Genomic DNA, 144179 nt, shown 5'->3' with positions numbered 1-144179 from the left:
ACTGCTTCTTCTTGTCCTCCTTGTTTCCACCCCTGGGGCATGTTTTCCTCTTCTGGTACATTTGTAGGTCATTCTAGCCTTCTCTAAGGGTTCTACAGTAAATGATGATAGACTCCTGGACTAAGTGGATTCTCAATGTGCCAACAATTTACATTATTTGGTTCATACACTTAACAAATATATGTTGAACACATACTATTTGCTATGTCATATGGGTAGGACAATGATTATCATGTATACAAACCTCTCTCCGTAGGAGCTTACAGTCTAGCAGAGGAGCCAAAGAAGTAAAAAGAGATTTGCAAAATGAAAGTATCACAAGAAGCCGGGCGCGGTGGCTCAAGCCTGTAATCCCAGCACTTTGGGAGGCCGAGACGGGCGGATCACGAGGTCGGGAGATCGAGACCATCCTGGCTAACATGGTGAAACCCCGTCTCTACTAAAAAATACAAAAAACTAGCCGGGCGAGGTGGCGGGCGCCTGTAGTCCCAGCTACTCGGGAGGCTGAGGCAGGAGAATGGCGTAAACCCGGGAGGCGGAGCTTGCAGTGAGCTGAGATCCGGCCACTGCACTCCAGCCTGGGCGGCAGAGCGAGACTCCGTCTCAAAAAAAAAAAAAAAAAAAAAAGAAAGTATCACAAGAGAGGTCAGCTCAAGATGCTATTTCCATCAGACCAGAAGTCACCCTTGACTCAAATCACAACTTTAAACTTGGCCCAACATCCAGTGGCCTGTCCCCAGGGGTACAAATATGGACTGGAAAGGACCCCAATTTATCTGCCCTGCCCTGCAGTCTGGGCTGAGATATAGCCCAGGTCTCATTTATCCTGAGGCCTTCCAGATGGACACATGGACAGCGAGTTCTGGCCCCCTGACTTACTCCTCTGTAGTGAAAACAGACTCAGTAAACACAAGCTGAATTAAACTGGTTAATTGTTGCATTGATTTTTTTTTTTCTTTTTAGATCATTACACCCTGAAACCAAGCCAGATTCAAGCGTGAATAATGCAGTTGCTACTCATCTTGTCCAATACTGCCATTTTCACCGTGCCATCCTATTTAAAGAAAGAGAGGGCCAAGATAAGTATCCCTGAGAAAGGCTTCAGCTAAAGAGCTGTGGACAGGCCGGGCGCGGTGGCTCACGCCTGTAATCCCAGCACTTTGGGAGGCTGAGGCGGGCGGATCACAAGGTCAGGAGATCGAGACCACGGTGAAACCCCGTCTCTACTAAAAATACAAAAAATTAGCCGGGCGCGGTTGTGGGCGCCTGTAGTCCCAGCTACTCGGGAGGCTGAGGCAGGAGAATGGCGTGAACCCGGGAGGCGGAGCTTGCAGTGAGCCGAGATCGCGCCACTGCACTCCAGCCTGGGCGACAGAGCGAGACTCCGTCTCAAAAAAAAAAAAAAAAAAAAAAAAAAAGAGCTGTGGACAGGACACTCTGTCACTTCCTGGGATTTTGACCCCCAGCTGTCCAACAGAGGAGGTTGTGCCTTTGCTCATTAGCCTAACTTAGATGATAGGTGAGAGACTGAAATGAGCTATAGGGAGTTGTCCACTTCCAGGCTGCTATGAGTATACCAACTGGGGTGTGGCAAAGTCCAGAGGTTCAAGCCTCAGTTTTTCATCCTGGGTGAGTTCACATGGCTTTCCTTTTCTAGTCCTAAGCCTGAGAAATTTCTCTCCAAAATCTTTTAGAACACAGTCCAAACTGAATTGAAGTTGGGCAGAGTGAAAGGTGTTTACTTCTGGCTGGGCACAGTGGCTCACGCCTGTAATCCCAGCACTATGAGAGGCCGAGGTGGGTGGATCATTTGAGGTCAGGAGTTCAAGACCAGCCTGGCCAACATGGTGAAACCTCGTCTCTACTAAAAATACAAAAATTAGCTGGGTATGGTGGCGGGTGCCTGTAATCCCAGCTGCTTGGGAGGCCGAGGCAGGAGAATTACTTGAGCCTGGGAGGCAGAGGTTGTAGTGAGCTGAGATTGTACCACTGCACATCAGCCTGGTGACAGAGTGAAACCCTGTCTCAAAAAAAAAAAAAAAAAAAAGAAAAGAAAAAAGAAAAGAAAAGAAAAGAAAAAATGTTCACTTCTCGAAACTTTTGGTATCAGTCTGAAATTCAATCTTTCTGATTTTCCCAGTGCTCAGGAATTGCCCATCTCCCTCTCTGCCCCAGGATAAAATGACTGAGAATCAGAAGCAAAGCGGATGGAAGAAACAAAATTGTCAGACCTTTTAAAGAGGAGGGAAACCAAGTCCATTTACCCTAAGGCTTTTTAGTTGCAAATTTCTGCTGGAGAATAAGGAAAGGCCTCATGCTTTGATATCCAAACTTTTATTTGCTGTTAAATTACCACAATCCAATTATACACTGTATTTCCTAAATCAGGGTTTTATTTAGGAACAGGTGTTAAAACAAACATTTACACACATCAAATGTTGTTGGACTTTAGGAATTCATATTATTTTATTAATACTATTCAGCCATAAAAAATGAAATCCTTTGTACCAACATAGATGGAACTAGAGGTCATTATGTTAAGTATAATAAACCAGGCACAGAGAGACAAATACCATATGATCTCACTCATGTGTGGGAACTTAAAAAGTTGATTTCATGGAGGTACAGAGTAGAATAATGGTTACCAGGGGCTGGAAAGGGAAGGGGAATTGAAGAGAGGTTGGTTAATAAGCACAAACATACAGTTAGGTAGAAGGAGTGAGTTCCAGTGTTCAATAGTACAGTAGAGTGACTATAATTAACAACAATTTATTATATATTTCAAAACAGCTGTAAGAGAATATTTGAAGTGTTCCCAACACCAATAAGTGATAATGGTGGCTGACACCTATAATCCCAGCATTGTGGGAGGCCACAGCAGGAGGATCGCTTGAGCCTGAGAGTTTGAGACCAGCCTGGGCAACATCATGAAACCCGGTCTCTACAAAAATATACAAAAAATTAGTCAGGCATGGTGGTGTGCACCTGTAGTCCCAGCTACTTGAGAGGCTGAGGTGGGGGGATCACCTGAGCCCAGGAGGTTGAGGCTGCAGTGAGCTATGATCGTGCCACTGCACTCCAGCCCTGGAGACAGCGTGAGACCCTGTCTCAAAAAAATAAAAACAAAAAGTAAATTGAAATTAAAAATTAATTTAAAAATATTTTTTAAAAAATAGATGTTTGAGGTGATGGGTACCCTAAATACCCTGATTTGATCATTACATTACATATTGTATGCATATGTCAAAATTTACATGTACCTCATAAATACCTACAATTATTAGTATCGATTTAAAAATTTAAAAATAGCCGGGCGCGGTGGCTCAAGCCTGTAATCCCAGCACTTTGGGAGGCCGAGGCGGGTGGATCACGAGGTCAGGAGATCGAGATCATCCTGGCTAACATGGTGAAACCCCGTCTCTACTAAAAATACAAAAAACTAGCCGGGCGTGGTGGCGGCGCCTGTAGTCCCAGCTACGCGGGAGGCTGAGGCAGGAGAATGGCGTGAACCCGGGAGGCGGAGCTTGCAGTGAGCTGAGATCCGGCCACTGTACTCCAGCCTGGGCGACACAGCGAGACTCCGTCTCAAAAAAAAAAAAAAAAAAAAAAAAAAAAAATTTAAAAATAAATATATTAGATAAGACTTTTAAAATAATAATAATATTAAACCTTCCTGCTCAGTCCTTTTATCATTTATTGTTATAGTTTGCCATCTGAAACTCTTCAACTAGGAACTAGTTACCTTAGAGAATGAGAGATCATATAAGGCCTCAAAATCTCACATGTGCCCAGGGCTTACTGAGGGCCCAGGAGCAATTTCTACATCTTCTTTTTTTTGTCTGCATGGGTTAATTTATTTGCTCCCTGAATTGTTATTATTATAAACAAACAAAAGGAAAAAATGACATGAGCAATTCCTAATGAAAATCAAATTAGCTTTAGTGAGCCCCTACCATTCCACCATTAAATGAGATAAAATAGACAGACAGTACAAGAAAATCACGATTTTTATTTTTAATCTGATTCAATCGCAGTTCTTTAGCATCCTGTGTGTGAAATTAGTATCGTGGTTACTTTTCCCAGTTGGCCATTTGGCAGGGGATCTAAATAGAAACACTAAGTATGGATGGCTATCTGATCATGGAATGTCAAGGAATGATGGATTTGACTTTAGGGTAAAAAAATACAGATATTCAAGTTTTCCCAAATTCTTCCTGTGTAGTCCACTGGGATAGTATATCTTTGCTGCAAGTAGAAAATATTGAAACAAAGATTCCATAAACAACCACTTAAGCTGGGCACGGTGGCTCACGCCTGTAATCCCAGCACTTTGGGAGGCTGAAGAGGGCGGATCACCTGAGGTCAGGAGTTCAAGACCAGCCTGCCCAACATGGTGAAACCCCGTCTCTACTAAAAATCCCCCCCCCAAAAAAAAAAAAACAGTGAGGCATGGTGGCGGGCGCCTGTAATCCCAGCTACTCAGGAGGTTAAGGCAGGAGAATTGCTTGAACCCGGGAGGTGGAGGTTGTAGTGAGTCGAGATCGTGCCATTGTACTCCAGCCTGGGCAACAAGAGCAAAACTCCATCTCAAAAAAAACCCCACTTAAATGAAGTCATTGTCTTTTCACCCATTTAATCAGGCCTTCATTGTATGATATGTGGGTACAATTATTATTTTTGTGTTAGAGATAAGGATCCTGAAGCATAGAAAAGTTAAGTTACCAGTCAGGCATGGTGGCTCATGCCTGTAATCCCAGCACTTTGGGACCAACATGGCAAAACCGCATCTCTACCAAAAATACAAAAAATTAGCCGGGCGTGGTGGTGTGTGCCTGTAATTCCAGATACTCGGGAGGCTGAGGTACCTAGAGGCCAAGGCTGCAGTGAGCCGAGATCATGCCACTGCACTCCAGCCTGGGGCACAGAGTGAGACTGTCTCAAAAAAAAAAAAAAAAGAAGGAAGAAGAAAAGTTAAGTTACCTACTGAAGAAGGCTCTCACTCCCAAGGCCACACTTTTAACCACTGTGCAAAGTGCCTCTTCTTTTCTCTGCCAAGATAGTGAAGAAATTAATAGTCCTCAGTCCTTTCATAAGATGTAAAAAGAAAACAAAAATAGTAGAGCTTTTAAATAATTCTCCACTGTAGCAGTTTTCACAAATAGGTCTACTTTTAATATAAACTGGTATGTATACCAGAATGTTCCAGGCAAGTGGTTTTAACTATTTCATGCTTCCATTTCTCCGTGTTACAATAAGACTACCAGTTTTTACCCCTTTCCTACTTCATATAAATGTATGAAGTTGAGTAATATGATGTCATCAAACGTACTTTGAGCTCCTTGGAAAAGTGATACTATGTAAACACAAAGTGGAAGGTTTATAAAAACAGTGTCAGTGTGGTATGTATCCAATGTAAAATAGATCAAATTATTTTATAGAGATTGGGACAAAAATAGCTCTTTAATCTTATCTATTTCTTTCATCATTTTGCATATTGCCTGTCTCTGCGGCTTTCAAGGGCAATCTGAAAGGGAATTAGGTCTGATACATGTTGACTGGATTAGCAGTTTAGCATTCTCCTTGTTAAGGAAATACTGCAATATCCAAGATCTTGGCTGTTTCCAGGTTTTGGAAAAATCTCAGGTCAAAATTTTGTTGCCAGATGGGATTATTACATAGAGGACAGTTGGCTGTGAATTTCCATATACCACAGGCCATCCTAACTGTCTTTTATGAGGGACCCAACAGACTTTTATTATAATTCAAAAATAGCCAGGTCACCCTAGGACTTTTTTCAGTGTTACCAAAACATCACTTTTACTGCCCAAATGGAAGTAGGCCATTACCTCACAGTAGAAAATAAAAGAAGCTAGCTAGCATGAGACCAAGGTAGTTTTAAAAGGCATGAAGGATGAGAACCACCATTCTTTTTTTTTTTTTTTTTGAGACGGAGTCTTGCTCTGTAGCCCAGGCTGGAGTACAGTGGCCGGATCTCAGCTCACTGCAAGCTCCGCCTCCTGGGTTTATGCCATTCTCCTGCCTCAGCCTCCGGAGTAGCTGGGACTACAGGCGCCCGCCACCTCGCCCGGCTAGTTTTTTGTATTTTTAGTAGAGACGGGGTTTCACGGTGTTAGCCAGGATGGTCTCGATCTCCTGACCTCGTGATCCACCCGTCTCGGCCTCCCAAAGTGCTGGGATTACAGGCTTGAGCCACCGCGCCCGGCTGAGAACCACCATTCTTATCTAGTGACTCTGGACAGCGTCACTTGCAAACAGAACTGCCTCATGCACAGATAACAATGCCTGACACCCATTACACTTTACATGCACGTTCACATCTGCCTTTTGGATAAAGGGCAAGAAAGCAACATTTACCACTGAGAAAGAATTAGAAGACTTGTTAGTCTTCTTTTAAAACTTCTTCACATTCCACATGGAGTAACTCTTAGGGAGAAAAACACTGCCAAAACAATCAGCAAAGCATTTTGGAGGCTCATCAGCTCCTGGCTGACAGCTCACATTAGTTGGATGAAGGCTGTGGATAGGCTTTTAGATTTGCTAACCTGTAATTTTGTTTCTAGAGTGGCCCAAAGTGGAAGGAGTTTTCACCCCCTCTCAATAAGCCCTGTTGTACAGCTGTGACCTCTGGCCTATTATAGGTTTTTGAGGATAAGGAGAGTTCCCTGACATCTTTGGGGTGAAGAAGAGATGGAGGGAGCAAAGCTGCCAAAGACCTCTTGTGACATTTCCACTAGTATCCACCTATAAGTAAGGGCTGGACTATGATTCCCTGGGGAGAGCAGTGGCTCTGAAGACAGGCCCCTAGGCTCTTTCCTGACTCTGACTCAGCTTCAAACCTGCCATGTAACTGCTCACAGTCTAAATGTCTTCATTTATGGAACTGAAATAATCCTGCTGAGATTACCTACTTTCTTTGCTTCATAATGTTTGCCTGAGAATAAGAAGCTGGGACTACAGGCGTGTGCCACCACACCCATCTGATTTTTGTATTTTTTGCAAAGAAAGGGTCTCACCTTTTTGCCCAGGCTGGTCTCGAACTCCTGGACTTAAGCAATCTGCCCACTTTGGCTTCCCAAAGTGCTGGGATTACAGGTGTGAACCATCACACGGCTAAAATGTTTTGAAAAAGAGAAACATTGTACAAATGCGAGATGTTGTGCGACATGTCACTGAAACACGGTGGTATAAGAGAAGTTTCGGGAACCAGCAGACCAGAGTTAGGCCTGAGAAAATCTTACAGTAAGCAGACCAGAATTAGGCCATCTGAGAAAATCTTACAGTAAGCAGACCAGAGAATCTTACAGTAAGCAGGCCATCTTCCCAGGCCTTTTCTCCAGATAGTGAAGAAGGCTTTTTAAAAGCAAAGCCAACTTGATTTGTTAATTGATCATCCAACTTCTTAACTATCTTTTTCTCATGGTAAAATACAGAGAAGGTTGTGGGTGAGGAGCAAGTCGGGAGGTGGAATCCAGGACCCCCCCCCCATTCCACCCCCAATAGATTGCGTGTGTGGGTCGCTATTGCTAGGACTCACGAGGGCTGGGGATTGAGGGCACAGGGTAGAAGACGGATCCTCTGCAGGGCAGTGTCAGATGTGTCTGTGTGATGTAGTCATGGCAGAGGCACGAGTCTTGGGCGGGTGTATCTTAGGGGTGTGGAAGTGTCTGCAAGGGCCTCCGTAGTATGTCATCACATTATTTATATCATGGGCATGACCCTGAACGTTCACCCGAGAGTGGTGAGAGAGAAGACCAGGATTTAAATCAGTCTTGACAGCGCAGATGAAGTTTGTTATTGTTTTCCGCCCTTCCCGAGGGACTTTGGAAATGGCCCCCTGGGAGGTGAATTCTTGGAAAGAATACGAGGGCGGTTAAGGCGTCCCTGTCTCAAAGTCCGCTTTTTTTGCAGCTACCAGGGACTGCGAGGGTCTGCGTCCTGGGTGGAAGGAAGCGGCGTCAGTCAACTTCCTCGCAGCGGCGGCAGCGGCGCGGGCAGCGGCGGAGCGCGCGGGTCTGCGCATCCCGCCCCCGGGTTGGGAAGGGGCGGAGCCGGGCGTCACCCGCCCCCGGCGGTCTCCTCCTCCCGGCCGCTCCCCCAAGCCGAGCCCGCCGCGGTCGCAGCCGCCTGCGGGAAGCTAGTGGCCGGGAACCCGAGGCGGGAGTGCGGGCTGGGCCGGGCTGGGCTGCGCGCACGGTCTCGGCCGCCGCCCCTGCCGGTGAGTCCCGCCGCGGGAGGCGCGGAGCGGGTTGAGTTGGGTATCGGGACCGCGAGGTCGGGGAGCCCCGGGGCCCGAGCTCGGGAGGCGGGGACGTCAGGATCGCGGCTTTGGGGAGTCCTCGCACCCCGAGCTCGGAGGGGAGGTCCAGAGCCGCAGCGTTGGGAACCTGAGGCCAGGGGCCGGAGTTTAGGGCTCCTATGTTGAGTCTCAGAATCCAAGCCCGGAAGAGGGGGGACGACGGGTTAGGATGTTGGGGAGCCCTGGAGCTCTGAACGGCTGTAGGGGGGTGGCCAGGACTACGATGCTGGGGAGTCATGGAGCCCGAGCCTGGAGAGCTGGCGGGGGTGTGGGGACCGCGATGTTGGGAAGCCTGAGCCCATAGGGCGGGAGATTCAGGACCGCGACATGGGGGAGTCCGACAGGGCGGAACGAGGGGCGCCCTGTCCGCATTTTTGGGGCGCCCTCCGCAGGGCGGAGGGGAACGGAACCCGGGAGGGGAGTGCGAAGGGGAGGAAGCTCGGGGTGGGAGGGGGAGCCCGAGGATGGGGAGCCCGAGGTAGGGGAACCCCGGAAAGAGTAGGGTGGGGCTAGGCATGTGCTTTCGCCGGAGAAAGATGGAGGGGGCTTCTCTGAGAGGGTGAGAGGGTTGGCGCGAGGAGCGGAGTTGTGATGAGAACCGCCGGCAGCTGGCTAATGGGCAGATGCTGGGGCTTGGCGGGATGGGAACGCCGCGGTGGGGTGTCGGAGGTGGCTGGTGGGGCTGGAACGCTGGAAGCGTCTGTCTCGGCTATGGGAACGAAGCGCCCTCGGTGGAACAGGGTCGTAGACAGCTCGAAAGGGAATCTACTCTAGGCAGCAACACCGGGCATATCGGGGCGGGTGGGGACCTCGCACTCAACGCGCTTGGGTAATATGCGGAGCCTGGGTTTGGGGGGCTGCTGCACCTCGCCGACCCGGTGCGGGGACCTGGAGGCAGCCGGGCACCGCAGCTTCCTGTGCAGCTGTAGGTGCGCCCGGCACTGGCAGACTAGCGGGAGGTACAGGGGCCTTGGCAGACTCATTGTCTTGACCTAAGTTGCATCCCATATTTCTTAGCTGGGTTAGAAATGATTTTGTCCACAAACCCGATGAGAAGAGCCTAGGCTAAAAAGAATAGTTATGGAGTGAGATTTCAAATGTACAGGTAATATCTACCTGTGTGTGTGTGCGCCTTAGGGATAACTCATATAACACACCGTATATGTGATTTTTAGACCCACGTGTGTACTTGTTCCAGTACTCTGTGAGAAGCTGTTTCTGCTTCTCACAAAACGAGGAAAATCCACAACCCATACACACACCAAACAATGCCCACAAACGCACTGCATTCCAGTCGAGTTAAACATGAGAGTATTGTGCAGTTTGGGAGTATTTGCTTGTCAGTGAAGACTCCTGTTAGTGAAGTTAATAGGTGTTTCCTGCATGGAAGGTGGACTGCCCTTGACTGCCCTGTTAAGATCATCCACAGCGTGTACCCAGCCCTGAGCTGCTGCACCCTTGACCAGGTCAACTGGAAGGGAGCCAGACTGCTTAGGACCTCAGTGGATGAGTATCCAAGTGTGTATCTAAAAACAAAGGACCAAAGCATGGCTTTTTTTTTTTTTTTTTTTTTTTTTTTTTGAGACGGAGTCTCGCTCTGTCGCCCAAGCTGGAGTGCAGTGGCCGGATCTCAGCTCACTGCAAGCTCCGCCGCCCGAGTTTACACCATTCTCCTGCCTCAGCCTCCCGAGTAGCTGGGACTACAGGCGCCTGCCACCTCGCCCGGCTAGTTTTTTGTATTTTTTAGTAGAGACGGGGTTTCATCGTGTTAGCCAGGATGGTCTTGATCTCCTGACCTCGTGATCCGCCCGTCTCGGCCTCCCAAAGTGCTGGGATTACAGGCTTGAGCCACCGCGCCCGGCCTGTTTTTTGTTTTTGTTTTTTATTTCTGTTGTTTGTCCTTGGGTGCATGTCCTTCAATTATTAGTTAAATGTTGACTATCTTACATTAACCCATCTTGTATTAATTATGTATGGTAATTAGTTCAGTTATTTGGCGTAACAACCAATTCTAGAAGACCCAGGGTAGAGGAATCTTATTAAGTGGATATATCCATTGAAAGATACCTGGGTTTTTCTTTTCTTTGCGGGTGTGTGTGCACCAGATTTCCTTCTGGTGCATATAGGTCCATCTTCTGACACACACTGAGATTTGAGCTTCATTGGAGAAACAAGGATTATTTTGGCAACTAGCATTTGTTGGGTCTGTTTTTCAATTCATGAAAAGGAAATATTTAATAGTTATGCAAGTTAACAGGATAGAAAGCGATTTATTCATTTTACAAGAATCATTTCAGGACAAGCATGTTTCCATTAAGGGTGTGTGTATACCTTACTGAGTGGTCGGGACCTTGCATCAAAATCTGCATTATCATTCCTGCAGCAGTGTACTTATTCACTTGGACGTAACACTTGCTGATGCTTCCAGTTCTTTATCCAAATGTTAAAATAAATATGCCAGTATTTATACATTCAAATCAGTATTTCTCCCCTTCAAAAGCCTGCTCTTGGCAAGCTGTGTACTAATTCTAGTGATGCTGTCACTACTGAGAATAATTTTGGAGCTCCTGCTTTGGAGTTGCCTTCAGAGTTTGCAACACATTTCCTGATTGCCTCAGCGATGGCAAACCTTCTTCAGCTGGGAAACAGCCAGGCACTGTGCAGGGCCAACTTGGGCTTCCGAGGTGGGGAATCGAGGTTGTCAATAAGAAGTATGCTCATTAAAATAATGAAAATTCTCTTGAAGGACCAGCAGTTCTAAAAGGGGCATTCAGTAATGGCATGGAGTGTGTATTTAGGATTGGAAGGAATTACAGTCGGTCCCTGAACAACACCGGGGTTAGGGGCTCCCATCATCTCCACAGTGGAAATTTTGAGTATAACATTTAACTCCTCAAAAACTTAACTACTTTGAAGCACAACCTTCATTTTGGTGTTTATGCTCTGGTATGTGTGTAAAGTAATTGGTCCTGTCACTTTATTGTTATAGCTTATGGCATATTGGGCTAGAAAAAGTAAGCCTTTCTTTTCCCCTCCTGATATTTGTTACTAGGCAGTCTCCGTCATTGTGGATTTTTACAGAAAGCAAAACAGAAATACAAAAGACTTGTTGTCTCACCAAAAGAAGAGGTACCCAGAAAGCCATTTGCCCCAGCTGTAGGTAATGCCTGGTGCTTGATTTTTGATGTGAAAGGATCTACAGAAGTAAAGGGAAGAGAATGATTTCTGAAAATTAATTTCAACTTTGAGATTTCATGGCACACTGTATAAAAAATGAACTGAACATATCCCTTTTTAAAATCCGCATTTTTTTTTTTCAGGTTGTATAGCATAAAGCTTCACACAACCACAGCTTGAATCTTGATCTAGCTGTGGTTTGGGGGCAAGTTTTATCTCTTTTGGCCTCAGTTTTCTTACCTTAAAATGAAGATATCAATGAGCATGTACCTCATGGGGCTGTGATGAAGATGAAATAGCATTGATGCATGTAGAACACTTGAGTTCGGTGCCCAACACATGAGTACTCAATAGAGTCTAGCTATTCTTGTTAGGAATATTATTTATTGATAGTCTTATGTTAAAATTCCTTTGAAGCCATGTGGAAATTTATCATTTCCCAGGTAATGATATTCCCTTCAGTTAGGTTTTGCAACTAACTACAAATAGAACATTTTGGTTTTTGCCCTCCTGTTCTTTTAAGAGTTTTTAAAGGGTGGTCTTTTAAGAATTTTTAAAGGGTAACCTTTAAAAGCAACCACAACTACTTACTTTTTATTTATTCAGAAATGAGGAAATACAGACTCCAAATAAATGGGGTCAGTGCTCCCAGTTACTTTCTTTTGAATTCAGATTTTTTAAAATGAGCATTCCTGTCATGATTGTATATTAGGTATAACAGTTTGGCGTGGTAAGGCAAATCTCAAAAAAGTTTAAAAGCCTCTCCTCTAATTTTTTTTCCTTCATCCAATGAAAATATTATTCTAACAAAACAGCTACAGTTCTCTTGGCATGTATTGAAAGAGATGATTCTGGTAAACATTCCCTTCATTCCAAATGTGAGTTTTGCTCTGCTGTGTTTTTTAAACAATAGGAAAGAATAGCCTGGCACTGAAATCTCAGCTCTTCTGTAAATGTCAACACTAGTTTTTTTTTTTTCAAGTTTATAAGTGTTATTTAATATACATACATCCATATATTAGAAAGATGGGAAAGTTTCATCTTAATTTTAATCAGACGATTAGGGGCTGCTATGAAATAGTTAATGTTTCATGAAATGTTGACCATTTAGTAAGAATTCTCTGTTTTAGGCAAGCAAGTGCTGGAGATGGAGAGGCTTGAGACACAGGCTTTGCCCTTCAGAAGTTCTTTCACATCATGTGCTCTCTTACAATGATGCATGAACAAAAGTTTCTTCTCCTAATGGCCTGTGGAGCTAAGAATTAATATGGATTTTACTACATGATCTTTTCCCTCCATTTCTCAAAGACAGGTAAATAGGTGGATCTCTCAATAGTGTTCATATTTTTGAGGTGGATTAACTCTTTCAAAATTAGATCCTGATATGCACTCAGAGGCCATAAAAGGAGATAATAGCTATAATTAGTGAATTACAAAGTTATATATCTGTAGGATAGGGTGGTATTATTGCTTTACCACACTTTCCTGGAATGTTGTGTTTGGTTCTTGCTCTGTCTTCTGAGTAGCGGTTTATGTACTTGTAAAGGACAAGGAAACAACATACATTGTGGCTTAGACTGGAGCTGTGATGATGATGATTATTTTGAGACAGAGTCTTGCTGCGTCACCCAGGCTGGAGTGCAATGGCGCGATCTCGGCTCACTGCAACCTCCATCTCCCGGGTTCAAGCAATTCTCCTGCCTCAGCCTCCTGAGTAGCTGGGATTGCAGGCACGTACCACCAGCCCAGCTAATTTTTGTATTTTTGGTAGAGATGGGGTTTCACCATGTTGGTCAGGCTAGTCTTGAGCTCCTGACCTTGTGATCTGCCCGTCTTGGCCTCCCAAAGTGCTGGGATTACAGGCGTAAGCCACCGCGCCCGGCCTGGAGCTGTGATTCTTAATGGGGAGAAGGGGGTGGTGAATTTGCCCCTCTTTCCCCCAGAGGATGAAATTTGGTGATGTCTGGAGACATTTTTGATTGTCATAACTGGAGGGGGAGGGATGTTACTGGCATCTAATGAGTGGAGTCCAGAGATGCTGCTAACCATACTATAATGCACAGGACAGCCCCTCACAACAAATAATTATCTGGTTCAAAATATCAGTAGTGCTGAGAAGTCCTTGGCTAGAGCATGGGATTTGGAGTAAAAATAAACCTGCATTAGCACCCTGACATCACCATTTCTTAACTGTGCCACCCTGGGTGTGTTACTTAATCTGAGTATCCATCGAATGCATATCTGAAGAGATGTGAATTAGAGTGTGTATGAAATGCTTAGCATATGGCCAGGCGCGGTGGCTCAAGCCTGTAATCCCAGCACTTTGGGAGGCCGAGACGGGCGGATCACGAGGTCAGGAGATCGAGACCATCTTGGCTAACACGGTGAAACCCCGTCTCTACTAAAAAAAAGTACAAAAAACTAGCTGGGCAAGGTGGCGGGCGCCTGTAGTCCCAGCTACTCGGGAGGCTGAGGCAGGAGAATGGCGTAAACCCGGAAGGCGGAGCTTGGAGTGAGCTGAGATCCGGCCACTGCACTCCAGCCTGGGCGACAGAGCCAGACTCCGTCTCAAAAAAAAAAAAAAAGAAATGCTTAGCACACAGAAGGATCGCAATAAGTGTCAACTCTTAGTATCATGACTGGTTAGTAGATCTAGGTCAAAATCCAAAGACTGTGCTTTTTTTTTTTTTTTTTTTGAGACGGAGTCTCACTCTGTCGCCCAGGCTGGAGTGCAGTGGCCGGATCTCAGCTCACTGCAAGCTCCGCCTCCTGGGTTTACATCATTCTCCTGCCTCAGCCTCCCGAGTAGCTGGGACTACAGGCGCCCGCCACCTCGCCTGGCTAGTTTTTTGTATTTTTTAGTAGAGACGGGGTTTCACCGGGTTAGCCAGGATGGTCTCGATCTCCTGACCTCGTTATCCGCCCGTCTTGGCCTCCCAAAGTGCTGGGATTACAGGCTTGAGCCACCGCGCCCGGCCAAGACTGTGCTTTAAACAGACACAGATTTTGTTTCTTAACCTATTATGTACAGAAAGAATTCAGGTTTCTTGTTTCCATTTGTGTGCCCAAGGATAGGGCAGGGGCACAGATGTAGGGCCTCCAGCGTCCCTGGTACCTTCTGCATTCTGGCCTAGGTTCTGCCAGACAGCTAAGTGTAGTCTGCAGATCAACCAAGCAAACAGGACAGTCCCCCAGACTTGTGTAGAGGAAAGATGAGGATGGAGGAGCTTTCTCTTCCCTCTGGGCTACACTTGGAAGGAGGAGATAGCCAGGCCAGGAAGCTCCTTCTGATTGAACTTATCTCCCAGGCTTCTGAAGGCTCTTCTCAGACTCCTGTCTAGGCATGATCAGAGAGTTACCTTTGCTGTGTGAGCAGGTGAGGAGTTCTGGCCATTTCCCCTTCCCTTTGCTTTTCTTTAGCTGCGTATGGTGGTTTATGCCTGTAATCCCAGCACTTTGGGAAGCTGTGACAGGAAGATCGCTTGAGCCCCAGGAGTTCAAGACCAGCCTGGGCAATATAGCAAGACCCCATCTCTACAAAAAATACAAAAATTAGCCAGGCGTGGTGGCATGTGCCTGTAGTCCCAGCTACTTGGGACGTGCACACACACACACACCCGAGCCACATGAGTAATCAACTCAGTAACAAGCAGATCTTCAGCAAAATGGGTTGGGGGATGGGCACGGTGGAGCAAACTCTGGGCACAGAGAATGTTTAGCAGACAAGGATGTAAATAAGTAACAGTGTTTTCTTAGCTGTGATCTAGAAACCATTGGTACTGTGGTTCTCAGTCCTGGCTGTAGAATAGAATCACCTGGGGCTGTCTAAGAATATTGTTGCCCGAGCCCCACCCCAGGCCATTGTTTGTGAGTCAAGGTGAGTAGCTCCTGGGTATCAAATTTTTTTAATTCTCAGATGATTCTGATGCCCATTGTGAGTTGAGGGTCAAGGACTACTGCCTTGTGAAATGCATGACTTGCATTTAAAAAAAAAAAAAAGAAGAAAAGGGAATAAAAATATCTAAGTAACGTAAGTATTGTTTTCTAAACTTTTGTTTAGTCTTGGGTGTATGCTGACTTCTAATTGGTTGTGGTCAAAGTTTGAAAAACATTGTTTTTGAACCTTAGGGGTGTTTAATTAATATTGATAAATTTACCTCATTCAGTATTTCTGCATGCTCATCTGCTGGACAGTTTTCAAAGTGCTTTTATGTATCTTCTCAAATATGACTTTTGCTACCATCCCATGAGGCATAAAGAGCAAATATACCGATTTTTTTTTTTTAACAGATGAAGAGTGATGTGGTTTAGCTCTGTGTCCCCCCACCCAAATCTCATCTTGAATTGTAATAATGCCCACGTGTCAAGGGCAGGACCAGGTGGAAATAATTGAATCATGGGAGCAGTTTTCCTCTTGCTATTATGGTGATAGTGAGTTAGTTCTCTCCAGATCTGATGGTTTTATAAGGGGCTTCTCCCATTGCTCAGCACTCATTCTCTCTCCTGAGGGATAGATTTTTCTTTTCTCAATATCTTGGAGGGTATAGGCTTCCAAACCATCTAGGTGGCAAATAAACTTCATATTTTCTTATGTGAAGGATATGCAATGCCATATCAGAGCAATATTTGTTGAATGAGTAAATTAATAATTATGATGAATGTTAATATACAATGGAGGTAATAGGGGACTTCAAAATTTCAAGACAAGTACACCTAGGGAAGACCCAAGGCTGGTTCACCTCTCTTTCCAGGGTGACCTGGTTCCTGACCTCAGTTCCTAGGGCTGTAAGAATTTGAGAAAGACCAGAGCTAAGGTTATTGATTTAAGAGCTTTTTGTTGATTTTGAGACACAGCTAACAGTAGAGGTGGTGACATTTATCCTTTTAGGGTCCAAGATTAAAAGGAGCAAAGAATAATAAAAAAATCTCTATTCTCAAAGAATGGAGAATTGGGTACTTTCCGACAATATTGTGAAACTCTGTATTTGCCCTGTCCTTAACACCTACTCTTTTGAGTCCAAGAAAATACCAAAAGATTCAAAATAAATCCATAATCAGGAAACTGGGGGTGAGCTACACTTACCCAAACCAGGTGAAGATGGAAATAAAATATACATACTCTGCTGAATAATGTCTGTGGATCATAATTTTGGGAGAAATGACTTTTTTGTTGGTGAAAACTATAAAGAGAATTTGGTAAATCTGTATAAAATATGGACGAAAAGAGCAGATAGTATATAGTCAGTGGTGGAGTTTAATGGCTCTCACACTAGAACATTTATATTTTCCATAGTGAATTCATTCCAGAAATCCCATCTTAGCTTTTTGATTCCTGCACTTAAGCAAGATAAAGGCATTACTATTATTCCCTTGAGTTGTCAGAGACCCTGAGCACTTTAGAAAGTGGAATTAGTTTCATGGGCTAATACTCAATTGCCTGCAGTACTAAAATGTTACCCAGATAGGTTCAAGAATGTCATTGAAACTGGGTGGCATTTCAAGAAAGTAGAAACTGATTCCTCAAATCTTGGTTTGATGAAAAGGTTCAGGTTAATTCATGAAGTGCTATAGGTGTTTCTTGGATTGCATGGCTTTTTTTTTTTTTCCTCTTTAAAACATACTGAATAATGACTTGTTTATGACTTACATCTCTGGAACTATTGCCACCTTCTGAGAAACTTCTGGTCTGAGGGTCTCAGACAATGTCTTTGTCTCATCTGGGATGTCAATATTTCAGATATTTGTAGCTCTCAAGAATCAGTCTAACTCAGAGGGACACTAGGGAAGGAGGGGGAGAAAAAGGCAATAGATGTTGTTGGGACATAAATGAAATAAGGCTGGAGCAGCAGAGGTGGGGTTCAAATAGGAAATTTGTCAGTTCATTTATAGGGATATTTTTGGCCACTTAATAAGTACCCAACACTGTTAGATTCCTTGAGAGATGTAAGAGAAGTGTAAAGCATGTCTTTCTGCGCTTAAGGAGCCTAATACATTTGAAGGGTCTGCTATTTTTTTTTTTTTTCCATGAAGGAGAAAACTTTAGAATGTTTATAATTGTGTGTAGGACTCTGAGGCACTGGTAGTATGTGCAGTACCGCTCATACTGCAGGGTGAGACAGGGTAAAGTCAATGGGAGCTCTTGTAGTTTGAGTGTAATTCAGGAGAAACAAACTGAGTGAGATCTTGAAAGAAGAATAATATCCAGAGAGGGAGGCATTTATGATGGGAGACATACCTTCTGCAATGGCACAGAGGCAAAAATCAGAATAGTATACAGTATGTAAGGCCCTGAGGAAATCACTTTATTTGGCTTCATTTTTCTTCATATCACTTGACACCACTTCACTCTGTGTGTGTGTGTGTGTGTGTGTGTGTGCATGTGTTCCCTATCTTCTGCACTGGATTGTAGTGGTCAGCTACATAAGGAATACATAGAGCAAGACCTCAGATATAGATACCCTTTTGCAATTGGGTGTTTGCAGAAAGGAAAAAAATTAAATCATTCATTAAAAAACATTTTTCAAGGGTCTACTTTACTATGTGCTTGGTTGGCACAGTTCTAGGTACAGGAGATACAGAAATGAACAAAGTCCCTGCCTTCATGCAACATATATTCTCTTGGGGGAGGCAGACAATAAACAAGTAAATCAGGAAATGTATGATTTTAGGTAGTGAAAAATGCTATGAAGAAGAATAAATCAGGATAAGGGGAAAGAGAGTGCCTGTTTTAGCTAAGGGTAAGGTAAGGGTAAAATTTTAGATTAGCTCGCTCTTAGCTTCCCTAGAGAAGCCAAAGACCGCTAAAGTCTTTGCTAATGGAGTTCCAGCTTTATTATATGCTCATCTTGTCCATTGACCCTCTCAACAATATATATACAGTGGACATTCAGCAAGTATTTCATAATAGTAATAACAGTGGTCTTGCTAGACTTGAATTGGAGCACTTTTTTCTCCTTTTTACTTTCTATAAAATGTTTTTAAGTTTAAAATGTATTGTCACAAGACATTTACAGAAGCAGCATGAATTGCATAGGAGAGGTCACATAGGTACTGTTGACAATAACACAGTGATCCATACATCATCTCTGTGGAAGAGAAGATTGAATGCAGTTGCAACAAAATTCCGTTACATGAAAAAGAAAGAAAATATTAAACTGTTTATAATTATATGGCTGATACATCTCATGGCCTGGAGAACCACTGGTTAACCAAATTTCAAAGGAGGTAATAATATATCCATACATACATAAAGCATACAAAGACATAAAATAGCTACCATGTATTGAGCAATCACTGTGTGCTGGGCATTGTGCAATCAATGTACTTTACTTGCATTACCTTTGGTCCCTGCAACAACCTTAGGAGGGAGATATCCCAGTACAAATGAGGAAACAGAGATGAAGTGGCTAGTGCAAGGCTATTACAGTTAGTGTCAGAGCAAGGATGGCAGATTCCTTGTTTGTGTGGGGGCATGGAATCGAGTTTGGAAATGCTAGTTTGATTAAGGGATTCCTTGGAGTGCATATCTAGCCTGGCATTACTCCAGGGTGGAGCTCCCTGTCTGTGCAGCTCAGCACCCTATCTTAGAAATCCTAGAAGCTGGGAATTTCTGGGGCTGGCTCTTCTGAATTGATGTTAGTGGTTCCCTGAACCCATTGGAGGCATGGAGTGCATTGAACATTTTTTCACTATTTCGTATGTCTGTGAAACCACATACATGTCTGTCAAGCAGCTGCATGTGCCATTAAAACTTGGAAGTGCTTAGCTTTTGGCTGAGGATGACAGCAGCTCAGTTTGGAGCCACCAACAGCTCAACTAAAGCTGACTTGGAAGTCTAACTTGGGATTCTGTGTATCTGTAAAAGATCTAGGTAATAAATATTGGAAGGATGTGAGATTTAGTAAACTTCCAAAGCATAGAGAACCAACAGTAATTAACTTATTATTGTTACTGATAGTGAAAAGTTTGGGCAGTAGTGGATGATCTAGAGTGACAGTGAAGTTCTCTATGTGTTTAACTCCCTCATGTTGGCCCCAGAGCTCACCCACATTTCTAGAGAGGCAGGCTGGTCTCTTGGCATCTCTAACCTGGAAACAATGCCCTGAAAACCTCTGATCTACAACAGATTACATTTAATGAGCACATGTTGTGTGCTAAGAGTTTTACATGTATTTCTCTCTCTGTTTCTCTCTCTCTCTTAAACTTTCTATTATTGAAATTTCAAACAGGCAGAGGTAGACAATATGGTATAATAAATCCCCATGTGCCCATCAACCAATTTCAGTAAATATTAACTCATGGCCAACTCCATATATATCTTCAGATTATTTTGAAGCAAATCCCAGGCGTCATATTATTTGTGAACATTCCAAAATGTGTTTCCAAAAGATAAGGACCCTTTTATTATAATTCTTTAAACTTCACAATAACCCTGTTAGATATCACTATATCCCTATTTGACAGATGAAGGCTCTGAGACACAAGGAGTTTAAATTACTTGCCCCTGGTCACCCAACTTGTAACTGACTGAGTCAGGATTCAAATCCAAGTTGCCTAACTCCAAAGCCCATCTTGTTTACCACCATGCTATATGGTTGCTGCCAGACCTCACTGTTGTAGCTAATCCTTGCATTACAGAATTGGATCCTGGGATTAACAAACTCCCGCAGACATGACTATTGATTTCTATGAATTCAACCATTTTCCCATTGCTGCAAATTGGGTTCATTTAGGTACACAGGGACAGAATAGCTGTGAAAGGCCTGCCTGAAAGAAAGAAAGGACCAGCCTGAAATATTAATGGATTCTATTAGGGCAACAAAACTGATAAAGCAGTCAAACCCTTCTTGTGATAGTGTTTTAAATCTTGGAGAAATCCACAATGAAAAAGGACTTAATAGAAAATATGACTGTCATTGGGCCATAGCTGCCAAGGGAACTAAAAGGTTTCTTTTAAATGAATTATCCTTTGGTTTTCTCTTGGCGGAAGGAATCAGCCATCCCACTGAGTCTTTTCAGTTTGTTTCTAGCACAGCTAATTGTGTTTATTTGTCTCTGGAATCACATGCCTCTCTCCTCTCCCTTGCCCTTTCTTAGGGTCTTTTGCCTGCTGTGTACTGCTTTTACTGCCAGAAATGTTCTCACCTGGGAGCCAGTTGGCTGCCAACACTGAATGGATGCTGGGAGGCTGATTCTGCCTCTCTAGAGATCTGACCTGGCCTGGGTGTCCAAGGTTGCCTTAGGGTAGAGGGAGAGATTGGATAAGCTGGCTACAAAAGGATCTGTTTTTTTGCCTCAGATGTGTCCACATGGTCCATAACAGCATTAAGAACAGAGCAGACAGCAAGAAATAGTATTGATTAATTGATCAAGATAGCTTTGCTAGTTGATAGGGTTTAGATCTGTGTCCCCACCCAAATCTCATGTTCAGTTATAATCCCCAGTGTCGGAGGTGGGGCCTGGCGACTGGATCATGGGGGCAGTTTCTCATGGCTTCACATCATCCTCATTGAAGCTGTCATCCTGATAGTTCTCATGAGATCTGGTTGTCTAAAAGTATGTGGCACCTCCCCCTTCCCTCTCTTACTCCTGTTCCAGTGTTGTGAAGTACTTGCTCCCCCTTTGCCTTCTGCCATGATTGTAAGCTTCCTGAGGCCTCCCCAAGAGCTGCGCAGATGCCAGCATCATGCTTCCTGTACAGGCTGCAGAACCATGGCCAATTAAACCTCTTTGCTCTGTAAATTACCCAGTGTCCAGTATTTCTTTATAGAAGTCCAAGAATGGGCTAATACACTAGTCAAGTTCAAGAAACTGGTTCTCCATTTTTCCTATCAAAACATCACATCGACTGCTTAATAGTTTCCTTTGTCATTGGGATCACTGCACCGATATTTACTTGATTCTTTCCTTCTTTCCTCCTTTCTTCCTTTCCCCTTCCCTCCCTCCCTCCCTGCCTCTCCTTTTCTTTTCTTTTCTTCTTTCGACAGGGTCTTACTCTGTTGCCCAGGCTGTAGTACATAGCTCATTGTCGCCTTGAGCACCTGGGCCCAAGTGATCCTCTTGTTTCAGCCTTCTCATTAGGTGGGATTACTGTCACATACAACCATGCCCAGCTAATTTTTTGTAGGGTCTTGCTGTATGGGTACCCAGGTTGATCTTGAACTTCTGGACTCAAGCAGTTCTCCTGCCTTGGCTTCCTAAAGTGCTGGGATTATAGGTATGAACCTGTAGGTATTTTCTTGATTCCTAAACTTCTCTTTCTTTTCCTTCCCCCTTACCTGTCCTGTCCCATCACAGAAGCCATATAACTGCTGGAGAACTTCTTAGCTCTTTTTTAACCATCTTACTCATGGAGTTCTAGAAGATGGTAGTTGTCAGGAGGCAATTGAAGAAAAGCCTACAAATTCCACCTTTGGCTCCGTATTGCACATGCCAAGGAGGACCTCATTATTATTAGAGATAATAATTATAATATTTAATTATAATAATTATATTGTTTATATATATAATATATAATGTAATGTAATATATATAATATAATATAATAATTCTATTAGAGATAATGAGGGGAATACATTTTCAGGGAAAATATTTAAAGATGTTATTGCAAATATTTTGAAATAGTTTTTTATTATTGATATGATCACTACTTTTTAAAAAAGTTTTAGAGGGAAAACAGTAGACCACAAGTCACTTAGCTGTCTATAGTAGAGTCAGCTCAGGGGTGGCAAATATATGGTTCTGTGCCACTTCTCCCTCCTGAGCCCCACCTCCCTCAAGAGCTTGTGACAAACATTGTAAATCCATAACACCTTGCCTTCTAAGCTCCAGTCCAGGCCTGGAATGCCACTCAACACATGACTCCAGGAAGCCATTACCAAGCGGTAGAGGTTGGCATGATGAGTGAAATCTATTTGCCGTCTCCTAAATAAGTAGTCTATAAAGCCCTTCCCACACTAAAATTCAGTGAGCTTTTTAGCCTGTGGTCATATTAGGTCCCTAACAGCTAGGGAGCACATCTCCTCATTCATTGATTTTACCACATAGATGCCAAACCCTCTCTGGAAAACAGATGAGAAAGGAAAATTTTTTTAATTAATTTTTTTTTGTTTGTTTTTAAGATGCAGGGTCTTGCTCTGTCACCTAGGTTGAAGTGCAATGGTGTGATCATAGCTTACTACAGCCTCCTTTCCTGGGCTCAAATGATCCTCCCTCCTCAGCCTCCCAAGTACTTGGGACTACAGGTGCATGGCACCACTCCTGGCTAATTTTTATTTATTTATTTATTCTTTTGTAGAGACAGGGTCTGTGTTGCCCAAGCTGGTCTTGAACTCCTGAGCTCAAGTGATCCTACTGCCTTGGCCTTCCAAAGCACTAGGATTACAGGTGTCAGCCACCATGCCTGGTTGGGATGCTTTAAACACTGATGATTCATGGAAGATTTGGAAGTCACAACTCTCCCTTTGCAACTGATAGTAGGTCCTTCAGTGGTTTGTCAGTAAGACTAAATCAAATCATTCCTATGGAAGAAACAGAATGCTAATGCATTGCTGAAGGGGAAGAAGAGGAATTGAAACCCAGAGCCTGTCCTGCAGGAGTTCCTACTCTGGTATAGCAGTTGTGTTAAACTGAATCTAGATTATGTGTAGTTTAATGAGATGGGAAAGCAAAAAACTCAGTGCCTGGTTACAACTAACTTGCTATCACCTAATAATTCTCTTTACTTTTGAAGAAATTTGGACAGTATTAAGATAATACCTATGAAGCATCAAGACTTCCTTGATGAGGTTTTAAGTGTTCATGACCATATTATAGACAATGTGTTGGACAGCAGTAATGGCTTAGGCCAGTCCGTAGTCACCAAAATTACGAGCTGGTAGGCTGTGCAGGCAGAAGCTGTGTGGGCTGCTCCAGGCCTGCCTGTCTCTAGGAGGCTTGACAGAGGATGCCAGGCTGCTTTCTGAGTGGTTAAGATCAGGCTGTGTATGCACTGGTGTGGTCTTCTCTTGTTTTAATCAACAGTACATTCTTTTGCAAGGAAAAGTCAAACTGGGGCTCATTTTGGAATGCTTTGGATTTCAGAGCAAGGACAGGCAGAGATACTTTTCCACTTTGGAAGTCTCAACTGAATACTGGGTATGGGGTGAGGAAAAGCAGGAAGGAAAACCCATATAGGTTAGATAAAACATTAGATTAGCCAAATATTTTTAAAGTATTTTCTAAAAATTAGATAAGATTTAGAGCTTATCCCCACCCCATTAATTGGATACTTTTATCTAGTAATGCGTATGTAACAATCATACTTAAGCTGAAATCACTTCTGGCTTACTGTTGTTCTTTATTTTCCACATCTTTTTGGATGTCATATAAAAAGAGGCCCCCCCAAACATCATTTGCTTGTTATTTGGGAATGCAAAAGTAATTGAATTCTCTGGAGGGGTGAGTGGTGGGTGACGTGGAAATAGCGAGTTGGGAATGAATGCAACTTTTCAGTAGATACTAAAATCCTTTGTCAAAGGGAGTACTGGGGTGATGGAAATGAAACTACAAGTGCTGACCTTGAATTTCTGGTAACATTGAGTGCTTGTCTCTTCCTAGCCTATATGATCTATGGACTTGCCCAAATAGCTTCTTGCTGGTACTGTATCCTCTGTTTTCTAAAGGCACCTTAGGGACTTCAAAATGCATATTTTTGCTTTAAAGTGCATTGTATTTGAATGTTAACTCAATGGCAAACTTATATAATATGGGGTGTTAGACACTGAATAAGCTTAAAATGCAAAAGTGACACTTTCTCGACCTGCATTCATCTTACTGCTTGTAATTGCATTCCTTTTTTTTTTTTTAACTTTAATTCAGAAATCTTAAGTTGTTGGCCTTTATTATTCTTTTCAGTTTACAGATGGCATTACTGGTACCAGAAGGATTGTGGTTTATTTTAAGTATGTGATTCATTTAATCTGATGGGACTCAGGCTTGGGCTGTCTGCTTTCCAGCCCACTTTGCCTCCAAGATCAATGCAGCCTCAAAGAAGGAAAGTTGTCAGTTTTTTTTAATGGTGTTTATGATTGATGTACCTTGTTGATATTAATAACTGTATCTGCTACATTATAACTTTGATTAATCACAGTCTTCAAGTAAACTGACTTGCTGACATACTCCACTTTGGAGAAAAAAATACCAAAACACAGGAAAATCAAATGCTATTAGAACTTTTGTTTAAGAGCAATTTCCCAGGGAGAACATCCTTGGGAATTGTTTAAGAAGCAACTTCCCAAAACCCTAGGAAGTTTTGTTTAAGAACAAAACTTAAAAGGGAAACTTAGTTTTGGTTAAGAGCAAAACTTAAAGGGGAAACTTAACTTCCCCTTTAAGTTTAGCGCTGAAATGAAACTTCCTAGGCTTACCGCAGACACAGTCCTGTCTTCTTCGCATTGGTATCTCCATTAGCCAGACTGCATATGGAAAGAAATAAAGGACCTGGACAAAATTATGTTCACTTACACATTTAGGAAAGTGGACTAATACATTGATAGAATGATGTCCAATAAACGAGGTTGAAACAGAAAGCATTTCCTGAATAGCATAAAAGTTTAGGGCATGGACTCTGGAGCCAGACTACCTGGGCACGGATGCTGGCTCTACCACTTCCTGTCTGGATTTTGGGCAAGGGACTTCACCTGTTTCCTCATCTGTACAATAGCTAAAAATAGTAGATTCCATTTCATAGAATTAAGAGGAATAAATGTTTTATTTAAGTCACATGCAGTGAACTTAGAACCATATGTAGCAAAGAGTAAGTGCTCAATATATGTGAGTCATTTTAGTAATTATCACTGGCAACTGGGTAAAGAACGGTAACAGTGAAGAAGGAATGCTATATATCTGGTTTCTGGCTTGAGCACCTGGGTGCAGCTATTTACTGAGATAGGAACAAGAAGCACAGGACAGAAGTAGGGTTACTGGGAGAAGCTTGATTCTCATTTGAGGTATCTTTGTTACAGCTGAGTAGAGCTATAAAGTGGGCATCAAATATACCCCATTCCAGATACAACAACATTTTGTGGAATATTATTCAACCTTAAAAAGGAAGAAAATTGGCCAGGCATGGTGGCTCACACCTGTAATCCCAGCACTTTGGGAGGCTGAGGTGGGTGGATCACCTGAGGTCAGGAGTTCAAGACCAGCCTGACCCATATGGTGAAACCCCCTTTCTACTAAAAATACAATGTGGTGGTGGGTGCCTATAGTCCCAGCTACTCAGGAAACTGAGACAGGAGAATTGCTTGTACCCGGGAGGCAAAGGTTGCAGTGAGCTGAGATTGCGCCATTGCACTCCAGTCTGTGTGACAGAGCAAGACTCTTTCTCCAAAAAAAAAAAGGTAAGCCAGCCACAAAAGGAAAGCACTGTATGATTCCACTTATATGAGGGACCTATAGTAGTGTTCTCTAAATTCATAGAGACCGAAAGTAGGATGGTGGTTGCCAGGGGATTGGGAAGAGGGAGCAATGGGGAGTTGTTTAATGGGTACAGAGTTTCAGTTTTGCAAGATGAAAAGAGTTCTGGAGATTGGTTGCACAACACTGTGAATGGATTCAACACTACTGAACTGTACACTTAAAATGGTAAGATGGTAAATTTTATGTTATGTGTATTTTACTTGTATTTTTTTTTTTTCAGACAGAGTATCACTCTGTTGCCCAGGCTGGAGTGCAGTGGCGCAATCTCGGCTCACTGCAACCTCCGCCTCCTGGGTTCAAGCGATTCTCATGCCTCAACCTCCCGAGTAACTGGGATTACAGGCATGCACCGCCATGCCCAGCTATTTTGTATTTTTAGTAGAGATGGGGTTTCACCATGTTGGCCAGGCTGGTCTTGAACTCCTGATCTCTTGAGATCTACCCGCCTTGGCCTCCCAAAGTGCTGGGATTACAAGCATGAGGCACCCTGCCTGGCCCGGATTTTTTTAAAAAGTGTGAGCAAGAAAATAACATGTTAAGTCACAAGGTGATAAGTAGTGCTATGGAAAACAAAGAAAAAGTAGAGCAGAGTTGGGTGTTGTGGAGTGCCAGGGAGAGTAGAAATGCAGTATTAAATCAATAGGGTGGTTGGGAAGCCTCCTTGAAGAGGTGAGATTTGAGCAAAGACTGGAAGAAGTTGTTTGTCTCTTGGCTGCTGTTAAAATCTGTGTCTAAATCTGCCAGGGTCCACTTGTGATATGGCAATGCTAAGTCAATAATCTAGCGGTATATATCTGTTCAAGTACATATTGGTGGGCAGCTGTGGACGTGGACATTTCAACTCATTTGGAAAAACAGTCCAGGCACTCAGGTAGCACTTCACAGATTGTAATCAGATGTCATCTGAGACTTGAGGTTATGTCACAGTAAAGACAAATGGTTATTCTTATATGTGACCTTTTCTAAAATCAACCTATAACCTAGAAACAAACACCAAGGGTTTGATTTCTTTAGTTATTCCAAAATTTGCATGTTGTTGTTTGCCCTGAGAAGTGGTGCCTTGGGAACTGAGAAAACATACATTTTTCAATATGAGTGTTAAACGCCTTCATAAGACTAGGATTTTCCAGGCTTCAACTGACCTTCCTGTCTAAGACAGCAGCTTAAAAATCCTTATTTCATGTATTCTTTATTTGATGGATCATATGGCATGGAATGGTGAGCTGCTTATAAAAATCCTGTGACCCGGACATGTTTTATTATAAATTTATAAGGCTGGTACAAACAGGTATCAACTTGCTATCATTTAAGCCAATACTTTATACTCACAAACAAACTGAAAGAGGTTTGCATCCTTGGATACTTGAACTGATTTTTCCACATATAATTTCTTAATCTCATTTTTCTAGATCTAATAAAAAGACGTATACTGAGCATAAATCACGACTTTGGAATCAGCAAGAAATCTCCCCCACCCTCCTCCTCCCACTGAACTTTGTGGGTAAATTAATATCTATGGATGGACAGGCCCCTTTGCTTCTCCCCAATCCTGCTTCTCCCCAATCCTGTCTTCTGGTCAAGAATTCTAAAGCCACACACTAGCAGCCATTCAGAACACACATGGCTGTTTGTAACTCTCTTGCCAGGCCACATTTATAGAATAATTGCTAAGGTGACAGGTAGGTGGGGGAAAAGGAAACGGATTCTCTCTATAGATCCTTTCTACACTAATGGCAACAAGCATTGGTGGATTTAAAAAGCACAGCAACGACTGGGTGTGGTGGCTTAGGCCTGTAGGCCCTATACTTTGGGAGGCCAGGGTGGGTGGAATGATTGAGCCCAGGAGTTCAAGATCAGCCTGGTCAACATGGTGAAACCCAGCTCTACAAAAAGTAAAAATATTAGTCAGGTGTGGTGGTATGTGCCTGTAGTCTGCACTACTCAGGAGGCTGAGGTGGGAGAATAGCTTGAGCCCAGAGGTTGAGGCTGCAGTGAGCTGTGACTGCACCACTGCACTCCAGCCTGGGTGACAGAGAGAGATCTTACCTCAAAAGAAAAGAAAAAAAAACTCAGCACCAATCTTAGAAATTGCCCCCTTCTCCAAATTTTGGTAACATTCTTATCCCCCAATGTTTGATTTCTTTTAGTTCTGAACACAATTCTTATAAAATTACTGGCATAAAAATGTAGTATTTTGGGTGATTTAACAATAAAGGAGGAGAAATATTTTTTCTTTATCTTTGTGCATACACAGCTCTATATGGGCATTTAGCCCCAGCTGGTCGATGAGCTCAGGGTATACCCTAAATATTTAGTTTCTCCCAACATACAGTGTTGATGGAGACCCCCATGAGAGCACAGAAACAATAACACATGAGAATGTAGCAGCCATTAGGTGTATATTATTGTCGTGATATATATATCATTAGATAATGATAGCAGTACTTAGTAGCAAAAGGAGAGTTTAGTGGATTCAACAGATGTTCACTGAGGGGCCACTCTGCCAAACATCTGTGCTAGGGTCTAAGCAGGGAGGTGAGGGAAGTTAGTACCATACAACATAGTACTTGCCCATAAGAAACTTATGGCCTACTTGCAAATACCCAGATAACTACAGAACAAGGTTGTATATGGTGGCATCATTTAAGTGATACAAACTGGAGGATGCAGGAGAACGGATGGAAGAAGATACTACTTTGACGGGGTGAGTTGGAAGGCACGGAAGAATTGGCATGTGAGAATTGGCATGTCTTCAGGGACAGAGAAGGTTTTCTGAGATAGGAAGCCACTCCAGGTAAAGGGAACAGCTTGGGCAAAAGTCTGTAAAGGAATTCCCTTCTAGTCACATACATATCCAAGAAGACATGGGCAAACTAGACCGCAGCCTAGTGTGTCAGAGCAAATCACTAGAAACAACCTCCATGTCCATCCACAGGAGGATGAACTAAAGAATTGTGGTATATTCACACAGTGGAAGTAGTCAGCAAAGAAAATGACTCAACTAGAGAATCATGTAGCAACTAATGTGGAAAAACACAAAACATAGATTAAATGAAAGGCAGAAGAATGTTAGGTACAAACTTTGAGGTTTTATTATATCGTTATATGTAGATATAACTTTAATTTCATAATGTTTTCATGTAGGAAGATGTAGGGAATGAGTAGATGTACGAAGCTACATTTCAGTTGAATCCACTTTTTTTTAAGACAGGGTCTCACTCTGTCACCCAGGCTAGAATGCAGTGTCACTATCACGGCTCACTGCAGCCTCAATCCCCCAGGAGCAAGCAGTCCTCCCCCTTAGCTGGGGCCACAGGCACATACTACCATGCTCAGCTAATTTTCTTTTTTCTTTTCTTTTCTTTTTTTTATTTTTATGAGATGGTGTCTGGCTGTGTCGCCCAGGCTGGAGTGCAGTGGCGTGATCTCAGCTCACTGCCAGCTCCGCCTCCCGGGTTCACGCCATTCTCCTGCCTCAGCCTCCGGAGTAGCTGGGACTACAGGTGCCCGCAACCACGCCCGGCTAATATTTTGTATTTTTAGTAGAGACGGGGTTTCACCGTGCTAGCCAGGATGGTCTGGATCTCCTGACCTCGTGCTCCGCCCGCCTCGGCCTCCCAAAGTGCTGGGATTACAGGCTTGAGCCACAGTGCCTGGCCATGCTCAGCTAATTTTCTAAAAGTCTTTTGTAGAAACAGAATCTCCCTATGTTGCCCAGACTGGTCTCAAACTCCTGGGTTCAAGTGATCAGCCTCCCAAAGTGTTGGGATTACTGGTGGGAGCCACTATGCCCAGGTAATTGTATCTATTTTAGAGGGAAGAGGATAAACAGATAGATACACTAATATATTTTATACACATATAAACACATATACTATGTACATATATATTTTAAGATCTAAAGTAAACATCACATGTTAACGTGATAAATATTACATTATCCTCTCTTCTTTACACTTGAAATATTTCATAATACAAAAATGAAGGAGTAAGTCACAGTTCAGGTTTAGGAACAGTAAACGGTATAGAACAGTGATTCTCAAACTTTAACCTGACCCTTGGCAAGAAATACATTTTATTTTAGAAACCAGAAATTCCATGACAGGACTTAACACACTGGATGTACTCTAACATGTTCTATTTGCTCTTTTATTCTGCATGATATCAAGCAGTGGGTGATGCCTACAGATAAGATAAAGGCTAGGTCCTGGAAGGCTTTGACGGTCAGGCTCAAGAATGTAAGCTTTAGTTGGCAAAGAGGGAAGGCCCACTGGTGGCTTTGGGGCATGTTATGTGAGCTAAACTTTAGCTAAATCAAAAAAAGATGGAACAGGCCAGAGCTTGGAAGATCCAAAATCATTCAGGAGGTTGTCACCATTAATGTAACTGGAACAGGATATGGGTCTGCAGGGGAAGTGAAAAAAAGGGACAGGTTTAGCATTTGCTATGATTAAAAATAATACGGATAATAGGGATTTGATGACTGGGGTTTCAGGGAAGCCAGAGGGAAATGAGATAAATTTCACTCTTGATTTCAAGGCTTGATGCCTGGGAGATTGGTTACATCAATAACAACTATGTATATCAGGAGAAATTTGGTTTTAAACACAATATTTAAGGTGCTGATGGGGGACATCTACACATATGTAGTGAAGCCATGGCTGAGGTTAAAAGGAATGCATAATGGTTTCACAATGTATTATGGCTTTCTATAGCAGTACACAGTACCTGGTGAGGGAAAAAATGAAAGGTGTAATCAAAGTGGGGCAAGGCAGGCAGACCTAGCAAAGGTGTGGCGGGTGGAGGGTGAGGAGTGCTGGCTAGGGCAGAGTGAAATGGCTAGCACTGGGTTGGGTTTGTGTTGGGATGGCAGTGAGTCCAAATGCAATGGGTACACTGAGAGAAGAAGGGTTGGAAGACTGGAGGTTATGAGACACCCAAAAAGTATCTTTTGCAGGTGTGATGAAATATTACAGGTGGAATTTAGGAGTGTTTTAATCAAGGAGGAGGAATTTGAAACCTGAAATCTTGGAGCTAAAATAATTCTAAGTTAGAAAAAAAATATTCTGAAATTCATATGGAAACAAAGAGCCTAAATAGTGAAAGCAATCCTAAGCACAAGGAACAAAGCCAGAGGCATCACATTACCCAACTTCGAAATACTACAAGGCTATAGTAACCTAAAGGCTACAGTAGCATGGTACTGGTACAAAAAAAGACCACTGGAATAGAGAACCCAGAAATAAAGCTGCACACCTACAATCAACTGATCTTCGATAAAGTTGACAAAAATGGGGAAAGGATATCCTATTCAATAAATGGTGCTGGGAAAACTGGCCAACCATATGTAGAAGAATGAAACTGGTCTCCTACCTATCACCATATACAAAAATTAACTCACAATGGATTAAAGACTTAAATGTATGATGTGGTTTGGCTGTGTCCCCACCCAAATCTCATCTTGAATTGCAGCTCCTATAATGCCTAGGTGTTGGGGGAGGGAGCCAGTGGGAGATAATTGGATCATGGGGGCAGTTTCCCCCATACTATTCTCGTGATAGTGAATAAGTCTCACAAGATCTGATGGTTTAATAGGGGAAATCCCTTTCACTTGGTTCTCATTCTGTCTCTGCTGGCTGCCATTTAGGACATCCCTTTGCTCTTCCATCGTCTTCTGCCATGATTGTGAGGCCTCCCCAGCCATGTGGAACTGTGAGTCAGTTAAACCTCTTTACTTTATAAATTACCTAGTCTCGGGTATGTCTTTGTCAGCAACATAAAAACGGACTAATACAATGTAAGACCTCAAACTATAAACATCCTTCAAGAAAATCTAGGAAGTAACCTTCTCGACATAGGCTTTGGGGAAGATTTATAACTAAGTCCTTAAAAGCATCTGCAACAAAAACAAAAAATTGACAACTGAGACCTAATTAAACTAAAGAACTTCTGCACAGCAAAAGAAAACTATTGGCCATGCACCATGGCGTATGCCTGGAATTCTAGCACTTTGGGGGCCAAGGTGGGTAGATTGCCTGAGCCCAGGAGTTTGAGGCCAGCCTGGGCAACATGGTGAAACCCCCTCTCTACAAAAACATACAAAAATTAGCTGGGCATGTGGCGTGCACCGGTAGTCCCAGCTACTCGAGAGGCTAAAGTGGGAGGATCACGTGAGCCCAGAAAGGTTGAAGCTACAGTGAGCCATGATCACACCACTGCACTCCAGTCTAGGTGACAGAGTGAGACCCTGTCTCAAAGAAAACAAAAAAGAAAATTTCAACAGAGGAAACAGACAACCTACAGAATGGGAGAAAATATTCATACATTATGCAAAAGTCTAATATCCAGCATCTATAAGGAACTTTAAATCAACAAGCAAAAAACAGCTCAATTAAAAAGTGGGCAAAGGAAATGAGCAGACACGTCTCAAAAGAAGACAGACAAGTGGCCAACAACATATGAAAAAATGCTTCACATCACTAATCATTAGAGAAATGCAAATCAAAACTACAATGAGATACCATCTCACACCAGTCAGAATGGCTATTATTTAAAGTCAAAAAGTAACAGGTGTTGGTGAGGCTTCACAGAAAAGGGAACATTTATACACTGTTGGTGGGAATGTAAATTAATTTCAGTCACTGTAGAAAGCAGTTTGGAGATTTCTCAGAGAACCAAACACAACTGCCGTTTGACCTAGCAACCACATTACTGGGTATGTACTCAAAGGAAAACAAATTGTTCTACCAAAAAGACACATGGATGCATATGTTCATCACAGCACTATTCACAATAGCAAAGATCAACCTAGGAATCAACTTCAGTGCCCATCAACAGTGAATTGGATAAAGAAAATGTGGTATATATACATAATGGAATACTATGGAGCTATAAAACGGAATTTGCAGCAATATTAGTGAATTAGTGCAGAAACAGAAAACCAAATACCACATGTTTTTACTTATAAGTAAGAGCTAAACCTTGGGTATACATGGACATAGAGACGGGAAAAATAGACACGGGACTACAAGAAGGGAGGAGGGACTGGGGCAAGGTTGAAAAACTACCTGTTGGGTACTATGCTCACTACCTGGATGATGGACTCAGTCGTACCCCAAACCTCAGCATCATGCAATATACTCTTGTAACAAACCTGCACATATATCTACTGAATAGAAAATAAAAGTTGAAATTTTTTAAAAATGAAGTAATTCTGAGTGATAAATAATCACTACCTTCGTAGATACTACAGGTTAGGCGGGTAGGTAATTGTAATATGGAGCTGAAAGCTGTAGCTGTGTGATAGTTTACAATTACTGATCTGAACTGAGTAGATTGACTTTTCAAATGAAACTCTTCTATGGAATAATTAATGATTTTTAACCAGATCTGCTACTGATTATGAGTTACTACTTCTAATTACAGAAAAGCCCACACTGGGAAGTGGAGCAGGGTCTTCAGGGGTGCCCTTAGAGAAGAGTCCTGATGGGATGTCTTGGGAGAGGAGGCTCTGGATAGTGCTCCTGGGTCACTACAGTGAGCCGGGGTTCCGAGTGCATCAGCGGCTCAGAGATGGACAAACACTATCTTCTCATCTAATACTTCCTTTTCATTCACAGCTGATAGACCTTCTTCTCCAAAGACACAGTCAGTTGGCTGGACTCTTGGGACACGGGTCAGAATTATTGGGGTCTGCCCATACATTATTGCTGCTTTGGTTTAGGGCTTTGAATAGGGTCACTTAAATTCACTGTACCTCAGTTATTCTCACAATCAAATAACACAAGCTAAAATCTTTGAAAAAATATTTTGAATAACTTCCTTATGCAACCCAATGAATTTCACAATTTAAAGGAAGACATATGTACAGCCAGTTATAGCATAATGTTAAGAGGATGCTACAGACTGAAGTGTCTCCCCAAATTAATATGTTGAAATCCTAACCCCTAATGTAAGGATATTAGAATGTATGGCCGTCAGGAGGTAATCACCTAGATCAGGGATGCCCCAAACCCCAGTACCCGTCTGTGGCCTGTTAGGAACTGAGCTGCACAGCAGGAGGTGATCAGCGGGCAAGCAAGCAAAGCTTCATCAGTATTTACAGCTGCTCTGCTTTGCTGGCTTTACTGCCTCCTGTCAGATCAGCAGCAGCATTAGATTTTCATAGGAGTACCAACCCTATTGTGAACTGCACATGCAAAGGATCTAGGTTGTACTCTCCTTATGAGAATCTAATGCCTGATGATCTGTTACTGTCTGCCATCACCCCAGATGGGACCATCTAGTTGCAGGAAAACAAGCTGAGGGCTCCCACTGATTCTACATTATGGTGAGTTGTATAATTATTTCTTTATATATTATAATGTAAAAATAATAGAAATAGGCTGGATCCAGTGGCTCATGCCTGTAATCCCAGCACTTTGGGAAGCCAAGGTGGATGGATCACTTGAGGTCAGGAGTTTGAGACCAGCCTGGCCAACATGGCGAAACCCCATCTCTACTAACAATACAAAAATCAGCCAGGCATGGTGGCGCATGCCTATAATCCCAGCTACTTTGGTGGCTGAGGCATGAGAATGGCTTGAGCCTGGGAGATGGAGGTTGTAGTGAGCTGAGATGGCATCACTGCACTCCAGCCTGGGCAACAGAGCGAGATCCTGTGTCAGGAAAAAAAAAAAAGCAATAAATGTAATGGACTTGAATCTTCCTAAAACCATACTCCTCAACGCCCAGCCCCCGTACATGGAAAAATTGTCTTCCATGAAATTGGTCCCTGGTGCAGAAAAGGTTGGGGACCACTGACCTAGATGAAGGGCATTACTGCCTTTATAAAAGAAACTCAGGAGAGCTCCCTTGGCTCTTCTGCCATGTAAGGACATAGCAAGAAGACAGTTGTGTTTGAACCAGAAGTGGGCCCTCACTGGACACCGAAACTGCTGGTGCCTTGATCTTGGACTTTTGCAGCCTCTAGAAACTGAAAAATAGATTTCTGTTGTTTATAAGCCCACCTAGTCTGATACTTCCTTACAGCACCAGTGAATGGACAAAGACAGAGGGTTTAATAAGACATGATGAATTCTACTTCAGGCTGTCGCTAAGCTTCACAGGGGAGGGGTTATATCTGAGCCTGAATTTGAGAGAGAAGTGGGTTTTGCCAGGCACAGCAGGCTACAATAACATTGGTGATGTCAAGTGTGTGGCTTGTTCAGGCAATCAGGACAGTCTGTTCTGCCCTTTTGTATGCAACAAGAATAAAAACGAGTTCTAACAGTGCTCCAGTGTTATTTTACATTATGTTTCTCTGCCTGACCCCTCCTTTTCCTAAATCTTTGCTTAGGCATTCTTGGTCATAAAAGTGACAAATGGTAGGAGATGATAGACCAAAAACAAGCTGATGGTTAGAAATTCGGCCAGCAATTTAAATATTGGTGTGGATACCTCTCAAGTGGATGAACCACATACATAAATAAGATCCAATTCAAATGGTGTTTTCTTTTGAAAACTCACATTTTCGTTATCTTAGATCTCACTGGTTTTTACCTTTAGAAGCAGGCAAAGGATAGTCATTTCACTTTGTTTTTGAACAATGATCTATTGACACATTCTGGGGCATCTTTCCTCTGACTGTTTGCTGATAGAAATAAAGCATAGGTAAGCCAGTGTTCCTGTCTCCAGAGGCTTGCAATTCAATAAGCAGAAGAGAGAAGGCTCTGTACACACACAGTAGTGAAGTAATGGGCAAGCCCGATGTTCTACTTACGAAAATATGTGGAATAGATAGATAAGCGTTGGGGGTGGGGGGGGGGGGAATCAAGATGGCCTGGAGAAGGCTTTGTGGTGATTTGGAATTGAACTAAGGCCTTGGGGATATCTAAGGAGAAATGGAGAATAAAGTGACTTGCTTGACTCTTTATAGCAAATAAAAATGCTGGGTCTTAGAACCACCAGGAGTGTACTGTTGTCACTGCAGAAGAGTTAATGTTTAATTGCTAGGGAACACAGCTTTCTTTATATGGTGCTCCAAACCCTAGCTCGACTTGTTATCTGATTTTTCTGCTATGGAAAGGACATTTCCAAGATTGATTTCCTGCCAGTGGAAATGAGCAGCTCTCTTCATGTTCACCCGGGCTGGCCTAGGTCCTAGCTGGTTTGCAGATCATGATGAAGCTTCCTGCCGGTGAGAAGCTAGATCTAGTTGAGAGGTTGCCTGACTGAAGCCAAACCACACCTAACGAAGCCGATGGTTACACTCATGTAGAAAGTCCAGGGAGACACCTGTCCCTAGGCTTTAATTAGTGGGAGTTTCAGACAGCAGAGTTTACCTTTACTCAAACAAGAAGTCTCAGAGGAACATGATCCTCACACCTGAACTGTTGATTGGCCGGAGACTGCTTAGTGTGTTCTAGTAAATTGTTCCCAGCTCCTCTGACTTCTCCCACTTGACAGATTAAACACAGATACTATTTATTCCATGTGGCAGGTGCATTCTGTGTCTGTAATGATGCATTTTGAAACCAGCACTTTCTCAAGTGAGATTAGCTGAGATGTGGAAAGTATAGGAAGTGATAGAACAGCGAGAAATTCTAGCTTAGAGGGTTCTAGTTGGACCAAGAGAAAAAGGCGCTCAGAGGAAATATGCTCTGCTCATCTTCCCCAGGCCACAGCAACAAATTAAGGCTGTCTTTTCTTTCTCCTCTTAGGAATAGTATAGGACACCACAGAGGAAAAGATTCATAAGTGGAGAGGTCACTGAGCCCAGAAGGACATATCTTGCTGCCACATCTGTGGCAAAAAGGTGTACCTTACTTGTTTTTTATAGGCATGGTTCAGCCGTACCACAAACCTACATGGTCAGGAAGTGACTCATTTACTAATGCCGTTTGAGCTTGTGTGTTGTGGGAAAAGTCTTTTGACAATATCGTGTATACTGGCTTTTCCAATCTAAGAGAACATCTTTGCTGAATTAACAGTAGATGTTACATATTTTTTTCCCTTTAAACCCCCCATGACCAATGGCTTACACTATGGCAAGTATAGTTAGGTTACTCCTAATAATTAATATGGTATGCTAACTAGTTGAACTCACAGAATAATGCAAGTATGTATGTATTCCTTTATAATGCTGGGGTGTTTATTGGGGAGGGTCTTAATATTTTACCAACTTATGTTTTGCCAATTTTTGCATATTTATGTCAAATATTCCTGTTTGCAGAGTAGTACTAACATTTGCTTTCCAATTACAAAAGTCGTAAAATGTTTGTTAAAAAGTACTATAATGATAGTATTTCCAGAAGAAAAGTAAAATTCCCCACAATCCTCTCATGTTAATAGCTGTATTGTTTTGATTATATGCACTTCCATACTTCATCTGTACCGTGTTTGTATATTTACAAAAATAGGGCTGGGTGGGACACATACTTTAAGTCTGTTTTTTCCTTTACATGTTTTTGACTCATTTATTCATTCAAGAAATCTTTTTTGAGAATGTACAATGTGCTAGTCCATCACTTTTCTAAGTGCAGTGGAGACTACAGTGAAAAACCAATGGAGCACACATATCATGTATCTTTGTATAACAATGAATGTCAATATGCTAGTTATTTTAATAAGTGTAGAGTATTGTATAGATTTATCTTAATTTACTCAATCAAATACTCCATTTTTGGATGTCGAGATTCTGTTTGTTAGGTTTTGTTAAATATAGGGGGGAAATATGCACTGACCATTGGTGAATCTGAACCAATGTTCCAATGATCTCTGCTAATAATAGGATTGCACTGGTAGTGCCCCTCTTTCAAATGTGACTTTACAAATAGTGATATGCTCCTTGGAAGATGTGGCTGTAAAGATCAGTATGAGCCCAGAGGTCTCTCACTTAATGACTGTGGAGATCCTGAGGCATGTGAGGCTGTTTCCAACTCTACCTCTGGCTCAAAGGCTGCTTAAAGCACAGTTCCAGTCCTTATAAATGGACACCAGGTTGTCATTTTGGCTGCTATTCCTTTGCAGCCATTTATAGTTATGCAGTGATGTGTGAAGCTGGGCTTCTGTGAATTCTGGAAGCATTTCTTCTGCCTTTGATAGGAACTGCTGCTTGTTTGTCCTCTATCCAACAACCAGCAGGTCACTTTCCTGCCATCTGTGTGAGTCCCACACACAGTGACATGAAGTGATGTCACAGGATCTGTTTGTTGGTGATTTCAGCATGCTGCTTGATGTTCAATACAAAGCAAAACATAGCCCAGGTGAATTGTGAAATTTTACATTATTAGAGGTTATATAGATTACACCCCCATCTTATGGACAAGGGCACCAAGACATAGAGAGGTTGAGTAATTTGCTTAAAAGTCACTTAGAGCACTTTGGGAGGCCTAGGCGGGCAGATTGCCTGAGCTCAGGAGTTCGAGACCAACCTGGGCAACACGGTGAAACCTCGTCTCTACTAAAATACAAAAATAATGTAGCTGGGTGTGGTGGTGTGCACCTGTAGTCCCAACTACTCGGGAGGCTGAGGCGGGAGAATTGTTTGAACCCAGGAGGTGGAGGTTGCAGTGAAGCGAGATCGCGCCACCGTACTCCAGCCTGGGTGACAGAGCGAGACTCTGTCTCAAAAAAAAAAAAAAAAAAAAAAAAGTCACATAGTGGTAGAGCTAGAACTGAACATTGGGACTTCTAATTTCTTGCCCAGTGTTCTTTTCAGGGAATCAGCTATTCCAAGTTTGTGGTAGATTCACATAGCATCCTTGTAATAGGTCAGGAAACACTATTGCTTTGGAGTGCTTCTATTTGGCATCCAGATAAAATGTCTTCAGTACCAGACAATGCCAGGTTCCCAAATATGGAGCTTTTCTTTAATTCCCCCACTTTGTTAATTTGGGAGAGGCTTTTTAGGTAGCTTGCTGTATGCATAGCAGATTTAGTGATCTCATTGCCATTGTGCGTTCCACCAGTAGGCTGATAAATGACCTCAGGTTTATGATTGGAATGTCTCACCCCACCAGTTCTGTAAAGCTAGCCACAATGAACCATGTGTCTCTTTAATATGAAAGAGGCCCATCAGATTTATGATCATATTTATCTGGGCTAACAGACCTATTTGGATTATTTGATAGATTCCACTCAGATTTTGTGGAAGTCACATTTTATTCTCTTAGGGAGCATTGGAATCTGATTTACAAGTAAACTCTATCAAAGCACTGAGAAACTTTGCAATACTGACTGTTTTTGTAAGGCCAACTGCAAGTTATCTTTGTTAATGAAGCAAAGCAGTATTGCAGCAGCATATTTGAAGTTGTATTTCAAAAAATATTGGGGTTTAGTCATAGAGTGCATTTTTTGAGGCATAGTGGTTAAGAACCCAGACTTTAGAGTCCACTGCTTAGTTACCTCCTGGATCTATCACATACTGTGTAGCCTCGGACAAGTTACACAATCTCTCTGTAACTCTGTTTCCTTATCTGTGAAATGGGAATGATAATAGTAACGGTGTCAGGTAGTTGATGGGAAGTTTAAATAAGTTAATATTTTCAAAGCACCCAAAACACTGTCTGGTATGTGCTAGACATAATGTAAGTGTTTCATACTATTATTCTGACACTTTCTCTCTCTCTCTTTTTTTGTTTTTGACACGGGGTCTTGCTCTGTTGTCCAGGTTATGCAGTGGCATAACCATGGCTCACTGTAGCCTCAACCTCCTGGGCTCAAGTGATCCTCCCACCTCAGCATCCTGAGTAACTGGGACTACAGGTGTGTACCACCATGCCTGGCTAATTTTTAAATTTGTTGTAGAGATAGAGTCTTGCTGTGTTGCCAAGGCTGGTCTTGAACTCCTGGGCTCAAGCTATACTCGCTACTCAGCTTCCCAAAGTGCTGGGATTACAGGTGTGAGCCACTGTACCTGGTCGATTTGGACACTTTCATTCCATCCATTCTTCATTCATTCATTCATTCAACAGTGATTTCTTGGAATATCGATGTGCTAGGCACAATGCTAATGATAAAAATATTCTCAGCCCTCAAAGGATCTTGCAGTTTAGTGGTCACAGAGACATATGCAAACCATGTAGGCATACAGTAAGGAAAGTCCTATAATGAAGGACTATAAGTGCAGTGGCAGTTAGGTGAAGGAGCACCTGAGGGGAAGGCTTCACAGGGGCCATTTGAGATGGGACATGAAGCATGAGTAGGAGTTGGCCAGTGGACATCAGTGGTGTGGGCATTCCTGGCATGCACAGAAGGACAGAGTCCTGAGAGGATGGCAGAATAACTGGAACACAAAGTGGCAGAGTGGGAGATGCTTTGGGGACAGTTAAAGAGACACACAGGTAGGGACCAGGAAGGCCTCCTGTATCCTACAGAGGTTCCTGTGAGAGACAGTAAGGACTCAAATTCAGACAGGGGCCAATGAGAGGGAATCCAGCAGATGGAGGAGATGGCCAGAAGCAGTGAGTGCAGTGGGCATACCTGTTAGACACGGTTACACCTGTTTCTCAGGTGATAGGAGATGTGCCCAGGTGCTGTTCTGCTTATTCATAAAGTTCCTCTCTGGAAGTTAAATGGTCTCTTATGGGTACTTGACATATTTTGCTGTGTTTTCAGGGGATAACAACTATCACCAAAAACGTGTCATTTCATTGTTTTATTGAAAGTTACTGAAAAGGAAATGCATTTTAGGTAGTTTCCATCAGTCAGAACTAGGAAAACAAAACCAAACCTTAAGAATACAGATGATCCCCAACTTAGGATGGTGTGAAAGTGATATGCATTCAATAGAAACCATACTTTGCGTTTGGGGTTTTGATTTTTTCCAAGGCTAGTGATAGGCAGTGAAATACTCTAGCAATTCTGGGGAGCAGCAGTAACCTGCAGCTCCCAGTCAGCCATGTGATCTCAAAACAACCAATACCCTACAGTGTCCTCTTGCCAGATGACTTTCCCCACCTGTAGGCTAATGTGTGTGTTCTGAGCACATTTAAGGTAGGCTAGGCTGAGTGGTTAGGTTCAGTAGATTAGGCGCATTAAATGCATTTTCAACTTAACAATGAGTTTACTGGGTTGTATAACCCATCATATGTCAATGAACATCTGTATTTAGCTTAGTTCTGTGATTTTCTTTTAAAAAGAACACCTAAATGCACAATTTTTGGTTAAAATGTCAAATTATTACCATGAACTTGGGATTTTTACCCCATTTTTTTCTTTCCATTAAAAAAAAAAAATTTGCAAGGCTCTTCTAAGATAAATCTTTAAGATTAGATCCTGGCCGGGCACAGTGACTCACACCTATAATCCCAACACTTTGGGAGGCTGAGGTGGGTGGATCACCTGAGGTCAGGAGTTTGAGACCAGCCTGACCAATATGGTGAAACCCTGTCTCTACTAAAAATTCAAAAAATTAGCTGGGCATAGTGGCATGCGCCTGTAGTTTAGTCCCAGCTACTCGGGAGGCTGAGACAGGAGAATTGCTTGAACCCGGGAGGCGGAGGTTGCAGTGAGCCAAGATCGTGCCATTGCACTCCAGCCTGGGCAACAGATTGAGACTTTGTCTCAAAAAAGAAAAAAAAAAAAAAAAAAGATTAGATCCCTACATAACGCAAGGCATTATTCAACATTTTCTAACACTTTCTTATAAACATTAAGTGAATTCATGGTACATATACTCAGTAAATAGAACTTTTAATTCCAATTCCATTGTAATCTGAATCTAATTAAAAATCCTTAAAGGAGATAGGGCAGTTCAAATGTCCCACTGCTCCAGATGTGTCCAAATGAATGTCCCCCATGGGCACTTCACACTCAACATTTTTTCAAACATGTCATTCAGCCCTGACTTGACCCAGGGAGGCAGTATTATGACGATTCCCAGAAGTGTTACAAAAAAAAAAATACTCCTTTTTGATTTAAAAAAATTACATTAAAATCAATTATAAGGTAGAAAATATGTGTGGATAGATTTATTTTTACTAAGTTATATCCTTCAGTGGGCTCTTTATTTGAAATATTACTAGGACTTTATGTGCATGTTTTGCCTCTTGAAAGTACTATTCCATGACTGACCATTTTGTTATTATTCATTCTGTTTTCTTCCTTAAAAGTGGATAGACAGGAAATCACCTCCTCCCACCCACCCTTTTTTATGAGGACAATGACTCTGAGTAATTGATTGTCTTAGGCATAGTCACACACCTGAGTAGAGCAAATACTAATAGCCAGACTTCCTGACTCCCAATCCATTACTTCTTTTTTTCTTCACCTTTGCAGAAGTATAGGAAATTGGTGCCATGAGCCTGGGCCTAAAGAACTGTTCATTCAGTAAATAATTGTAAGGTGTCTTCTATATGCCAGATATTATTTTCAACATGGGGACTTCTGCACCTAACAGTTCCTGCCTTTGAGGAGCTTATGGCTAATGGGAAAGTAAGTGGAGTAAATGAATGAACCCAGCTCCATGAATGAAGCAAACTGGGAGTCTAATGAGGGCTGGAGAGAACCCTAAGCCAGTCTGGGAGTTAAGAAAAACTTCCTGGTGAAGCCGACTTCCAGGTAGAGTGTTGAAAATGAGCCAGAGTTGCTGGGCTAGAGCGTACTGAGTTTGCATGCATGGGAGATACAGTGTCAAGAACTCCCAGTATTCAGATTATTAAGATCTGGGCCAACAAAGTGGCCTTAGAGGTATGGGCTCTGGGAGAGGAGGCTGGAATAGGAAAGTCAACAGAGAAAGGATCTGTTTGAATAATTAGGGCTTAGAATTTGTATTGTAAACAAACAATGGTGAGCTGTTGAAGAATTTTGAGGAGGGAATGATAATCAGATTTCCATTTTTAAACTGTTGCCCTGAATGAAATGAGGGTTGGGGATATGAGTTAGGAGAGCCATTGTTGATGAAGAAAGGTCAGTTATGAGACTGCTATTGTCATCATTAACATAAGTTAATTTTGAAGGCCTAAATTAAGGGAAAGTAGTAGAAATGGAAAAGGCAAATGGATTCCAGAAATGTTGAGATAAAATCAGCAAACCTTGATTCTGATTAGATGTAGGGAATGAGTCAAGTCTGGGTTGAAGGAAATGTCTGAAGATGAGTTTGAAGTGCCCATGGGAGACATTCTTTTGAACACATCTAGAGCAGTTGGATATTTGAATTCAAACCTCAGGAAAGATCTGGCTGGAGGCAAATTTGGAAATCAGCGGATACAGATGCTGGCTGAAGCTAAGGGCCTGGCAGAAGTGCCCATCTGAGAGACACTGTGGATGGTGAAAAGGGGGCAGATACCACAATTGACAGGGATGGTGGGAGAAGAAAGCCAAGGTGGGGCCAGAGAAGGTGGTGTCATTGTCACTTAAGCCAAGAGAGGAGGCATTGGTTAGCATTGGGAATCCTTGCAGAGCTCAGGGGAGATCAGCATTGAAACAGGGTAATAGTTTCAGGGGAGAGAAATGACTCCCATTTCCTCTGTAACATCAAACCTAAACTTTCACTAATTCCACTGCACCTAGCCCACTCCCTTGCTCATTACTCCCCAATAGCCCCTCTGCTCATAGACCTACCAGGAAGTCATACCATTCCTATGCTCTTATTTTGCCTCTTTGCCAGAATGCCCCAATTCTCACTTCTCTGAGCTCTATCCAGCCTTCTAGGGCTAACACAAGCCCACTTTCCCCCAAGGCTGCCCCAGCATACTCTGAGTGTGTTCTCTTCTATAGATCTATTTGTATTTCGCTCTACTTTACACTTGCTTATGTGTGTCATCTGGTGTTGGCTATTGATTCATGAAGTTTGACTCTTCCAAGCTTCTTGAGGTAAAGGGTCTTATTGTATTCTTCTTCTGCGGCCTTTGTAGCCTGGAATAGTGTTGAACAGATAATCCTTGCTCTGAAAAAGATTTCTGGTTGATCAAAATTACAAGATTTGAAATTATCCATTTCATAAAAATTCTTGAGGAAGATTTAAATTTCAGCTGTCCAGGAGTTGGAGTGAACCCTGTACAAAGGAGATTGTTCTAAGGTAGAATCTTGGTCAGCTGATAGTCACATCAGGTTAGGGAGGAGGGCGTGGGAACAGAGGTCAGAAGTGAGGGAGGGGCTCTTTACTCAGTGCAGCCACATGGAAGGCTGGGATGATTCAACATCATGATGACAGTATGTGGTTTCCTCCAAAATGGGCTCAAACTTTACAGCTGGTCCTTTGAATCATGGAAGCATTGCCCATTCCTGCTTGGTGAAAGTGAGGCCTAAGAGGGAGGGGGCCAGACCACACTTCACAGTGGCTTCTGAAGTTAATGAGGATAAAAGAATTATAACTCATGGTACCATTTTTGTAGCTGTGTTAGCTGCTCTCAAAGGGAGAATTTCATGGCAGGGGAAGAGGTGGTTGCTAAGGAAATGACAAAGGGAAAAAAGAAAACCCAAACCCTCTTTCTGACCACAAGTTTAGAATTTTTCTTTCCTTTTTTTTTTTTTTTTTTGAGGCCGAGTTTTGCTTTTGTTGCCCAGGGTGGCGTGCAATGGCGTGATCTTGGCTCACTGCAACCTCCACCTCCTGGGTTCAAGTGATTCTCCTGAGTAGTTGGGATTACAGGAGCCTGCCAACACACCCAGCTAATTTTTTGTATTTTTAGCAGAGACAGGGTTTCATTATATTGGCCAGGCTGGTCTCAAACTCCTGACCTCAGGTGATCCGCCCACCTCGGCCTCCCAAAGTGCTGGGATTACAGGTGTGAGCCACCGTGCCCGACCTTAGAATTTTTCACGACCTTGCACTACCAAAGGGAAATTTAAGTCCTTTGTTGCTGTTCTTGTTTTTGAGACGAAGTCTCACTTTGTCACCTAGGCTGCAGTGCAGTGGCACGATCTCGGCTCACTGCAACCTCCTCCTCCTCAGTTCAAGTGATTCTCTTGCCTCAGCCTTCCTAGTAGCTGGGATTACACACACGGCCACCATGCCCAGCTAATTTTTGTATTTTTAGTAGAGATGGTGTTTCAACATGTTGGTCAGGCTGGTCCCGAACTCCTGACCTCAAGCAGTCCACCCACCTCAGCCTCCCAAAGGGCTGGGATTACAGGCGTGAGCCACTGCCCTTGGCTGGGAAATTTAAGTCCTTTTTACCCTCAGATGACAGATCTTTGCGACCCTCTCATTCCTGAGAGAGGTAAGGAATCATATTCTGAGTTAGAGGCCACGGTGTTTGTATACCTGGACTCAGATTCCTTTGTGGGTATTGGGTTACACACTCCAGGGGGTGGAGCTGTTAAGAAGACCCTGAGATCTCGGTGGCTGCATTTTAAATATCTCATTTGTAAGGGAAATGATGATTCTGCCAATTTATTTCCCCTTGTACACATTTTCTTTTGAAGTTAAAGTTAATATCCTTTTGGACTTGTACCTCTCTGCTTCTTAGTTCTACAAATCTCTTCCTAGTTTTATTTTCTGTAAGAGTGAAGTAGAAATAATTTCCAGAAAAGAACTTGTCAACATCAAGTCATGAGGGAGGCTGGTGATATGAGAACTAGAAGGAACTGTCAGAGCTCTGCAGTCATGGCCTTCTGCAGACCAACAATAAGGCAGTATCATGTTCTGTCCTTTCTCCCTCAGAACAGACAGATATGCCAGTTAGTTCTCCGATCTGAATTGTGCTCTCTTCCAATCACTAAACTACTAAAACCCTAAGTTTTAGTCTTTAGAAATTCAGTTGAGTTGTCAGTTTATAAGAACCTGCTATGTGATGGATATGCTATTTTAAGGATATGAAAATAAGTAGGAATTGTGTGGTTATATATTATTTAACTCTGGATGCAGGAATCGTCTGATTGGTTTGGGTTCCCAAAGATGAGAGAAATAGCCTTGATTTTAGACAGCATGCAGACAGGGCCACTGGGAGCATCTTTGGGGATTCCTTCTTCTACAGCTTTATAACCCCAGTGACTCACCTTGATTTCTCCCAGCCATAAAATCAGACTGGTGATTTCATCTGGTTTGCTCTCTACTTCACAAGAGGGTAGTAGAAGATTGTATCTAAACAATAGAGCACTTTAATTCCCCAGAACTCCAACAAGCCCAGCACCTCCAGATTATATGTTGCTAACAGCAACAGGACAACTTGAGAAGTTATCCCACGTCCTGGGCCCATTCCTGTAGTTCGTCCACCAAGGTCAGTTGGAGAAACCTCCATCCAGAACTGAACTCTCAGGCACTCGGATCCCTCTGCTGGCTGATAGCAGAAGCACTGCTTAGCTTTTTCTTTTCTTTTTGTTTTTAAATGAATTCAGGTATTCTAATTAGCATTTTCTTTCTCTCTCCCACACTCCGTCTTTCTGTGTTTCTCTTTCTGGCCGACTCTGTAATCCTTAATACGTTTCTCTTGGTGTCTTTAATTCCTACACTGAGCATGAGTTCATAGCCCATTCCTGGTAGAAGACCACTGTCTGATGGGTGCTGGCTAAATGAATGCCTCAATACAGGGTTATAGGGGCTACCATAGAAATAGGTTCAAGGTATGGAGGGGACATTAGGCCCTGACCTCATGCATGATTCCTGCATCTCATATCAGTGATGGTCATAATAATGGCAAGTACTTATGCAGACTTGGAACCAAGCACTTTGTTAAACACTTTACAGGCATTATGTCATATAGTTCTTTTTCAGCCCTGTAAGGTAGCTTCTCTGTTGTTTACTCCACAGATAACAAAGCTCAGGCTGGATTCACGCAGCTTGTTGATGGTGGGGCTCAGGATGTGCGCTCAGGTCTCTCTGGCAACAATGTCATAACTGCAAACTACAGTGACCTCAGATGCTCCAGGCTTTCCAAGCCCGTATCTTGGCAGAAGTTCTTTGACCTTGCTCTCTGCCTACAAGTCTCTTCCGCCTTTATCTTTTCTCAGGAATTCTGATTTTTCTTTAAGATTCAGTTCAGGGTCACTTCGAGAGGGCTATACCCCCATCCTTTCCCTGTTTTGGTTGTTTGCTGAGACCCCTGTGAACCAGTACTTGTCTCTAATGGAGCACTTATTGCACATTTTTGTGTTGATTCCCCTACATGTCTGTTTCCCCAGTAAACTTTGATCTCTTTGAAGGCAGGAAGTGTATCTTACCAGTCTTTGTATCCCTAGTACCTAGTACAGAGCCCAGCTCATAGCAATAAAAATGACAGCAATACTTCACATTTACTACGTACTTATCTTGGGCTGGGCAGAGTGCTAAGCACTTCATTTTTTAGACCCTCTCATTTAACTATCATACAACCCATATAATATATAGAATTATGAAGAAACTGAGGCTGACAGAATTCTATAACTTGCCCAAGGTCACCCCAGTAAGTGGCAAAACTGGAGCTTGACTGCAGGTCTCCCTGAACTTCTTTACATTTTATTAATTTTCACGCCCTACACTTTTTTACCTGATTAGGTATTTTTTCTTTTTCAATATTGATTGAGATGTATGGTAGGAATTACATTTTCTTTGCTAAAATTAGTAAGCACCTTGAACAGTACTTGCTGTATGTGCTCCAGTTGAGGGTCTTTGAAAGAAGGGGTGCATTTAGATAAATCAGATATTGAATTTTTCTGAAGAAAAAAGCTTGGGAAACATAATTACATAAGGTAACTAGAAATGCTTAAAATCTATTTCTTTACCTAGCAACTTCACATGAAATTTTGCAGCAGTTTTATGAAATATTTTATGAAATAATTGCTGTATTCGTCTGTCACCGAGAAATACAAGTGTAAGTTAAGCATTTCTGAAGCCTGAAATCACCAAGTACAGTTTTAATTACCCAAGAGAGGTAAAACTAAAACTACTTGCTTTTCAGATATAATTTTAAAAAATGAACAACAGTCTTTGCAATTAGATTTTATGTTAAATTTAGGTCACATGTTAATTTTAACTGTTAGGATATCCTAGAATGTGCATTGTTCTTTACCAACCTAACTGATAAGTCAATTTGCCTGTCTTAAATATGAGGCTTAGTCAGTTGCTCACCTCATATTTTCAAAGTACCAGTGAAATTAGCGGATAGTTTAAGATTAGGTAGGTGCTAAAGAAATAGTCTATCATTAGCGATATCAAGATTTGTAATTCTTATATTTCAATACGATATTTCATGCTATTAAAGCCTATTACATTTTAATATTGAGAAAATCCCATATCCTTTAAAGGCTACCTTACTTATAGATATAATTAAATCTTGATAATCATTAAGTCATTGATATCACTAAATTATGTTAGGGTAGCTAACATTTCCATTTTACAAGATGTAACTTTGCCTCACACTAAGTGTAGTAAACATAGAATATTGGGACAGGCCAGGCATGGTGGCTTACGTCTGTAATTCCAGCACTTTTAGAGGCTGAGGCGGGCAGATAATTTGAGGTGAGAAGTTCGAGACCAGCCTGGCCAACATGGTGAAACCCCATCTCTACTAAAAATACAAAAATTAGCTGGGCATGGTGGTGTACGCCTGTAATACCAGCTACTTGGGAGGCTGAGGCAGGAGAATTGCTTGAAGCCCGGGAGACGGAAGTTGCAGTGAACCAAGATTGCGCCACTGCATTCCAGCTGGGCGACAGAGCCAGACTCTGTTTCAAAAAAAAAAAAAAAAAAGCTTTGGGAGGCCGAGGTGGGCAGATCACCTGAGGTCGGAAGTTTGAGACCAGCCTGACCAACATGGAGAAACCCCATCCCTACTACAAATACAAAATTAGCAAGCGTGGTGGCACATGCCTGTAATCCCAGCTACTTGGGAGGCTGAGGCAGGAAAATCGCTTGAACTAGGAAGGCGGAGGTTGTGGTGAGCCGAGATGGCGCCATTGCATTCCAGCCTGGGCAACAAGAGTGAAAACTCCATCTCAAAAAAAAAAAAAAAAAAAAAGAAAGAAAAAATATATATTGGGACAGTAAGAGATCTTGGTCCAACTCCATTATTCTACAGATGAAGAAAAGGAGGCTCAAAGAAACTGTCTGCAGCTCCTTGCTTCCTCTACTGTACCAGAAAGCCACGTTCCATTAAAATAACCACAGATCCTAGCCGGCCTGGTGGCTCACGCCTGTACTAACACTTGGGGAGGCTGAGGAGGGAGGACTGCTTGAGCCCAGGAGTTTGGACCCAGTCCAAACGCTGTACATAGCGACACCCCCGTCTCTACAACAACAGCAGCAACAAAAAATTATCCGGGCGTGTTGGCGAGCATCTGTGGTCCTAGCTACTCTGGAGGATTACTTGAGCCCAAGAATTAGAGGTTGCAGTGAGCTGTGATCGTGTCACTGCACTCTAGCCTGGGCGACAGAATGAGATCCCGTCTCAAAAGAAAAGAAAATAGCCATAGTACCTTGTCTATCTTAGCTGCATTCGTGTCTCACTGCCGCTTTGCCAATTTTCCTTTCTTTTCTGCAGGTTGCATCCCCTGTCCTGAGTGCGTGGCACGGAGCGCAAGCGGGCCGTGGCCATGACGACCGCCATCTTGGAGCGCCTGAGCACCCTGTCGGTCAGCGGGCAGCAGCTGCGCCGCCTGCCCAAGATCCTGGAGGATGGGCTTCCCAAGATGCCTTGCACTGTCCCGGAAACAGATGTGCCCCAGCTCTTCCGGGAGCCTTACATCCGCACCGGCTACCGCCCCACGGGTCACGAGTGGCGCTACTACTTCTTCAGCCTCTTTCAGAAACACAATGAGGTGGTCAACGTCTGGACCCATTTACTGGCAGCCCTGGCGGTCCTCTTGCGATTCTGGGCCTTTGCCGAGGCTGAGGCCTTGCCATGGGCGTCTACCCACTCCCTGCCCCTGCTCCTTTTCATCCTGTCGTCAATCACTTACCTCACCTGCAGCCTTCTGGCCCACCTGCTGCAGTCCAAGTCAGAGCTCTCCCACTACACCTTCTACTTTGTGGACTATGTTGGCGTGAGCGTTTACCAATATGGCAGTGCTTTGGCTCATTTCTTCTACAGCTCTGACCAGGCCTGGTATGAGCGGTTCTGGCTTTTCTTCTTGCCAGCAGCTGCCTTCTGTGGCTGGTTATCTTGTGCTGGCTGTTGCTATGCCAAATATCGTTACCGGAGGCCTTACCCAGTCATGAGGAAGATCTGTCAAGTGGTGCCGGCAGGGCTGGCCTTCATCCTAGACATCAGCCCTGTGGCACACCGTGTGGCGCTCTGCCACCTGGCTGGCTGCCAGGAGCAAGCAGCCTGGTACCACACCCTCCAGATCCTCTTCTTCCTGGTTAGCGCTTATTTCTTCTCCTGCCCGGTGCCTGAGAAGTACTTCCCGGGTTCCTGTGACATCGTAGGCCATGGGCATCAGATCTTCCATGCCTTTCTGTCCATCTGCACACTCTCTCAGCTGGAGGCCATCCTCCTGGACTACCAGGGGCGGCAGGAGATCTTCCTGCAGCGCCATGGACCCCTGTCTGTCCACATGGCCTGCCTCTCCTTCTTCTTTCTGGCTGCCTGCAGTGCTGCCACCGCAGCCCTTCTGAGGCACAAAGTCAAGGCCAGACTGACCAAGAAAGATTCCTGAGGCTGGCAAGTGGGGCAACGTGTGGAGGAAGCCCCTCATAATTTGGAGAAAACTTGATACAATAGAAGTTGACTTTGAAAGGATTGCCTTTTAAATTAATACATATATCCAAGGGTATGTTATAGCTGCAGTGTTTGAAAGCCAAAGGATTTAAGAGTTTTGTTGTTAATGAAAGGAATACTCCTTTTCCTTTTGGATCATAGCTTAAGGCACAGGAAGGGAAGGGATCTCTCATAAGATTCATGAGACATTGAAAATAAGGAGAATCGTCTTCATGCCTGAAAATTTAGCAAAATTCTGACTATGGCCTCCAGGGGCAATTCCTAAAAGCTGAATGGATAATAAAATCGGACTGGAAAGTAAGTAGGTGGCTGGTCCTCACCCTGTTGGAATGGCTATCCTACTATGCTGTTCTTTGGTAATGGAATAAATTGACCCAAGGACCCAATTTCATTTGGATTTCAAATTGTCCAGAGTGGAAAAGCCTTCAAGATGACATAATGAATTACTCAGTTCATCTGATTTCTGGTCTCTCCTTTCTCGACAACTATAATACTAACCCTTTTCTCAGGATAACTGTCCAACTGGCAGTTTTCTCTGAAGTGCTGTTCACTCCCATCCCTACCTTGCATGGTGATATAAAGGACTAGGAAGCAGTCATACTTCCAGGAAATGCTTGGATTCATGTGGACATTCAGAAAGCTTATTCTCATATAGTTCTAATGTAAACAGTACTAGAAATTACAGTGCCAAGAGCCACCAGGAGGCCCAGCCAATAAGCGTAGATACTACATGGTGTCATGGGACCCGTTCTATTTTACACCGGTGGACAACAGGATTACTTGAGAGTTATCAGGACTGCCTAACAGACCAGGAGATCTGGGAGTTGCACCAGGGAATCTCCATATTTGACCAGCATGTTTTAAAAGCTCTTGGTAGGATTAGTTGGTTCTAAGGATCCCTCTAGGGACCTCATTATTTCAAGAGGAACCCAAGGTCCAGTCTCCTACATAGATGCTGTCCCACAAAGGACCCACATAACTAACCCAGTTCAGGGTTCTCAGGCAGGCAGTTCTGCATCAGCTTAGAGCAGAGCCCTTAAAATACTCAAGTACTGGGATAGGCAAGCATGTGTGTTTACTGTGGGTTTGTCTTTGGGTGAGAACATGTGAACCAGGCACCCTGGTTTGTTTGGAGCATTGCTGCCCAGAAGCTTCTATGGGATAGGTGGTGCTTGGGATTGATGTGTTCTGGCCCTGCAGCCCTCCCTGAGGATTGACTTCTGCACTAATCCAGTGAAGGAGGCTGTGTCAAAAGAAGGGCTCAGAAGCCCTCTTTTCAGAGGCAATGATTTCTGTCAGTATGAGGTCCCTTATTTACTAAAAAGGGACATGATTTAACTCCAGTTTGATGAACCTCCTCTGAGTTTACTTTGTTGTCTTCAAATCTTTTGTTTTCTTCCTTTCTCTGAGATTTGTGGGTTTTGTGCCTTATAAATGGAAATGTATGAACACTTAATATATGCCCATGTAGAATTTTCTGTTTTGGGTTATTGGGATAAGAAAAAATATATATTGCTCTTCAACTAGTGAATGAAAGAAACTTCAGAAAGCTAGAATTGCTTATCAATCAAAAGACTTTCTCAACCTGTATTTCGGCCACAAACAAAAAAAGATATTCAACTGAAGCTTTCCAATAATCTTTATATCAAGAAAGCATGCTTCTTATCAGCTACGTTGTTTTCTTAGATGGATTTCTCCTGTTAATCCTCAAATATCTGAACTTCTGTGTTACCCAAGTGTCTTATACAAGCTTCTGGTGTCTAGGACAAATTTATGGCAAATAAAATTAGCAAAACTGAACTGGGTTGAACTGAACAAGAGGATGGGGGAATTGTGCAAATACGTTGTTAGTAGAGGGTCAATTTAAAATAGGGACTAGAAATTGTTTGAAGTTTATTACAGATTCAAAGACTGTATTATTTTGAAAGTTGGAAGGAGAAGGGAGGGAAGAGAGCAGAAGGGAAGAGGGTGTAAGTCAAACTCTTTAATATAACTGGTGGTATTGTGGGCAGAGATCTTTAGTTCAAATCCACATATTTTTAAAAAGAGAGAACTGGAGGTAGAGCAGTGATCAGATGGGTGCACAGACCAGTGCCAACCTGAACATTGTTAATGGCCTATGACATGAAGAGCACAGGAAGAGGCATTAAGATATTGCCATACAGTTTTGATTTATACAAGTATTGGCCCCTCAACTGGTTGGAAATTTTTTTTTTAAATCTCTTTTTCCGAGACAGGGTCTTACTCTGTCGCCCAGGCTAGAGTGCAGTGGTGCAATCACGGCTCACTGCAGTCTCGACCTCCCCAGCTCAAGCAATCCTCCCACCTCAGCCTCCTAAGTACCTGGTACTACAGGTGCATGCCACCACACCTGGCTAATTTTTGCATTTTTTATAGAGACAGGGTTTTGTCATGTTGCTTAGGCTGGTCTTGAACTCCTGAACTCAAGTGATCTGCCCACCTCAGCCTCCCAAAGTGTTGGGATTACAGACATTAGCCATCACGCCCGCCCTAGAAACAGTTTTTTAATAGGAGATATTTGAGAGGCATTGAGGTAGGAGACTTTATGACATGCCCTCAGAATATCAGAATCTTCTAAGAAATAAACTAGGAAATGCAGATGTTTCTAACTACTCAGACTTTTGAGGAATTACTCCTTTTAAAACATTTTTGTTAAAGTTTAGCGTATCAGTAAGAAAACAGACCTAGTTTAAAAGGAATAATTAACAATTTTATAAAGGAGATGGCTATCTTATTCCACCATAGCCCCTCCAACATATCTACTGGAAATTCTGCTAGTTAACTTTCTCTCTCTCTGTTAATTTAGACTTTCAACCTATGAAAATGTAAATACCTTTGAAAAAACTAAACTATCAGTCATATACATCTTCTCATGAATGAAATACAGTATAGGGAGAGGAGATGGCAGGACACACTAAACTGGGGACACATTTGCCTGCTTCTCTTTTGCCTAATTCTTCCTGACCTGTATTTACTGATGAGCTAATAATATTTGTAAGACTCTAGGGGTTCATTTCCCATTTCAGCGGAAAGTACTTCACTCAATAACAATATTCTCAAGAGTCTTCTACTGGAAGCTAGAAAGAAATAGGAGTTTAAGTCCATAGAATGAAGGTAGTTATTCCTGCCTCTGTTGCCCACCTGTTCACAAAAAGTACCTTTATGCTTGAAAACATTAGGTTCTTTGGTTACTGCACTGTAGTTTCAAATGGATCCTCCAGATGGCATTCATGTCTTAGAAAGGGCACAGCCATTGTCCACAAAGCTTCTGCCTACTAATTCTAGTGGTCTTGTGTTTTTCTTGATTGCTTGGCAAAGTAAAAATGGAGCTATTTTCTGTCTATATAAATCTTCTTATATGAATAACCATTAAAGTGATTTTGTATATGCATTGTTGTAGTGTCAGCGGTTTAAAGCAACAGCCACCTTGTTTCTTTGACAAGGTCTTAACAAGGACTACCTTGAAGAGGCCCCCTCTAAAAGGTTCTGTTTATACAAACATTGCCAGGAAAAGGAGGTCAGGACACTTTACCTCCACCAAGAAGCAGGAAAGTATAAAAACTTAAAAAAAACTCTATATCCCATCCCCCATACACATATACACACACACCCTAATACCTACTCGTGAGTAGAACAAATTGCTTCCCCACAAAATGCTATGAAGTTGATTTCTCTGAAGATTTCAGTGTAATTAAATAAATACTCCTAGTTTCATAGATAATAGTGTAAAAGATTTCAAAATTTTTAAGTCATTGGCTACAATTTTATAAATGTAAAAACGATGAATTGTACTATGATTCAACTATAGCAGGTACTACAATGTACGAGTTGTGAAATGTGGCATTAACTAATTTTGTAGCCTTCACAGATTGAAAGAGCTGTGTAAAAGGTGATTCTCTAAGCAACTGCAGCTTCAGGCTATAGTACCATCACAATCACAAAGAAAACAGCATTTCTATGGCTGGAGGCTCCACTGGTTGAATTATGGTTGTCATTCTTGCCCAAACCCTTTTTTGTCACCAGCAGGGGCCCTAGGCAGTTTGAAAATGCTTCTGTTGTTACTAGTTTAACCACTCTTCAGTTATTAATTTAGCAAGAATTTATTGAGCACCTATTGGTGAAAGGTACCACATTGGCTCTGGAGACACCACAGTGTGGAAAAGACCCTGTGGGCAGAGAGTCTGCCGTCTGCTAAATGAGTGCTGGCATCTTTTCCTTGGGCCATGAGGGTCCCTCTCTCCAGATCATGGTTCCAATCACAGCCTGAGGGCCAAGAAGCTGGGACCTGTTTTGGGCCAGAACCTCTTCATGAGGATTAAGCTCTCTCTCCCCTTTACCTCCAGAGGTTGGAAACCTCTTCCCCTGTAGCAAGACAGTCACCTTATAGCTGCCTCTACTTCCCGTTACTCCTGCTACTTCTCCAACCCTTCTCACTGCCCTCTACTTGTTTTAACTCAGTCCTGGGGATCCTTGACACATCCAGACAGAGAGAGGAGCCCTAAATTTCCACAAGCAGTAGAGACTTCCCAGGTACATAGTCCCATCCTTCAAGGAAGGGGATGTGTGGTTCCAACCTGAGTACAGGTTCCTGACTTGGTAAGTTGAAAGCAGCATGCTGCACTCTGGCTACCTCCTTTAAAAAGTAACAACCATATCCTTTGTGGAATTATTATAGAAGTAATTTAATATGGAAGGAAAATCATTGCATTAAATAGATAATTCATTTAAATATTAACTTTGGGAGCATATCTATCTATGGTAAGGGCTTTTGTTACATAACAGGATTCTCACTGGAAAAGGTATTCACTATATTTTAAGATTGCAGGAGGTCCAGACCATATGGAAGGCTACAGAATAACAGCTCAAATTTTATTATGATTTCTAAAATATTTCCACATCTATATGAGCTGCTAAACTACGAGGTAAGTAAGGCCAAACAGGTCTCCATTGAACTAGGAAACACTAGAAAGGTAGAGTGACTGGTTTGAAGCCACACAACTAGTTATAACGTTTAAACTCATTTTTCCTTCAGATAAATTCACGGTCCAGCCAATCAGAAACATCAGCACCAAATACTTGCAGAGCTTTTTACGGCAAATGAAGCACTTTTATGCATTATGTACACTTTGACATAATCTTTTAACTTTTGATCCTAATATCTCATGCATAGCCAGGGTTGCATCATTTCTTTTTGAGTTAAAGCGATTTCACTCCACTCACATCCTTGGATGCAAAATAAAGCATTCATTGCATCACAGAGGCTTCTCAGAACCCCAAAGTTCATTGTCCATGGACCCTTGGTGGCTGGATTATAAAGTTAAGTCCTACTCTCCAGTCAGTTTCCTGAAAATATGTTTGGATCCTTGGATGAGAAAGTCCTGCCAAATCTCAAATCCTCCCTTTTATCTTTTGATGGGATTGTCAGTGCTTTAAACAGTCAGCTTTCCCAGGGATTTTGACAAGAGATATGAACTTGAACATGGGATTTTAAAAATGTTTCTCTGCCATAGGAAAGAGTTTTGCAGACTTAATAGAAAGCACAAAAAAAATCGTTAATTATTTCTTTTTTTTTTTTTTTTTTTTTTTTTTTTTGAGACGGAGTCTGGCTCTGTCGCCCAGCCCAGGCTGGAGTGCAGTGGCGCGATCTCGGCTCACTGCAAGCTCCGCCTCCCGGGTTCACGCCATTCTCCTGCCTCAGCCTCCCGAGTAGCTGGGACTACAGGCGCCCACAACCGCGCCCGGCTAATTTTTTGTATTTTTAGTAGAGACGAGGTTTCACTGTGGTCTCGATCTCCTGACCTTGTGATCCGCCCGCCTCGGCCTCCCAAAGTGCTGGGATTACAGGCGTGAGCCACCGCGCCCGGCCCGTTAATTATTTCTTAAAGCAATATATGCTTGCTTATTAAAGAAACTAGAAAAGTAGGAAGAAAAGATAATCCTCGGACCCATCAGTAAACTAAAATCCCTGTTAGGGAAAAATAAGACTTATGTCAAAATATTGTCAATGGTAAAAGGTATAGCAGTGTCATGCAAAGATTCCTGAAAAAAACAGATACTGTAAACTAGAATTTTTTTTTTTTTTTTTTTTTTTTTTTTTTTTTTTTTTTTTTTTTGAGAGGGTGTCTTGCTCTGTAGCCCAGGCTGGAGTGCAGTGGCACGATCTCGGCTCACTGCAAGCTCCGTCTCCCGGGTTCACGCCATTCTCCTGCCTCTGCCTCCTGAGTAGCTGGGACTACAGGTGCCTGCCACCACGCCCGGCTGATTTTTTGTATTTTTAGTAGAGACGGGGTTTCACCGTGTTAGCTAGGATGGTCTCGATATCCTGACCTCGTGATTCGCCTGCCGCAGCCTCCCAAAGTGCTGGGAATACAGGCGTGAGCCACTGCGCCCTGCCGTAAACTAGAAATTTTAAGCAGCCTAGTTAGTACTTTATTCTCTAAGTTACAAAATCAACCGTCTGGCTCAGTTTACAGGAGTACCGAGACAGTGACATTACACTCCCTTCTGACATTACATTATATAGGTAATTTGATGTTGTTGTGGCTGATACTGTCTCATTAATCCAAGCCAATGATACATTATCTCTCATGTTGAAAGAATTGTGTGAAATGTTTCTCCTGAATCAAGCTCTCAGAGAGGACTGTGCTAGAAATACCTTAACTGGAGGTAAGGACTGGCCTGTTGAACCAATGAGTATTCACTGACAGCCCTTCCACAGTGAGCACTACTAGGTATCAGCCTCTGTTCTAGGCACCCGGGATACAGGAATGAACAAAACACTAATTCCTGCCCTTATGGAGAAACAGTGAACCAAATCAATAAATTATATATTAGAAGGTGATGGTGCCAAGGAGAAACAGAGAGCAAGGAAGAGAGATAGACTGGAGTAGTGGGTAAGTGCGCCATTTTAAACAGGATCGGGGAAGAATACCAAGAAAGGTGATGGAGCCAGCTGTTTCTCACCCAGGCAAAGGGAAGAAGTACAAGGGCTCTGAGCCCAGGGCATGCCAGGAATGGCCAGGAGGCCATTGTGAACAGAGAGGGAGAGTACAGCAGAAGAAGAGAACAGGTTGTAGAGGTCTTGTGAAGACTTTTGCTTTTACTGTGACTTTGGGAATGGGGTATGTGGGGAAGAATTCTGTCCAAGGAAATTCAGGGTAGCTATCTATATGTATTAGTTACTAATTGCACATTACTTTGCCTTTAGAAAACAGAGTAAATTCTATTTCCTGCAATATGCACAAAACCAGATTGGCATCAAGTTATTCCATGTGTAGGCCTGCCCCAGCAAATTGTTCCTGTGGCCACACTCTCATGCTTGCAGAATTCTTCCCAGATTCCTCCCAGAGCCTTTTTAAAGTGCCCAGAATGTTGACCTCTGCTTCCAACATAGTCTTTGAATGTTTTCTCATTCTTTGGACACTAGTTTGTACTCTGGATAATCCTCTGGGCAGAAATGGAATGACATGTCTAGGGCAGAGCCTGTAAATTGGGGATAATAACAGTTTACATTATCTAGTACTCACCACTTGCCAAGAACTGAGCCGAGCTGTTTTCCTAGATTCTTTCATTTAACCTTCATAGTAGCCCTGTGAGGTAGGCACTAATATTGCCTCCATTTTGTAAATGAGGAAACTGAGGCATAAAGTAAATTTGCCCACAACTACCTGGCTCTTAAGTAATGGAATCATCTCACAGACACTCAGGCCTTTGAATCCAGAGTCTATATTCTTAGCCACCAAAATTAAGTGAGTGTAGAAGATTCTTTTGTCTAACTTCTCACATTTTCACTTGTGCGAACCAGACAAAGTTTAAGAGGGAAGTGTAACGTGGATTTCCATCTCCCCACCCCTGATAAATGAAGTAAACCTAAGGATGCAGTTCTCATTTTATTTTTAGACACTTTAGCCAAGCAAAAGTCCTTATACTGTTATTGTTGAATGGTAGCAAGGCTGAGATTCCTAAGTGTATTTTGTGCTAGAATACAACATGGAGCTACTCACGTTACAAACAGTCTCAGAAGCCCTCTGTAATGACCTGAAGGATCTGAAGGACAGAAACTCACTTTGAGAACCACTGACTTCAAATTATTTTCACATGCTTCTCTAATGTTTATAAAATGACTCTAGTGAATACTTTCTCATCTTTAGGACCTTTTAATGTATCTTATTCCTCATTAAAATAAATTTGAGCATGATTCCAGGCTAAACCAATTTCTTAAAGACAACAATGGCAACATGCAAAATATCTCCATCTAGTGTTTTTTCTTTTCTAAACAAGGACAAATTATCTTAGAATCTGACTGATTTTACTCCAGGAAAAATACCTTTGCACACAGGACCCGGCACAAAATTTGTATTCAGAAAGTGCTAGTGGTAATCACACAGTCATTATTTCTTTTTCTTTTCTTTTCTTTCTTTTCTTTTCTTTTTTTTTTTTTTTTTTTTTTTGAGACGGAGTTTTGCTCTTGTTGCCCAGGGTAGAGTCCAACGGCGCAACCTCAGCTCGCCACAACCTCCACCTGCCAGGTTCAGGCAATTCTCCTGCCTCAGCCTCCCCGAGTAGCTGGGATTACAGGCATGTGCCACCATGCCCGGCTAATTTTGTATTTTTAGTAGAGACCAGGTTTCTCCATGTTGGTCAGGCTGGCCTCGAACTCCTGACCTCAGGTGATCCACCCGCCTCAGCCTCCCAAAGTGGTGGGATTACAGGCATGAGCCACTGCATCCAGCCCACAGTCATTATTTCTATCACTTCACGCTGAGCAGGGTGTTGTGAGTCCTGCACAAATTCATCCACACTCTCCACGGGCTCCCAGACGTCTCACCAGAACAGGAGCTCTATATCCTTGAGAGGGATTTTTCTCCACCCACAACAGAATAAGAGGTAATTCATCTTCCCCCGGGAAATGGGGGATTTCTTGCTTTCCTCCACATTCCTTCCCTGACATTCAGTCTCCATGATCACAGACTCTCCCAGGCATTAGGAAGAACCTTGCATTGGTACACACACATACCACCCAGACATTCTGGCAGCACCGCCCTTTCTCACTATGGCCCCAAGTGTTCTCAGACTACAGAAGAAACCCTACTGGTCCACGTACTCATTTTTTCTACCTCTTGATTCCCATCTATTATGTGTTTGTGTCCCTTCGATATATTGAAATCCTAAACCCTGCTACCTCAATTAGTGCCCTTATTTGGAGACAGGGTAGTTGTACATGTAAGCAGTTAAGATGAGGTCATACTGGACTATCTCTTAATTCAATATGATTGGTGTCCTTATAAGAAGAGGAGAAGACACAGAGGAAAGACAGCCATGTGAAGACACAGAGACACATACAGGGGAGAGCACCATGTGACAATGGAGGCAGAAATGGGAGTTATGTATCTGCAAGCTAAAGAGTGCCAAGGATTGTTGGTAATAAGCAGAAGCTGTGGGATGGGGTGTGTGGGTTAGGGTGGTGGGGCAGGCAGAGAGAGAGAATGGCCTTGCCAGCACCCTGATTTCAGACTTCTAGCCTTTGGAACTGTGACAGAAAAAAATTCTGTTTTAAGCCACCCAGCTTTTGGTACCTTGTTATGATGACCCTAGAAAACTTAATACAGCATCCAGGGCCAACCTCAGTTTTTACCTCCCTGTGAAATTGACACAGCTTTTCCTAACGAGTGGCTCTTGGTCTCTCAACTCCTTCCCCCCCATCTATACCCTATTAAAGGGAGAAATGGGATTTGCAGATCTCAGAAGAGATACAGATGGGAAGCTTATCACATGTAGGAATACAATAGAACCTCTGTGGTAGGGAATTAAGTACAGAGAAAATGTTGTGAACAGCCAGTTTCAGTGTGGCTATGTTTCCCATCTGAGTCTACCCTGTGTAAGCAGGTGCTCCTGGGTTGCACCTTGGCAACTTCCCACCTGGGTCTTTGCCTCTACTCTTGGTACTCACAACCAACTCATCTACCTGCAAGCACCTTCATCTTTGGGTGCAAAGGTTTTATATTTACCGTCTGCCTCGCATTCTAGTGGTGATTTTTTAAAAAATAGTAAACCAAACAAATAGGGAAAAGACCATGGCTCCGCGGAAAGCTGCAGCCGTCTAGCCTCCTCTGTGGCCCACCAGAAAGCCGTTGTGCTCTTTTCATAAACTCTGTCTTGAAAAGAGATTACATGCCCTCCTACCCTCTAAAAGGATCTGGGGTGTGTGTGTGTGTATGTGAGAGATGTTTATTCAGAGTTGGTGGGTAGGGGGTGTGCATAAAAAGGAAAGAAAGACTTAAGTCACACAAACCAAACCCTTCTACATGTTGCATTCTCTAAAGTACCCAACATATTTCCCCCCTTTATCCTTTCTTTTTACCTTAATCTGTCTTTAATTTTCCATGATTTTTCCAATTCCCAGTCACTGACCAAACTGTCCATTTATCATGCTCCCCCAGACAACGGTAATAGCAAACAGTCAGTGAGCGCTTACTACATGCCAGGCACTGCAGTAAGTGCTAACATATATGAACTAATTTAATGCTCACAACAACCTTTTGAATTGGGAATAACAATTATTATTCGTGTTTGTGGCTATTAAAATGTTAAGAAACTTCTGCAGGGTCACAGAGCTGGTAAGTGATAGGATTTGTACCTCTGCAGTCTGACTCTGCAGTCCATACTTTTTTAAAAATATTTTTTATTATGAAAAACCTTGAACATATACAAAAGTAGATAGAATTGTATGATGAATTCCCATGTAATCACATACACAATTATCAAATCATGGGGAATCTAGTTTCATCTATATCCCTACTCACTTGCTTCTGTCCATATTATTTTGAAGCAAATCCCAGATATAATTTTTTCTACAACACATGCTTTTTATGTATCCTTAAAAGATGAAGAGTCTTTAAACAAGAATATGATATCATTATCATGTCTAAAAAACTGAAGAACAATTCCTTACCATCAAATATCCTGTGTTTGAATTCCCAATGGTCTCATGTCATAATTATTTTAAAGTATTTAGTTTAAATGAGGATCCCAGTAGGACCCACACATTGCAATTGGTTGATTTTTTACTTACATCTCTTTTTAATCTATAGGTTTCCCTTCTACCTCAGTCTTTTTACTCCTTTCCAATTCAGTTGTTGGCAAAACAGAATCATTTGTCCTGAAGAGTTTCCTACAGTCCACACACTTTACCACTATATCATTCTGCCTTTGGGGTACTATATTGTAGACTTTTCATTCCATAGATTTTAGAGAGGGGAAAACTCAATGGAGTGATTTCTAGTCTCACTGGAGCTTTCATGAACTACATGAAATTATAAGTACATGTGAATATGTGCATTTTAGGGAACCATAGTCTAAAACTTTTACAAGATTTTAAAAATGATCCCATGACCCTCAATCAATCAATGATCATTAGCTCTGGTCCTGGCTTTTCATTTTAGAGATGAAAAGCAGGAGACTTGGGTAAGTAAATTGTCCAAACTCACACAAATATTCTTAACAGGACAGGAATGTGGCTCTCAGGACCTAACCTGCTCCACTTTCTGTTTCATGCTGCATATGTGAAAGGGGAAAAGGAAAAGTGGTTTGAGGTGCTCAATAGAAGGTGTCAGTTTCACCACTGATTCAAAGTTGTCATTTACCTGAATTAATGAATTCACTTCTTGTCCACATTTGGAATCTAAAACTGTAGTCAATATTACTACCACAACATTCTCACACTTCTCTTTCTCCCTATTATTGAGAGTTTTATTATGCCAGAGATGTCTCACAACCAGGATGCCAAGATCAATGATCTGTCTTGAGCTAAATGAGGACTATCTTTCCTAGATGTGAGAGGATTGAGGTGGAGTGTAAGAATACTCAATTGGGAACCAGTCATTGATTGATAGTTCCTTGATCTCTTTTGGTCTGGAGATTTCTCATTAGTAAAATGAGCTAACTGGATTGTATCAATTACTTTTCAAGCATTTTGGCTGTGACCACAATATACTCTCACTATGAATGTATACGTATGTATATATCTTGAAAAAACTTTCACTGAATTATTCTTACAAACAAAATGGAATGCATCCGGATAATTTCTATTCTATTCTTTTTTAAAAATAATTCTGGTTGTGGTCACAACCTATTAAGTTGATTGTAAGAACTGCTAAAGGAAATCTGCAGCAGTTTGAAAAATACTTTCCCAGGTGACCTCTGAGTCATTCATTCATTAACTGTAGTGGGTCAGTCATTTTACAGCTATTTAATGGGCATCTATGTAGTGCTAAGCACTGTGATGAGAGTTAGGAAAATGGCAATGAAAAAACGAAGACCCTCTTATGACGGTTATATGCTGTGAAGTATGTTTGATCAACTTTGACAAGGAAAGAGAATTCCAACGGAATCAGCTAAAGTTATTGAATAGGTTGGACTTAAGGGAGGAAAAAGCAGAAATACAGGTTTTTCCAAACCCCAAGCAGGAGCCCACATCAAGACTAAAATAGTCTAAACCCAAATGATGTAATTTTTGTGTCAAATGAAGATCTCCTGTGGATCCTAAATCTAATTACTGGATGTTTCTCCTTTTCCCATACTTTGCAAAGATCGAAGTGGTTGACGGGGCCCTCTTTTTAGATAAACTATTTCAGAGGCCATGGAGTGTTGGAAAAGAATGCTAGAGAGCACTCTGACTGAGGGACACCCCCTGGCCATCTTATCCCCATATTCACGTGCTCACCACACCCACACCCCCAGTACCTGCAAAACCTGCTGGTATGTAATTGGTTGTTTTCTTTTCCAGAAATTTTGCTGTACCATTTTTATCCAGCAGAGGGAAGCAGAACACCAAAATCACTGCAGAAATAGTCCAGGACACACGCACACACAGCCCTTTGGTATTTTTTGTCCTGTGAATTTAGGTACTATAAAAATAAGAATGTCACAGTTTTGAAAACAAATTCTGGGTAAATCCAGCTATGGGCAAAATGCTGAAAGAGGAGAGGTTTATTTTAGCTGACTACTTATGGCCTATCCCATCAGGATTGCCTGGAAGACATCACCCAGCTCACAAGGCCCTCTTTCAGGCTTGGCTCCTGGCAGTCTGACCTTTCAATTTTTTTCCATTCCCCAAGTTTTGGAACACCTGCTAAAATCATGCAATATTTCTGTGGTCTTCTGAGTCAGGCTTTATGCAATGGCCTTTCAATCACGGCATTTCCTACTTTAACTGCCAGGAATGGTCAGTTTCTTGTCCTCTTTTATATATTCCACAAACTGGGAAATGGCGGGTACAAACTGAAATGCAATGTATGGTAAGTGGTCATGTAGACTGGAGTGCAGTGGCACGATCTCTGTTCACTGCAACCTCTGCCTCCCCAGTTCAAGCGATTCTCCTGCCTCAGCCTCTTGAGTAGCTGGGACTACAGGCATGCGCCACCACGCCCAGCTAATTTTTTTATTTTGAGTAGAGACAGGTTTTCGCCAGGCTGGTCTCAAAATCCTGGCCTCATGTGATTGGCCCACCTCGGCCTCCCAAAATGCTGGGGTTGCAGGCATGAGCCACTGCAGCCGACTGGGATACAAACTCTTAATCATAGCAGACCTTCTGAAGATCCAGGTACCTTTCTGAATCCCTACCTTTCCTCCCACCCCACTTCTTTACAGACTTGTCCCTGTGCCTTTTAACACTGATGCAGTACTGTCTGACTTCCCCTCCTCAGAGATGATAGCATTTTTAGGAGGCCATAGACCAACAGAAGTTGTTTTCATGCATTTCTGGGGTCCGAAAGTAGTTAAAACAAACCCCTTAGCCATTTAACTGGTGTGCTTTTCTGGAGAGAAAGGCATGAGCAGAGAGCACTCCTCAAATAGAAACAGATGCGATAATGGACAATAGGCTTGGGCATGACTCAGCCTTTCCAGTTCCACACGCTCTTTCCCTACCCAACCCAGGAATATAGATCCAAGTGCAACCATGCACTTAGTCAAAAAGGGCTCTTCAAAGTGTGTCCTAATGCCATGAAATTTACTTTTATTAAGAGAGTGGGTAGGGAGGGATCATGGAACTTGTAACAGTTTAAGGTTATCATGAAGAGTCAGCAAGAATTACAGTAACGCGTGATTCTGGGTAATCAGCACCAATGAGGTGGAGAGAAGTGGGAGAGGTGCCTTATCTTTGAAAGTTTAAACTTGCCATCTTTTTTTTTTTTTCTTCTTTTTTTGAGATGGAGTTTCACTCTTGTTGCCCAGGCTGGAGTGCAATAGCGCAACCTTGGCTCACTGCAACCTCTGCCTCCTGGGTTCAAGCGATTCTCATGCCTCAGCCTCCCAAGTAGCTGGGATTACAGGCGCCCACCACCACGCCTGGCTAATTTTGTATTTTTAGTAGAGGTGGGGTTTCACTATGTTGTCCAGGCTGGTCTTGAACCCCTGACCTGAAGTTATCCACCCGCCTTGGCCTCCCAAAGTGCTGGGATTACAGGCGTGAGCCACTGCACCCAGCAAACTTGCCATCTTGACATATTCCTCCAGTGACTGGCATCCATCCTCGGTTGGTGTCTAAGGTATAATACAACAGACAGGTACTTTAAACGTTTTCAGTAACTTCCACAATGCTAACCAATGTTTTAGGGAAAGGATTACATTTCTTTTTAAAAAAATAATTTAAGCAAGTTTTGTAAAAAGCACCAAAGGCAAAAAAACTTCATTGAAGTTTTTTAAAAATGTATTCAACTGCTGCATTAAGGTACTGTACTTACAGAAAAAGAAAAAAAGGTTTAAAAAAGGACAAGAACAGGAAACAGATGCAGTAAGGGGAGAAGAGTTAGAAAAGAAACTCTGTGGGCAGGGTATGGTAAGCAGCCATCAATAACTGCCTCAGGTGCCACTTAATGCATTAATGTCCTGGGCCTCCTGAGCATCATGCAAATTAGTGAAACCCAACAGGGGGATTTGCTCTGACAAGCAGCAATAAAAGTAAAGCTGCTGTCTGTATTGGCAGTAAACTACCTGTGACACTGAGATATGCCTTCTGTGTCTGGCTTATTACTCCATCATGTTCCTACAATGGCTTGTCACAAACACCTGTTACAAAAATCAGATTCCTGGCCTCCACGTCAGACCTAATGAATCCAAATCTCTTGGCACCTGGGTTTGGATTACTTTTTAAGTTCCTCAGCAATGATGGATAGCTTTCTTTTTTCCCCCCTAAAAATGTTTCAGGAATAGGATTACGTTTGAGAAAAAATAATTTAAGCAAGTTTTGTAAAAAGCTATACCTATGATGCTGACAATATTTCACCTCACTTATCTGCTTCTTTCCCAAGACTTAGTCTTTCTCTTTGAAGGAGCTGTGTTTCTCCTAGTGGTTCTGATCTTTCCATTGAAGCTGCAGGTACAAACGATGGATTGAAGTGACCACCCTTCAATCTCCAGTTCTTCAGTCAACAAATATCAAATACCTATCAGAGTGCACCCTGTCCTGCAGCAGATATTCAAGGCTCTCCCTACAAGAATGAAGAAGGTGTTTAACTGAAGGGATTGGTGGTAGAATAAAGAGAGCTGGGCGCGGTGGCTCACGCCTCTAATCCCAGAATTTTGGGAGGCGAGTTGGGAGGATTGCTTTAGCCCAGGAATTCGAGACCAGCTCGGGCAACATAGTGGGACATCATCTCTAAGGAAAGAGGGAGAGAAGGAGCGAACGAGGGAGGGAGGGAGGAAGGAAGGAAAGGAGGAAACAAGGAAACAGAGAAAGATTTTAAAAAAGAGTTAAAAGGGGAAAAATACAATGTGGCAGTGGGAGAATTAAGGATGAGATGATTGCATTAGTTCATTGACCATCCCTAAGCAACAGAAACACAATCATGAGTAATCCTCGGCCCCTGCCTACAAGAAGCACGAGTCTAGGTTAGTAGCACTGCCAACCGGACCAACCATTTACACTTCTGTGTGAAATGGGGCAGAGCGGGGAGAAAAGAGCGCCTGAGCTCACAGCGTTGGCGGGGCGCAGTGAGGTCCGCCGGGACTTGGTGGAAGGAGAGAAGGAACGTCCCTCTCCGCAATTCATCTAAGGGCCTGCTCGGACCCCGGATCTCACAGCGAGAACTACCGCCTCACTACACTCGCCTTTCCCCGCGCCACCCAACAGCTCTCACGTCTCATTCTCAGGGAGCGGGGCGGGTCGAAGCGGAAGGGGAGGGACCGACACAACCACGCCCACTAGCCGCGCTCCAAGGCCGCGGCCCCCTTGCCGCGAGAACGCGGAGTCTCGCGGGCAGCGCATGCGCAAACCTCCTGTGACGCCTGCGCCTCCTGGCTCCGCCCTCCGCTCGTGGGAGTTCCGGATGTTTAGCGTTACCATGGAGCCTGCAGGTGCCCGCGAACGCTGCTTGTCGCCTGGGCAACTGGAGAGGAAGAAGCAGGACCTAGGTGGCGGCGGTGGTACCGGCTGCAATGGTGTCCAATCCCGTGCATGGCCTGCCCTTTCTTCCAGGCACGTCCTTTAAGGACTCTACGGTGAGAAGTTATCTGCCAGACTCCAACCTGTCCCCACCTTCCAGCAGCCCAGGAGGGTTCCCCGCTCAGTGCACCTCCATTCCCCTCCACTCAAGTCTGCTCTCCAATCACGTCTTCTGTCCTGACCTTGTTCTTTCTTCTCGGCCGAACTTCTGCCGTTCTTCCCTAGCCAGCTTCATCCTTCCTCTCCAGTCCTTTGCCCTCCGCCACATCCCTTTCTAGTTTTTTCCCCACTCCATCTTGGCAGTGTGTTGGCGCCTTCATTCTCATCCCGTTAGCCGCGTTCTTTCTTACAGCTCTGTTCCTCCAACCCGCTGCCTCTTTTCCCTTATATCACTGTTTCCCCCACCCTACTCCTAAGCTATCTGGGCCCTCTCCCTAGCTCATTCTCTCACATCATAACCTGTCTCCGTCTGCCTCCACCCTTAAAACCCTCCGCCACTATGCACCTTCATCCTCATTCCCACAGGTCCATCATTCCCGCCCCACCTGCTTCCTCTTCTGAATCCTGTACCCGATAGTCTCTCCCACTCCCAGCTCCATTTCCTGTTTTGTATGTATATCGATTCCGCTCCTCTTCTTTCCGCCAGGTCTTTTTCCTTTCTTCTTTATGCTTGCTTCCAACCCCATTCTTTTCTCTCCATCTTCTACCTTTTTCATAATTTAGTCCCATCCTCTCCCCATTCTTTTCTTTCTCCATTCGGTTTTTCCCCCAAAGCTTGCTCACCTTCCTCCCAAACCATCTTTCCCTGCTTTGTAAGAGATATTCCTTTCCAGTTCCCTCAAGAATTGATTAGTTGCTGTTTATTCTTCCCCGGCTCTATTCTTTTTATTCTAACGTTTTTGTAAAAAGATTCCTGTTTAGATTTTGTTTTGCTCATTCCCCCAACCTTGTGTTTTTATTTGCATTTTCTAGACAAAATTTTTTAAAAAGCAGTAGCAGCTTGGATTCTTTTTTTTTTTTTTTTAAACCCTTGCCACAGTTTAGCTCTTAAAATTATTTAGTATTTGTTTTAATCCTAACAGGGCTACTGAAATATGTGCTGAAAAATCAATAATGAGATTCAGTAGACTGATCATCACAGATGACCTAACAGTAGTTTATGTTTATATAGTTTAATACTTTAAACTCTTACCTTCCTCTCCAGCTTCACAAAGTTAAGATAAAATATTTTGTCAATTTATTTTCTTTGGAAGAATAAATTTAGAATGAAATCGAAAGTTTGGTGAGAGAATTTGTATTCTGAATCTCTTTGTAATTATCCCTGCATTAAGACAAAATATCATAGATTTTTAGTTTCAGTGGATTTTTCAGTTTTATGTCATTTAGAAAATGTTGTAGGCACTTGCCTGCCCTATACAGGATGAGCTTAAGCTTTTGGTGTTGGTGAGTATAGACAGGGCTGAGTTGATACAGGGAATTACGGAGGCGTGGATGGAAGTGCAAAGCTCTAAAAACATATTGCTGTATTACAAGTAAGATGAACTGTGCATTGGACATATTTCAGATTTTAAATACACTGACCAAGTGTCAACCAATTTGCCCTGTTTGAAATTTGAAAAGCATCATCAGTATATCTTCAACAGTGAAGGACTGAATATATATGAATGTAATTCTAAAGACATGCAGATAAGAAGTTAAAAACTTTTTAAAGGGGAATGGGAAAATGATTAAAAAAAAAAAGAGACACACAGAAGGTGAACCATAATGGACAAGTGGGGTGGAAAGGGCCGAGGTTGCCTTTCCTGGTGTGTCTGTGAGTTATGGCTGAATGATGGTAGAGACATTTATCTAAAACAAAGAAATAAACTGAAGTTATTGATGTTGCTTCTGTCTTTGGTGGTGGAAGAAGAGCTTGAAGTTCCATAAATTACCCAATGAGGATGTCAACTCAGCGCATTTTGTTCTGTATCATGTTTACTATGTACCTGGAGCAGTCCCTGTCAACTGACTTGTGACTCTGAATACATGACCTTTAAAAACAAATGTCCGAGTTTATAACCCTTTTAGCAAAAGAAGTTTATTCTGTTGTACCTTTCATGTTAGTACAGTTCTTGAAAGATGGTAGGCTGGGCTCTAAAGCAATTAGGATGTAGAAAGTTTTTTTTCATAAAAATATATTTTATGATTAATCCTTGGCCGGGCGCGGTGGCTCAAGCCTGTAATCCCAGCACTTTGGGAGGCCGAGACGGGCGGATCACTAGGTCAGGAGATCGAGACCATCCTGGCGAACACGGTGAAACCCCGTCTCTACTAAAAAATACAAAAAACTAGCCGGGCGAGGCGGCGGGCGCCTGTAGTCCCAGCTACTCGGGAGGCTGAGGCAGGAGAATGGCATAAACCCGGGAGGCGGAGCTTGCAGTGAGCTGAGATCCGGCCACTGCACTCCAGCCCGGGCGACAGAGCCAGACTCCGTCTCAAAAAAAAAAAAAAAAAAAAAAAAAAAAAAAAATTTTATGATTAATCCTACATTGTATCTATGTAACTTTATATATTTGAATGTTATATATAAAATTTTGAAAGCATCCTCACAACAGAAAAAGGAAAACCATTAACATAACCTCTAATTTGCCTTTCTACTCTTTTTTATGTAATCTTTTAAATAAAAATGTGTTCATTGTAAAAAATCAACATAATTTAGAAATGTATAATACAGAGGACCAAACCAGTCTCTTCATGCACATATTTCTATGCTTATAACTGTAGTATACATATAATTTTATATGTTGCTTTTTCAGGCTTATTAAATCATAAATATTTTCACTAGGTTGCCACATAATCTTTAAAATCAATATTTTAATGACAGCACCATAATCCATTGAGTGAGTTTTCGATCATTTACTCATGTCTTCATGTGATTGTCTTTTAGATTGTCTTCAACATTTACCATTGTAATAGGCAGCTTCAGGCATATAGCTCTTTCTCATAATTCTGGATCATATTCTTAAATAAATGGTCAAGGGTAGAATTGAGTTCAAGACTTTAAATATATACCATCCAGTTGCTTTCCAAAGAGTTGTAAGAATGTATCCCTGTCATTGTGACAAGGGGAACATGTAAAAATAATAAAATTCACAGAACCATATCTTCTAGGTTCTACAGTTTTTATGGCCACCAGATATCAGATGAAAAACATGAGAAGACTAGTGAAAAACTTAAGAGTATAGATGAGATACTCTTTTAATTTCTCGTGCAAGATGAATTGATAGTTAAATTGGGCATTACAGAGCAGGGCTTTAAATTTTACTTTAAGCTCAGGCGGCTAGTTTGCTCCTTGTTCTTGTTCAAGTGTTATAACTTAAAATACAGAATCTTTTAAGGTAGGTAAGCTTTTTTTTTTTTTTTTTTTTTTTTTTTTTTTTTTGAGACAGAGTCTCACTGTTGCCCAGGCTGGAGTGCAGTGGTTCAATCATAGCTTATTGCAGCTTGGACCTCCCCGGCTCAAGTGATCCTTCCGCCTCAGCCTCCCAAGTAGCTGGGACTATAATAGGCACAAGCCACCACACCCAGCTAATTTATTTATTTTTTTTAGTTTTAGTAGAGACAGGGTCTTGTTGCCCAGGCTGGTCTTGAACTCCTGGGCTGAAGTGATTCTCCCTCTTCAGCCTCCTAGAGTGCTGGGATTATAGGCATGAGCCAGCATGCCCAGCCTTAATATTGGTAAGCTTCTTGGTGTAAGTTTCATGATGCTTATAAGCAAATATTTAAGTTATATTTTTAAAAGTTAATTTTTTTAACCTAAAAAATATTTGTCTAATGTTATTAATGACACACTTCTTTTCTTCAGAAAACAGCCTTCCATAGAAGCCAGACGCTGGGCTACAGGAACGGCTATGCAATTGTTCGACGTCCAACAGTTGGGATAGGCGGAGACCGGCTCCAGTTCAACCAGCTGTCCCAGGCTGAGCTGGATGAGTTGGCCAGTAAGGCACCAGTCTTAACTTATGGCCAGCCTAAACAAGCCCCACCTGCGGATTTTATTCCTGCACATGTGGCTTTTGACAAAAAGGTATCATCTGGAATTTTAGGGTACCCCTTGAATTAGGGTCTGAGAGCCAACTGCTTGCAGAAAAGTTAAAACAGTAAACCACAGAATTTCCAAAGTGCTCTGAGGAGAAAATTGTTCAAATGCCTTAACCCTTAGTCATGGACAGCTGAACTCAGGCTAAAAAGAGGCTTTCTTTAGTCAGGAAGCCGATTATAGGGAGTAAAGTAATTCCCTGTAGACTTCACCGGACTATTTTCCAAATGCAGTTAAAGAAGAGTTGGCTATAATTTTGAATTCCTGAATTTATATTCTACGTTTATCAGCCATGTGTTTTCCACTTTTTAAAGGTACTGTATTCTGTAATGGGGACATATCTAATCTCCACGAGATGCAGAATATCATAATGAAAACAATGACTCCATCTATTGTCAGTTTTTTGCAGGCAGTCTCCATAAGTTGTTTTTCAGGGAACATTTCATGTTTGATATTACATAACCAATGGGTGGTATAACATTTTTGTTTGTTTCTCATTTATCTTTATGTTTTTGCAATGTGAGTTTCCTCATTTCCATCTGTTGACATTACCACATCATTCTTGTTTTTCCTTGTCAATGAGCCTCCTCTTTTCACTAAAGTGACCTAGCCCTGACCATGTAGCAGAATCACTGGCGAGATTTTTAAGAAAATTACATGTTATTCCAACCCTCATCAATTCTAATTTCCAGATGAGCTTTATGTGTAACTGGTTCTGAGAACTACTGATCAGTTTTGATAAGTTAGCTTTCCTAATTTACTCTTAGTCTGTTTCTTTTCTTGTCTTAATTGTTATGCTATCATTCCTGTTAAATGCCTGTAACATTTTCATCCAGCTAACCAACTTTTATTGAGTACCTGTTGTAAGCTAGAGGCTGGGGAGGAGCTATGCCATTTACATTGATAATCACTTATTTTTAAACAATTTTAATCTCTCAACTAGAATCCATATCATTTCCTCTTTCCCACTTAACTCATTTATAGGGACACATTCACATATGCATTCATAGGCCGAACCTAAACATCCATGAAACAGTATGATTTATATAATTGGATATATCTTTTCCTTTTGCTTGTTTCTTTTGTTTATTTGTGGCTCTGACAGGCACTGCAAAATCAGCAGAGAAGGGAGAGGGCTGAAAATATAAGAGAGAAGTGGGATAGGCACTAAATAATTACCAAGATATGAATCCTGGTATGTTTAATTTTTACCGAAAAGAATAGTAAGTAACTGTAATAAAGTAGAAGGTGATAAAGTGATACCTGTCGTAAGAAAGTATTAGTAAAATTCAGCGGAGAAATTGTGCTTGAGTAGGAAATAGGCTTCCTATGTTTTGTTTTTCTATGTTATTTTACACTAATTGTTGTTACTTACTTTGTACTTATTTAATATTCATAATTCATTTCTTTAAGGATAGTGCACATAAAATACTATTTTTATTTTCCAATTCATTTTACTTGGATTATCACAATTTCTAGATAAATGAGCCTTAGCGTAGATAATGGGGTAGAGAGAAGCTAAATGCATGACTTTGAAACTAAGTTTGTTTGTTTATAATAAGGGAATTATGGTTTCTCTGAATTAAATGAAGGTTCTAATTTTTTTAGGAATACCTGGAGGTCCACATAATAGCCAACATATTTGTTTATATTTTGGAAATTCTTAGGACTGTTCCTCATAAACAGAATATAACTTCATTTCTTACTTAGGTAATAAAGACCAGGACATCTATTCCAAGTGCCCTCATCTTTTCCCCTTGCTCCCATATAATTCCGGCATCACCCACTATATTCTGTTTCCCAGACTGACCTCTAGCTCTTTATTTCTGATGTTCTTCTTTCATCTTTTTCATCTTGAAGTTTCATATTATTTCTATTTCAGACGCTCTAGTGACTACTTCTCTAGCAAGAGTCATATCATCCTGTCCTCTTTCTATAGTATCTTGTGACTCCTTTAAGCAAGAGAACTTTGTTTCTCACTTGACTGCCAAATCACTTACAATCTGACTTCTCCCTACCCACAGCCCCAACATACTTTTTCCTAGGCAGCCAGTGCTGTCCCTTTTACCAGATCTGGAGAGGTTTACTTTGCCAGCATTCTCTTTGGCCTGTTTGTGCCACCTGACACTGTTGACCCTCCCTCCCTTCTTGAAACTGCTCTTCTGTTGCCTCCATGACTCTCGTTTTCCTCCTCCTTTCTATGTGATTGCTTATTCTTTAGCCTCCCTTCCTTTTTTCAATTCTTAACATACAAGTATTTTCAAGGTTCTGTCTCATTCTTTATATAATTTTCTTGAGATCTCACCCACTTTCATGTTTTCAGCCATCACCTCGCTGTAGACAATGTCACTATTTAGTTCCAACTCTGACATCATTGAGACTCAAGACCTATATCCCCCTGGCCCATGGGATATCTTCACCTGGATTAACTGTTGGTACCTCAAGTTCTGTATGTCTCTAACTTATCTCTATCCCTCACCTTTTCCCATAGATCTACTTTCCCTTTGTGATTCCACTAGGTAATCCAAGCTTGAAACCTGAGCCATCTTTGGCTTTTTTTGTCCTCTATTCTCCACACTTAATGAGTTGCCAAGTCAAATGTCTCTCACTTTCATTTCCTTTGCCACTATAGTAGTTCAAACAAGCCAAATGACTACCTAACTGTTGTTTTAGTCTCATTCCTAGTCCTTATGCTTATAACAGGTATGCTGCCTGGTTTATTCTCTAGAGTTCAGCTCTGATTATGTCATTTTTCTGGGAAAATGCCATCAGGCTTTCTTAACCAATACAGTAAACATTACCACTATTCACCTTGCTGTTCTAGCCCCCAACTTGAAAGTCATCTTTCATTCTTCTTTCCCCTCACAATCCACATCTAATCTACTAGCAAGCTCTATTGTTTCTGTTTCTAAAATGTGTAACTAATTCATTTACTTATTTTCATCTTCACTATTACCATAAATTTATTTTCCACAGAGCCGCCAAGCTTATTTTTTGAAAATCCGATTATGTCAAATACTGACTGAAACACTTCCATGGCTTCCCCATCATCTATAAAGATCCAACCCTACAGGTTCCTCACAGCCCTACTGGAGCTGACCCTCCCTGCTATCTCCCCAACCTCATCTTGGGTCCTTTTTCTCACCTACCATGTTTCAATACATTGGGTTTATTTTTGCTGGTTTCCTTGAAATGGCAGCATTTGAAAATTCCAACTCGGGACCTTTTTGTACATGGCGTTTCTCCTATCTGAAATAGCTTCCCCACCATCCTTAAGTGGCTGACTCCATCTTTCCTTTCAGTGAGGCTTTTCCTGACCACTCTACTATGGCGGTTCCTCCTCATTTTTCTATATCACTTCCCTCTCTTTTTTTTTCCTTCGCAGCACTGTAATTTGTGTTGCTGATTTGTTTAGTGTTTGTCTGTCCCACCTGAGTGTATACTTCATGAAGGTAAGGACTTATCTAGTTTACTATATATTTAGTGCTCAATAAATGTTAGTTCTAAAATGACATGAATAATTAACAAATAAAATTTATTTCTTGTCTGTGTCACTGCTGAAAATTGGCAAGCCGAACACGTAACATATATGCATATAATAATGTAAAATTAAAAATGTGACTTGGCTTTTTATAGTTGTGTGTGATATGAAAATATTTATGCAGCATTTCCCCCCTTCATCTTGAAGTAAATAGAAATATTTTTATGTTTATTGTGGCAGTCTGAGAACTTCCTGGGAGTTAGGAGACCTGTATTATAATTCTGGGTCTCCTACCAGCTAGCATTGTGACTTTGTAGAGTCACAATCTCTAATTTCCTCATCTGTAAACTCAGAAGGTTAGACTACATGATAACCAGGAGCCCATCCTGCTATAAAATTCCATGAAAAGTATATATTTTAAACACAGTATTTAAATATAATTTTTCTTTTCTTTCTACATAATAATCAAGTTCTTATTCTACCTGGGAAAGGTGATGTTATCCCACTACTTAAAAAAATGTTTTTTTTATTTCCATAGGTTATTGGGGAACAGGTGGTGTTTGGTTACATGAGTAAGTTCTTTAGTGGTGATTTGTGAGATTTTGGTGTACCCATCACCCAAGCAGTATAGAGTGCCCCCAATTTGTAATCTTTTATCCCTTACCCCCTTCCCACCCTTTACCCGGGTCCCCAATGTTCATTGTGTCATTCTCATACCTTTGCATCCTCATACCTTAGCTACCACTTATGAGTGAGAACATACAATGTTTGGTTTTCCGTTCCTGAGTTACTTCACTTAGAATAATAGTCTCCAATCTCATCCAAGTCACTGTGAATGCAATTAATTCATTCCTTTTTATGGCTGAATAGTATTCCATCATATATATCACACTTTCTTTATCCACTCATTGATTGATGAGTATTTAGATTGGTTCCACATTTTTGCAGTTGCAAATTGTGCTGCTATAAACATGCATGTGCAAGTATCTTTTTTGTATGATGACTTCTTTTCCTCTGGGTAGATACCCAGGAGTGGGATTGCTGGATCGAATGGTAGTTCTACTTTTAGTTCTTTAAGGAATCTCCACACTGTTTTCCGTAGTGGTTGTACTAGTTTACATTCCCACCAGCAGTACAGAAGTGTTCCCAGTTCGCTGCATCCATACCAACATCTAATAATTTATTATGTTTTGATTATGGCCATTCTTGCAGGAGTAAGATGATAGCACATTGTGGTTTTGATTTGCATTTCTCTGATCATTAGTGATGCTGAAGATTTTTTTCATATGTTTGTTGGCCATTTGTATATCTTCTTTTGAGAATTGTCTGTTCGTGTCCTTAGCCCACTTTTTGATGGGCTTGTTTTCCTTGCTAATTTGTTTGAGTTCATTGTAGATTCTGGATGTTAATCTTTTGTCAGCTGTATAGATTGTAAACATTTTTTCCCACTCCGTGTATTTACTCCGTCTGTTTACTCTGCTGACTGTTCCTTTTGCCGTGCAAAAGCTCTTTAGGTTAATTAAGTCCCACCTATTTATCTTTGTTTTTATTGCATTTGCTTTTGGGTTCTTGGTCATGAAATCCTTGCCTAAGCCAATGTCTAGAAGGGGTTTTCCAATGTTATTTTCTAGAATTTTAATAGTTTCAGGTCTTAGATTTAAGTCCTGGATCCATCTCGAGTTGATTTTTGTATAAAATGAGAGATGAGGATCCAGTTTTATTCTCCTACGTGTGGCTTGCCAATTATCCCAGCACAATTTGTTGAATAGGGTGTCCTTTCCTCACTTTATGTTTTTGTTTGCTTTGTCGAAGATCAGTTGGCTGTAAGTATTTGGCTTTATTTCTGGGCTCTCTGTTCTGTTCCATTGGTCTATGTGCCTATTTTCATACCACTACCTTGCTGTTTTGGTAACTATGGCCTTATAAGTATAGTTTGAAATCAGGTAGTGTGATGCCTCCAGCTTTATTCTTTTTGCTTAGTCTTGCTTCGGCTATGCGGGCTCTTTTTTGGTTCCATATGAAGTTTAGGATTGTTTTTTCTAATTCTCTGAAGAATGATAGTGGTACTTTGACGGGAATTGCATTGAATTTGTAGATTGCTTTTGGCAGTGTGGTCATTTTCACAACATTGATTCCCATCCCATCGGCATGGAATGTATTTCCATTATTTGTGTCATTTATGACTTCTTTCAGCAGTGTTTTGTAGTTTTCCTTGTAGAGGTCTTTCATCTCCTTGGCTAGGTATATTTCTAAGTTTTTGTTTGTTTGTTTGTTTGTTTTTCAGCTATTGTAAAAGGGGTTGAGTTCTTGATTTGATTCTCAGCTTGGTCGCTTTTGGTGTAAAGAAGAGCTACTGATTGTGTATATTAATTTTTATCCAGAAACTTTGCTGAATTCTTTTATCAGTTCCAGGAACTTTCTGGAAGAGTCTTTAGGATTTTCCATGTAAACAATCATATCATTAGTGAACAGTGACAGTTTGACTTCTTTACCTATTTGGATGACCTTTATTTCTTTCTGTTGTCTGATTGCTCTGCCTGGGACTTCTAGTACTGTGCTGAAGAGAGTGTGCTGTGAGTGGACAGAGTGGGCATCCTTGTCTTGTCCCAGTTCTCAGAGGGAATGCTTTCAACTTTTCCCCATTCAGCATTATGTTGGCTGTGGGTTTGTCATAGATGGCTTTTATTAGGTTGAGGTATGTCCCTTGTATCGATTTTGCTGAAAGTTTTAAACAGAAAGGGGTCCTAGATTTTGTCGAATGCTTTTTCTGCATCTATTGAGATGATCATGTGATTTTTGGTTTTAATTGTGTTTATGTAGTGTATCACATTTATTGACTTGCATATGTTAAACCATCCCTGCATCTCTGGTATGAAACCCACTTAATCATGGTGGATTATCTTTTCGATATGTTGTTGAATTCGGTTAGCTAGTATTTTGTTAAGGATTTTAGCATCTATGTTCATCAGGGATATCAGTCTACAGTTTTATTTTTTGGTTATGTCCTTTCCTGGTTTTGGTATTAGGGCGATACTACCTCCATAGAATGATTTAGGGAGAATTCCCTCTTTCTTTATCTTGTAGAATAGTGCCAATAGGATTGGTACCAGTTTTTCTTCAAATGTCTGGTAGAATTCTTCTGTGAATCTGTCTGGTCCTGGACTTTTTTTTGCTGGTAATTTTTAAATTATTTCAATCTCGCTGCTTGTTATTGGTCTGTTAAGGGTATCTAATTCTACCTGAATTAAGCTAGCAGGGTTTTCTCTTTCAGGAATTTATCTGTCTACTATAGGTTTTCTGGTTTATGTGCATAAAGGTGTTCATAGTAGCCTTTTGTATTTCTGTGGTGTCAGTTGTAATATCTTCCATTTTGTTTCTAATTGAGCTTATTTGGATTTTCTCTCTTCTTTTCTTGGTTAATCTTGCTAATGGTCCATGAATTTTATTTATCTTTTCAAAGAACCAGCTTTTTGTTTCATTTATCTTTTGTATTTTGTTTGTTTGTTTGTTTCAATTTCATTTGTTTCTGCTTTGGTCTTGGTTATTTTCTTTCTTCTGCTAGGTTTTGGTTTCGTTTGTTCTTGTTTTTCTAGTTCCTTGAGGGAGGTGTGACCTTAGATTGTCTCTTAGTGCTCTTTCAGACTTTTTGATGTATGCGTTAAGGGTTTGAACTTTTCTCTTAGCACTGCTTTTGCTGTATCCCAGAGGTTTTGATAGATTGTATCATTATTATCATTCAGTTCGAATAATTGTTTAATTTCCATCTTGATTTTTTTTTTACCCAAAACTCATTTAGGAGCAGGTAATTTCCATGTATTTGGATGGTTTTGAAGGTTCCTTCTGGAATTGACTTCCAATTTTATTCCACTGTGGTCTGAGAGACTGCTTGATATAATTTCAATTTTCTTAAATTTATTGAGGCTAATTTTGTGGCCTATCATATGGTATATCTTGGAGAAAGTTCCATGCGCTGTTGAATAGAATGTATATTCTGCGGTTGTTGGGTAGAATGTTCTATAAATATATTAAGTCCATTTGTTCCAGGGTATAGTTTAAATCCATTGTTTCTTTGTTGACTTTCTGTCTTGATGGCCTGTCTAGTGCTGTCAGTGCAGTATTGAAGTCCTCCCCTCCTCATTATTGTGTTGCTGTCTATCTCATTTCTTAGGTCTATTTGTAATTGTTTTTTCAGTTGGGTGGTCCAGTGTTATGTGCATATATATTTAGGATTATGATGTTTTCCTATTGGACAGGCTTTTATTATTTAATGTCCCTCTTTGTCTTTTTTAATTGCTGTTGCTTTAAAGTTTGTTTTGTCTGATATAAGAATAGCTATCCTGCTCGCTTTTGGTGTCCATTTGCATGGAGTTTCTTTATCCACCCCTTTACCTTAAGTTTGTATGAGTCCTTATGTATTAGGTGAGTATCTTGAAGGCAGCAGATGGTTGGTGAATTCTTATCCATTCTGCGGTTCTGTATCTTTTAAGTGGAGCATTTAGACTATTTACATTCAACATTAGTATTGAGATGTGAGATATCATTCCATTCATCGTAGTATTTGTTGCTTGTATACCTGGATTTTTTGGTTTTTGTTTTTAATTGTATTTTTGTTTTATAGGTCCTGTGAGATTTATGCTTTACAGAGGTTCTGTTTTGATGTGTTTTGATTTGTTTCAAGATTTAGAGCTCTTTTTAGCAGTTCTTGTAGTGGTAGCTTGGTAGTGGCAAATTCTCTCAGAATTTGTTTTTCTGAAAAAGACTGTATCTTTCCTTCATTTATGAAGCTTAGTTTCACTGAATACAAAATTCTTGGCGATAATTCTTTTCTTTTAAGAGGCTGAAGATAGGGCCCCAATCCCTTCTAGCTTGTAGGGTTTTTGCTGAGAAACTGCTGTTAATCTGATAGGTTTTCCTTTATAGGTTACCTGGTGCATTTGCTTCACAGCTCTTAAGATTCTTTCCTTCATCTTAACTTTAAATAACCTGAGGAAAGTGTGCCTAGGTGATGATCGTTTTGTAGTGAATTTCCCAGGTATTCTTTGAGCTTCTTGTATTTGGTTGTCTACGTCTCTAGCAAGGCTGGGGACATTTTCCTTGATTATTCCCCCAAATATGTTTTCCAAACTTTTAGATTTTTCTTCTTCAGGAATGCTGATTATTTTTAGGTTTGGTTATTTAACGTAATCCCAAACTTTTTAGAGGCTTTGTTCATATTTTCCTATTCTGTTTTCTTTGTTTTTGTTGGATTGGGTTAATTAGAAAACCTTGTCTTTGAGCTCTGAAGTTCTTCCTTCTGCTTGTTTGATTCTATTACTGAGACTTTCCAGAGCAGTTTGCATTTCTATAAGCACATCCATTGTTTTGTCCTGAAGTTTTGATTGTTTTTTATTTATGCCATTTCATTGAAAATTTTTCCCTTTACTTCTTGTATCATCTTTTTGATTTCCTTAAATTGGGCTTTGCCTTTCTCTGGTGCCTCCCTGATTAGCTTAATAACTAACTTTCTAAATTATTAGGTAAATTAGGGATTTCTTCTTGGTTTCAATCTATTGTTGATGAGCTAGTGTGATTTTTGGGAAGCATTAAAGAACCTTATTTTGTCATGTTACCAGAGTTGGTTTTCTGGTTTCTTCTCATTTGGGTAGACTCTGTCAGAGGGAAGGTCTAGGGCTCAAGGCTGTTGTTCAGCTTCTTTTGTTCCATGGGATGTTCCCTTGATGTAGCACTCTCTCCCTTTTCCTATGGGGATGTGGCTTTCTGGGAGCTGAGCTGTAGTGATTATTATCTCTCTTCTGGATCTAGCCATCCAGCAAGTCTACCAGGCTCCAGGTTGGTACTGGGGGTTGTCTGCAGAGTCCTGTGCTGTGAGCCATCTGTGAATCTCTCAGCCATGGATACCAGCACCTGCTCCAGTGGAGGTGGCAGGGGGGTGAAGCGGACTCTGTGAGGGTCCTTAGCCTTGGTTGTTTAACGTACTATTTTTGTTTTGGTTGATCTCCTGCCAGGAGGTGGTGTTTTCAATATAGCATTAGCTGTGGTAGTATGCGGGGGAACAGGCAGTGGGTGGGCCCCTAGAACTCCCAAGAGTGTATGCCCTTTGTCTTCAGTTACCAGGGTGGGTAGGGAAGGACCATTAAGTTGGGGCAGGGCAAGATGTGTTTGAGTTCAGACTCTCCTTGGGCAGGTCTTGCTGCGGCTGCTGTGGGGGCTAGGGGTGAGGGTCTGAGGTCAGTGGAGTTGTGTTCCTAGGAAGATTATGGCTGCCTCTACTGTGTACTTAAGGTTGTCAGGGAAGGGGGCGAAAGCCAGCAGTCACAGACCTCACCCAGCCCCCATGCAATTCAGAGGTCCAGTCTCACTCCCACTGTCCCGCCCCTCTCCAACAGCACCAAGTCTGTTTCCAGGCAGTGGGTGAGCAGGGCTGAGAACTTGCCCCAGGCTACCTGCCTCCCGGCTTTGAAAGCAAGTGGGGCTTTCCTTCTTCCCCAACCTGTGGAATCTACACACTGGATTCACACCCTCTCCCGAGTTCTGGCCAGGAGACTTCTTGATTGGTTCAAATTGTTACAGAGTTCAGCTTGAGGTTCCCTTCTTCCTGTGGCCTTTTCCCAGTGCCTCTGGCTGCCCTCCCCAAGTATCCCTATGAAGCAAGGCAGAAATGGCTTGGTAGGGGACCCCAGCAAGACCACAAGACTTTTCCCGCTGCTTCCTCTACCCCTGTATTTCACTCGGCTCTCTGAATTGACCCAGCTCCAGGTAAGGTCAGAATCTTCTCCTGTAATCTAGACCTTCAGGTTCCTCAGTGGGGGTGTGTGTTTGGGGTCAGTTGATCTCCCTTTCCCACTTCCATGGTTTGGGCACTCACAGTATTTGGGGTGTCTCCTGGGTTCTGCAGGAGCAATCTGCTTCTTTCAGAGGGCCTATGGATTCTCTCCGCTTTCCTAATTTACTCCTGCAGTCATCCTGGAGCAAAAGTTCACAATGTGAGCCTTCACACGCTGCTCTGCCTGTCTGAGTGGGAGCTGCAATCTAGTCCTTCCTTCCATCTGCCATGATTCCAGGGAAACTTTCCAAAGAGCTTTTCTTCGTTAACTCTTCTCCCCAAGTCATTCTTTGTGGGAGGAGCACAGAACTCTTAATTCTGTTCTTAATAAATAGATAAGTGCCTTTTAAAAATTAACAATCAATTAAGTAATTCTTTTCGGTTAGCATATTCTTTACCTGAGACCTTACACACGCACACAAACACACATATACATATATATATATCAAGGAGATATATAGATATATATATCAAGGAGATATAGATATAGATATCAAGGAGATATTGCCTCCCATTCTGAGGCCAACTTCCTGTGGCCATAGGCATTTTCATGCCCACCAGTCTTAGAAAACAGATGGTTTGACAACATGGCTGTGGCCACAGACTTGATCTTTGGTTATCTTCTCTGTGATTCTCTTCTCACTCCTTTGGTGAGTTGCCCAGGTTCATGGCTTGAAATGTCCTCTTTATGATGATAAGTTGTCCTCTAAACATATGTATACATAAATGCCTATTTGACATCTCCTCTTGAATGTCTAATAAATATCTCAAATTAAGCATATCTAAAACTGAACTCCCAATTTTGTCTTCTTACCCCCAAAATCTGTTCTGCAGCCATCTTCTTCATATCAATTTGATAGTAATTCTATTCTTTCAGTTGCTTGGCCAAAAATGTTTGTATTATCCTTGAATGTTCTGTAATATTTACTTCTTCCCCTAAACCCAGTCCTGCAGTATAAATTACCCCCTGCAGTATACAACTTGTGCTGTCATTTAAATTCGGTAAGTCTAAAATCAAACTCACCATCTGCCATACCCAAATTATCTTCTCCTTATGTTTACATATCTATGGGATCACCACTATATCGCCAGCACTGGGTTTTCCTTAATACCTCATCTGCTTCCATCTTCCCACTTCCTTACTATCAATCCAGTCAGACTTCTGCTTTTCCATTGCTGCTAATTAATTACTGCAGACCTGGACTATTCAAGGGGCTTTCAATCTGATTGCCATGCCTAGTACTTCCTCCTCCATCATAGCCTGCATACTGCTGCTGGGTTTCCTTCCTCTGCTTCTGTTATTGCCACTGCTTACAACCCCACCCTTGTATCCTCTGCTGATCTAAAATCTTCCCACTCTTCAAGTCTAATACGTCTCCTGTTTCCTCCTAGTTAAGCTTTCTCTGACTACTTTAGCTCACACGGATTCCTTCTTGGAACCACTATAGCATCTGTTATCTGAGAAGTAGCAAGATATGTGGAGAGAATATTGGGTTGTGAGTTAATAGTCTGAATTTTAGTTCCAGCTCTGACCCTAACGCCTTACATGGCCTCAGGCAAGCCACCTTACTACCCTGGGTCTCAGTTTCCTCCTTATATAAAATAAGTGGGGTTCGACTAGCTGATCGGTTCAGCTTAAACATTTTATGTATTTATAAATATATGGCTCAGATACAGGCCATTTTATATATGAATTACTATGATTATGTCCCCACTTTCAGTTCTTTGCAGTTGATCTAAAATATTACTCCAACATTATCTGTCCTTTGTTTTTACCATGTTATTTTTCTCCTTCAAACATTCCACTGCACTTATCCATTTTATCTTTTTATTATGAGTTTTAAGGCCTTCATTGTATTCATATTTCTTCTATGCAATTGCCAGTTCTCTTTTGACTTTTATCTTGTTTTTCCACAGTAGTTATTCTACCTTTTTTTTTTTTTTTAGTAACAGTGCCTATGTATAGAATTATTTCATCTTTCCATTTATCAAGCCATATTTGTGTTTCATTTAGGATCTTCTTGATTTGTTCCTCTTATTCTAGTAGAGGCTTGGGTAAACTATCTTGCCTGCTTAGAATCCCATTCTAATACTTTCTCTCCTTGAAAAGGCACATTAAAAACAGAGACAAAATAACAGAAATTTAAAAATCCCAAAGCATGTCAATATATGCTTTTTATAATATTGTTTTATGTTTTTATTTTTTATTTTTTTGAGATGGAGTCTCACTCTGTCACCCACGCTGGAGTGCGGTGGCGCTAACTCAGCTCACTGCAACCTCCACCTCCTGGGTTCAAGTGATTCTCCTACCATAGCCTCCTGAGTAGCTGGAATTACAGGCGCCCACAACCATGCCTGGCTAATTTTTGTATTTTTAGTGCAGACGGGGTTTCATCATGTTGATCAGGCTGGTTTCGAACTCTTTAACTCAGGTGATCTGCCTGCCTCAGCCTCCCAGAGTGCTGGGATTACAGGTGTAAGCCACTGCGCCTGGCATGTTTTATGTTTTTTAAATGTATAATCTATATGTTGATACCATTTTGACTTCACATTGATGATGATGCTCCCCAGAGGACCAATGGTTTGCTTGATGTAATATATGGGTTCCTGAGCACAATGAGGGTATTTACACACACCTTTTAGAGATTCTGTAGTGGATTGATGATGAGGGTATATACAAACCCTGCAAAGATTCTATAGTGGATTGATGATATGAAAGTCATTCATATAAAGTCTATAATAATGAGTGTAATTCATATATATTTACAAAGGACTACACTTCTAAAGAAGTGCAATTAACCCTCATTTTCAGTTTGAAACCAAAAATCACAATCTTGTCCAAGACTTTTTACTCTTCCCAGAAGTTCTGGGAGGGACTTCTGACATGGAGGTGAAGCCAGTAGAGTTAAGATGTATTTGAGATGTATTCTCACCAAGGAACGTATGCAATAAATAGTTTATACACATTGTGAGTATTTAAAGCAGATGTCAGCAAACTTTTTCTGTAAAGGGGCAGATAGCATGTATTTTGGCCGTTGCAGTAGTTTTAGTCTGCATAGTCTGCCACAACAAAATACCACAGATTGAGTGGCTTAAATAATAGAATTTATTTTCTCACAGTTCTGGAGGTTGGAGGTCCAAGATCAAGGTGCCAGCTGGTTTGAATTCTGGTGAGGGCTGTCTTCCTGGCTTGCATACAGCGGTCTTCTTGCTATGTCTTCATGAGGCCTTACCTTGGTGTGTACATGTGGGAGTTAGGGGAGGGAAGTAACTCTGTTTCTTTTTTCCTTCTCTTCTAAGGCCACCAGTTCTATGGGATTAAAGGTGGCATACCCCTATCCTTAAGATCTCGTTTAACCTTAATTACCTCCTAAGGATCCTGTCTCCAAATATAGTCACATTGAGGGTTAGGGGTTCAACATATGAATTTTGGGGATGAGGGAGACACAATTTAGTCTGTGTATCTCTGTCACAACTGTTCAACTCTTCCCTTGTAATGGGAGAGCAGCTGTTAACAAAAAGGCATAAATTATTTACATAGTTATTTGTGTATTGAAAATTTAAATTTGTATAATTTCCATGTGTTATGAAATTTTTAAAAAATGTTTTAAACCATTTAAATATGTAAAACCCATTCTTAGCTTGCAGGTCATAAAAAAACAGGTGGCAGGTTAGATTTGTCCCATGGACTATAGTTTGCAGTGTTTGTAGTTTTAGAGTATCAAGATTTACAGGATAGGAGTGATAAGTGTTAAAATCTCCTTGTGTGGTTCTGTTTTGAGGAGGGTACTTGATATTTTTCAGATGACTATGACAAGCTGATAGTATACCATTTCTCCTTTCCTTGCATGTTACAGGTACTGAAATTCGATGCCTATTTCCAAGAAGATGTTCCTATGTCAACTGAGGAACAGTATAGGATCCGTCAAGTGAACATTTACTATTATCTAGAAGATGACAGCATGTCTGTCATAGAGCCTGTTGTAGAAAATTCTGGAATCCCTCAAGGCAAGTTAATAAAACGGCAGCGGCTAGCCAAGAATGACCGGGGTGACCATTACCATTGGAAAGACCTAAATCGAGGAATAAACATCACAATTTATGGCAAAACTTTCCGCGTTGTTGACTGTGACCAATTCACACAGGTATAGCATATATTTTTGACAGTTGTGGGGTCTGAGGCATCATTCTAATTTATAGAAGGATACATTTCATTTATTAGGGTAAGGGGAGGACATTGGTAATCTGTTCTGCGTGAATTATTATGGTTGGCTAGGTATTTGCATGTGTGTATGTGCTAGTATGTGCCAACACTAGTAGTAACATAATTTTTTCAGAATGATATTGATACTTATTCACTCAAAATCAAACTCTCATCATAGATGAATCGTTTGGTAAGAAACCAGGTTAAAATGGCAGTTCAAATAGAGAGTAGGGGAATAGCACCCCTGCTGGGATGGAAGTATGGAAGAGGGATTAAACGTTTTATCTTAAGTGTTAGCTTACGAAAATAGCACTACTTCTATTAGCAGATATGAGCCTAAAACTTTTTGTGTAGCTCATATATTTTTGGTAAATGATACTTGCTATATTCCAGGAAAGCTTACCATCTAAAGAATTTCTGAAATAAAACCATTTTTAAATGAAAAAAACTCTTCTATATGTAAAAAGTCCTCTACTTTCTTTATTTCATAAGTTTGGATTTTTTAATACAAAGGAAACCCTTCTTAAAGTTACACGCATAGAGGCTATAGATGGCCTTTCTTTACTACAAAGTGTAGGAATTAGGAAGTCAATTCCAGTTTGTCTTAGTTAAAAAAATATTTCTAGCAGCAAAGATATAGTTTCTGAAGTATATTATGTCCTTATTCCAGGATACCTAGTGCCATATTTGACTAATTTTTACATGCAGTGAGCTTCTATGAATCCATTATTGTTCTCATTTAGTTTATTTAACAAATATTTATTTGCATGCCTGCTTTGTTCCAGGCAGTGTTCTAGGTGCCAAATGTAAGGACTTGCCTCTATAGAGGTTCTAATCTTGTTGGAGGAGATAAACAATAGCAAATAAATAGATTGATTATATGTCAGATGATGATAAGAGCAATGGAGAAAAGTAAAGCTGAGTAAAGGGAATGGAAGTTGAGGGGCTCTTTATAAAGGCGGATCAGAGAATGCCTCAGTGATAAGATGCCACATGAATAGAGGCCTGAAAGAAGTAAAGAAAGGAGCGATGGCATCAGTGCCATTCCAAAACATTAGAGAAAAATAGCTTCAAAAGTGGAGGTGCTAGACCATCTTTGAGATATTCTCCCGTTCCAACATATTTTTATCTCTTTGTTTTTTAGGTGTCTGAGGTCTTATATATCATAGGCAGTTTCACAATTGTACCAACAGTGAGAAATTATAAAATGTTATCTAAACATAAAGGTATTAACAATTATTTTTACTGTTGTGTTTTCATAACAATTATTTTTACAGTTGTGTTTTTATGGGCAATTTGAACATTTGCAAATTAATCACTCAACAGTTGATCTATTTATAGTCAGTTCTCATTATTCACAGTAATTATGACTATAAAGTCACCACAAACACTGAATTAGTGAATACTGAACCACTGGTCTTAGAGGAAATACAGGGTTGGGTTCCCACCAATGTCTGGCCACATTTTTGTCGACTGATCAATACGTAAGTTTGATTTATATGTGTTTCTGTTTAAAGACACCTTATTTAATATATACAGTTGATTCATTAACATCAAACTCACACCCAACAGCACTATAACTCATGTCTGAACAAAGCTTATCTAAGGCATGCATTTTCTCTATGAGGTGTGTTACAGCCTTCTTGTGCTTAGGAACACTAAATAGCACTTCAGTGCTAGGCATTGGGACCCTTTAAATAGTAAAATCACCAACAAAAAACAAAAATGCAAGAAGTGTGGCACCTTCATGTATATATATGTGTATGTGTATGTGTATATGTATATGTATATGCATATGTATATGTATATGTATGCATATGTGGATCACATTTTCTTTTTCCAGTTTACCACTGATGGGCATTCAGGTTGATTCCATGTCTTCGCTATTGTGAATAGTGCTGCAGTGAACATACTTGTGGATATGTCTTTATGGCAGAATGATTTATGTTCCTTTGGGTATATACTCAATAATGAGATTCCTAGGTCAAATGGTAGTTCTGTTTTCAGGTCTTTTAGGAATCACCACACTGCTTTCTACAATGGTTGAACTAATTTATACTCTCATCAACAGTGTATAAACATTTCTTTTTCTCCATGACCTTGACAGCACCTGTTATTTTTTGACTTTTTAATAATGACCATTCTGACTGGTGTGAGATGGTATTTCATTGTGGTTTTGATTTGCATTTCTCTAATGATCAGTGATGCTGAGCTTTTTTTTTTTTATATGTTTATTGGCCGTGTGTATGTCTTCTTTTGAGAAGTGTCTGTTTATGTCCTTTGCCCACTTTTTAATGGGGTTCTTTGCTTTTTTTCTTGTAAATTAAAGTTTCTTATAGATGGTGCATATTGGACCTTTGTCAGATGCATAGTTTGCAAATATTTATTTCCCATTCTTTAGACTGTTCTTTTACTCTGTTGATGCTTTCTTTTGCTCTGCAGAAACTCTTACATTTAATTAGATGCCATTTGTCAATTTTTGCTTTTGTTGTGATTGCTTTTGGTTATGAAATCTTTACCCATTCCTATATTTAGAATGGTGTTGCCTTAGTTGTCTTCCAGGATGTTTATAGTCTTGGGTTTTACATTTAAGTCTTTAATCTATATTGAGTTGATTTTCATATCTGGCGTAAGAAAGGAGTCTGGTTTCAATCTTCTGCATATGGCTAGCAGATTATCCCAGCACTTTTCCCCATTGCTTGTTTCTGTCAACTTTGTTGAAGATCAGATAATTATAGGTGTGCGGCCTTATTTCTGAGCTCCCTGTTCTGTTCTATTGGTCTGTGTGTCTGTTTTTGTACCAGTACCATACTGTTTTGGTTACTGTAGCCCTGTAGTGTAGTTTGAAGGCAGGTAACGTGATGCCTCCAGATTTGTTCTTTTGCTTAGAATTGCCTTGACTATTCAGGCTCTTTTTGGATACCACTGCATTTTGAAGTATTTTTTTCTAGTTCTGTGAAGAGTGTCATTGGCAATTTGAAAGGAATAGCATTGAATCTGTACATTGCTTTGGGCAGTATGGTGACTTTAAAGATATTGATTCTTCGTATCCATGAGCATGTAATGTGTTTTCATTTGCTCATGTCATCTGATTTCCTTAAGCAGTGTTTTGTAATTCTCATTGTAGAGATCTTTCACCTCCATGGTTAGCTGTATTCCTAGGTATTTTATTCTTTTTGTGACAGCTGTAAATGGGATTGTGTTCCTGATTTTGCTCTCCGCTTGGCTGTTGTTGGTGTATAGGAATGCTAGTGATTTTTGTATGTTGATTTTGTATCCTAAAATTTTGCTGAAATTGTTTATTACCTTAAGGAGTTTTTGGGACGAGGCTATGGAGTTTTCTAGATATAGGATCATGTTGTCTCCAAACAGGGATAGTTTGACTTTCTCTCTTCCTACTTGGATGTCCTTCATTTCTTTCTCTTGCCTGATTGTTCTGGGCAAGACTTCCAATACTGTGTTGGATAGAAGTTGTGAGAGAGGGCATCCTTTTCTTGCGTCAGTTTTCAAGAGGAATGCTTCCAGCTTTTCCCTGTTCAATATAATGTTGGCTGTGGGTTTTTCATAGATGGCTCTTTTTATTTTGAGGTGTGTTCCTTTAATACCTATGTATGTATGTATGTATGTGTGTATTTATTTATTTATTTATTATACTTTAAGTTCTAGGGTACATGTGCACAACGTGCAGGTTTGTTACATATGTATACATGTGCCATGTTGGTGTGCTGCACCCATTAACTCGTCATTTACATTAGGAATATCTCCTAATGCTCTCCCTCCCCTCTCCCCTCACCCCACAACAGGCACTGGTGTGTGATGTTCCCAACCCTGTGTCCAAGTGTTCTCATTGTTCAGTTCCCACCTGTGAGTGAGAACATGCAGTGTTTGGTTTTCTGTCCTTGCGATAGTTTGAGAATGATGGTTTCCAGCTTCATCCATGTCCCTTCAAAGGACATGAACTCATCCTTTCTAATGGCTGCATAGTATTCCATGGTGTATATGTGCCACATTTTCTTAATCCAGTCTGTCACTGATGGACATTTGGGTTGATTCCAAGTCTTTGCTATTGTGAATAGTGCCACAAGAAGCATATGTGTGCATGTGACTTTATAGCAGCATGATTTATAATCTTTTGGGTATATGCCCAGTAATGGGATGGGTGGGTCAAATGGTATTTCTAGTTCTAGATCCTTGAGTAATCACCACACTGTCTTCCACAATGGTTGAATTAGTTTAGAGTCTCACCAACAGTGTAAAAGCGTTCCTGTTTCTCCACATCCTCTCCAGCACCTGTTGTTACCTGACTTTTTAATGATCACCATTCTAACTGGTGTGAGATGGTATCTCATTATGGTTTTGATTTGCATTTTGCATTTCTCTGATGACCAGTGATGATGAGCATTTTTTCTTTTTTTTTTTTTTTAATTATACTTTAAGTTCTAGGTACATGTGCACAACGTGCAGGTTTGTTACATATTTATACTTGTGCCATGTTGGTGTGCTGTACCCATCAACTCATCAGCACCCATCAACTCGTCATTTACATCAGGTATAACTCCCAATGCCATCCCTCCCCCCTCCCCCTCCCCATAATAGGTCCCGGTGTGTGATGTTCCCCTTCCAGAGTCCGAGTGATCTCATTGTTCAGTTCCCACCTATGAGTGAGAACATGCAGTGTTTGGTTTTCTGTTCTTGCGATAGTTTGCTGAGAATGATGGTTTCCACCTGCATCCATGTCCCTACAAAGGACACAAACTCATCCTTTTTTATGACTGCATAGTATTCCATGGTGTATATGTGCCACATTTTCTTAATCCAGTCTGTCACTGATGGACATTTGGGTTGATTCCAAGTCTTTGCTATTGTGAATAGTGCCGCAATAAACATACGTGTTCATGTGCCTTTATAGCAGCATGATTTATAATCCTTTGGGCATATACCCACTAATGGGCTGGCTGGGTCATATGGTATTTCTAGTTCTAGATCTCTGAGGAATCACCATACTGTTTTCCACAGTGGTTGAACCAGTTTACAATCCCACCAACAGTGTAAAAGTGTTCCTATTTCTCCACATCCTCTCCAGCACCTGTTGTTTCCTGACTTTTTAATGATTGCCATTCTAACTGGTGTGAGATGGTGTCTCATTGTGGTTTTGATTTGCATTTCTCTGATGGCCAGTGATGACAAGAATTTTTTTCATGTGCCTGTTGGCTGTATGAATGTCTTCTTTTGAGAAATGTCTATTCATATCCTTTGCCCACTTTTTGATGGAGTTGTTTGTTTTTTTCTTGTAAATTTGTTTGAGTTCTTTGTAGGTTCTGGATATTAGCCCTTTGTCAGATGAGTAGATTGCAAAAATTTTCTCCCATTCTGTAGGTTGCCTTTTCACTCTGATGGTAGTTTCGTTTGCTGTGCAGAAGCTCTTTAGTTTAATGAGATCCCATTTGTCAATTTTGGCTTTTGTTGCCGTTGCTTTTGGTGTTTTAGACATGAAGTCCTTGCCCATGCCTATGTCCTGAATGGTATTACCTAGGTTTTCTTCTAGGGTTTTTATGATTTTAGGTCTAACATTTAAGTCTCTAATCCATCTTGAATTAATTTTCGTATAAGGAGTAAGGAAAGGATCCAGTTTCAGCTTTCTACTTGTGGCTAGCCACTTTTCCCAGCACCATTTATTAAATAGGGAATCCTTTCCCCATTTCTTGTTTTTCCTCAGGTTTGTCAAAGATCAGATGGCTGTAGATGTGTGGTATTATTTCTGAGGGCTCTGTTCTGTTCCATTGGTCTATATCTCTGTTTTGGTACCAGTACCATGCTGTTTTGGTTACTGTAGCCTTGTAGTACAGTTTGAGGTCAGGTAGCGTGATGCCTCCAGCTTTGTTCTTTTGACTTAGGATTGTCTTGGCAATGCGGGGTCTTTTTTGGTTCCATATGAACTTTAAAGCAGTTTTTTTTTCGATTCTGTGAAGAAAGTCATTGGTAGCTTAATGGGGGTGGCATTGAATCTATAGATTACCTTGGGCAGTATGGCCATTTTCATGATATTGATTCTTCCTATCCATGAGCATGGTATGTTCTTCCATTTGTTTGTATCCTCTTTTATTTCACTGAGCAGTGGTTTGTAGTTCTCCTTGAAGAGGTCCTTTACATCCCTTGTAAGTTGGATTCCTAGGTATTTTATTCTCTTTGAAGCAATTGTGAATGGAAGTTCATTCATGATTTGGCTCTCTGTTTGTTTGTTACTGGTGTATAAGAATGCTTGTGATTTTTGTACATTGATTTTGTATCCTGAGACTTTGCTGAAGTTGCTTATCAGCTTAAGGAGATTTTGGGCTGAGATGATGGGGTTTTCTAAATACACAATCATGTCATCTGCAAACAGGGACAATTTGACTTCTTCTTTTCCTAACTGAATACCCTTGTTTTCTTTCTCTTGCTTGATTGCCCTAGCCAGAACTTCCAACACTATGTTGAACAGGAGTGGTGAGAGAGGGCATCCCTGTCTTGTGCCAGTTTTCAAAGGGAATGCTTCCAGTTTTTGCCCATTCAGTATGATATTGGCTGTGGGTTTGTCATAAATAGCTCTTATTATTTTGAGATACATTCCATCAATACCGAATTTATTGAGAGTTTTTAGCATGAAGGACTGCTGAATTTTGTCAAAGGCCTTTTCTGCATCTATTGAGATAATCATGTGGTTTTTGTCTTTGGTTCTGTTTATATTCTGGATTACGTTTATTGATTTGCTGCGTATGTTGAACCAGCCTTGCATCCCAGGGATGAAGCCCACTTGATCATGGTGGATAAGCTTTTTGATGTGCTGCTGGATTCGGTTTGCCAGTATTTTATTGAGGATTTTTGCATCGATGTTCATCAGGGATATTGGTCTAAAATTCTCTTTTTTTGTTGTGTCTCTGCCAGGCTTTGGTAGCAGGATGATGTTGGCCTCATAAAATGAGTTAGGGAGGATTCCTTCTTTTTCTATTGATTGGAATAGTTTTCATGTGTCTGTTGGCTGCATTAATGTCTTCTTTTGAGACGTGTCTGTTCATATCCTTTGCCCACTTTTTGATGTGGTTGTTTGATTTTTTCCTTGTAAATTTGTTTAAGTTCTTTGTAGATTCTGGATATTTGCCCTTTGTCAGATGGGTAGATTGTAAAAATTTTCTCCCATTCTGTAAGTTACCTGTTCACTCTGATGGTAGTTTCTTTTGCTGTGCAGAAGCGCTTTAGTTTAAAATTAGATCCCACTTGTCAATTTTGGCTTTTATTGCCATTGCTTTTGGTGTTTTAGTCATGAAGTCCTTACCCATGTCTATGTCCTGAATGGTATTGCCTAGATTTTCTTCTAGGGTTTTTAAGATTTTAGGTCTAACATTTAAGTCTTTAATCCATCTTGAACTAATTTTTGTATAAGGTATAAAGTAGGGATCCAGTTTCAGCTTTCTACTTATGGCTAGCCAGTTTTCCCAGCACCATTTATTAAATAGGGAATCATTTCCCCATTTCTTGTTTTTGTCAGGTTTGTCAAAGATCAGATGGTTGTAGATGTGTGATGTTATTTCCGAGGGCTCTGTTCTGTTCCATTGGTCTATATGTCTGTTTTGGTACCAGTACCATGCTGTTTTGGTTACTGTAGCCTTGTAGTATAGTTTGAAGTCAGGTAGCATGATGCCTCCAGCTTTGTTCTTTTGGCTTAGGATTGTCTTGGCAATGCGGGCTTTTTTTTGGTTCCATATGAACTTTAAAGTAGTTTTTTCCAATTCTGTGAAGAAAGTCATTGGTAGCTTGATGGGGATGGCATTGAATCCACTTGGTGCAGAGCTGAGTTCAATTCCTGGATATCCTTGTTAACTTTCTGTCTCGTTGATCTGTCTAATGTTGACAGTGGGGTGTTAAAGTTTCCCATTATTATTGTGTGGGAGTCTTAAGTTTCTTTGTAGGTCTCTAAAGACTTGCTTTATGAATCTGGGTGCTCCTATATTGGGTGCATATATATTTAGGATAGTTAGCTCTTTTTGTTGAATTGATCCCTTTACCATTATGTAATGGCCTTCTTTGTCTCTTTTGATCTTTGATGGTTTAAAGTCTGTTTTATCAGAGACTAGGGTTGCAACCCCTGCTTTTTTTTGTTTTCCATTTTCTTGGTAGATCTTCCTCCATCCCTTTATTTTGAGCCTGTGTGTGTCTCTGCACATGAGATGGGTCTCCTGAATACAACACACTGATGGGTCTTGAGTCTTTATCCAATTTGCCAGTCTGTGTCTTTTAATTGGAGGATTTAGTCCATTTACATTTAAGGTTAATATTGTTATGTGTGAATTTGATCCTGTCATTATGATGTTAGCTGGTTATTTTACTTGCTGGTTGATGCAGTTTCTTCCTAGCATTGAGGGTTTTTGTAATTTGGCATGTTTTTGCAGTAGCTGGTACTGGTTTTTCCTTTCCACGTTTAGTGCTTCCTTCAGGAGCTCTTGTAGGGCAGGCCTGGTGGTGACAAAATCTCTCAGTATTTGTTTGCATGTAAAGGATTTTATTTCTCCCTCACTTATGAAGCTTAGTTTGGCTGGATATGAAATTCTGGGTTGAGAATTATTTTCTTTAAGAATCTTGAATATTGGCCCCCACTGTCTTCTGGCTTGTAGAGTTTCTGCTGAGAGATCCGCTGTTGGTCTGATGGGCTTCCCTTTGTGGGTAACCCGACCTTTCTCTGTGGCTGCCCTTAACATTTTTTCTTTCATTTCAACTTTGGTGAATCTGACAATTATGTGTCTTGGAGTTGCTCTCTTCAAGGAGTATCTTTGTGGCATTCTTTGTATTTCCTGAATTTGAATGTTGGCCTGCCTCACTAGGTTGGGGAAGTTCTCCTGGATAATATCCTGAGGAGTGTTTTTCAACTTGGTTCCATTCTCCCTGTCACTTTCAGGTACACCAATCAGACGTAGATTTGGTCTTTTCACCTAATTCCATATTTCTTGGAGGGTTTGTTTCTTTTTACTCTTTTTTTCTCTAAACTTCTCTTCTCGCTTCATTTCATTCATTTGATCTTCAGTCACTGATACCCTTTCTTCCACTTGCTCAAATCAGCTACTGAAGCTTGTGTATACATCACATAGTTCTCGTGCCATGGTTTTCAGCTCTATCAGGTCACTTAAGGACTTCTCTGCACTGTTTATTCTAGTTAGCCATTCATCTAATCTTTTTTCAAGGTTTTTAGCTTCTTTGCGATGGGTTCAAACATCCTTCTATAGCTCAGAGAAGTTTGTTATTACTGATAGCCTGAAGCCTTCTTCTCTCAACTTGTCAAAATAATTCTCTGTCCAGTTTTGTTCTGTTGCTGGCAAGGAGCTGTGTTCCTTTGGAGGAAAGAGGCGCTCTGATTTTTAGAATTTTCAGCTTTTCTGCTCTGGTTTCTCCCCGTCTTTGTGGTTTTATGTACCTTTGGTCTTTGATGATGGTGACGTACAGATGGGGTTTTGGTGTAGATGTCCTTTCTGTTTGTTAGTTTTCCTTCTAACAGTCAGGACCCTCAGCTGCAGGTCTGTTAGAGTTTGCTGGAGGTCCACTCCAGACCCTGTTTGCCTGCATATCAGCAGCGGAGGGCTGCAGAACAGCAAATATTGCAGAATGGCAGATATTGCTGCCTGATCCTTCCTCTGGAAGCTTTGTCTCGGAGGGGCACCTGGCTGTATGAGGTGTCGGTTGGCCCCTACTGGGAGGTGTCTCCCAGTTAGGCTACTCAGGGGTCAGGGACCCACTTGAGGAGGCAGTCTGTCCGTTCTCAGATCTCAAACTCCATGCTGGGAGAACCACTACTCTCTTCAAAGCTGTCAGACAGGGATGTTTAAGTCTGCAAAAGTTTCTGCTGTCTTTTGTTCAGCTATGCCCTGCCCCCAGAGGTGGAGTCAGAGGCAGGCAGGCCTCCTTGAGCTGCAGTAGGTTCCACTCAGTTCGAGCTTCCTGGCTGCTTTGTTTACCTATTCAAGCCTCAGCAATGGCGGACGCCCCTCCCCCAGCCTCACTGCCATCTTGCAGTTTGATCTCAGACTGCTTTGCTAACAGTGAGAGAGGCTCCGTGGACGTGGGACCCTCCGAGCCAGGCACGGGATATAATTTCCTGGTGTACCGTTTGCTAAGGCCATTGGAAAAGCACAGTATTAGGGTGGGAGTGTCTGATTTTCCAGATACCATCTGTCACAGCTTCCCTTTGCTGGGAAAGGGAATTCCCTGACCCCTTACACTTCCCAGGTGAGGCGATGCCCTGCCCTGCTCCATGGGCTGCACCCACTGTCTGACAAGCCCCAGTGAGATGAACCCAGTACCTCAGTTGGAAATGCAGAAATCACCCGTCTTCTGCGTTACTCACACTGGGAGCTTCACACTGGAGCTGTTCCTATTCGGCCATCTTGGAACCTCTCCTACTTAGTTTATTGAGAATTTTTCTCATTAAGGGATACTGAATTTTATCCAAAATCTTTTCTATAGCAATTGAGATAATCATGTGGTTTTTGTCTCTAGTTTTGTTTATGTGATGAATCACATTTATTGATTTGTGTATGTTGAACCAACTTTGCATCCTGGGAATGAAGCCTACTTCATTGTGGTGGATTACCTTTTTGATGTGCTTCTGGATTCAGTTTGCAAATATTTTGTTGAGTATATTTGCATCGATTTTCATCAAATATATTGGCCTGAAGTTTTCTTTTTCTGTTGTGTTTCTGCCAGGTTTTGGTATCAGAATGATGCTGGCCTCATAGAATGAGTTAGAGAGGAATACTTCCTCCTCAACTTTTTGGAATATTTTCTGTAAGAATAGTACCAGCTTTTGGCCAGGCGCGGTGGCTCATGCCTATGATCCCAGCACTTTGGGAGGCCGAGGTGGGTGGATCATGAGGTTAGGAGATTGAGACCATCCTGGCTAACATAGTGAAACCCCATCTCTACTAAAATTACGAAAAATTAGCCAGGCGTGGTGGCAGGCACCTGTAGTCCCAGCTACTCAGGGGGCTGAGGCAGGAGAATGGCATGAACCTGGGAGGTGGAACTTGCAGTGAGCTGAGATAGTGTGACTGCACTCCAGTCTGGGCGACAGAGCAAGACTCCATCTCAAAAAAAAAAAAAAAAAATAGTACCAGCTGTTCTTTGTATATCTGGTAGAATTCAACTGTGAATCCATCTGGCTCTGGGTCTTTTTTGATTTATAGGCTATTGATTACTGATTAAATTTCAGAGCTTGTTATTGGTCTGTTCAGGGAATCAGTTTCTTCCTAGTTCAGTCTTGGGAGGGTGTATGTGTCCAGGAATTTATCCATCTCTTCTAGGTTTTCTAGTGTGTGTGCATACAGGTGTTCCTTATATTCTCTGATGGTTGCTTATGTTTCTGTGAGGTCAGTGGTAACATCCCCTTTGTTACTTCTAATTGTGTTTATTTAGATCTTCTCTCTTCTACATTGGTCTAGCTACTGGCCTATCTTTTCAATAAAAACCAACTCTTGGATTCATTGATCTTTTGAATGGTTTTTTGTGTCTTGATTTCCTTCAGTTCAGTTCTCATTTTGGTTATTCCTTGTCTTCTGCTAGCTTTGAGGTTGATTTGCTCTTGCTTCTGTAGTTTTTTCAGTTGTGATATTAGGTTGTTAATTTGACATGTAACTTTTTGACATGGGCATGTAGTGCTATAAATTTCCGTCTTAATATTGCCTTAGCTGTGTCACAGAGATTCTGGTATGTTGTATCTTTGTTCTCATTACTTTCAAAGAAGTTCTTGATTTCTGCCTTAATTTCATTATTTACCCAAAAGTCATTCAGGAGCAGATTGTTTAATGTCCATGTAATTGCATGGTTTTGAGTGTTTTTTGTTTTTTTTTTTAGTTTTGACTTCTATTTTTATTATGCTGTCATCTGGGAATGTGTTTGTTATGATTTTGATTCTTTTGCATTTCCTGAGAATTGTTTTCTGTTTGATTATGTGGTCGATTTTAGAATATGTGCCATGTGCTGATGAGAATAATGTATACTCTGTTGTTTTTGGGTGGAAAGTTCTGTAGAGGTTGGTCAGATTCATTTGGTCCGATGTTGAGTTAGGTCCTGAATATCTTTGTTAATTTTCTGCCTCAATGATGTGTTTGATACTGTCAGGAAAGTGTTAAAGTCTCCCACTGCTGTTGTGTTGGAGTTTAAGTCTCGTTTTAGATCTCTAAGAACTTGTTTTTTGAATCTGGGTGTTCCTATGTTGGGTGCATATGTATTTAGCATAGTTAGGGTTTTTTTTTTGGTTGAGTTGGATCCTTTAGCATTATACAATGCCCTTCTTTGTCTTTTTTGATCTTTGTTGGTTTAAAGTCTATTTTGTCTGAAATTAGGACCACAACCCCTGCTTTTTTCTATTTTCCATCTACTTGGTAGATTTTCCTCTATCCCTTTACTTTGAGCCTTTGGGTGTGAGATAGGGCTCTTGAAGACAGCATACCATTGGGTCTTCCTCTTTTTTATCCAGCTTGTTATTCTGTGTTTTGTTTTCAGTTTTTTGTTTTGTTTAGTTTTATTTTTCTTTTCTTTTCTTTTTTTTTTGAGACAGAATCTCACTTTGTCACCCAGGCTGGCATGCAGTGGCGTGATCTCAGCTTACTGCAAACTCTGCCTCATGGGTTCAAGTGATTCTCCTGCCTCAGCCTCCCTAGTAGTTGGGATTACAGGTGTGTACCACCATGCCTGGCTAATTTTTGTATTTTTTAGCAGAGACGGGGTTTCACCATGTTGGCCAGGCTGGTCCTAAACTCCTGACCTCAAGTGATCCACCCACCTCTGCCTTCCAAAGTACTGGGATTACAGGCATAAGCCACCATACCTGTCCTCTGTGCCTTTTAAATGGGGCCTTTACCCCATTTATATTTAAGTTTAGTATTGATATGTGTGGATTTGATCCTGTCATTGTGTTGTTCGCTGGTTATTATGCTGGCGTGTTTATGTGGTTGCTTTATAGTGTCACTGGTCTGTGTACTTAAGTGTGTTTTGTATTGGCTGGTAATGGCCTTTTCTTTCCATATTTAGTGTTCCTTTTAAGATCTCTTGTAAGGCGGGTCTGGTGGTAATGAACTCTCTCAGCATTTGCTTATTTGAAAAGGATCTTATTTCTCCTTTGCTAAGAAACTTAGTTTGGTTAGATATGAAATTCTTGGTTGAAGATTTTTCTTCTTTAAGAATGTTGAATATAGGCCCCCAATCTCTTCTGGCTTGTAGGGTTTCAGCTGAGAAGTTTCCAGTGTTAGCCTGACGGGGTTCCCTTTGTACGTGACCTGCCCTTTCTCTGTAGCTGCTTTTAACATTCTTTCTTTCATTTTGACCTTTGAAAATCTGATGATTCTGTGGCTTGGGGATGATCTCCTTGTGTAGAATCTTGCAGGGATTCTTTGTATTTCCTTAATTTGATTGTTGGCTTCTCTGGTGAGGTTGAGGAGGTTTTTGTGGACGATATCCTGAAGTATGTTTTCCAAGTTGTTTGCTTTCTCACTTCCCTTTCGGGAATGTCTGGTGAAATCTGAGCACTTGGTTTGTCTTTCCTATTTTGCTAAAATGTTTTCTGGTCTAATATAACCAGTGGGTATGCTTTTGTTTTTTTCTTTTTTGGTGAGGGGAAGGGACTTAATCATATACAGTATTTGTTTTAAGTGAATTAGAAAATTGGGAATATGATTTCAGCCTAACTTGGCCATTGTGCAGCTTGCCTTCAGACCTAATAGGAATTACATATTGTTTGAAACCATGGTTAGGTTCCAGATATATGGAAGTAAGCAATCCTAAGACTTACTCTGTTACAGGCACCTAACTAAATTTGATTTAAATTCATATTTGAAAACAGTTATTTTGCCATTGTGCATCCCAACTAGCTTAGCAAATACCTAGCAATATAACAATATAAAATACTTCAGGTAACTCCCGATTATTATCTGCATTATGGAGTTGGCTCAGTTGGAAACTTAATACAGCTTACATGCGCTCAAGCAGCAAACTAATGTTTAACTTGAGCAATGGCATAGAAATCATGATTACGCTTTTTCTTTCTTTTTTTGTTTCTTTTTTGAGGCAGGGTCTTGCTGTCATGCAGACTGGAGTGCAATGTCATGATCATGGCTCACTGCAGGCTCGACCTCCTGAGCTCAAGTGGTACACTCACTTCAGCCTCCTGAGTAGCCTGGACTGCAGGCAAATGCCATCAAACCAGTCTAACTTTTAAATTTTTTTGTAGAAACAGGGTCTCACTATGTTGCTCAGGCTGGTTGTGAACTCCTGCGTTTCAGGAGTCCTCCTACCTCAGCCTCCCAAAGTGCTGAGATTGTAGGCCTGAGCCACAGTGCCTGGCCCATACACTTATTTTTATATCATCAGTTTATAACTTACTCTAAAAAGCTCTAAGAAAGATGATCATTGTTAACTTTCAATTATTTAGGTATTTTTAGAAAGCCAAGGAATTGAATTAAATCCGCCAGAGAAGATGGCTCTTGATCCTTACACCGAACTCCGAAAACAGCCTCTTCGTAAGTATGTCACCCCATCAGACTTTGATCAACTCAAGCAATTTCTCACCTTTGACAAACAGGTAAGTGACAGAGGAACTGCAGTAGGCTTATTTATTTCCAAATGTGACCTATACTTATTGGCAAAAGGTTTGGGTAGCTGTATTGGTAACTATTTTGAAACATTACAGCTATAATTGAACTGTTGGGACACAGTACTGTCTTTCTGCTTTCATCAAGGGTTACAGGTACAGGAATGCCTGCATTTCATATGGAGATCCAAAGAAGATTGTGGAGTTGCGGAGTCGTTTTGTGAATCCCACCAAACATTTAAATCTCAAAACAATTCCTGAGCTACGTCTGCTTCCCACCTTACGTTTCCAATTGACAATTTCTTTCCCTTAAAATGAGCTAATTTCATAGACTCCTTTGGGAAACCATAAATCGATTATTGGGAAATTTCAAAAATATGCATATATGTAGGTTCTAATGTTAAAATGTTTAATTTCACAGAAACCCCACTACAGATGCTTCGTTGTTATATGTTATATTAATATTGGAGTCCAGAATGTTCTGAGCATTTTCCAACTCCGTTCCAACCTTCCTAATCCTCTCCCTTGTGAGCTGATGTGTATAAGCAGATTTAAATCCTTTCCTTTCTGTACTAAAGGGAGAGAGAAAAGGAAGAGATCACCCTCAGTGCTTCTTTGCTGTTCCTTTTCTTTAGACATTTAACCCCTTTTAGTTCAGAAAATGTAAACTAGCACTAGCATGGTCTTTTAAGGATTTTGTTCATATCAGTCATATATCTGTTATTATTTTGTATTTAAAGATTGTGTTTATTCCCATGATTTGAAGAAGCCTAGCAAAAAAAAAAAAAAAAGATTGTGTTTATATTATTGCTAGAAGATATGTGTTGATGGGACCAAAAAAAGACTGGTTAATAAATAAAAATTTTTTCTATACTAATTATATATATACTATATTCACATATACCTTTATTAATATTTATAAACCACTATGTAAAGAACTTCATTGCTCTTTTAATTTAGCTTCTCTTTCACTGACTAATATTTTGGATCAAAGTGAGCTCTTCTTTTCTGGCACAAACTTATAATCCTATTATTTAATTATTTCCGGCTGCTGACATATGGTACATAATTTCAGATGTTTTAGTATCTTTGATGAATATTTCTTTTTTTTTTTTTCAATTTACCCCATCTGAAATTACTTCATAGTCTTTCCAGCTAATCTTTTCATCATTAATACATAATTGCCAAAGTAGTCAAGTTGAACTCCCTACTTTTAAGATTCTTGAGTCACTACTTTGGATTCTTCAAAGGTCCTTCGATTTTATGCGATCTGGGATGATACAGACAGCATGTATGGTGAATGTCGGACCTACATTATTCATTACTATCTTATGGATGATACGGTGGAAATTCGAGAGGTCCACGAACGGAATGATGGAAGAGATCCTTTCCCACTCCTGATGAACCGCCAGCGTATGCCCAAAGTTTTGGTGGAAAATGCAAGTATGTTTGATTCAATTTATTCTCTGTTACTTGGGATATTTTTAGGTTCTTAAAGGAGTTAATCAGTATCCATAATTCGTTTATACTTGGAAGCCTCTAGCTATTTTTGCTTAGATGCTCAGAAAATGGCTTCCCACAGCTTTCCTCCTTTACTTGCCCCTTGGTCCAGGCATGTCCCCAAGACAGTCTGGTACCCAGGTCAAGGAAACAAAACCAAAACAACAGTGGGGGGTTTATTTAAAGTGCAGTAGAGCAAGGTTTCTGAACTGAAACGATTTAATATTAGATTTTTAATGCATTTTTCAAACAGACTTGTTTTCATTCAAGGATATGAATGAAAGCTTAGCCTTTCTTTATATGCTTTCCTGACTTTGCTTCTCACTTCAACTACCTCCTAAACAGGAAGTTTCTATGTGGTTTAACTTGAGATTGGAAAATGCATGTCTGTGACTCATAGAGGTGAGGTCCATTGTGTCAAACCCAGCTCATTCTTTGCTGGTTTAAAATTACCTAGCATGGGCTGGGCACAATGGCACACTCCTGTAATCCCAGCACTTTGGGAGACTGAGGTGGGTGGATTGCTCGAGCCCAAGAGTTTGAGACCAGCCTGAGCAATGTGATGAAACCCCATCTCTACAAAAAATACAAAAATTAGCCGTGCTTGGTGCCACACACCTGTATTCCCAGCTACTTGGGAGGCTGAGGTGGTAGGATCATCTGAGCCTGGGAGGTCGAGGCTGCGGTGAGCTGTGATTGTGCTGCTGCACTTCAGCCTGGGCAACAGAGTGGGACCCTATCTCAAGAAAAAGAAAAAAAATTACCTACCATGTTTGAGAGTGGCAGTGCAACAAAATGGCAGCAGATATCTGCTGTTCACTAGTTCCTGGGATGAGTAGGCTTGCTTTAGTTATTGTTCTAGTAGTTTTTACATTTCTCTTAGAATAAAGTCATCTTGGTCACATGTAATGACTGACAACTCTCATGTTTGGGTGGCTGACAGAATTCTGTAAATGTATTCATTGATTTTTTTTCTTTTTACTATATTTTTTGGGAATTAGGATATAAGAAATTTCAGGTATTGGGGCTGGGCACGGTGGCTCACTCCTGTAATCCCAGCACTTTGGGAGGCCGAGGTGGGTGGATCATGAGGTCAGGAGATCGAGACCATTCTAGCTAACATGGTGAAACTCCGTCTCTACTAAAAATACAAAAAATTAGCTGGGCGTGGTGGTGGGCACCTGTAGTCCCAGCTACTCAGGAGGCTGAGGCAGGAGAATTGTTTGAACCTGGGAAGTGGAGGTTGCAGTGAGCCACGATCGCGCCACTGCACTCCAGCCTGGGCAACAGAGCGAGACTCCGTCTCAAAAAAAAAAAAAACAAAAAAAAAACAGAAAAAGAAATTTCAGGTATTGAGCAAGAAGTTTGTCTACATTAGAGGTTATAAATAAATGTGTAGTCTGAGGCTAAATTCAACCTGTCCACATGTATTGCTTCTCTTGCACAGTGCTTTTTTATTAAAAAATGCATTATTATTTGTGGGTAAGGAGTTGGAGGTTCCCATCATTGAAAGAATGGATAAGCAAAATGTAGTGAAGGTACATTTTGATTAATATACAGTAGTTAGAAGCAGTAAACAAGATGTTCCCAGAAAGCAAGTGGATGGATCTCAAAACATAGTGCTGTGTAGGAAAAATACATAAAATTAGATATATAATGCTATAACACATGCAAAACACAGTACACATAGAACACATTCAGTCACATAGCTGCATTAGAATGATTGCATGTGAGGGGAGGAGAATGAGATTGGGGAAAAGGATAAAAGGGAGTGAAAATTGTCATCATTTTAGAATTAGGAAAGTTTATATTATATATATATTAAATGAAAATAACTGCTAATTCAACTTGTATGCTCAAGTAGAAACAACTGGATCTGTGCCCTAGTTCAACACAGTTTGGCTTCTGCCTACTGTACATATTCTTATAATCAGTTCTCTATAGAACCGTTTTAGAATTCAGTGGCAATGGGACTAATATACTAATTTTGGCCTTTCAGAATAATTAAACAAGCCTGAAATCCATGCAGTTCGGAGCTAACAAACATTAGATTTACAATAGATAAAGAAATAGGAGTATATTCAAGGTGGCATGAAAAGTCTCACTGAAACTAAATCCTTTTAAATGACAGATTCCAGGTTTGTCTCTGCCTTATCAATGTGACCTATATTGAAAACTTAATATGTAATTATCCTCTTCTATAATTTCCCAATTAAAAATTTTTATCAAAGTTGCGTGGAGAGGCAACCTGGTGACATATATAGGGTTCTTTTCAAAAGTAGGAAACAGGCTGGGCACCGTGGCTCATGCCTATAATCCCATCACTTTGGGAGGCCAAGGCAGGAGGATCACCTGAGGTCAGGAGTTCGAGACCAGTCTGGCCAACATGATTAAACCCCATCTCTACTAAAAAATATAAAAATTACCTGGGCATGGTGGCAGGTGCCTGTAGTCCCAGATACTTGGGAGGCTGAGGCAGGAGAATTGCTTGAACCCAGGAGACAGAGGCTGCAGTGAGCGGAGACTGTGCCACTTCACTCCAGCCTGGGCAACAGAGCAAGACTCCATCTCAAAAAAAGAAAAAAAAGGCATCAGTCATGAGGTACAGAAAAGGCTATGTTTCCATCAGCTACATAATTCCTTTAACTAGAATGGTAGTGTTAAAAGAATGATGTCTAACTGACTCTCAAAGGCATTTATCCAATGGGTGATTTTTATTAAATTCAATTAAACAAGAGGTAAATAACTTCTATGGGAACCATTTCACGTGCTAAGTATTATGGAGGACAAAATGTAACTCCCATTCCTAGAATCCTATCTTTCAGTCATTTCTAGTATCATTAAGAAGACAAGGCATATAAAATACATAAAGCTGTTAAGTAATAACATGAGTAGACCAGATTATCTGATTATGTAATTAGTTAAATCATGCAGACAGAGGTCAGAAGGAGAAAGGTGTGGGCCTGAAAAACTAAAGAAGTCTTTGTCAAAGTGCTGGGATTGGACCCAGATTTAGAATGGCAGAGAACAAAGGGCACACTGGAAAGAAGAACAAGAACAAAGGTTGGGAATTAGGAACAAGTATGGCATGTTTGGGGGCGTCCAAGAGATGGTGGCTAGGCAGAGTTTGTGTTAGACAGTAATAGGAAATTGTGGGAGTAACTTTCAAAAGTCCTCTCAACCAGGGCCTCCTGTTAAGTAGCTAAGATGAATCAAAATCATATATTTATAATGGATGGAGTTAAAATATCAGAAATTCTGGAAGTTATTTCTTTGTCAAGGACAATTGCAGATTACCAATAGGTGGCAGGTAATGTCAAAATGGGACATTTTTTGGCTTACCAAAAGCTTTCTACTCAGCTCTTGAACTCAAGGAACCAGGTTCTGAAAGTCTAAATATGTCAGTTATCCTTCAGAGTGGCTTTCATAGTTTGATCTTGCCCTTGCCTGTTAGGTGACTCTTGAACACCCCTTGGACCTTTAGTGTTCCAGAAAGTTGAATGTTTTTCCTCACTTTCTGTGCGTCTTTATTGGCTCACTCAGTCATTCAAATAATATTAATCGAACATCCATATAGATGAAGGAAACACCATGCTAGGCAATGGAGATCTGAAACTACTATAAGCCCCATATCTCAAAGACTTTACAATCTGATGAGATCAACATACAGATCAATGAAATAGAACACATTGTCCAGAAATAGATGCACACATATGAGGTCATTTGATTTTTGACAAAGGTAAAAAAGCAAGTAGGTGGAGAAATGATTGTCTTTTTAACAAAATGTGCTAGAACAATTCAATAGCCATATGCAAAAGTAAATAAATGAATAAACTTCAACCCTTACCTCACCATACATAAAAGTTAACCCCAAATGGATCATAGACCTGGGCGACAGAATGAGACCCTGTCTCAGAACAGGGGGAAAAAAAAGCAAATGTAATCAAAACAAAAATTGACAATTGGGACCTAATTAAACTAAAGAGCTTCTGCATAGCAAAAGAAGCTATCAACAGAGGAAACAGACAGCCTACGGAATGGGAAAAATACTTGAAACAGTGCATTTGACAAATGTCTAATATCCAGAATCTATAAGGAACTTAACAAGAAAAAAAAATAATAACCCCATTGAAAAGTAGGCAAAGGACATGAACAGACACTTCTCAAAAGAAAACATACAAATGGACAGCAAACATTTTTAAAATGCCCAACATCATTAATCATCATGGGATGCAATCATACCAGTCAGAATGGCTATTATTAATAAGTCAAAAAATAACAGATGTTGGCAGGGTTGCAGAGAAAAGGGAATGCTTATACGTTGTTGATGGGAATGTAAACTAGTTCCGCCCCTGAGGAAAGCAGTTTGGAGATTTCTCCAAAAATAGAACTACACCAATCCCATTATTAGGTATATACCCAAAAGAAAATAAATTGTTCTATCCAAAAGATATTTGCACTATGGCCGGGCGTGGTGGCTCAAGCCTGTAATCCCAGCACGTTGGGAGGCTGAGACGGGTGGATCATGAGGTCAGGAGATCGAGACCATCCTGGCTAACATGGTGAAACCCCGTCTCTACTAAAAAAAAAATACAAAAAACTAGCCGGGCGAGGTAGCGGGCACCTGTAGTCCCAGCTACTCGGGAGGCTGAGGCAGGAGAATGGCGTAAACCCGGGAGGTGGAGCTTGCAGTGAGCTGAGATCCAGCCACTGCACTCCAGCCTGGGCAACAGAGTGAGACTCCATCTCAAAAAAAAAAAAAAAAAAAAAGATATTTGCACTCATGTTTATTGCAAGCACTATTCACAATAGCAAAGACATGGAATCAACGCAGGTGCCCATCACTGGTGGATTGGATAAAGAAAATGTGTTAATGGTACATATACACCATGGAATACTACATGGCCATAAAAAATAAAATCATGTTCTTTGCAGCAATGTAGATGCAGGTAGAGGCCATTATACTAAGTGAATTAACACAGAAACAGAACATTGGGTACACATGGACACAAAGATAGGAGCAATAGACACGGGGGACTCCAAAAGGAAGAAGTAAGGGAGAGGGGCAAGGGTTGAAGAACTACCTATCAGGTACTCTGTTCACTATTTGGGTGACAAGATCAATAGAAGCTCAAACTTCAGCATCATACAATATACCTGTGTAACCAACCTGCACATGTACCCCCTGAGTCTAAAATTTAAAAATAAATAAATAAATAAATAACAAAAGTTTTGCTTTCCAAAAGACACTGTTAGGAAAGTGAAAGGAGAAGCTAAAGATTGGGGAAAATATTTGTAAAACATATTTTACAAGGTACTTGTCATAGGATATATAAAGTGGCTCTTAAAACTTAGTAAAACAACCCAAATAAAAAAATAGGTAAAGGATTAGAATAGATACCTCACCAAAAGCATGCAGGTATGACAAGTTAGCACACAAAAAGACGTTTAGCATAGTTACTTATTAGAGAAATGAAAATTAAAACCATGTAAGATACTACTGTATACCTACTAGAAGGTCCAAAATTAAAAAGACTGACCATACCAAGTATTGACTACGATGTAAAGCAGCTGAAAATTTCATACACTGCTAGTGGAAGATAAACTGAAATAACCACTTTGAAAAATAGTTTGTTTTTTCAAATTGCACATATATCTACCACACAAACCAGCCATTCTTTTCTTGGGTATTTGCCAAGAGAAAGGAAAACATATGTCCACACAGAAACTTATGTGAATGTTTATGACAGCTTTTTTTGTAATAGCCAAAAGTTGGAAAGAATGCAAATGTCTATCAACAGTTAGTGAATAAACAATTATTGTATATCAGTACTTTGGAATACTACTGAAAACAATTATTGATGTATGAAACAACATGAATGAATCTCAAAGTAACTATGCTAAGAGAAAGAATTCAGACAAAAATACATGCCTTATAATTCCATTGTTGTAAAAGTATTGAAAACACAATATAAATAAGCAAAATAGATCAATGATTGCATGAGGATGGTGAGGAGAGTTAGATTATAAAAGGGCATGAGGAGATTTTTGGATGTGATAGGTATGTTTATTATTTTGATTGTAATGATGGTTTCATGGGTAAATACATATGTCAAGCAACATCAAAATTGTATACTCTAAAAATGTGCAGCTTATTGTAGTCAATTACACCTCAGTGAAGTAGTAAAAATATAAATTCATATCTAGATATGTCATAGTCAAATGTAAGAACACTAGATTCAAAAAGATCATGAAAGCAGCTCCAAAGAAAAAGGGAACCCATACAGGATGGCAGTTAGAATGACAACTGACTTCCATAGCAACAGTGATTACCAAAAGACAGTGAAATAATATCTTCAGAATGCTGAGAAAAAATGGAATTTAATGCCTAGAGAAACTGTCTTTCAGGAAGAAGGTGAAATACATTTCCAGGCAAACAGATGTTACTAACAACAGACCCTTACTGGGAAAATTCTAGAGTATACTTCAAATGGAAAGAAAACGATTGCAGAAGTAAGGTCTAAGATACAAGAAGTCATAAATAAAGAAAATAGCAAAGTGTGGATAAATCTAAATAATTATTAACTATACAAATTAAAAGAACAATATTGAATTTGTGAGAGTTAAAAATATCAAACTAGAACCAAAATGTATTACAGTAATAGCATAGGAAAGGGTGATAGGATTAAATATATAACAAGTTTTGAAAAATGTTGTTTTTTTAACTTTTATTTGAAGTTCAGGGATACATGTGCAGGTTTGTTTTATAGGTGAGCTTGTGTCGTGGGGGTTTGTTGTACAGATTATTTTGTCTCCCAGGTGTTAAGCCTAGTACCCATCAATTATTTTTCCTGATCTTCTCCCTCCTCCCACGCTTCACCCTCCAATAGACCCCAGTGTATATTGTTCCCTCCCTTGTGTCCATGTGCTCTCATCATTTAGCTTTCACTTATGAGTGAGAACATATGGTACTTGATTTTCTGTTCCTGCATTAGTTTGCTAAAGATAATGGCCTTCAGCTGCATCCATGTTCCTGCACAGGACATGATCTCATTCTTTTTTATGGCTGCATAGCATTCCATGGTGTATATATACCACATTGTCTTTATCCAATCTGTCACTGATGGGCATTTAGGTTGATTCTATGTCTTTGCTATGTGAATAGTGCTGCAGTGAACATACACTTGCATTTCTTTATGATAGAATGATTTATCTTCCTTTGGGGATATACCCAGTAATGCGATTGCTGGGTCGAATGGGTAGTTCTGTTTTTAGGTCTTTGAGGAATCACCACACTGCTTTCCATGGTGGTTGAACTCATTTACACTCCCACCAACAATATATAAAAGCGTTTTAAAAAACATACTTAAGGTATAGGCACGTATCTTTAAAAAGATAGACAAATAAGTATCAAAAGAAACGGATGAAGTATAAAAACTGATGAAGCTATATTAGTATAATACAAATAGACATTTGGGCAAAAAGCTTTGATTGACATGAAGAGGATCATTACCTATTGCAAGAATATTTTATTTACTAGGAAAATATAATGATTCTAAACTTAAATGCAGTTAATAACATGGATTCAAAATATAGGAAAAATTCATAGCACCATTATTCAATGAGACTGGAAAAATACACCACAATAGTTTGAGCCATTAAAACATTTCTTTCAATAGTTATTAGATGAAAAAGACAAACCAATAAACATATATAAGACTTGAATAACATAATTATTATTCATTTAATAAATATGTATATACTTACCCAACACCTAGAAGATTATCATTCTTTTCAAACACAAATATCTGTAAAAATCAGTCTTAAGAATTTTTAAGGCTAGCTATTGTATACCATACTTTCTGATTTCAACAAAATTAAGTTAGAAGTCAGTTTTGGAAATATAACGTGAAAAAAACCATGTATTTGGAAATTGAAAAGCATATTTTCAAATAACCCATGAGTTAAAAAAAATATTGTCAGAAAATACCTAGAACTGAATGGTAGCAAAGACTCTTAAAACTCTAAAAAAAGAGGTACTTGGAGGAAAATATATAGCTTTAAATGCTTACTAAGAAAGAAGAAAGATGGCAATAAGTTAGGCATATTTCTTAAAAAGTTAGAAATCTAAAGAATTTAAAAATTAAAATATTAAGAAATTAAAAGGAAGGATATCATAAAATAAGAGTCTGAAAATAATGAAATTGAAAACAAAGGTAACAGAGAAGATTTGTCAAGTCAAAAGTCGTTTCCTTGAAAGGACTAATAAAATGACAAACTATAGACAAGATTTATGAAGGGATAAACAAAAGAAGACACATATACACAATATTAAAAATAAAAGAAGAGGCCAGGCACAGTGGCTCACACCTGTAATCCCAGCACTTTGGGAGGCCAAGGCAGGCGGATCACTTGAGGTCAGGAGTTGAGACCAGCCTGGCTAATATGGTGAAACTCCATTTCTACTAAAAATGCAAAAATTAGCCCAGCATGGTGGCACGCACCTGTAGTCCTAGCTACTTGGGAGGCTGAGGCAGGAGAATCGTTTGAACCTGGAAGGCAGAGGTTACAGTGAGCCAAGATTGTGCCACTGCACTCCAGGCTGGGCAACAGAGCAAGACTCTGTCTCAAAAAAAAAAAAAAAAAAAAAAGCATTCTTTAAAATGCCATAGCTATTAAACATAAAAGAATAATACAACTTTATGCCAATAAATTTAAAAACCTAGGTAAAATGAGCAGTTTTTTGTTTGTTTTTGTTTTTGAGACAGAGGCTCGATCTGTCGGACAGGCTGGAGTGCAGTGGCGTGATCTCAGCTTACTGCAAGCTCCGCCTCCTGGGTTCATGCCATTCTCCTGCCTCAGCCTCCCGAGTAGCTGGAACTACAGGCGCCCGCCACCACACCCAGCTAATTTATTATTTTCTTTTGTATTTTTAGTAGAGACGGTGTTTCACTGTGTTATCCAGGATGGTTTTGATCTCTTGACCTCGTGATCCGCCCACCTCAGCCTCCCAAAGTGCTGGGATTACAGGCATGAGCCACCGCGCCCAGCCAAAATGAGCAGTTTTTAAAAAGTATAACTTTTTTATGAAGAAATAGAAAACCAAATATCTTCAACATTAAAGAAGTAGATTTAGTTTACACATTTCCCACAAAAAAAGCCAGCAGATCCAGATAATTTTACAGAAGATTTTTGACAAATATTTAAAGAACAGATAATTCTAAGCTTAACACAAATGCTTTTAGAGAGAAGGAGAACTTCTTAATTCTTTCATTTAAAACGGCCAGTGAAACCAAAGTCACCATGAGAAAGAAAAACTATAGGCATTCTCACTTAAGAAGATATATGCAAAAATCCTAAACAACATATCAGTAAACCAGATCCAGCATTATATGAAAAAATAATTTGTTGAGCAAACAAAGGCAGATGACTGGACAGCACACACACATATACCAGATCTGCTGGAATATTGTATACTAAGGGAAGTTCATATAGTCAGAAGCTGTGTCACCCATTGCCCATCACTTCCTGGGGAAGCTCAAAGGGAGGTAGTACGGTTGGGAGCAGACATAGGGAGAAGGATCCCTTGGACTGTAGAGCTTTTATTAATAAGATGCATTATTAGGGAAATAGCAGGCCCTCCTTTGCCATGATCAAGGGGGGGAGTTCAAATTTTATGCCTGTTATAGTAGAAAGTTAGCCTTATTCCTGTTTTTCAATCTTAGTAATTACCAGTTAGGAGAACATCAGCGTACTTTTCATCCCCGTTGTGATCAGGGTTCTGTGCCAAAGCTTTGTGGTTACAACTATAGGACGTGGCACTCTACTAGAACTGATTGACTCTTAAGATTTTCTTGGATGCCAAGCTGCAGGTAATCAATCTTTTTTTTTTTTTTTTTTGGAGACGGAGTGTCACTCTGTCGCCAGACTGGAGGACAATCTTGGCTCACTGCAACCTCTGCCTCCCGGGTTCAAGCGATTCTCCTGCCTCAGCCTCCCAAGTAGCTGGGACTACAGGTGCCCGCCACCATGCCCGGCTAATTTTTTATATCTTTAGTAGAGACGGGGTTTCACCATGTTGGCCAGGATGGTCTCAATCTCTTGACCTCGTGATCCACCCACCTCGGCCTCCCAAAGTGCTGGGATTACAGGCGTGAGCCACCGTGCTCGGCCCAGGGAATCAATGTTAAACAAGTTAATTCTTAGTTCTCATGAAACAGTAAGACAAGACTGGAATTATTTCACAAATGCAAGATTGATTCTACATTTGGAAATTATTTATTACCACATGAATGGATTATTGTCATCATCTCATTGACTGTCCCTGCCTCCTATCTCCAGGACTAGCTTACAGTGTCCTAATAGCAGTGATTACAACTGAAATGAAACCATTATTTATATAATTTTTTAGTATCTGTCTCCCTAAACAGAATATTTTCTCCATGAAGTCAGGAATTGTATCTACAGTGTTAATTATTATAATCCCAGTATTTAGCAGTGCACCTAGTACATGATGGTCACCAGTAATTGTTGGATGAATGGATAAACGGGTGGGAAGTTGAGGTAAATGACTTCGATCTTTCCTAGACCTAAGACTTTATCTTTATAGAAGGACATTTGTTCTTTCCTCCTGTAGTGATTTCTTCTAAGCATTAATTTGCTAAAATTAGTGATTTGTAGTGATAGTTTGAGCTGAATATGGGAGAGAGACTTTACAAAAACTTTATTATGTATGTGTCCTATCAACAGATGGAAATACACAGCCATGTGTTCTAGTGGGCATGTAGGGGAGACCCTGACTCTTGACCAGGGCAAAAGACTGCACTCCCTCAGGTTCTCAAGTCTTTCTTGACCCACTCATTCCTTCTTCTTTTCTCTCTAACACCATCTTATATTAGAGAACTTCCCTCAGTGTGTGCTGGAAATCTCTGACCAAGAAGTGTTGGAATGGTATACTGCTAAAGACTTCATTGTTGGGAAGTCACTCACTGTCCTTGGAAGAACTTTCTTCATTTATGATTGTGATCCATTTACTCGACGGTATTACAAAGAGAAGTTTGGAATCACTGATTTACCACGTATTGATGTGAACAAGCAGGAACCACCTCCAGTAAAACAGGTAATCAGATAGTACTTCTTAGGGTGGTGAGAAAACTAATTTTTTGAGGTAGAAATTTAAGAAAAAGAAAAAAGACTTCTATGCAAATATTCGATAAATAATGGACAAAGTATATGTAATACAGTAGTTTACAAAAGAAGAAATACAAATGGCACAAAAATTATGAAAAGATCCTTAATGTAACTGATAATCAATGAAATAGAATGAAAATAATGATGTTTTTGGATCTGTTCAATTTTTTTTTTTTTTTTTTTTTTTTTTTTTTTTTTTTTTGAGACGGAGTCTCACGCTGTTGCCCAGGCTGGAGTGCAGTGGCGCGATCTTTGGCTCACTGCAAGCTCCGCCTCCTGGGTTTACGCCATTCTCCTGCCTCAGCCTCCTGAGTAGCTGGGACTACAGGCGCCTGCCACCGCGCCCGGCTAATTTTTTGTATTTTTAGTAGAGACGGGGTTTCACTGTGGTCTCGATCTCCTGACCTTGTGATCCGCCCGCCTCGGCCTCCCAAAGTGCTGGGATTACAGGCTTGAGCCACCGCGCCCGGCCGGATCTGTTCAATTTTAAAAGATTCACGATATTCAGTGTTTACCCTATATGAAGAAATGGGAATTTTCATATACTATTTGTGGGAAAGCCAGTCAGAGTAAACTTTCTGAAGGGCAATTTGTTGTCTATTTTATTTTTATAAATAAATAACATATATATTTTCTGGCCGGGCACAGTGGCTCACGACTGTAATCCAGCACTTTGGGAGGCCAGGGCAGGCGGATTACTTGAAGTCAGGAGTTAGAGACCAGCCTAGCTAACATGGTGAAACCTTGTCTCTACTAAAAATACAAAAATTAGCCAGGTGTGGTGGTACGCACCTGTAATCCCAGCTACTGGGGAGGCTGAGGCATGAGGATTGCTTGAACCTGGGAGATGGAGGTTGCAGTGAGCTGAGATCACGTCATTGCACTCCAGCCTGGGCAACAGAATGAGTGAGAGTCTGTCTCAAAAAATACATAGCTATATCTGTTTCGATATATATATTATAAATCATTATAGTTTATAATATATATGATATTGGATATATATGATGATAGGACACATACATAATATGGTTTATATTATGATATATAGATATAGATGTGTCTCATATCTTTTACCTAGAAATATACTTTGGGAACTCTAAAAACATGTGGAAGAATGTGTATTGTAGCATTATTTATTAAGAAAAGTGTGAGGAGTTGACAAAATAAATGATATCCATTCATGAAATGGATGTATGAAAATACATCTATTCATACAATTAAAAGATAATTAAAATACACCCATTCATAAATTAAAAGACTACTGTGTGTGTAAAATATCACTGGGCCCTTTCTCCTCAAAAGAAAGGCATGAATAAAATGATGAAATGATTGAGTGCTTCCAGCCAGGGCCCTGCCTTCCCCTCCAACAGCTGCTTCTCTTGCTTGCACTTGGCCTCCAGTCGTACTGAGTTCTGTGGTTCTGCCAGTACAGCATCTTGTTTTACTCCCAGGAACTTTTGCTTATGCTCTTCCTCCTTGAACCACTTTTCTGTTGTTCTTACATGCAGCTCTTTTTTATCCTCCAATACCCAATGTAGGCTTCCTCTCCAAGAAGTCTTTTCTAAAGCTCCAGGTAGGGCTAAAAGCCTTTTGTCTCTATTCCTGGGGTATTCTCTGCCTCCTTCCACTAGCACTTCTCTATTATATTAAATTATCTGCTAGTGAATCTTTTGTACTAGATTGTAACTCCCTTGAGGTCGGAGACTATGTCCTACTCATCTTTCTCTCCTAGTACCTAATACAGTGCCTAAAAAATAGGAGGTATATGTTTCTTGAACTGGACTGAAGAAAATTGGCTATGAAGGTGTTCTGCAAAAAAGAAGTGGTGTCTTAGGCAAAACTTTTAGAAACAATGTTTTATAGAAACGATTACAAAGAAGGATTTGGATTTTGGTATGCTGTGAGTTCCCAGAGGCAATACAATTTCTGGAAGGAAGTGTGGGTGATAATACCTCTTGCTGTCAGTTTTTTCTCTGGTAGATTTCTTTATCAATGATGTGTTAATTGATTAAGAATGATGATAAACCCTCTCCTTGTGTATATGGATTGTGAAAAGAAAAATAATTATGATAAACCCTCTGCCCCCAAGTTTTTTGGCAGCGGTTGATGCAGTATACAGGGGAAAATAGCATGGGATCAGATTTAGATTTTGATCAAGGGAACTATTTTACCTCTTCAGTTTATAGATAAGGATGGTTGTCTAACCAGGAGGTAGAGTAGTGAGAGATTGCAACATAGTGATGCCCTTTGCTTAGTGAAAGGACTTCGACCTTTTTTTTTTTTTTTTTTTTTTTTTTTTAAAAGACTGGGTCTTGCTTTATCTCCCAGGCAGGAGTGAGTGGTGCAATCTTGGCTCACTGCAACCTCCACCTCCCAGGTTCAAGCTATTCTCATGCCTTAGCCTCCCCAGTAGCTGGGACTACAGGTCGTGCTACCACACCCAGCTAATTGTTGTATTTTTAGTAGAGACAGGGTTTCACCATGTTGGCCAGGCTGGTCTGGAACTCCCTACTTCAGGTGATACACCCGCTTTGGCCTCCCAAAGTGCCAGGATTACAGGCATGCGTCACTGCACTGGCCTGATCTATTTTTGAGCCAATGAAAGCTTTTGAGTCTTAGAATACCTCTGTTCCCCACCTTTATTACTATCATCTTTTTTTTTCTCCTAACCTATCTTGAAGTAAAGAGAAGAGAGGGAAGCCCTGTATAAAGAGCAGAGGGAACTGAAGATCTACTGTAGATTTTAGTTGGTTACTTTGCTGTATCCCAGCCCCTATGTATAATAAAACTAATTTTATATAATAAAACATCTATACATTTGGCACATTAATTACAGTATTTGGTCAGTTTCTTTCCCGTACTTTCTCTATAATAAATAGCTCTATAGTAAACAAATTCCATCTGTCCATGAAATTTGTTGGAGATAAATAGAATGCCAGTTACTAATCAGCAAACACTTTTTAGTCATTACACCTCAGTCGTTTTAACCCTAAATAACATAAATGGAAACCAGGCATAGGAATTTGTAGCAGAGTCCAGAGGGATAAAGCTAGAGCCAAGCCAGTGGAGGGATAGAAGTAGGTATGAAATGGATATATTCAATTCGAGAGGCATGGCACTTGTAAGTCAAGCTTCTCTGCTAGATCAGGAATTAGTAAACATAAATGCAATAGCCAGATGTGTTTTCTCTCAGGCTGGCTCCATCTGGAGGCATACTGGTAGGGAAAAGAAAGAAATCAGAATTAGGAAAGCTAATCTGCTGTGGAGACGGCCCCTGAAAGCAGTATCTGAAGGTTGTGGTACTCTTGGGTTCTATGTATACTACTAGCTCAGTTGAAGATGTCCAGACAGAAACTGTGGTAAGTGGATCGTATGAGCGGGAGTATCTAGGAGTGATGATATCCATAGTCAGATGAGTGTTCATCTAGTTTACAACAGGACCCACCCAAGCAGTAGCTTGAAGTATGAGAAGCAAGATGCCAGGATACCATGCATACGGACTGATATTTAGGGAAGGTCTTTATTCCAGGCAGGGAAAGTGAGGTATATTCAGGAAAAACAGGTAGTCTGTTAAAATACAATAGGAATTTGAGAAGAAGGCCCAGAGGCTTTATAGCTACCTTCTTATTGCAAAATCCTCAACCCTCAGTGACCTCCCTACTGGCACCCGCAGCCCGGATGCTCTCATTGTGTGTTGTTGGTATAAGTGCAAAGCAAGTTCAGATACCACCACTTTGCAGTTTGTGCCTAGCCTCCAGAGAAAACTCAACTGCTTAGCACGTAGGCCATCAGCTCAGGGTTCCTCTGCCCATAGTAACCTGTAAATTCACTGAGTAGTGGTTTTGCAATTGAAGCAAATTAGGTCATTTTCCATCTGCTAAATCTACTAGTCATATTCTAGCCATGACTACCACATTAACTACAGTCCCAACAAGTGATTTTGGGGTCAGTGTTCCAAGTAGTACGCCGTGGACAAATTTAATAGTCCTTTGTGGTTGAAGAAATACTCTGTTATGGATGGTACTAGGGACTATATGGACTTACTTATTAAAGTGCCTGAAAATAATATATAAAAAGATTTTGTGGAGGTATATACAAGAGAAAATGTGTGCTACAAGCTGAATTTCCTGAGAAAGAATAGCAAAGAGGAGTCAGGAATAAATAACCCTGCTGATGTTTGCCTATCATTAGATGAGGAGGAGGAAGACTTAGTCTTTGACCTAAAGTTCTTAGGGAAATAAATCTTAGCATCCTACAGTGATGCTTCAGGCTCTTCATGGAGCCTAAATGAAACATACAAGCTCAACCTATATCTTCACGCAAACTCATTAAATAACCTTTGTATCTGAAAAATAATTTCCTAAATTGAACTTTTTCATGAAGAAAGGGGGTCCTGTGTGGAAAAGGGATCTGAGTTCTCAGAAAACTATAGCTGTCATCCTGTTCTGTGAGGCAGAAATTAAGAAATAAAAAGATTAGAAATATGGATGTAAGTAGGAGAAAAAGTAGCTTGAATCAAGTTCTTACCACCGTTCCCCTATCACACATACACTCACTCACTCTCTGTCTCTCTCACCCTCTCCCCCTCCCTCCCTCCCTTACTTCCTCCCTTCCCCCCATCCCTCTCTCTCTCTCTTACTTTGGGTGAACTGAGGAAACAGTTTCCAGGTCTGCTAGGGTGAGGTCCACATCCTAGAGCAAAGAAGTCATAGACAGAACCATGCTAGGATGACTACAGGGTCATTTGCATTGGGACTGGGGTGGGACTAGGTCCTGCTTTTGTAGTAAGGGGTCAGTTTACATCAGCAATAGTTTCTCTCTAGCCCTGAGAGTTACTTTAGAGCCTCATCACTTACTTCTGTGATCACTGAACATGATGCAAAATCCACAAAGAGGAAGGGGATAAGTTGTTTTTTCTGACTGTATTTGTTTATATAGAAAATATATTTGAATAAGTATTTTCTAGAGTTTTTTCATTAAACTTATAGTTACCTTTAATGTAATTTTAACACAAGTAGCATTTGCCTTACGTCTTGCTTCCTATATATCTCCAGGAGTTGCCTCCTTATAATGGTTTTGGGCTAGTGGAAGATTCTGCTCAGAATTGCTTTGCTCTCATTCCAAAAGCTCCAAAAAAAGATGTTATTAAAATGCTGGTGAATGATAACAAGGTGCTTCGTTATTTGGCTGCACTGGTGAGGCTAATTTTTATATACTAAAGATTCTCTTCTATCTCAGTACTGTGTATGATTATTTTGTCTGTAAGCTATAGATTAACAGCTGTCAGAGTTATGTGTTGACTCAACCAACCATTGTATCTAGTACCCAGCCTTCAGGGAGGTTGGATAGTATTAAGTATGGTGCCCCTGAGCTAAGACCTAGATCAAGTCCTATCTCTCCCAATAATCTTTCTTAGATCATTAATCTCTCACTCTTAACACCTCAAATGTTAACAGACCTTTTGCCTCTTTTATTAAGTAACTATGAAATTGCTTAATATTCAAACCATGTGTGTATCTATGTGGCTTTTTAGTATACTGTGATTTCCTTGAGGTTAGGGACCATGTCTTAGTAAGTTCTGCATTTACCTGTGATATCTTGCCTGATATCTTGAGAGGTTATGTGACTAATAGTTAAGAGCATGCAGTTGGAAATAGACATACACTCAAGTTCTGCATATCTCATTAATTAGCTGAATTGTATGAGATAAATTATTGATAGAAATTCAAAGTATAAAGTCTTTAAAATGGAAAAAAAAATGTAGACTAGGAACCTAACCATTTTATTAGAAATATGGACATAAATAGCAGAAGTTGAAATAAGTTATATCTGGGAATAGGAATTAGGAGCTGGGGGTAGGAGGTGTCAGGTGACTTTTCAAACTACATACATGTATTTGAAAAGATACAAACTAAGGTAAAGACAACTGAATAATAGATTTTAGAAAATGATTGTACAAAGCTTTAAATAAAAAGGGAGTCCTGGCTAAAAACAAAAATTTTTAAGAAAACAACAAAACAGCAAAATGTAGGCCAACTAGAGCACTCTCCATAAGAATTCTGACCAACAAAGGTTTTGTAGTACTAGATTCTTTCAGTTACTGTTAAAATTCAAGCGCCTTGTCGAATTATGATATGGTAACTGTAACTCCTTAAGGGCAGGAATCATGTCTTTCTAGACTTTGTAGGTACTCATTAACTGCCCGTTCAGTAGGCAAAACAATTTATTTCTGCACACATTATCCATGAGTAAGGCAATACAATATTTTACCCATTTTATGTTTCAAAACTTAAGAAACAGAAAGGCTAGTTATCTTGTCCCAGATCCGGTGCTGCTTAGACGGGGGTAGGACTAGAACTCAGCCTTCTGGCTTTCAACCCAGTATTCTTTTGATGAAGAACTAGTTTAATACTTAGGATTAGAAAAGGGAAAGGAACTCATATGGGTTTGTAAACTGCAAAATTGTAAGCTTACCTTTGATACATGAAAAACCTGGAAAAATTAATACAAAGTTGATTACAAAAATGGCTCTGAATAGTGTTAGATATTGCTAACTAAGGAGAAAGGATAAATTTCTTTTGATTGCAGCCTTCTGTACTCACAAACAACCTGGTCAAACATGATATATCACAAAAAGTTAAAGTGTTTGCAAAGGACTTCTATTCCTAGCCATGATAGACCAGATAATTTGGATCAGCCCTCTTGCTGAGGGGGTGTGTGTGTGTGTGTGCGCGCGTGCACGCGCGTATGTGTATATGTATGTGTATGTGTATGTGTGTTACCACTTGAAGGTGCTGAACAAGTAGCAAGATGTGAAGAATCACAGAACAAGAACCAGGGAAACAATGAGAACCACAGAAGTGAACCTGACATTTGGGGCCATTTTTCCGCTAGGCACATTTGCTGATTTCAGAAGACCCACCTGTGAGGACAAACATTGGAATCTATTTAGGGCCTGTCAAAGGCAGAAGCTCCTGGTAAACCCTCTGTGCTTCAGTCTGTCTGTAGCTAATCTTTGAAGGGACTATTGTCTGTCTTTGAATTATAGTCCCTGATTGTCTCAGTTTTACAAATCAGATTAAGGTGATCCTGGATTCTAATAACCCCAGGTGACTGTCAGAAGCAAACAAATTCTCTGCAGATGACATCATTTTCGGCTTCAATTTATTTCTAGAATTTTAAAAATACAATGTAACAATATTAATAATACAGTGTTCAGAAACAAGACAAGATAATATAAAGTGACCAGAAATAAGAGACTATAGAATATACCTATAGGGACTTCAGATACTGGCATTATGAAACTTAAACTTAAGCCAGGAGCAGTGGCTCACGCCTGTAATCCCAACACTTTGGGAGTCCAAGGAGGGTGGATCACTTGAGATCAGGAGTTTGAGACCAGTCTGGCCAACATGCTGAAACCCCATCTCTACTAAAAAAATACAAAAATTAGCCAGGCATGGTGGCACGCGCCTGTAATCCCAGGTACTCAGGAGGCTGAGACATGAGAATCACTTGAACCCGGGAGGCGGAAGTTTCAGTGAGCCTAGACTGCATCACTATACTCCAGCCTGGGTGACAGAGCAAGACTCCGTCTAAAAAAAAAACGAAATGAAATGAAATAAACAATTAAAAAAATTTAAAAAGCCTTTGTTTACCATGTTAAAGAATAAGATTGAGATTTTCAGCAAAAAATGAGAAATAAGCCAAAAAAGTCTGTTTCAGTTTTGAAAAATCATCACATTAACAGAATAAAAGAGAAAAATTAGATTTTGAAAAGCATTTGCTAAAATCAATCTGATTTAAAAATAAAACTCACATATACCCCTGAACCTAAAATAAAAGTTTAAAAAAGTAAAAAATAAAAGAAAACAAAACTCTTAATAATAAAAAAAGGAATAAAAAGGAGTTTCCTTAATCTGTTAGAGGGTATGTTGAAAAGTCTACTGCAAACAGCTTACTTAGTGATGAAATGTTGAAAGGGTACTTTCTGAGATTAGGAACAAGGCAAGACTGCTATCACCCCTTCTGGTCAACATTGTTCTGGAAGTCCTAGCTGGAACAGTGAAACAGGAAGTGAATAAACAGGCATACTGATTGAGGAGGAAAAAATAAAATTGTCATTATCCAAAATGAACAATTGTATAGTACAGAAAATAAAGAATCTGCCTTCTGCATTAGGGAAGTCAATATACAAATAGCAACGAAGAAAACATAAAGTTAAAAAATACCATTTACCATAGCATCAAAAATATTAAATTCCTAGGTATAAATTAAATTCCTTGGTATAATATTTTAGGTGCTATATACAAAAGATATGTTACATACAAAAGATATGTGTTACATATCTTTTAGGTGTTACACACAAAAGATATGTTACATACAAAAGATACGTAACACCTAAAAGATATATCTTTATCATACAAAAGATATGTGGTATCTTTTACATACAAAAGATATGTAACACCTAGATGTTACATACAAAAACACTTTAGGTGTTACGTATCTTTTAGGTGTTATATACAAAAGATATGTAACACCTAAAATATTATTGAGAGAAAATTAAGAAGACCTAAATAAATGAAGGGATATACCATGTTCATTGGTTAGAAAATTCAGTATTACAAAAATATTTTCCCCAAATTGATCTATGGTTTGAAAGTAATTACAGTCAAAAAATCTAAAAATGTTTTTATTTTTACAGACAAATTGATTCTGTAATTTAAGTGGAGAGGCAAAGCACCAGGAATAGCCAAGATATTCTTGGAGAAGAGCAAGATCAGTGGATTTTGCTCACCAAAATATCACTCCGTATTAAAAGTTACAGTAATTAAAACAACATGTTTTTGGTGCAAGGATAGACAAACCAATGGAATAGAATAGACACCCCAGGAAAAGACATATGATAAATACAGCACTGCAGAGGGGCTGGGAAAGGAAGATGTTTCTAATCAATGATATCAGAACAATTAGATATTCAAAAGAGAAGAAAATTTCACCTCCATCTCACACCAAAAGTGGCAATCAAGTCTAGGTAGATTGAAAATCTAAATGTGAAAAGCAAAACAATAAAACTTCTTAGCAATAAATAATCTTAACATTATAGTGGGGAAAGATTTATTTAGTGGGATACAAAAAAGCAGTCATGTTTTTAAAATGGATAAATGGCCAGGCACAGTGGTTCATGCCTGTAATCCCAGCACTTTGGGAGACCAAGGCGGGCACATTGCCCCAGCTCAGAAATTTGAGACCAGCATGGCCAACATGGCGAAACCCTGTCCCTACTAAAAATACAAAAAATTAGCTGGGCATGGTGGTACATGCCTGTAGTCCTAGCTACTTGAGAGACTGAGGCAGGAGAATCACTTGCGTCTGGGGGGCAGCGGTTGCAGTGAGCTGAGATTGTGCCTCTTCACTTCAGCCTGGGTGACAGAGCGAGGCTCTAAATAAATTAAAATAAAATAAAATGGATAAATTTGACTACATTAAGATGAAAACTTTCTGTTCTTCCAAAAAACAGCATTAAGAGTGTAAAAAAAGGCAAGCTTCAAGTGGGAGCAGATGTTTAATACAGAAATCAACCAAGATCTTATATTCAGAATATGTAAAGAACATTCTGAAATCACTTAGAAAAATGAGCAAGAAACTTGAACAGGCATTTCACAAAGGAGGATATCCAAGAGGCAACTAAACATATAAGGAGGGCCAGGTGCAGTGACTCACACCTGTTTTCCCAGCACTTTGGGAGGTCGAGGCAGGAAGATCGCTTGAAGGCAGCCTGGGTAACATAATGAGACCCTACTGCTACAAAGATAAAAAAATAAATTAATTGGGCATGGTGGCATGTGCCTATAGTCCCAGCTACCTGGGACACTAAGGCGGTAGGATCACTTGAACCCAGGAGCTCCAAGGTGCAGTGAGCTATGATCCTGCCACTGCACTCCAGCCCAGGCAACAGAAACTCTGTCTTTAAAAATATGTACATATGAGAAGTTGCTTTGCTTCGTTAGTAACTAAAGAAGTGCAGATTACAATCATAGTGAGTTGCCTCTACCCACCCATCAGAATCATTAATATGTTGATGAGAATATGGAACCATAGGAACTCTCATACTCTTTACTAAGAGAGTATACCCACTTTGTAAAACACTTTGGCATAATCAAATATACTAGATTGTGCTAAGGGTGCAATATATGTGTACCAAAAGTTAAGAATGTTTATAATAGCATAATTCATAATAGCAAAAATAGACCTAAATGTCTACTACAAGAGACTGGATAAGTTATGGCATATTTGTGTCATAATTTGATTTCTGTTCAATGAAAATTAATGAACTACAGCTACTAATAACAACATGGCTGAATCACATCAACATAATTTTGAATGTAAGAATCCAGACACAAAAGAATGCATGCATATTATGTAATTTCATTTATATGAAGATTAAAAAGCAGACAAAACAAAACTTTATGGATGTCTGCTTTATAGCAAAACTAAAGAAAACCATACAATTCAAGGCAGTGGCCTGTTCGGTGGGGGAAGGATAGAATATTGATTGGGAGGTTCGGTCAGCGTTCTGTTTCTCAACCTGGATGGTGGTTATATGGTTGCTCACTTCATTAAAATTCTTTCGGCCATACATTTTGGTATTTTTATTGTTGTTTTGGGTTTTTTTGTAGTTTTCTCTCTGTGTTACTGTTCACAGTAAAAAAATTTAAAAGAAAGCCAACAGAACTATTAGTAAAGAAATAGTGGATATCTTCATGTGGGCAGGAAAAAAGAAGCGATATTCTGGTCATGGTAATTTTCAGATGTTTTCCCCTGACCTATTTGACGAAATAGAGAATGTATTCATTAGACTCATCACAAAAGTTCTTGAGGAAGAAAGGGTGCTTGACAATAAGGGGAAAAGGTTTATGAGTGAGGTGGGGACTTCAAAAGAAAATATATGGAAATTCAAAAAGAAGGGAGTATACTAGAGAAATGATCAGAGACAATTAAGTCCCATGGAGGTCAGACAAAGACACGGGATGTGTTCTGAGAAAACAATGTATACTAAGTTCTGATAGGCAATTGGTGCCTAAGTAAAAGTATGCTGGTAAACTCTCTGGGACTGAGAGTGGAGTGCTGGCTGAGAAACTTGGCAAAGCTTTGGAAGAGCATAAGAAACATGATCTGAACCGTGATCTTCAAAGCAGGTGAATGTCTTCCAAGAGATGCAAGACAGTACCATCTGTGGTGTTTGTCAAGAAAATATTACAGCCTCTGTTTATTTTATTTACTATGAGTGCATTTATTGTATAGCCTCTGATATTTTTATATGTGCCTTTTAATGCACAAACTATATTTATATAGAAGAACATATGTTTAATTATTAATTCATTCAATAAATATTAAAGGACTACTCTGGGCTAGATATGGTTCTAGATACCAAAGGTACAGTAGAGAACAAGATAGACAAATATTTGCTCTCATGGAGCTTACATTCTAGTCAAATAAATACATTGTATAAGGGTAGGTAGTAATGTGCTGTAAAAAATAAAGCGAGACAGAGAATGATGGGAAAGGGGCTCATTTATATCAGCAGAATGGGGAAAGCCTCTCTGAAGAGGTCATAGAAGAGCAGAAACCAAAGGAATAGCTGAGGGAGCCAGCCAGGGGAATATCTGAGAGAGCTGCATGTAAGACCGAGACTGTGTGCAGTGAATGGAGGGCAAAAAGGTGGAAATGACAGGTCGGCAGCCAGCCAGGACTCTGCAACCAGTGGTTACAAGGCCAGAGGAATGGGCTGATGGGAGCAGTCCAGGTAACAAGAAAGTATAGATAACAAGCTGCAGAGAATTTAAAAATAAAACCAACTAAAAGTTGGTCTGTTTCTTCTTCTTATCATTTGCCTGTAATTCTAAACAACATCAGTGATACTCATCCCCAAAGGGATGGCTCTTCCGTACAGTAGAATTTCAGCTAATAAATGTAAAAGAAAAGTGGGAAGTAGAAAAATTATCATTATGCACACACTGCTGTAATCACGGTTGCAGATAAGATCCAGCAATGGCTGCTAAAATTAGTGGGAAAACCTTTGAGGAGAAACGGGATTCCCATAATCTCAAAACATCTCCCTCAAGGTGTTTTGTAATTGCAAAGGGAAATACAGTAACTTTAAGGGAAGAAATCCAGCAGAAATCTTAACCAAGTGATCAAGGTTAGTGTCATCCATAATAAGATATATTGACTTCATAAACTCTCTGGTATACACTAAAGACATGACATCTTTTCTGGGATACTTTTGCCAAAAATGCAAAAATGAGATGCATGAGGAACATTCAAGAAAATAATTGATCAGTAGTCTTCAAAAGTGTCAAAGTCATGAAAGAGAAGGGCAGATTGAGGAACTATCTATCACATATTGGAGGAGACTCAAGAGAAATAATAACTAAATGCAATGTGGGATCCTGGATGGGATCCTGAAACAAAAAGACCATTTGTCAGAAACAGGTGAAATTTGAATAAGGACTGTAGTTTATTTATTAATGTCATACTATTGTTATTTTGCTGGTTCAGATAATTGCACTAATGGCTATATAGGATGTTAACATTAGGAGAACCTTGGTGAGGGGAGTGAGAATTCTCTGTAATATTTATGCAGGTTTTCTATAAATGTAAACCTCATTCCCAATAAAGACAATAATTTTTTTTAAGTTTTATGGTACTCTTTCCTGCCATGGTAAACCATTACCATTGTCACCCCCAATGGCCCTGGTATGCCCCTGCTTAGAACTTTGTATTTTATTCTAAGTATGACAAGAATTCTTTGAAGGTTTGAGAGCAGAGGAGTGATATGATTTGATTTTTATTAACTATATTGTGATTGTTTAACATTTATATTTTTATTACATGGGTGTATAATCCAAATGATTTGGAAACTATTAGATGAGGGAATGATATGAGAAAATTATTTCACTAAGAGAAAAATCTAATGACTTCTTTAATAGATGAAGAACTATTATACAAACAATCCCATGGTCTTAATGAGAAGATGTGCTACAGTTACAGTATGAGTGGATTTTAGGAATAAGCAGAGCTGTATTAAGGTTTGTTGGAGCTGGAATTTCTTCCTTAGGGGTTGTGTGATCACTCTGCAATTTGATTTAGAAAAAGTCTTGTCTACAAGGTAGTTTCTCAGAATCACTTTCAATTCTTTGATTTTATATTACTCTTATCCCCTCTTTTTAAATTTTTTTTTTTTACATTATGTATATACATTTGCTTAAGAAACAAAACCTTACTTAATCATCTTAGTGTTCATGAAGTTGAACATAATATCAGCCAACAGGTCTCAGCTAGCAGCCTGTGGTCAGAATGTAGCCCACATATATGTTCTAGTATACTGTGTTTGGGCTTCATGGTGCTTTAAAAGAGTTGGAGTCAGTACTTTAAAATCAGAGGTTTAAAATAGTAATCTACATTTTTATCTTTTGAAAAACTGAAAGATCTAGCAACATTGGGCCTACATTCTCACAAGGCAACAACTGAGTTGCGTTGGTGCAGCCTCCCTTGGGAAGCCTCCCTTAGATGAGGCATTTTCTACCCAGAGATACCAGAGTTCCCCCATAGATGGTTTGTTTATATTGTAAGAACCCAGACTGCTTCATATATATCCTATACCTGGCCCCTGTAGGCATTTAAGTTTGCACATCTGCATAGACCATGAACCTTCATAATATCCTCTTTTCTTTACCTTTATAGGAATCCCCCATCCCAGAAGACAAAGACCGGAGATTTGTCTTCTCTTACTTTCTAGCTACTGACATGATCAGTATCTTTGAGCCTCCTGTTCGCAATTCTGGTATCATTGGTGGCAAGTACCTTGGCAGGACTAAAGTTGTTAAACCATACTCTACAGTGGACAACCCTATCTACTATGGCCCCAGTGACTTCTTCATTGGTGCTGTGATTGAGGGTAGGTCTAAATACAGTCCAGAATTTCCTACTGGCTGCCTGAATGAGTTCTTAGTTGGAATTTAATTCATTTTACCGTTGTAAGAAGCAATTAGATTATATTACAACTGAGATAAAGCTACTATCCTTGTATATATGGTATAATGTGTTAATTGCCTTCCTAATCAATTAAACTCTAAGTTGATTGCATTTGTTGGCTACAGATGTCGACAGTAAGTTTTGTAAATACTGAGCAAATGACTGCATATTAGTATGTCATTTAAAGAAAGCTCATTAGTTTCTGTCATAAATGCATAACTGTGAATTTATCATAGGAGGGTTAATACTATTTTACTTCTGATTGCGTGAGAGAACATCACCAAGCTAAGTGTACTGCTACCTTCTCTCCAGTATTTGGTCACCGGTTCATCATCCTTGATACAGACGAGTATGTTTTGAAATACATGGAGAGCAATGCTGCCCAGTATTCACCAGAAGCACTCGCGTCAGTTCAGAAACATGTCCGAAAGCTAGAAGCGCCTGCTTCAGAATCAGAAAGGTATGTGTTTGATTGCTAGGGTTTGGCACACTCAAGATATTCAGGAAGTAATTCTGACTTTGAGTAATCACATTTTAGATTTTCCGATTTCTCTCACCAGGTGAGAATTATTAGACACCAGGTGGGAATTATTAGAAGGTTCCCTGTGTCAGTGTAATAACTAGTAATTTAGAACTTTTTCAACTTTATCTAGCAAATACAGTTGACCCTTGAACAGTGTGGGAGTTAGGGGTACCAGCCTTTCTGCACAGTTGAAAATTCATGTATAACTTTGACACCCCAAAACTTAACTACTAATAGCCTACTCTTGACTGTAAGCCTTACTGATAAACAGTTGATTAACACGTATTTTCTATGTCGTTTGTATTGCATCCTGTATTCTTACAATACAGTAAGCTAGAGAAAATGAAATTAAGAAAATCATAAGAATGAGAAAATTATTTACTATTCATTAAGTGGAAGTGGGTCATCTTAAAGGTCTTCATCCTCATCTTCATGTTGAGTAGGTTGAGGAGGATGGGTTGGTTTTGCTGTCTCAAGGGTGGCAAAGCAGAAGAAAATTCAGGTATCAGTGGGCCTGTGCAATGCAAATTCTTGTTGTAAGAGGGTCAGCTATAATTATTAAATGCCTACTATGTGTCAGAGACTATCACCAGACCCTTGGACTTTTATCGGTAAACAAAGTAGACAAGAAGTTGCCTCCCACATTGAGTTGACCTTCCAAGCAGCAGGAAATAGACAATAGCACAAATAAATTATACAGTATATTGGGTGATGAATGCTGTAAAAAATGGAGCAAATTAAGAGTAATAAGTGTTTCTGGAGAGTGGCAGTAGGTTGTGAAGGTAGGTCAGGGTATGTGGTTGTACCTTGAGGTGACATTGAACAACCACTTGAGGGGAGTTAGCTAGGTGGATTTCTGGAGGAAGTGCTTTTCAGGAAGAGGAAATGGTGCATGCAAAGGCCCTAAATGCTAGCATATCTTACTTAAAGTACTCAACGAACATTGGGAAGAAGTAGGCCAGTGAGGGTAGCTGAAATGGAGTGAGTGAGAGGAAGAGGAGTAGGAGATGGAATTAGAAAATTAACAATGGGCTAGATTGTGTAGGACTTACTAGGTCTTTGGAAAGGTGCTGGCTTTTTTCTCTGAATGAAATGAGCCTTTGGGAGCAGGGGCATCTGAATAGAGGAGTGGCAAGATTTGACATATATTTTAAAAGAACTATTCCAGCTGTTGTGTTGAAAATAGATTAGGAGAGAGATTAGTTAAGAGACTATTGCAGTATTCCAGGCAAGAGATGGTGATGTCTGGGCCCAGGATGGTGGTATCAGTGGAGGTGGGGAGAAGTGGTCTGATTTGGATATATTTTGAAGGTAGCACCAATTGGACTTCAGACAGATTTTCTAGGGGATGTGAGGGGAAAAGAATAGTTAAAGAGGACTCCAAGATGTTTGGTCTGAGCAACTGGAAGGAAGAAATTGTGATCACCTGAGATGGGGAAGATGCGGGCTGTGGGTAGAACAGTTGCCTTCTTTGTTGGTGGGGTGGTGATTTCAGTTCTGGATATATTGTATGTTAGGTTTAAGACAGCCAAGTCGAGAACATATAGTCTGTTGGATATGTAAATCTGGAGTTTGAGTGAGAGGTCTGGGCTGGTGATATAAATGTGGGAGTTGTTGGCATATAGTGATATTTTAGGCTGTGAGACTGGATGACATCTCTTTCTGTCTCTCTCTTGAGACAGGATCTCGCTCTGTCACCCAGGCTGGCATGCAGTGCTGGTAGTGGAATAATAGCTCACTGCAGCCTCAAATTCCTGAGATCCTTCCACTTCAGCTTCCCAAGTAGCTGGAACTACAGGTGCATGCCACCATGCCCAGCTAATTTTTAAATTTTTAGTAGAGACAGGGGTCTCAGTTTATTGCCCAGAATTCCTGGACTCAAGTGATTCTCCCTCCTTGGCCTCCCAAAGTGCTAGGATTACAGGCATGAGCCACTGTTCCTGGCCTGGATGAAGTCTCTAAAGGAGTTAGTGTAGATAAAGAAAAGAATGGCTCCAAGAACTAAGCTCTGGGGTCCACCAACACTTAGAGTCAAGGAAACTGAAAAGGAAAACCAATGAAGCAGGAAGAAAACCAAGTGAATGTGGTGTCCTGGATGCCAAATGAAGAAATTACAGGTAGTTCCTTGTTTACATGGTAGCGTAAGACTGTAAAAAAATAACATGCAAAACAATTTTAATAATCAAAGGGAAAATGTACAATTGTTCTGTGCCCTTTAAAAATTTTTGTCACTGCCAGGCACAGTGGCTCATGCCTGTAATCCCAGCACTTTGGAAGGCCGAGGTAGGCGGAGCATGAGGTCAGGAGTTCGAGACCAGCCTGACCAACATGGTGAAACCCCATCTCTGCTAAAAATACAAACAAATTAGCCAGGCATGGTGGTGCGCACCTGTAATCCCAGCTACTCGGGAGGCTGAGGCAGGAGAATCACTTGAACCCAGGAGGCGGAGGTTGCAGTGAGCCAAGATTGCGCCACTGCATTTCAGCCTGGGCAACAGAGCAAGGCTCCGTCTCAAAAAAAAAAAAAAAAAAATTTGTCACAACATTAAAAACTTTGATGGTTATAAACATATAAGAATATGAAAAAATAGTAAAACTAATTTTTACTTAGCACACTGAAATTTGAAACATTGATGACATTAAGAATTAAAGTGTTTTATTGCTTTATAAAAACTTTATCAAAAGTGGTTTGAGCGCACTTGCCTACTTCTCATTGTATAACTTATAACTTACGATACAGAGTGAACATCTGTTCTATGCCTTGGTGAATTGTCATACTCCTGTTTAAGATGGATCAACTTCCAACATTTTATGATTTTTGCTTTCAATGTTATAAAATATCTCTTAGACTTCCTTTAATGAGAATGAAATATCTCTGAGAGTTCTTTTAATGTGAAGCATTTTACAGGCATCTGGGATATCTTCATTCTTTTCATTACAACCACTTTTCTCATTTGTGTTGATAGGTTTGCCTTCACCAGTTTCCACTGGCTGCACATCTAGAGTCTCTTGAAAGGCAGCTGTGTCGACATTCCTACAGTCAGCTTTCTCTTCTGTAACTCCATTTATATTTGACTTGAATTCACTTCTTGCATCTTTGCTGTACTTTCATCCTTATTGGCCAATTCTCTCTTTTGATTATCCATTTTTGTCAAATACAGTTTGTGTATCACTGAGAGACGAGGAGGCAACATAGCTACACACTTTACTGTCTGCGCGAACTATAAAACAAATATACAGTGACCAGTCACAAACAGACTTTGAAAGAAGTGATGTAATTGTCACTGATGGTGATATGCATCTGTTTAATTACATTGTGGTTAGTGGACTAAAGTCCTGACAGATAAGTTTGTACTTTATGCAGTTACTCATAGTTAGTAACTGTGTTGACTGAAATTTGAACCATGTTGTTGGGGGAATGGATTATTTTACTAAATGGTGGTAGTTGAAATTCATGCATCTTGGAACTGTGCAAACTGAGAAATGCCTTCATATCGAGGAAGACAGACTTGATGGAGGACAGGTGAGCTTCAAAATTAGGGCTCAGCCAGGGAGAGTTACTGGCTTTTCCCAAGAAAGAATTCCAGGGAGAGCTGGTGCTGTTAAACAGCAACTGTTTTTAAGCAACAGTGTACAGCAGCAGCTGAGGTTCTGCTCCTTGTAGAGTAGGGATACCCCCTAGGCATTGTGCCCAGAATAGTAGCTCAAAGGCAGTTCTGCACTCATATGTATACCCACTTTTTATTATATGCACATTAAGGTGCAGTGTATACAGAAATTTCTAGGAAAAGGGTGGTATCTTCCAGGTGTTCGTGTCGTTGCTATGGAAAGGGGTGGTTACTCCCAGATGTTGTCATGGCAATGGTAAACTGATATGGAGCACTGGTGGGCATGTCTTACGGAAAGCTGCTTCTGCCCCAGACCTATTTTAGCTAGTCCTCAATTTGGTCCTGTGTCCGAGCCGAGCCTCCAGAGTCGAGTCCCACTTCCAACCTCAGAATGATTCATTATATCAAATGGGGATTTAGCAATATTAAGGGAATTGGGGACCTTGGAGACCTTAATGAGGAGTTTCAGTGGAATGGGAAGACGGGGAATACCTGATGGCAGTAGATTTAAGAGAGTGGGAGAGAGGAATTCTGGATCAGAGTGGAGACTACTCTTTTGGAGAGGTTTGATGCAAAGGACAACAGAGCAATGGGGCAGCAGCTGGCAGAGAAAGTGAAGTCAGGAGAAGGTCTTGTTTTATTTTGTTTTTGCTTTTGTTTTAACATAGAAGAAATCGCATGTTTGTATGTTAATGGGAATGATTCCATAGAGAAGAAAACATTGATAAGTGTGTGAGAGAGCAGGGAGAATTTCTGGAGTTTGTGAGAGGATGGGGTTTAAGTGGAGGAATTGGCTTCAGATAGAAGCACCAACCATTCACCTAGGGCAGTATTTCTCAAACTTTTGGGTCTCGAGACACCTTTATACCCTTAAAAATTATTGAGGGCCCCAAAGAGTTTTTATGTGTTTGTATCTATTGCTATTTAGCATATTAGAAATTGTATCTGAAAAATTTTCAAATATTAATTTATTTTGAAAACAATAAACCCATTTCATGTTAACACAAATAACATAATTTTGTGGGGGAAAAAACCCTATATTTTTACAAACAAAAATTGAGTGAGAAGAGTGATAGTGCTTTACATTTTTGCAAACCTCTTAATGTCTGACTTTAGTAATAGATGATGACTGGATTTTCATGCGCTTTTGTATTCTGCCTGCTGTGATAGCCTGTGTTGTGTGACCTTTGGAAAACTCCATTGTGTACTTGTGGGAAAACAAGAGTAAAAAGATAAATAAATGACTAAGTATTATCACAAGCATAATTTTGACTTCACAGACCCCCAAAGGGTCTTGGGAACCTCCACAGGTCCTGGGATTACTCTTTAAAACCTTGATCTAGGGCAACAGGCAAAAGGCAGGCAGGATATGTGGGTTCAGATGCTGGTAGCTGTGTAGATATTGGAAGGCCCTTGTGATTGTTTTCTGATAGTAGTGCAGTAGAAAGAGTGAGGATAGAGGGAGATGTTGGAGGTTTCAGGAGAGAGGAGAAGTTATGAAATGGTCTTTTTATTGAATATATAAATATCAACAAAATGAATATAAAATAAAATTTAAAACAGCATATATTAGCTACTACTAAGAAAGAAAAAATATCCAAATATTATCCATATTCACCATGAATTGAAAAATGCATGTTAATTCCAGAGATGTTAAAATGTAAAAAAAACAAAAAATTGTCTCATTTCATGGACACATCTTTAATTAAAAAAAAAAATTGCCTCAGGACTTAAACAAATATGATAGCTGTCCAGGAGAGTGGGAAGCTGAATGGACTGGAGAAGCATAGTTTGGTGGTCGACCAGCATTAAAGACCCACTTCATATTCATAGTCATATATTTAATTCTAATACTTCCCAAAAGTTTTTTTCTGTAATTATCCCTTGTTTATGCAAATACCAGCAGACACTGGAAAGCTTCTTGCTTCAGCATACCACTAATTAAATCATCTTTCACATTTTTTTAAAATTTAGTAATTTAAGTTTTTTAAAATGCAGTAATAAGGAAAAGATACCACTGTGACTCTTAGAATATGATATCAATAAAAATAAGGAGAAATTCAAATTTTAGGTTGCCATATGGATATGGTTTGTTTGGCCCCACCAAGCCTCATGTTGAAATTTGATCCCCAGTGTTGGAGATGGGCCTCATGGAAGGTGTCTGGATCCTGAGGGCAGATCCATCATAAATGGCTTGGTGCCATTCTCATAGGAATGAGTTCTCACTTGTAGTTCCCATGAGAACTGTTGTTGAAAAGAGCCTGGCACCACCTACTCTCTCTCTCTCTCTCTCGCCTCTTCTCTTATCATGTGATCTCTGCACATGTCTGCTCTCCTTCCCCTTCCACCATGAAAGGAAGCAGCCTGACATTTTTACCAGAAGCAAATGTTGGTACCATGTTCCTTATATAGTCTTCAGACCTCTGAGCCAAATAAGCCTCTTTTTTTTTTTTTAAATAAATTACCAGCCTCAGTTATTTCATAGCAACATAAATGGACTACGACATGGGTTAAGAGATCCATTGCCATCCTCATTTTGATCCTCACCCTCCCTTTCTTCTCTTGTGATGGGTCAGAGAGATGAGTTAGGGAAAATGCATGGAGATGATAAGAATCCACGGTCACATCTTCTGTGTTTCCTAGCTATTCTGCATTTAGCTCTTGACTCACCCATCTGATAAAGAATCCTGCTCTAAGGAAATGCAGTTACAAATATATTTTGCCACTCATTGCAGAGAGTCATGAAAGGGGATCATGAGTACTTGTCAGACCAGTACTGTTTATGTCAATTGTCAGTTCCAAGATGATGAAATTTGGAGTTGGCCATTTGCTTTCTCTGAGCCAGAAAATTAGAATAATGCACAGGTAACTGAGTATTAACTTCATCTCCAAGGTCTTAAATTCTCTTTGGGTTTGGGGTCCTCATTGCAGTATTTGAACTCAGACTTAAGGACAGCAAATGCACACACTTATTAACCCACCCTCCACAGGAAATCCACATGTGTGAATAGCATAGATACATACACACACTTATTCATATGTATTATTCTTGTTCCATTAACATGCCCTTTTGTGCGCTTCAGCTTCAAGAGGACCCTACTCTCTTACTCAATGATCTTTTTACTCTTTTTCTTTTTTACTTCCAGCTACTTTTCCCATGAGAATTGTCCAAATATTCTCATTTCCTTTTCCATTTTCTCTAAGGAAATGGAAGTAATTTGGTTTCAAATATGAGATCAAATGATCCAATGTAGGCTTCATCAGTTTTCTCACCCTTCATCTTAGAATGTTTCTCTACTATCACTCTTCTTCTCTTTACCTTCTTTTGTCAGAGATAAGTAACTCCTCCTATTTCTTCAAATCTAATTCTTCTATTTTGTGTCTGTAACCACTTCCCTCCTGACTGCTCCAGAATCTTTATGACTTTTTTAAATGACTGCTTCATAAATTTCTTTCTTGAAGGTCATTGATTGTTTCCAAGTATAATGGACTCTTCTCATTTAGTCATTCATTCAACAGATATTTGAGCTTATACCATATACCAAACCTTATATTAAATGCTTAGGCAACTATATAAGAGAATAGGGAGCTCATAATCTATTCTCTGAGAGCAAGGGTTGACAATTTTTTTTTTCTTTTTTCTTTTTTTTTAGTGAAGGGACAGGTAGTAAATAGTTTAGGCTTTATGGATCATACCTTCTTTGGCATAACTACTCAACTCTACCCTTACAGCATGAAAGTAGCCATAGACAATATGTAAATGAATAGGAGTGGCTGTATTTCAATAAAATGTTATGTATAAAAAATAGGCAGCAGGTTGACTTTGGCCTGGGTGTCATAGTTTGCTGACCCCTTGGTCTAGTGTTCAGTTTTTCTGATCTGCATATAATATTGATTACTCTTTACCACCCCTCTTTTGAAATCCTCTTTTGAGTTCTGGAAACTCATTGGTAGTCCTACCTCTCTTAAAGCCTATTCTGTGTGTCTTTCCTACTTCTGTCTACTAGGTTGGCATTTCTCAAGGTCCTGTTTTTTGTCCTCTTGCTTGCCTTCTCTGAACTTTCTAGACATTGCAGTATCTGAATTGCTCTCCTGACCATTCTGCTGAATCTATTTTCAACATGTCTTTGTTCATCTGAGCCACCAGCATCTCCCACTTTGTACAACTAAAAATGAAGCCATTGTCATTTTCATCTTTCTAACTCTTCCCTATTCCTTCTTTTTGCTTATCTGTCTCATTTTCTAAGTGGAGAACTTTGCCAGGATGCTCATAGCAAAGTATTCGAAGAGCACACAGAAAACTGTGACATCCCTCTTACCTCTGGAAGATTAGCCACTCTATAAAACACGTTCACTTTTATGGAAGTTAAGGAAGGTCATTGGAGGACTTGGCACAGAGTCTTCACCCAGCATGTTAGGACCTCCAGCCACTTCTCAGTTGGCAGTCCCTGTTGGGCATAACCAGCTGGCCCCTGTGTTTTCTTGTTGACCCATGTGAGCAAAGCTTGCCCTGTAACTTGCAGCTCTTTTCCAGAATGTGCCCTGACTTGGGCTTTGGCAATAAAGTAAGCGCTGTAACTTTAACTAGCTCTTCCTTAAACAGTACCACCTGTTGCTATCTATCTGTGAATTTACTCCATCTTACTCAAAGGCAGCAGATGCCATGGGCATTTTTCCTACTGTATAAAGGAGAATGGGAATCTGGCTTCTTCGGGAAAGGGAGAGTTATTGTCTGTTTCCCCAAATGATTGGATGATCACATTTTAACTTTATATGTTTCATGGCTCTAGTTCTTGGAAATACATGGAAGATTGAGGTTTGACTGCTTCCTGCCACTGAAATAGCTCCCTGGTGGTCATTCATAATTTAGTATATATGATTTGAATTACATTAATCAGATAAACATATTCTGCTTCTATAATGAATAATGCTAGAGAGCATTTAGATATTGGGGATTATTACAACAATTTTTATTGTTCTTGGCTTACTACAAAAGTAACACATGACCAGCATTTGAAAATTGAGGGAATAAAAATCTAGGTAATAGAAATGGAAATAAGCAAAAATTTTTGAAAATCTTATAACTCAGAGATAACTACTTCTAATATTTTGTTTTTAAAGACACATATAAAGTGGAAAATTCTGTAATACTATTTTGCTTTTTTCACTTGATAGTCTATCATGAACCCTTGTGAAATGAAATATTTTAAGACATATATATGAAGGGACCAAGGAGAAGCTTTGCTCCTACCCCATCTTTCATGTACCTACTTCTTATCCTCCACTCCCCATAGGTAATTACCTCTTTCATTGATTTTTTTGAATATCTTTTCAGAGTTTCTTTAAATAATATAAACAACTTTAAGTACATACTCTTATTCCCCCACAGCTTTTATAACACAAGGTAACACTCTATACATACATTTATGTCTTGATTTTCTCACTAGAAATACCTTTATACTCTTTCTGCAGCATTTTCAATGGCTACAGTATTATTCCGTTCCTTTATTGTAGTGTAAATTATTTAATTCCCTATTTTTGGACATTTGGGCTATCTCAAAACAATCTTATAGATGTATCTTTGCATACAACCCATGATTATTTCCTTAGGATAAATTATTTGAGATTATTTGCTGGACTGTTGCTTCATGTTTCCAAATTTTTCCTGAAAGGTTATTCCACTTTATACCTTCCCCAGCAAGACTTGCCAACAGGTAAAAGGGGGAAATAAGTTAAAAAGAGGTTATTTGCAACAGTGAACTTTAAAAATATTATACACAAGAAAAATAAATACAGAAAAGCAATGGTAGATTGACAGTTTTCAAGTTATGGAAGGAGAGGAATTCAGTGAGAGGTGACTGGGCACAATTGAGAGAATATATTGGAACTGGAGTAGGATGTGAGTGCTAGTCTTGCCGCTGACATGGGATGTGGGATCAGTCACTCAGGTCTTCAGATGTGTTTTCTCATCACTGAAAGAGGGAAGAATGCTTACTGAGTTTATTTGGCCCATTTTGTTCTAAAAGGATTTATGAAGATGGAATATGAGGGAATCTTTCAGCTCTAAACTTTTTAATTTTATAACTGTACCTTCATTTTCAGAGGAAATAAAAATTGAGCCTCTACTTATTATTGAAGGGTTAGACCTCTCTCTTCCCAATACCCTGTGCTACTATTCTCTCTTAATTTCAGTAAATGCTAAGCCCAAACTTCTCACTCTACCTCACAGAGCAATCTCTTAGCTTCCATAGATAACCTTTCACAAAATTCAGTGTGAATTGGACAGGGAATAATATTAAAAGTATAAAAGGTTGATTCTTGGCTGCAGATCAATATCAATATCTGTATCTATCTATCTATCTATCTATCTATCATCTCTCTTTATATATATCACTCAGGCATTTAGCTGTAGATGAGGAAACATTAATCTGCAACATCAGTAAGAGACAATGATGTGACTTCCACAGATACCAAATTTGGCATGGTGGTGGTATTAGATTTGCCTCCTTGTAGTGCAGTGATTAACAGATGGCAGGAAAGGAGGCTGAGCAAGAAGGGAGGAAATTCAAAAACTGCCCCTAATCACGCCTTCCTGATGTGGAGCTCAGCTATCGGCCTGTGGGCAAGTGTTCAGTCATTGGTCAGCTCAGTCTCAAAGCTGGGATTAGAAGCTTCCCTGATTTCATCAAGTAAGAACTTTGGTCACTGAGATGAGATTGGTCAAGAATAAATACCACGTGCAGTCATTTCCTTCCTTTCTCTACAGCAAGCAAACTGAAAAGGATCCAGGTGTGCAGGAATTGGAAGCATTAATAGACACAATTCAGAAGCAACTGAAAGATCACTCATGCAAAGACAACATCCGTGAGGCATTTCAAATTTACGACAAGGAAGCTTCAGGATATGTGGACAGAGACATGTTCTTTAAAATCTGTGAATCACTTAACGTCCCAGTGGATGACTCCTTGGTTAAGGAGGTCGGTATGAATTACTCTTCTGAGTTGATTGCAGAGGCTAAGCACTGATCATTCTTTCCTAAAGGCAATTGTATATGTATTTCACTACAGCGGACACAGATTTAGGATGTTCAGATCAGATCTACTCTTCTGTCCTGATTAGGTATTGCCCGTTCATTCTAGCATTGGCATTCTTTTATAATTGCTGTTGCAGGGCATCTCTTTAAGTGGGCCTGGGGCTGGACAACACAGAGTGGTTAGTAGACCAACATGTCAGGACTGAATAAGAGCAACAGAGATGATCCAGGAGGGGCAGCTACCAAGGGGAGACTCAAAGATGTTGATTGAGCAGACTGCTTGGCAACCTTTGATATCCTTCACAGCTGATACCTACACTGGCCCATCAGTAGGGTTAGCATGGAAGAGGGCGTGACCACTGTGGGAGGGCTGTGGCATCTGTCAGTAATGGTAGCATGACCAGCAGCAGATGCAGAAAGGGCATGGAAGTTCAGTTGAAGGAGGACTTTCATGCCTTTTCTTCATTATAAACCCTTTAGCCAGGGTTCCCTTGGAAGTCAGAACAAAGTCCCCCTGAGAAATGCCAAGGACTGTGGCTTATTATCATTGAGACATTCTTACTGAATAAGAATATTGAGGTTCTGTAGGCCCTTTTAAAGATCGTTTAGCCAAAACAGGTGTTCATAATTTAAGAGTCATTTAGGAAAGGGTTTGGTTTAGGGCTAGTGACTAGGTTGGAGACAAGGATTTGTCATAGAAACATTAGCAGGGAGTGAGTAGGAGAGCAGATAGAAGAGTATTTGTTTATGTGGACCAAACACACATTTAGCTCCTCAAATTTTAGGTTGACAGCATGCCCAACTTTTGATTTTCAAATTCTTCATACTGTCTGATGTGGGAACTGACATGGGAGAGAGAAATGGCAGTCATTGACAAGTGCAGCAGGGAAGTGGGGGTGGGACAGATTTGCATATGTCTTATAAAAATAACCACAGAAAATCAGTCCGTTACCAGTCACAGTTGAGTTTCAAAGGACACAGGTTGAGCAGTGGCATAACCAGACCCTTCCGTTAGGCTGCGGTAGCAAGAGCCTGCTATTTAAAAAGTCTTACTCCTCATGAGCTGAGTGGACAGTCTTTTATTTGAATATAAAAACAACTAAAAGTGCTTTTATAAATATGGATGTTAGTTCTGAAATCTTGGGAAGTGTGGCAGACTGCCACGGTTACTACTTGAGACCGTCACTACAACAATTACTACTGTTACTACTTGAGACCGTCATTATGAGAGTTAATGAAGGAGGATGAAAGCAGAAATGAAAACTTAAAAGAAAAGTAACTATTTTAAAGGAAAGGAAAGAAGAGAGCTCCCTGCTTCTAGTGAGCAAAGGCAGCTGCCCGAGCCTCTACACCCCTTCATCTTTATTGGATAGAAAGAACAGGGAGAAGGAGGTAACGATTGGTCAGTTGCTTAATTGATCACAGGTTCACATTATTGCTAACAGGCTTCAGATGTGCCTAATCACAAGAAACACTTGTGCCTGGGTCATGACTGCCCTCAGCATTCCTTCTGGGCAGCAGATGCAGTTTGTCAGTTTGCCAACATCCTGCTTTCATGAGAAAGAGTTTGCTGTTTACTCATATAGCCTCCAGTGATATACTGAGTTGATCATGACCCTCAGTCTTTCGACCTTCAACAGGGAAGGTCATTTACTCCATCCATCTTTGGTTTCATTAAGTGTAAGATGGGGATGATATCTGTCCTACCTGCCAGGTTCACAGGATCATTTCAGAATCAACTTGAAGATACAAAAATTCTGAACTGATTCACAAAGGCTGGGGATCATTATGTATAAGCGCACTCTGCAGTTGAGCTGATGGAAGCCCTGCGGATCTGTCTCACCTATTCTCTTTGCTCTCTCTGCAGTTAATCAGGATGTGCTCTCATGGAGAAGGCAAGATTAACTACTATAACTTTGTTCGTGCTTTCTCAAACTGACCTGCTGATGAGAAAATGCAAGACAATTTCTGATACTGGAATTATGCTTTGAAATACACCTTACACTCTTCATAGAGGCATTTACAGAGTGCCTGAAGTTTTATTTCTGTTTTGGTTCTTATTTCACTACTACTGAAATCGAAACTAAATTGGATCTAATAGGATCTAAGATTGGTGCCTTATTTAGGGCAATGGGGTATAGCAATGTCTAATTTTGTGTGTCAAATTGACTTGGCCACAGGGGGCCCAAATATTTCCTTCCTTTCTTTTTTAAAAAATATTTTAAATTTTTTTGGAGATGGGATCTCACTCTGTCATCCAGGCTGGACTGTGGTGGCACTATCCTAGTTCTGTGAAGCCTCAGACTCCTGGGCTCAAGTGATCCTCCCGCTTAACCTCCCCAGTAGTGGGACAACAGTCTCAAGCCGCCATGCCCAGCTAATTTTAAAAATTATTTTGTAGAGACAAGGTCTCATTATGTTGCCTAAGCTTGTCTCAAACTCATGAGCTCCAGAAATTCTACCACCTCAGCCTCCAAAAGTGCTGGAATTATAGGCATGAGCCACTGTGCCCAGCCTCAGATATTTCATTATTCTGGGGGTTTCTGTGAAGGTATTTTTGGATGAGATAAACATTTGAATCAGAAGACTAAGTAAAACAGATAGTCCTCCCTAATGTAGGTGAGCCTCCTCCAATCATTTGAAGACATGAGTAGAATAAAAAGGCTGACCTTCCCCCAGGTAAGAGAATTCCTCTTGCCTGACTGGCTTCAAATTGGGACATCAGCCTTTTCCTGCCTTCAGACACAAATGCAAACATCAGCTGTTGGTCTGGAGCCTGCTGGCCTTCAGACTGGACCTAAACCATCAGCTCTCCCAAGTCTTAGGCCTTTGGATTCAGACTGGAATTATACCTTTAGCTCTCCTGGGTCTCCAGCTTGCCAATTTACCCTGCAGATCTTGGGACTTGTAAGCCTTCATAATTGTGTGAGCAATTCCTTATGACTCTTTCTCTCTATATATATATTTATATATACATATATGTGTATATATAATATATACATATTATATGTAATATATATGTGTATATATAATATATACATATTATATATACACATACACACATGTACATGTTTATATGTATATATGTATATGTGTATATATGTACACATATATGTGTATACATACATCCTATTGGTTCTCTTTCTCTGGATAACCCTAATTCAGATGTAGAATGATCAAGAGCAGGAGGAATGTTAGAATTCTCTAGAAGAATCATCTGGGATGTTGGAATCAGTATGCAGTATCGCTGTTGCTGCTAGTCAATGGCCCCACCACCACCCATCTGCCCACCCTGATACTGAGGGAAATATACACCCATTTTTCAAACTGGTTCTAGGCCCATTAGACCTGCATTTAAAAAAAAAAAAGAAGAAGGAATATAATAGAAAATATCTGGTATACCTAGCAGGGTATTTTTTCTTTTTTTCTTTTGTTTTGAGCAAGACAGAGGCTCACTCTGTCACCCAGGCTGGAATGCAGTGGCGTGATCTCAACTCACTGCAACCTCTGCCTCCTGGGTTCAAGTGATTCAGCCTCCCGAGTAGCTGGGACTACAGGCATGCGCCACTATATCCAGTTAATTTTTTTAATTTTATTTTTAGTAGAGACGAGGTTTCACCATGCTGGGCTGAGGCTTCTGTTTCAAATGAGAGTGGATTTACTGGATCATCATGTAAAATGTATTTCTTGATGTGGGTTGTAGTAAAAAAATAAAAATAAAAAGATTTGGCTGGGAACACTTGCTCACACCTGTAATCCCAGCACTTTGGGAGGTGGAGCCGGGTGGGTCACTGGAGGTCAGGAGGTCGAGACCAGCCTGGCCAACATGGTGAATCCTCATCTCTACTAAAAATACAAACATTGGCCAGATGTGGTGGCGTGTGCCTGTAGTCCCAGCCACTCAGGAGGCTGAAATGGGAGAATCGCTTAAACTCTGGAGGCAGAGGTTGCAGTGAGCCGAGACCACGTCCTGCACTCCATCCAGCCTGGGTGACACAGCAAGACTCCATCTCAGAAAAAAAAAAAAAAAAAAAATTAGAAAAATACTGCTTTTAGAGAGCCCAGCCTTGAGAGAGGAAGGAAAGACTAGTTGCAGTTACTATCCTTTAGTGAGCTCTGATTGGCTTTTTAGAATCAGGGCTGCTCTTTGGTTGAAGTCAGCCACTAAGTTCATCTTTAAACATGCTATCTCAAATTCCCCCAAGCCACCCAAAACATGGTATGAGTGAGGATAGAGTTACATAGAATTCAGACTGCTTTGCCCTCTCAGAACTTCTAGGGAACTTCCCTTGGTGTTTCCTTCCCTAATGAGCTCAGCCACTTGTAACTAGCTTATTGAAAGGGCTGTAAATATATTATGTTGACTCCTTTTCTGTTCCAGGTTATTATCTTGGGAATAACCCATGTTTTGTTTTGTTTTACCTTCAGTCGCTCATAACTATTTAAAACAGTATCTCACTTTCAACTACAGATGCTCCTTTACTTATGGTGTTATGTCTCAATAAACTCACATAAGTAAAAAATATCACAAGTTGAAAACACATTTAATAACCCTGATAAGCCCATTGTAAAGTAGGAAAATAAGTTGAACCATTGAAAGTTGGGGTCTATCTGTATTTTACAAGTTTTTTCAGTTTAAAAATTACCAAGCTGTATCCTGCCTGGCCCAGCTCAGTCCTTCCCTAGGCTTAGAAGCCTGTGGTAGAGAGTGTGTATACTGGGGTGATGATAGTGGTTCCTTCTTCCTCCCTTCTTTCTGTCTTCTCCCTTTGTTCCTATTCAGCTGTGCTGCTGTTTCTAGCCCATGTAGGCTCTGGGAAAGGTTAAGGGGGTAGAAACCAGAGAAAAAGGGCAAAGTCTTATTTCTGTGGCTAGTAATGGCATAATGTGGGGCCCAGTCTCTAAGTGACATGTGCCCAAAGGCTGACTCTTTCTCCCAGAGCACCTTTTTTCTCTTTTTGGATTCAGGGGGTACATGTGCACGTTTGTTACGTGGGTATATTGCACCTAGGTAGTGAGCACAGTACCCAGTCAGTAGTTTTTCTGCACGTACCCCCTCCTTCCCTCCCCAGTCTGGTAGTCCCCAGTGTCTGTTGTTCCCATTATTATGTCTATGTGTATTCAATGTTTAGCTCCCACTTAGAAGTAAGAACATGCAATATTTGGTTTTCTATTCCTGCATCAATTCACTTTAGGATAATGGCCTCCAGCTGCATCCCTGTTGCTGCAGAATACATGATTTCATTGTTTTTTATAGCTGCATAGTATTCCATGGTGTAGATATACCACATTTAAAAAATCTAATCCACCACTGATTGGCATCTAGGTTGATTCCATGTCCTTTGCTCAGAGCCCCATTTTGGTGAGTACTTAGAACTCTTTCCAGGCGGAAACTGCCCAGTGCACCACTCTCAGGTGGAAGGGACCCAGTCAGCACCCGACCACCCCGGCTCTAATGGCATGCTCTCCAAAGCTCCTTCTGATCTTCCCAGGAGGCCCTTTCGGGCTGACACACCTTCCAGGCTGTGCACTCTCGCCATGTTCTCACCCAGATGGCTCTCTTGGCTGTGTGATTAGGCAGCTCAATCCCATTCCTTTCGACTGTTTCAGGGGAGAACCAGGTACCCCAAACCTTGTGCTCTCCAAACTCCAGGGGACAGACACGTGTCAAACCCTGAGTCTTTTAAAGTATCCTCTCACTTAGCTTGCAGACCCAAGGTACTCTAACAGCCTCTTTCAAGCAGCTTGCACTTTCTGGTATTTTCTCCATCACTCTTGCCTCCTGTGGTAGAGTCGCTTTGGGCTCCCCCTCAGCAAATCATTCATGGATCAGCAGCAAATCTGCAACATATGGAAATATTTGCCAATTTTTGTCCTCAGCGCTGGATCTCAGCCAAAATGGAGATTTAGGAAGTTCTCATTTAGTATCCTCTAGCCTGCTTTTGGTTGTTTTGTTTTTCTGTTTGTTCTGTTTGTTTTTTAGAGACAGGGTCTTACTCTGTTGCCAGACTGGAATGCAGTGGTGTGACCATAGCTCACTGCAGCCTCAAACTCTTGGGCTCAAGCAATCCTCCTGCCTCAGCCTTCTGAGTAGCTAGGCCTATAGTCTCAGAGGGAACTG

At 40.5% G+C, this 144179-nt stretch overlaps 2 protein-coding genes across 12 annotated transcripts; both read left to right on the top strand.

The window, feature by feature from the left end:
* The first annotated feature begins 8122 nt into the window (after positions 1-8122).
* Positions 8123-53926, top strand: PAQR8 (progestin and adipoQ receptor family member 8). Of its 2 annotated transcripts, XM_065543925.1 has the most exons (3): positions 8123-8236; positions 12625-12806; positions 49336-53926. In XM_065543925.1, the coding sequence occupies exon 3, from the start codon at positions 49388-49390 to the stop codon at positions 50450-50452; it is 1065 nt and encodes a 354-aa protein (XP_065399997.1). In that variant the 5' UTR covers positions 8123-8236; positions 12625-12806; positions 49336-49387; the 3' UTR covers positions 50453-53926. The 2 variants fall into 2 exon arrangements, with proteins under 2 accessions (XP_065399997.1, XP_005552811.1); XM_005552754.4 differs by lacking the exon at positions 12625-12806.
* Positions 53927-66903: 12977 nt separating this feature from the next.
* On the top strand, positions 66904-140077 carry EFHC1 (EF-hand domain containing 1). 10 transcript variants are annotated; one of them, XM_074037828.1, is made up of 12 exons: positions 66904-67032; positions 70821-71042; positions 84479-84595; positions 85216-85503; positions 100009-100158; positions 101418-101610; positions 112566-112786; positions 117912-118052; positions 126604-126817; positions 127207-127354; positions 137792-138002; positions 139926-140077. In XM_074037828.1, the coding sequence occupies exons 4-12, from the start codon at positions 85255-85257 to the stop codon at positions 139995-139997; spliced, it is 1599 nt and encodes a 532-aa protein (XP_073893929.1). In that variant the 5' UTR covers positions 66904-67032; positions 70821-71042; positions 84479-84595; positions 85216-85254; the 3' UTR covers positions 139998-140077. The 10 variants fall into 10 exon arrangements, with proteins under 10 accessions (XP_073893929.1, XP_073893928.1, XP_073893932.1 ...); XM_074037827.1 differs by lacking the exon at positions 84479-84595 and having other exon boundaries at positions 70821-70956; XM_074037831.1 differs by lacking the exon at positions 84479-84595 and having other exon boundaries at positions 85216-85366.
* Positions 140078-144179: the final 4102 nt, after the last annotated feature.

Source organism: Macaca fascicularis, chromosome 4 (assembly GCF_037993035.2).
Source record: "Macaca fascicularis isolate 582-1 chromosome 4, T2T-MFA8v1.1".
NCBI lineage: Eukaryota > Metazoa > Chordata > Mammalia > Primates > Cercopithecidae > Macaca > Macaca fascicularis.
The sequence above is the reverse complement of the archived record's forward strand: the minus strand, read 5'-3'. Positions and strand labels throughout refer to the sequence as shown.

Bases quoted from the DNA above. Each gene is read 5' to 3' on its own strand.
- PAQR8 (XM_005552754.4), top strand. From the start codon at position 49,388: ATGACGACCGCCATCTTGGAGCGCCTGAGCACCCTGTCGGTCAGCGGG.
- EFHC1 (XM_005552751.5), top strand. From the start codon at position 66,970: ATGGTGTCCAATCCCGTGCATGGCCTGCCCTTTCTTCCAGGCACGTCC. The intron at 101,611-112,565 runs GTATGTTTGATT...ATCTTATATTAG, and splicing joins AGTTTTGGTGGAAAATGCAA to AGAACTTCCCTCAGTGTGTG. The intron at 138,003-139,925 runs GTCGGTATGAAT...CTCTCTCTGCAG, and splicing joins ATGACTCCTTGGTTAAGGAG to TTAATCAGGATGTGCTCTCA.